Here is a 144,179-nt window from a genome sequence, read left to right as displayed (position 1 = left end):
TGCAGAACAATTATTTGGAAATTTTTTTCCCCTCTAAGCTACCTTGTCATTTGAACATAAGCATGTAGGCTGATTGTAATGGGAAAGCAAGGAATTACAATTATTAACTAAGGACAAGGGATTGTATTTTAAAGAGGGGGAAGAGAGACAGTGTGTTCCAGCTGTTCACCCAGATGCTCATGCACTGTCATCCTCACTTCTCCAGCAGAAATCTGTCATCCTAAGTCCCTCTGCAAGTCCAGCAAAAAAAGTAATTTTTGCATCTTCAACCCTTGGCACCCTGTTAACTTGTCCCCATGCCAGTTCCCAGCAGCTCCTGGTAGCCACTGGAGTGGTACAAACTTTGCAGAGAAATGCCAGCATAAACAACTAGAGGCAATAGATCAAAATCTCCTAAAAGATGTAGAAGCACGAGTCCTGGTGAAAATCACTGGGATTCAAAGCACCATCCGTTTGCTGCCATGGAGAGATCCAACTCTGGATCCCCAAAAGAGGCACATTTTTATCAAAGCATCACATTCCTGGAGGGGAACAGTCCTGCCCTGTGGCTTGTCTGCCTCAATGGAAGCGAATTAACTTCCAGAAAGTTCAGGTTTCCCTTTGCTATATACTGCTGCAGAGGTTCTCCTTAGTGTCCTTAAAAATATCTTCCTTTAGCCATTAGTCTTTTGGAATGATGAGGAATTGCAATGACTCTTCAAACAGCATCAAACTTCAGTGCTCTTCCTCCCCTATCCAATGTTGTGAAGAACCAGAATTAGGGTCCTCAGAGACCCCTTTTGGAGAGTATCATAATGGTGGGAATTGAGGAAAAAAAAAATTGAAGGGGAACTTTTTATGATCAGTTTAACTGGGCTAGCAAAAAAAAAAAAAATTCCTCACTGAACTCATCTTCTTGAACATTTTCTCCTTGAGTGGAGGATTCCAGCAGTGGAAAAAAAAGGCACTTTTGGAAGCAGTGGGGGGAAGTTTACACAGATGGTATGAGAGAACTGGCATTGTGCTTGGAGATGTGGTGGGCCAGGGAAAATCTGTCCTAAATAGAAGGGACAAGATGCTGGCTTTAATTTAGAAATGCTATTGGCATTTTTGTTACTGGAATGAAGGGAGCCTGCATGAGTCTGCAAATGAAACAACCCAAACCCTTCACCACAACCATGGAGGGCAGCAAAAGTGCAGCAGCTTGGCATTTGCAGGCTTTGATATTTTTTCCTTTGTCTTGCCAGCTTCTGGAGTGCTCTCTCACCTATTTAGTTGCTTAAAGATAGCTTGTAAAGTACAAAATGTCAGCCTGGGCTGATGCTGCAAAGATTTTTCCAAAATTCCAGCCATTCCTTTGGTTTAGCGGCTGTAAAGCTCTTGCAACTGTTATCATTTGTGGTGGTCACAAGGAAGTGACACTGTCCAATAAAATCCCCACCACAAGTCAAGCTACTTAGCAAGCACATAATTTAAACCTTGGTTTGACAGCTTTTTTTTTCCTACTCCATGTGAATTGACCAAGTTCAGTTGTTTGTTAGGGGCATTTGGAGCTGTTTGAGGTTTTCTAACAGCACAAGAGAAAGTGGTCCCCAATATGCCATCCTTGCTTATGAAAATACACTCTCATAAAACCACTGGAAGAACTGAGAAATATGGTTAGTAAGTCCTTGATAAAACTGGATTAAGATTTTGTTTTATTTATGTTAACAACAATCATTGTGGTTTAGTGGCATTTGAAACAGCTGGAACCTTCTGTTTCAGCTGGTGTTTTGATATGTCATTTTTGCTTGGACTTTGGTCCTGATTTTCTGGTCTATGTGAAACAGGTAAATCATTTATGCATCTCAGAGGAGTGCTTTTAATTTAGGAACTTAGTGAATTACCAAGGGTGGTTATCTTAATCTCTGCCACTCAGTCGCTAAGGGCTAGGTCAGAAAGCAGATTTAGGAATATAAATTGGTACAGAAGTCAAATTCAGGTACTATGCCTGTAAACTAAAATTAAGCCCCAAAACCCTGTTTGAAGTCTCTGCATTTTAAAGTCCTGCACATGCCCAAAGTGAAGCTTGGTAAAATTCAGTGTATGCTCAAGTTCTCCTTTGGTGGAGGAATCCAGCTGGGAAGGGAATCCTCCACGCCAATGCCACTGCGCTCTGAATTTACTGCCCAAGGCTGAGTGAATGCCTGCATGTGCCCACCTGAAAAAAACATGTGGGGGGAGCATCTTTAGCTCCAGTACTTTGGTAGAATAACCAGGGAAAAGTGTTGGGAGGGCTGCAGGGACTGCGGTGGCCGATTAGTTTAACTCTACTGGGTGTGTTACAGCCCCCAGCAGCAGATTAGATGTCAAGTTTATTGTACACTGGGATAAGTTCCCAAACTTTTCAGCCACTCCTTATCTCCCAAAAGCACCTGCCCCCTGGGCAGGTCTTCCAGGATAATTTGAGTGAGAAAGGAAAACAGCAGAGGCTGTGGCAAACTGTGAGAACGAGCAACTGCCCAAAGTAACCCTGTCTTGGCTTCCAGGTTGCAGAGCCCAGAAAACGGCAGATTTCATAAAGGAGGGTAAAATTTTGGAGGTTGATATCTCTGGAGGTTGTTTTGTGGGGCAAAATTTCCTCTGAATCTCCAGAGGATTTGAGAAACTCTGAAAAGAGAGTTTGGAAGAAAAGCAAGTAAGACCTTACCTGGTGCTGTGCAGTAAAATATTGGTCACAGTCTGTGATTTTGAAGTTAAATTATCTGGGAGAATGCAGTAGTATGAGATGCTATGCATGTTATGTCATCATAAATGCAGAGTTTAATATGAATCATATTTTGTTTTAATTTAGTTCTGTGTCTTTCTAATGTGCTCTTCCCCACATTTTCTGTATAAGGACTGTCAGGGGAAAAACAAGACACAAATCTCATCTTTGCTGCTTGCAAAGGATGTGGGAAATACAATAATCCAAATAAATAATAATTTAAATTAAAAACCAGAAATAAAAATGGTAACAATAACAACAACAGTAATAATGTTTGGGACATTCAAAAGCAATAAGGTCTTAGTCCTGCAAGGAAGCAGGTTGGAATTCAAGCATATGTAGAGGTTTTTCACCGAGAAATATGGGCTGAAACACACAAAAAGCTCTAGGACTAGAAAGAAATACATCTTTTCTTGCTTTATGTGTTCTCTGTTTATTACAAAGGATTTACATGAAGCATTAAAGGGCTGAGCCCTGACCAGGCAGGGGCAAGGCTGGCAGGAGAGGGAAGCAATCAAAAGGAAGTGCAGATAATGTCTCTCACCACTGATACCTGGTCTGTGCAGATAGTTAATAGATAACGTGTCTGGAGATAAAGTTCTCCCAAACCAACAGAATTCCTTCTTTTCGTGCCCTGCAAATGGTTTCCTTTGCTCTGGTCCTTTCAGCAGCTCTCGACAGCACCAGGGCTCTGCAGGGGAAGGGGATCCCTCCGGGATGCATTGAGGGCTGCCTGGGGGCTCTGCTCTCTCCCAGCCCGGAGCCCATCACCCCCAGCATGTGCGTTCGCTTCCTGGGCGCGTTTTTCAGATGCAAAGTGGGGAAAACTGGAAAACTCTTGCCCCAGACTTTGTCACCTTGAGATTTGGCTGCGGTGAAGCAATCCAAGGCAGGGCAGAGCCTGCGGAATGCAGTGCAGATGGAGGAATGGCTACACAACTGGGCCTTCATGTTGGGAGCCTCAGGTCCAGTGGTAATTTATGCCTGTGCAATCCCAAAGGCAGATAATGAACATGTGTTGCATTTGCTGTGTGAATGCCGAGCTGTTAAAGAACAGCAGGCTGCAACAAAACTCTAGGAAAAGCCATATCCTGCTGTCATTTCATAATGGACATGAGGTTTGACCATAGCACAATGTGGGATGTGTGGCAACTTTTGGACAGGACTAGCTTGGAGGGACTTTTTGCATAATGCACTGAACATCTTCAGAAAGTGAAGCTAATGAAAAAATGCTCTAACCAAAGCCCCGTGAGATCCAGATTTTTCCTTCTCAGGGAATGTCCTATGGTTGAGTTTTACTTCCACTCCTAATGAAAGCAATAAAAAAATCCAGAAAGCTATTACAAAGCATGATTATGAATACAGTAATTGTTGGTCAATCAAGTGATTTGTTTGAATAAAAGCAAAATATTTAATTTAGATGTCAACTTGAAATAGTATGGAAAATAGGGGGAAATGTTTTGCAATGTAAAATTGAAAATGTTGTTTTTGAAAATGCAGTAACATTCAATTTTCAGCAAGCCAATTCTTTTGCTTTTCTCTTCAAAAGGAACATTAGTCAAGCTCATCACTGTTAGGCAGATGTTTTGTTTTCTTGAACTGGCAGTTTCTGAGAGTTTAAGTGTAACTGACTTGTATGTTACATACCAAAAGATATCTTTAAAAGGTGATGTAATCCCAAGGAGTTCAAAGTGTTGCTGAGAACTACATTATCCAAAAAATACCAGAAAGAATCCTACAGGTAAAGGTTTGGATTTTTTTTTTCCTTGGTCAGAAATATTTGTATGGACAAAATTTTAATAAGGATCAGAAAAGGATTAAACAATTGCACTGATTTTTCCCTGGGTCTAGAACTTCTGTTTATCAGATGGTATTTTTTTACCCAAGTGGAACAAGCCAGAATACTGCGTCACTTTTATTTTCACAGGCTAAGTCTAAGAAAAACCCCTAAAATATTTTCTGGCCAACTGAAACGGGATCCTAGAGGAGCAGGCGCTTGTTGGTGAGGTAAATAATGTTTTCTGGTCAAGTCCAGCTGCAGCTGTTGGGGCTTTTAGCCATTGATTTGCATGGCAGCCTGGTGTAGCGGGGAGAGAAATCAGCCCCGATGACACCTGTGGGAAGCTGCTCTTCTTGGGGCTGCAATTAAGCTCCACAGTAGCTTTTGGGAATCAATGGGAATTAAATGCAGATAACAGGCATTAATGGAGCATTTATTGGAAATAATTTAAATGGTGTTTGGTGGTGGCTTAGTTAATGGAAATTAATGACTAACTAGGGTTTGGGTACAGGCAGAACTGCTGGAATGCGGCGAAAGTCAATACAGGCAGCTCCAAATGGCAGGGGTAAGGAAGTGCTTATTGATATTAGTGATCTTCAATATTTTCCATTGGAACTATAATCCAATTCAGGCCACGTTGCTGTGGACTTCACCCAGAGCACAGGGAAAACAAATTGTTAATGATATTGTAAATGCAAAGTGTCACTAATCTAGTAAGTTGCTATGCTGGGTATTGAAATAATTAATGCAGTAGATCATTCTTAATTATAGTCTTGTATTTACAGACAAACCGAAACTGAGGCTGGTATTGATTAAAAGAGGTGCCATATTGCAGACTTTTCTAACCCTGTAACTATATTGTTCTTGAATTTCATACAGTGTAGCTTAGCTTTTTACATCTGACTTGAATTACTTGAATGTCTTAAAGATCTGTGTTCCAACCAGATGTGAGAAATGGCTTTGGTTTGGAAAGTTTCAGGGAAGGACCACCAAATAATGAGGGAAAAACCAACTCTCTATTATTTTCCCCCTACACCTCAGTGGAAACAAAAAAAAAAAAAAAAAGTATCCCAATTTATTAATACAACTTGGGATCCTGTCAGGAAAATGTTCCTTACCTGCAAAGTTTCCTTATCTTTCTTTCCAGCCTAAGATTATATACTGGACTTGATAAACCTCTGTGACTGAGAGAATTAAACATTTCTACACACAGTAATACTATTTACTGTGCCTTATGCATGTTCTGTCACACAGCCAACACTTTAACTAGGCAGAATTTCTCTAGTTATGTACTGCTGGTTTGACTACAATAATTGGCTGTACTGAGAGAATACATATAGCCCAGTTAACTGCAGTAAAGCCACAGACTTTTTTTCCTCTTTTTCTTGTCATTAAACTTCTAGATATTTTTTAAACTTAGTTGTTTAAAAAAAAATAACTAACGTATTCAATTTAATATGAAGATATTACCTTTTAACAGAAAGGTTTGTATATAATTTCCTGTAAGGAATCAGATCATGTGCTACTTCTACACCACTTTTCGTTTTGTTGAGAAGTACTTTATCTCTCAGATTCTATTTTCTTTTGCAAAGTTATATGATAAAGATTAGAGACATTCTTGTTTCCAAAATTTTCTGTGAGACATATGGAGAACCCTTCATTCCTGTAAAATTCCCATCAGTGACCTGGGAATGACTGCTAGAAACTGACCACAAAAAGATTGTGAGTAAAGCAAAGTGAAATGATCAACAAAGGATAAATAAAGGTTGGAAATTTCTTTGGAAATATTTCCAGAGCTCTGTTGAACATGTCACTGAAAAACTGGAAGAATTACCTGGTTTGTTATGCCATATAACAATGCTTCATAATGGCATGAATTTCAAGCTTTTAGTGGTAAAAACTGTAATAAGAGCTTACTATTACCTCACAAAGATACCATCTGTACTTCCTTGAGAGAAGTCCAAGGAGTACAGAGACCACGTTTCAAGTACTAAAAATGGCTGGAGAATATAATTGGCATTATTCCTTTTCATTATACCTGGTGATTTGTTCCAGGATTTACAGTCTTGACCTTGATGTGCCATAAACAGAGCCTTCATTTAAAAGGGATTAAGGCTGGTTATGTGTGATAACCCACCTCAACACAAATGCTGTCTTTTAGAAGATGCCAAGTTATGGAACACCTCCTGCCCATTCCATTGCCAATGGCTACAACACTGCTTTGGAGAACACCTCCTTCCCACCCAGGGAAAACTGAACATCCTGTGGATGAGTCTTCCCAGGGTACAAACCCCTGTCTTAGGAAGGCCATCCACAGCAGCATTATTTGGGATTGGCAGATGTGGCAGTGCTTTCTGCATTACTGAAGTTCTTGGGGCAAAGCCTCAGTCAATTCCACAGTCTCATGAAGGCAGAGCTTTGGCTTGGGATTTGGGCAAGGTACAGCCCAACTTCACACCCAGAGTGGCCTCCCTGGCTCCCAAACTGGTGCTCAGCTCAGAACTAAAGAGCTGGAACTGCCTCTACATCTGTTGAGTCCCCCAAAGTCTGAAGTACAAACCATGAGGGCAACCAAATGCTAAGTATTAAAACTTTTTCCTACACACAGCTCTCAGCTGAACCTGGTCCCGATTGTTGCTCCTCTCCAGCAGGAAATTTGGGGAAAATGGCCATTTCTCTGCAAATTCCTTCCCACATAGCACACACACACACACACATACAGGGGCTTGTGAAATTGCACCTTCACCAAGGGTGAAGGTTTTGTTGCAGGCTGCGTTAAGCCCTGTTGAAAATTGTAGGTTTAACCACCGCCCTTCTCTTCAGCGGCGCTGGAGGAGACAGTTCAGCACATGTTCCTGCCCAAAACAAAGGCATATGTAAGGTTGCCCAGGAATTCCAAAGATCTGGGTGGGGAACCTTGCAGAGTTTGTTTTGGGCAGGGATGCATGTGGAAAAACGGCAGAGCAGGCTGAGCAGCAGAGATGGGGCTCGGGGCAGGCTGGGAGGAAGGTGGGCAGCCTGCTGGAGCCGTGCCGGCAAAGAGGGACTTCAGTCCCTGAGCTTTCCTGGGCAGCAGGACCAAGGAAACCTTCTCCCCTTCCATGAGAGAGGAAAAGTGATTTAGCAGCAGTTCACAAGTGGGCAGCTGTGAATTCAGGCCTGTTCAAAGCTGTACACAATTGTAGTCGTCTCAAGTAACAAAAAATGGGATAAGCACGCAAGAAAGTGGAATCAAGAGATTTGCTTGCCTGTGTTCCTGGAAAGCAGGGCCAGAATACCTTGTCACTACCTCTAGCCATTACAGAATTGTGAAAGTCTGGTTATTTTTTAGGCCAAAAAATGAGACAGTTTAAGGAAGCCCTTAAAGGTCCATTTTTACATTAATTGAAAGTCACAGTCTGAACAAGATTATTTGAAAGTTCCCAGACAATTCAGCCTCTACTATGTAGACTATGAACAGTGAAATCAGTAAATTCTGTATACAGCTGGGACAAAGAGTCTGAGACCTTCTTTAGTTAATAAATGTAAGTGAAATATTTGAACAATCTGATAACAAACACTCAGACAGGCCCCAGACTGCTTTTTTAAGTCACAGTTGTAACAAGAGCTCTGGAAGATTTACCTGTGGTAGGACTGCAGATGTGGTTACTCAGAGATTTTTGGTCAGATTTTCAAACTCATATAACTGTACTTTATTTCTGTATATTTCAGCTGGGGCCAGCATCCTTATCATTGCAGAAACAGGGATTTACAGCCCTTTATTCCCTCCAGCATTCACCTTGAAGGCCATGGAGCCCCTGCTCCTAGACTTGCTGATATAAAGATAATCATCTTTGGAGTGAACTTCCTAGGAACCAAGTCCTCCTCCAGCTGGAGGCAATGGAAATGCTGTTGCTGACTTCAGTGGCAGTAAATCTCAGTTCTACCATTTTTTATGACACCTCTTCTTGCAACAGATATGTTTACTGGAGCAGTCACTGCCAATTGCCTGCATTTTTCCCCCCTCATGTTATTAAATGCAGTTTGTAACAAATTTCTCATTTTTAAGAAGAAAAAATAGCAACTTATGGAAAGGAAGGACTGTCTATGTTGAGCAAATCTCTTAAATATTGAACTTATCTCATTTGTCTTCCTTTCCTTTATCCATCCATTTAAAAGGAAGATGTTTATGACGTGAGGTTTGGCAAATAGCTCATAAAAAGTAAATCTTATTTTGTTGTGATGCAGAGAGAGGGGAGATGGAGAAATCCTATAATTTCAGCAATTTCTTTTTCCTTTTCACACTAAGTTACAACTTAGTAACTTAGTTTCAGCCTGAGTTGAAATGACAGATACCAATCCCAAGAATCAAGATTATCAGTGGAAATGCCAACTGACTCCTCAGAACAGCGCTGTTAGTGGCACCACTCTTTTACTGGAGTGAATCCAGAGGGGTTTTGCTCTCCAATCAAGCATTATGTTATCACTTTTCTAGTCTCACATCATTTATTTGAAAGCAATTGTTTCCCCTGATTCACAGCCATCCCCACGTGTGTGATAGGAAACATTAATGTGCCATATTTTATCTGCCCCTGGGTATCAGTGCTCAAGGTGTTGATGCTGACGTGGGATGAGGATGCTCAGCACTTCTCCAAGCCAGGACAAATGGACACGGTGAAGGTGGTGACTAAGGGCTGTTATAAATGCACTTTGGGGCTCTGGTGTTGCAATCCAAGGCTGCCCACAGGTTGGTTTTGTGGCTCATTTCTTCACAGAGAACTGCCGCCGATTCTGCCATTTGTTAGTGTTTCCATGATGAACTTGCCATACTATTTTTACTTGATTATTCTTGACCAAGGCAGGAATTCTGCTTTCAGCAGGGCAGGATAAAGCACTGATCTCCACAGCACTGAATGTTTGTCCTCTCTCCCTTTCACATCCACCAAACTCCACCTTGTGTGGACTCACCAGACACCGGGAACAGAGCTGTCCTCACCTAACAGGGAGCGAGATACACTCCCAGCTCAGTCACTCCCCTTCCCTGTGGAGATAATGGGAAAAAACAGAAACCTCTAGGCTGTGATTCACCTTACCTGTCCCAGACATCTGGGAGAACTGAGAGCCAGCAGTGCCTCACACTGTGGTGACCAGTTCAGACACTTGTTTGCACTGTGAGTCTCCCCCTGCTCAGCTGAACCCCATGCTTGCTTTTCTTAATATGACCTTAAGCACAATGTAACTCCACCTCAAGCCAATGTTTTTGTGATTTATACAAATTTCCAAACTTTTAATCTGCTTGTCTTGAAGGCATTTTGATAAATGGGTGCATCACAGGATTTCAGAAAATAACTGAAGTGACCCCAGGACAAAGCAACACTGACTACACACTAAAAGCTGTCCCTGGGTCTCTCACTGAAATGAACATTTTCATATCAGCAGGAAGGAGTATTCCACAGTTGGGATCTGGTAAGGTGGTCATAATCTTCTGCATTGGCTCACTCATGATAGAGAAGGATTCTTTTGCAAACAAGAAGATGTCATGCTGCAAACAGAAACAAAGGAAGTTCTTTTGTTACAAGATGTTAAGTGACATATTTGGTACTTCTGCTTTGCGTGGTTTGGGCTTCCTTTAAAAATTAAGGTGTGAAATTAAAACTAATTTTGATCCTGTCTAAAAAGCCACAGAGCCTCCAAAATAGAATCCTGTCCTTCACTGATTTTTATTTTAAAAATCTTGCTTATCTGTAATTTCTGCCAGTGGCTTTAAAGCAGATTGCCCCACAGTTCTGAAAGGTGTCAGAGAAAGATGTCACTCAGTAGGGTTGGCATAATCTAGATTCCCTTTAACTGCTTAATTTTGCTAACTGGGCTGCCCAAAATCCCGGTGATCACCCAAATCCAAACTCTGCAGACATGAACTTTTGCCACCAACCAAATAAATCTCTCATTTTGACTACAGAAAAATCTAACTTTCCATCTGAATTTTGGAGTCTGGGATTCCCTCTGCTTCCTGCCAGAGAGCATTGTTACAGCAACTCCTTGCAGAGTTCCTGTCTAATTGAACCACTAGTGGCATGCATATGTGCTAAATAAAGGAATGTCATTAAAAATTTATGAGTGACTTACACTTTGAAGCAATAGAGTGTTAAAGACTTAAAAAGATTTTTTTTTCCTTCCCCCCCCCCCCCCCCCCCCGCTCAGGTCCTTCAGACCAGGAATTGTTTGCAATGCACAGAGCTCATTTGGGATTTGACCACTGTTATTATTATTACTCCTTTTTACAGTGTACTATGCACAATCTTTTTCAATTTCCATGAATATTGACTGAGATCTACGCAGCGAGGTGATGTGAAACCCTCTCAGTGATTTTCAAACTATGCAACCCATAAATCATTCACCTTAACCTGGGCCCAGATTTGCATGAAACTGGGGGTCGATTGTCTCAGAAAGTTAATCCAGCCAAAAGTCCAACCAATCCCCGCTGGGTGCGAAGCACAGAGCGAAGTTACTACGGTAGGTTTTGGATGGCTCCAGGGTTTGCAATGGATGCTTTGCACAGCTGTAATGATGAGTGGGTGAGGAGAGTTAAGAATGAATCAAGTGTGGGTGGTGGAAATATTTGCTGGGCATGTCACAGCCAGGGGAGGAAGCACAGGGGCCTCCCAGCCTCGGTGATGGGAAAGACGTCAAGGTTCCCTGGACATGGGCCCTGCTTATTTATTTATTTCAGCTCTGACACGTTCCCTGTAGGAGAGCAAAAAATGTGAATTCGATACCATGTCTTTTGAAAGCAGGGAGCTGGTTGTGGCTGAGCAGCAGAGCTCTCTTATAATCTGCTTCCCAACGTGTGGGTGCCTCTTGGGTTTCCTCAGCTATTTTATGGCCCATTTTCAAAGATTTTTGTAAAACCAGGCCAACAATGTCTGCATCCCCTACCACATCAGTGAAAAGTTGGACCGTGTTTCAGAGCCATGTAAATTCCTCCTATAAGAAACATTTACATTTTTACAAAGTGTAAATTTAGCAGACCACGGGGTGAATTCCTCCCTCATCACATTGCAGTTGCCACGGGGATGGGTTGACTTAATAGTTTACCACGAGTGAGCAGAAAAAAGAGCAGCACGTGTACCATTACAAAGGTTTCTTCCAGGATTGCCGTGACTTGTTCAGATAGCTGATAAGATAATTAATTCTTACCGTTCGTGTATTTTCATGAGAACTTACCTATGAGTAAACAAAACTCCAAGCCTCGTTGGTGTTTCTTTATTGTATTATTATATGGCTCTGTAAGTGCAATAAAGAAATCTCCTGACTTCTTGACTCTTCGTGGTGGCTGTTCCTAGACAGGTTTCTTGCACACATGAAATATATACAAAAACTTTCATGTCTAAGATCCTAGCAGTTTAAACACAGTCCAATTCTTTATTGGCAACATATTTTTGCAGTTAGGACTTGATTGGGCTGGGAAATATTAGAAATGTGTTGACTAACACATTGTAAAAAAACACAAGATGTGTAATGTTGGAGCAATGCTGGATATTCGTGGTTCAGGTTGAACGGTTGTTCATGGTCCAGAGTTGCAACCACAGCTGACAAAGCAGTTCAAAAGATGTTGCCCAATAACTAAATTGCTCAAAATAGTGACTAAAATGGTGGCTCCACTGAAGTCTGTGCCAAACTCCATTGATTTTGTAGGAGTAGAACACTCCCTTTCACACAGAACAATGCACTCATTCAATAAGCAGGTTTTCCAAAGCGTTGGGTTTTTTGTTTTTTTCAGCCAAGTGTCTTAAAGGACAAAAAATTTAAATCTTTAAACCAGGGCAAGAATTGGTGACACTGAAAACTGTCATGTTGGGGGCCTTAAGGAGAGCAGTGAAAATTCAGAGCCTGGCCAGCATTTCATTCTTTTGCCCTAAAAGACTCACCCAGCAAGAATCTGTAAGCGACACTCAACGGAGAGAGCGCTTTCCGAACAGCTGATGTGAAACTTGAAAAGAGGCAACGTAACAAATGTAATGTGGGGGGGAAGTGCTTTCATTCCAGCTCAGGAACATCTGGTTTATTGCAACAATAACTACTGTAATTATATCACTGCTGGAAAAGCTGCTCTAGGTTAGGTTAAGTTTGTGGTTTCTATAATAAACACTGCTTTGGAGGAGTGGGGGTTTCAGTATTTCAACCATGTCAGATCACACTGAACTGAGCTGTGATTTGAGGCAAAAATAACAAAATATAGAAAACATAAAAGCATTATTTCTAACCATATATTTCTTGAATTATACTTCCTCATTATGGTAAGTGGAGAGTATGCCAGAGAAGTAAATTTTTGTATGACTGACCATATTTCACTGATAAAAACTAAAGAAGTAATTTTTTGGTCAGTTGGAGACAAGCTTATTAATACTCATCATAGTACATATTGCTGAAATAAATGAACATTTATCCCAAAAAGGACAGTATTCTCACTTTACTTGCAGGGGAATTAAGGAACTTGGGTCAGACAGCAAATTGATGGTGGAGGGTCTCCTAGTAAAAATAGAGTGGATTTTTCCAGGGATGTGCCTGTGTGATAGGACTTATTACCCAGCCACTGTGTTACTTCCCTAGCTATTAAAAATGAAGAGTTTCAACTTCACCAGTACAGTGCTTATCTATCCATGGAAAATTGGAGCCTACATGAGACTCACTCCAGAAGGGTGGATGCACTTGGATCTGCAATGGGCTGTGTGTTGCACACAAAGGTTTTCTCAAAAACTGCAAAATACAAATAAAGCATTTTTCATTCTACCCTTACAGCATACTCAGTCAAGAATCTGTGACAAATATTCTGTACATCGATAAAATTTTATTGTAATGCTGATATTTAAAAAAGAATGGCTAAACATCTTGCTGATAAAGGGAAATAGAAATGTCATTCCACATCGATGAATTCCCATTCAAGTGCTTTGTTAGTACAGAAAGATAAGATGTGTAGATCCAAAACTTAGACATTTGAGAATTTAATGATAAAAAAGTAGATATTTTATTATTGCAGTATGCTTCTTTACCCCATGTTGTGCTTTAAGTGTTTGTTGCTGTTCAGACTCACAAATTAGATCAAATAGAATTTGTGAGTTCTGTGTGTGCAGCATTTTAACAACTGACCCAGTGTTCCTGCATGCTCACACTGGCAAAATCTCACCTGAGCAAGAATCAACTCATTCTGCACATGCAGATGTGGGTTTGTGTGTGCAGATTTCTGTTTTGTACATGCAGATTTAACACTATCTTTAGTTTTACCTCCTGCAACTAAAGTTATTTCTACCAGCTCAGTGTTTGGAATTGAAATGATTCCTTTGTTTCAATACAGATAGAAATAGAATAATGCCAGAACTTTGCAGTCTCTTTTTTGTGGTGTTTTTTCCCCTACCAGAAAAGTTCAAATTAATGGAGAGTAAATCACATCACACAAATGGCCACTGAACCTTGTTGAAGGCAGACCAGTAAAAACATACTGTAACTTTCAAAGGAAAAAAATTGTTTTAAAGTGCTAAAAAAAGAGAGTAGATTTATTGTTATTTAGGATTAGCTCTATCTGAATACTCCAAGACATGAGGGGTCTGATGGTCATTAAACTAAACAGTCATACACATAGTTTTTATTTCATAATGTTATTTTTTATATCTCTCATGTTCTTTCTTTACATCTTTCATGTATTTCCTAATATAGACTACTTCAATATCTATATATGCATATATACCTACTTTTCTTTTTTTTGAGGGGGAGAGGAGATGCGAATCAAGAGTAACCCAGCTTTCTCTATTTTCATAGAAGTCTTGTTAAAAATAAACTCTCATGAACTATAAAGAGAATATTATCTCTGGTCCTTATTTCTCACCTGTCTGTCATCTTGTCACCAGTTTTAGAAGCCTGACAAGTGGGCTGCAGAAATTTTCAAAACAAACAAACAAACAAACAAACAAATGTAGGTGATTTCTATAAAATAAATAAATAGAAAAAATTAAATAAATAAATGTAGGTGGATTATTTTATAAATGCTCCTGGCTTTGCTTCACAGTCTTGGACTACAGTCATTGCAAAAAAAATGGCTTAATTCACTTTGATTTTCCTGCAAAAAATGTTAAATCTCAGAATTAAAAATGCAGGAAAATATCATCAACTGGTGTCAGTCCTCACTCGCCTGTATTAAGAGAACTACAGAGGAATTTACATGGAGTGTGGAAGAGTTTGTTTTCCAGCTATGCAGAGAATCCAAATGGTCTGATGATGAAAGGAATGAGGGGTGAGCCTGAGGCCTGCTCTGCGCTCACCCTAATCCCTGCTCTTGTTCTTCAGACAGGAAAAGTCAAAAGAAAATGGTTTGCAAGCTGCTGGCAGCAGTGCTGGGCATGCCTTAACCACACCAGCCTTCAAATACCACCTAGGACTGAGATGAACCCTTCACCTTTCTTTTTTTGGATGCTGAAAAACCCCTGCATCTCTGCTCCTGCCTGCTGAGGCACTGGATCTTGGAAGACACTGAATATTACCTGGCTGCTCCTAAGTGTCCTTAGATGCCTTTCTTGTCAATGGTACCTTCCAGCACCAGGCACCCATTCCAAAAAGGAAGTTTAGTCATTGCAGGCTTTTCTTTATTTTATGTGCTGTCAGGAATTCTGGTGGTACTTAGGATTCAGTCCTGTAAAGTGATGACCTTCCCTTCTACCCCAGCCTTGGCTGTTCCATATACTCTGCAACTTTTGTGATTCCCTATGCAGAAAAGAAAAAGGAAATACTTTATTGTTGTTGTTTAAACAGTAAAACCAAAAAAGAGAAAAATTTTAAAAAGTGGATTGAAACATGATTAAAAAAAAAACAGCCCTGAAGATATAATTTCCAGTTCCCTGGCTTTTTCTCTGTTTTTGCAGTGTGTGATTAGTCCATCCAGACAGCAGAAAAATTTGGAGATGTTCCCCCTGAGCTCTAAGAGCTTATTTGCTTCAGGACTTTTCTGTTAATGTTAATATCAAAAGGCAAGCTCTCTTCTCTGAGAACAAACAACACAAAACAACCTAAAAGAGAGTCTTCAAGTGAGGCAGAGCAGAAATCTGGGCTATTTTCTGTGATATTATAAAGCTAAACAGCTGTAGGTTTTTCCACCACCCATGAGAGAAGTAAGAATGAGAACTATAATGCACACACACATAAAGTAAAAAAAAAACAAATTAAAAAAAGAAAAATAATTTCATTTCCATTACTATAAAGATCTCATATCATGTCTTAGACCCCTCATTTATTTTTATGAATTCTGGTGTTGCGATTACAAGGGCTTGTAATCAAAGGGTTGTGCTTTGCAGACTATATCCCTCACAGAAGTGCTGAAGTTATTTCTGCAAGGATGCAAAATATTTTCACATTAAGGAAACCCATGCATTGTGAACATATTCAGAGTTATATAGTCTGATATTCAGAGTTAATTCACTGCTAATAGTGCAGAAATTCTCCTAGAAATCAGGGAGAAAAAGAGACTTTCAACACAATCACAAGAAAAAACATGGCCTGATAGTACAAAACTAACACTTAGGAACACATCTCAGAGCTGGCAGAAATTTGCTGTCACAGGAAGGCATTTTAATATTTTTTCTGTAGTGAAACAATATTACAGACATGAATAATCACTTCATAACCCCCTTTTCAGACAAGTGAACGCGCTCTCCGTGCAAGATGTATCCAATGCTAGGAAGGGGTTCTGTGTCACATCCACGAGTAGAAATGAAGAATACTTTGCTGATATCTACTCAGACCATTAGGCCCCCCAGGCCCTGCTTGTTTCCAGCAGAAATCCTTGAGGGATAGCTTAGCTATGCCCTTGTTCCTTAGGTGTTTGTCTCTCTCTGTTTGGCACACTAAATTTTGCTGTCCAAGATCACTTGATATTGAAGTTTATCTTTCCTGGCATTTCCCAGCACCTTCCATTCCACAGCAGTACTTCCCATCAGTGTGCTAATGTGCAAATTAAGGTTACATCCCTCTAGCTGGCTATTTTCTCATCTTTCCTTCTTTTTCTCCCTCCCCTCCAATTCTGAAGTCTCGCTCTCGTAGCCTCCAGAGAAAACTCCACGGAGGAGAACTCATTTTCCCTTCATCAGGAAGCTGCAATGTCCTCCCAGTGCTCTCCCCTGGTGCATCAGCCTTTCCTGCCTGGCCTGAGCTCTGCAAAGGCTGCTGCTTGGCCGGGAAGAGCTTTCCCACATCCCCAATTGTCAGGGGAACGCCTGCCTGACCGCGCTCAGTGCTTTCCGTGGGCGGGAAGGGGCAGCAGGGAGGCTGGACCAGAGCTGGGCTTTGTGGCTGAGGAGCTGCTGACCCGCCAGGACACGGGGGCTGTGCACACAACTATCAATAAAGGCATTAAAAATAGACACAGGGGAGGCTGCTCAAATTGCAGCCCTTGGCGCGCAGGAGGTTTTGTCCGTCCCGGAGTCGAACGGGCAAAGTTGGTCCTCCTGCCACATCTGCTGCTTTTGCCCAGCAAATAGAAGATGCCTGACCTGGGGAATTCCTCCTGGCTGTTTCTCACCTACACTACCTCATACAGGAGCTGCTGTTGTGCGTTTATAACAGCCCTTAGTCACCACCTTCACCTGCTTTTGTTGCTCACAAAATAAATCAGGGCTGCAGAGGTGCTGCAGCAAGCAATGAGCAATCCCAAACCTGGGATTCAGGTGCAGCTTTTCTCCTGGGTGAGGTGAGTGAGTCTGAAGTTGGGATCCACCTTTCCTGAGCAGATGTGGAATCCTGTGCTCCTGCCTTCCCCAGCAGCACAGGGTCACCACAGGCTGCAAGAATCAGATTTCCACAATTCCTTAACTAATCAAAAAAGTCAAGCAGGCTCACAGTATGGGATTATTTTTGTTTCTTTGTGTGTGTGTGTGTGTTTGTGCCAGCCGTACCCAAAGGATGGCTGGCAACACTTCCTGATTTTGTAATTGAAATGTATAAATACAGCAAGCCCAAGATAATATCTAGTAATGTAATCCTCCTGCATCCCTTGGCATTGACAGGAGCTGTTCTTAACTACCATACAAGTTCAGACCTAAACAAGAGCCCCTGGAGTGCAGCCATACCTGCAGCACGAGGTGCTCTGGCTTTTAAGTTCCTGAAGGGGACCCCTCAGTGCTCCTCTCCCACCAAGGCCAGCAGAGATGGGAACACAAAGCACCACTTAGAGGTACAAAGTGCCTCAGATGATTCAGTTCCCTGGCTGATTCAGGCTCAAATCAAGGCTATTGATATTGTCTTTTAGTCAATACTGTGGACCCTCAGTCACAAGAGGTTAGATAAGATTAGAGAACTAAGATTGTTTTAATCTATTGAATATTAAAAATGGCCACTTCGGGCTTTTCATTCACACCATCTGTTGCTAGCAGGTTGTATTGGCAGTTTCAGGACAGATTAATAATTGTTCCTGATTTTGGCACACCAAGAGGTTAAAAATAAATCTTTAGCTGCACAGAAGAGTCCCCAGCAATTGATTTCTCTAAGATATTTTGGCAATTTGAAAAGAAAATATATGGTTTGAGCCTTCCTAGAACTATTTCTCCCCTGCCACATGTGATATAAATAAAACAAACCTCAAGAATCTGGCTTAGAATATGGAATAACATTTTGCTACAGTTATTTCTGCTGTGTTTACCACAGCAAATGTTGAATTAGAGGCATCACCATACATAATATTTAAATATTTCAATAATATCCAGAGCTCTCAACACTCTTGTTTCTTTCCCATGTTCACAACAATTTGCCAGCAACATTTTAGAACAGAGCAGTCATTTTAGAGCACCCTCTTCGTGTCAAGAGCTGTGTACACATCTGAGATGCAGCACAACCCCTGGCTGGAGCATCTTTGTAGGGGTGCCAAAGGATGAAAAGAGTCCTGAGAGGTGTGTCTGAAGGTTTCCCTCACCCAGGGGGTCCAGAGGCAGCTCCTGTGAGGCTCAATCCCTGCCTCAATTCCCAGCAGCCACAGCTGTTGGCGGGGAAGTTCCTCCTGGTGAGCCTCGGTCCAGCCCTGCCCAAGCGATGCAGGCCGAGGAAGCAGAGATGTAAAATGTGCTGAGGTCATGGAACTCAGCTGAAATTTCCACTTTGAGGATAACCTGCACAAAACAAATAGTCCAACCCTAGAGAAGAATGAAAATTGAGGGAGGATGAAGAAGGGAGCCTGCAGGGACTTTCCATGATCTGGAGTATAAGAATGAAGATAACCACAAAGCTGGTGCAAGGATCAAAGATGATCTCTTCAAATGCAGATACCACTTTTTAAATCACAAATAGCAATCAAGGGACACAGTAAAATATGGAAATATATGGAAGGGAGGGAGCAGGAATGGGAAGGCAGAATGTCTTCTGAGCAAGAAGAGGATTTTCATGCAGCTTTCCTTTGGTCTTTATTTCCTGAGGAGTTAAGATGATGCTTTGAGTCCATGGGTTGGTGGGCCCTGACTCCTACAGAAAAATCAGATGTGCTCAGTGCTGCCTGTACTTTCAGCTCTTATCTTTGTTCTGTGGGTTTCATTTCAGGGTCAAAGAATTGCTAAACACGCACAAATGGCCTGCATGGTGTTTTGGAGGGGTGGGTATGATCACATTAATTTTAATTAACACCAGTGTCTCTTGTCACAGCCTGACTCAGGGCAAGGGGATGTCAGCTCCCCACCACATGGGCCAGAGTAGATGATGGATGTTTTTCCTCAATATTCAGTAACAACATGCACCATCAGATCACTCTGTGCTAAGGATAGGAAGCGTTATTCATTTTTCTTTTGGGACTGCAGCAAATTCCTGCATGAAAAAACAGCCAGCAAGGGGGTAAAAAGTATGGCTGGAGTAAAGCTCAATGATTTAATTAAACTTTAGATTAACTCTCCCTAAAAGCCAGGAGCAAAAACATCACAAGCATGTGCAAAAGACAGATGCTTGTGGATGGACCTGCACAACCTTTTTCACAGACTTTTATTTAACTTTGGTACAGGCTTAGACAAAAAGTCGTCTTGTTCTTTCCAAGCCAGCATGAAGCACAGCCAGGAAGAGTTAGTCATCAGAGAATTTTGGTAGTTGTAGTTTGGAACCCCAACTGGAGTGCAGTGCTAAAAAATGTGCGCTGCTAAAAAATCTAACCCAAGAATTGGCCACTATCTCTGTCAAATCGCATTTCTTTCTAAAATAGCTTTCAACTGAATTATTGCCATTAGGAGAAATTTTCCTCTTCACGCCCGCCCAGCACAAGACAAATGCAAAAGAAACAACCCTTCCCTCTTCCCCAAGGAATTGTAACAACATTTTTTTCAGTGAGATTTGTAGGATTTCGTATTAAAATATATTCTGAATTGTGTTTTAATGGCGGGTGGGTGGGGGAAATATTATTTTTGTAACCAAAATAAAAGAGATGTAAATTTTTTCTCAAAACGGTTTTACCCTCTAGAATGAAACTGAATATTTTTCATGGGTTAGACTGAAAAACATATTTTAAGATTTTGTGAAACAGTACACGGCTTTCTCCAGTTACTGGCCATTCCCAATGGCACATCCATCCTGTAGGCTTCTACATTCTGGCAAACTTTGGAAATTGCTAGTTTTGGCCAAATAAATAATATTTTTATGCATAAATAAAATTTACTTCTACAATCAAGATGATTATCTGCACAGCATTTAAGCCCTAAGTACAAGTGGTTATGTGTACTTACATGAATCATGGAAAACTCTAACATAATAAGGTGCTGTTATTAAGTGCTATACAGCTACAGTTGCCATAAAAGTGAAGAAGAAACCTGAGGTGATGAAAATAAATCTTCAGCTGGGACAAATCACCACAGCCCTATTGAACTGACAAGAGCTACACTGGTTTAACAAACAGAGATTTTTACATGGCCTGTTGTTCATTCACTATACCAAATAAACCATGCTGGAGGCCAATGAAATAACATGGTTTATCCCAAAATCCACATTCTTAATGCTCTTTTAAGTTTTTGAGAAAGTTCTCTTTGACTTTGCTGCACCCTGTGCTGCCCAGGACCACTTTCCTTCTGCATATTCACATGACAGATCTCACTTGTGGGTACCTGAGCAAATTTGCTCCTCTTGGCCCTAAACTCCACTGACACAGAGCTATTATGATTCCTGCATGGTGTGGGCTAACAAAATCCTAGCCCAGCCTCTCAGAGGGAGGAGGATTTTATCAGAGTAGGATCTCCTCTCATTGCTGGCAGTGTTACCTCAAAGGTGGGTCTGCCCCAAGCACCACGAAGCAGCACCAACCCATGAGGAGGGAGACTTCTGCTCTGACTCAGGTCACAACAGGTATGTTATTCCCAGCCCAGCAAGCTTCTGTTTCAAACGATAATTTGCCTAAAGACTAAAATTATTTTAATCACAGATGGGCCCTTTCCAGGCATGTTGCCTCTGTTCCACTCAGGATTTTGAGGAATTTCATAACAGTGCTCTGACATCATTGCACCCAGACACAATGTGCACCATTGTCAGATCAAGCAAGGGTTTTACATTTGCATGAGTGTGTAGCTTTTCCTTTCTATTACCCAATGTTTTCCTTCTCCAGTTATGAATGTTCCAAATCATGCACTTTGTTCTGGGGAATGATAAAGGAATGATAAAGGCATTCCTGTTTTAGGGAAAGCCAAAGCAAAGCAGGGTGCTTGTGTGTTACCTGCTCAGAAAGATGCTCAAAGCTGTGTCAGAGTGGCACAAAGAAGAGCACACAGGGAAGGTGGGATGCTCCCAACGCTCTTTCCCACCTCATAGCAGGTCAGATCTCCTGGACAGCTTGGATTAGACACCAGCATGTTCCAGGAAACTGACACCCATCCTTATGGACTCCAGGCAGGGAAGTGTCATGACAGGGACCAAGATAAAAAAACGAGATGGAGGTTATCCACATGATTGACACTCTGCCTCAGAGCTCTCACACAAAGCCCTCTCTCTCTGCCTGACATTCTCAAGGCACTCTTGCAGCCTGCACCACATCCCGAACAATAGCCAGCCTTCTTTCACTCTCCTGCCTGCCTCTCTGAACAGCCCTCTGTTGACAAGCCAGGCTGTTCTCACTCCTGAAGAATTCAAAAAATTGAAGGATATAAGGACAGTCTGTGACTTCCAGGAGGCGTCTTGGAGCATCCTATTTTTAAAATTGCGGTTTGGTGCTTCTTTTTCTGTTTTGTTTCTGTTTCAAATGAAACCTCAAATGAAATGTAATTGCCCTGCAGATCCACCCTCAGACCAGGGAGCTGCTCTGAATGTGGCACCACTACCAGCTGTAAAGTGCAAATGCATGGATGACTTCCCCTGTTGGGCCATTCCAGAGCAGCTTTTCCCCTCTAAGCTTTAATGTTAATGTTGAGTTCCAAAATTGGCAGCCCCTGTGCAATTGAAATGTTTGCACAAGGAGAATAGATGAAGTGGGGGTTTGCTTTTCTTGCCAGCCAGGTCCCAAGCCTAAAATGGACAGGGCACATGGAAGGTCAAGACAGTCCAGCCTTCTTCACACTCATGCCAACTCCTGTCCCTGAGGAATGGTGAGTTTTGGTCAGGATAAATGAGTGTGGATCTTTCTCTCCTTCATCTCACACGAGCAATGAGCCAAAATAAACAGGAGAGAGGAGGAATCGTGCTGCTTGCTGAGGTGTTCTCTCTCTCCTTGGTTGGTGATACACAATTGTGTATCAAATACTCAAATTCACATTGTACTTGGACAATAAAAGGGAAGGAGAGGAGAGGAGAGGAGAGGAGAGGAGAGGAGAGAAGAGAAGAGAAGAGAAGAGAAGAGAAGAGAAGAGAAGAGAAGAGAAGAGAAGAGAAGAGAAGAGAAGAGAAGAGAAGAGAAGAGAAGAGAAGAGAAGAGAAGAGAAGAGAAGAGAAGAGAAGAACTGAGATTGGCTCAGTTGGTGCCAAACCAACCTAACACCAAAGTGGACTCAATCCCCATATGGGCCATTTTTACTTAAGAGTTGGACTCCATGATCCTTGTGGGTCCTTTCCAATTTGGAATTCTCAGTGAACTTGTTGCATTGCCACATTGTGCCACTTTTCATGGCACAATCAGTCTAACAAAGACTAGAAAAGGAGCAAAATCTCTCCTAATATAGTCAGCTTTTATAGTTTTCTGGTTTAGAAAAGAAAAAAAAAAAGGACAAAAAGGACTTTTTTTTTTTTTGCCACAGAAATATCTCTGCTGCTGGTACCCTTGTTTCTCAGCATGTGATGGCATTTCCACCTATTCAAGCAGCCTGATGAACTCAAAGCACTGACACAAAACTGAAGCACTGCCTGCATCCTTCTTCAGGACCTCACTCCTGAGGATGCCTCAAGGAAAGCCCCTCTTTTTGAGGCCCTATTTGCTCTTGGCTTCAGTGTTCTCTGGGTGGATCTGGCAGAGCACGGCCAGAATGGAACATCAATGAACAAGTGTGCTGGCGTCACTGAAAAATGAAAACAATTGGAAAATGACAATCAAAGGAAGGTGAAAGATCTAGTCCCAGGGCTTCCTGCTGCAGCTAAGAGTTTATTCAGATGGCCTCCAGATAATCTAAGCCAGAGACAGGGCACACTGACTTATTATGGTGTTTATTCCCTCGGCTTTTTTAGCTGTCAGATGCAAGAGCAGTCTGTCCTGGATGCCCTCCCGTTTCCACACATCTTCAGGTTTAGGCTTTGATTTATGGTGCTGCCATGGAAGCAACATGGAATTTATAAATGAGAGATATAAATGAATGAGAAAGAGCAAGAAATTTCTATCCTGTAGCATCTTTCATTATGTAGTTATGTAGGACACTATTTCTATGTCAGTTAAATACACTTGTTATCAGTATTTCCCTTACAGTTGTGTAAAGGATCCATGGCATGCAGAAAATCGGCCCCAAATCATGTCAAGTCTGTCCTGGAAGAAGATAGTTTAGGTAGCAGCTACTTTGAGTTAGAGAATTTACTTGTCAAAGCAATCCTTAACACAAGAACAAGGACAAACTCATGTGTATGTGGGAACCAGCAGTCCAAGCCAAGTCATTTAACCAAGTTAAACACCTGGAAAGTTGATCTTTGGTGCACATGAGTTAATAACCTCTGGTATCATCACAGTGAGAGCTAAAATCACTGGAGGAATCTCCACTGAAGGAATCTGGAAATCAAGGTGGTTTTTCTCCTAGAAGGGCGGTGGGGGGAAAAGGACAAGGCTTATGGCAATAACAGCATCTATTGGTTATCAGGATATGCACACTGGAGAGTTAATAGAATGTTTTGCCTGGCTTATTCCATTGCAGAATACCATGGTTTTCCCAGCAGGAATAATTTGCCGTTTTCCCTGCTGTAGACTCACTGAAACCTGGGGCTTGTGCTAAGATTTTGGGATTTCTAGCTCTAAAATCAAGTTTCTTAAGCAACAGAAAGGAAACATCTTGTTAAGTGCAGCATTCATGGAATTACCAGGGCAGATGCATCTCCACTGCAAGTCTAAAGAAGTTCATGGATTTGTTAAATGCTAAAATTTGCACTAGACTGAGCTATGAGTAGATTTTTGAAGTCTGTTTCTATGTTATCCACACACATGGTTAGGAAGATTGTATGCCAAAATGTATGTTTAAAATATACTTACTGTAAAATCATTTTGAAATTCAACATTTTGTTCATTACTGTTGCACTGACTTAGTTGCTTTATCCCAGGTTTTGCATTTAGTGCTCCCAAACCTAGGATCTGTCTCAAGCAATATGGCAGTCCTACTACCCAAATGCTACAGCCTCATTGTATGATACAATTTTTATTCTAAAAGCTCTTCACAAAAGCCTGGAACTCACCTTGCACAATAAACACTCACTACAGGTCACTAAAATTTCCTGGAGGTGGCAATTAGAGCAATTTTAAGCATGTTTGCTGCTGTATTTAACCTTAGATGGATGCCTAAGATCTTTTGTCCATTTGATTAAAGGGATAGCACAAGGGATGCACCAGAGCAATTGGCTTTTAATGACCTACAAGACCCAAAATGTGTCTGCTCTACAATGCTGGAGCCACTGAACAGAATCATAGAAACATTTAGGTTGGGAAAGCCCTGTAAGATCATGGAGTTCAACAACCAGCGCAGCTCTGCCAAGGCCACCACTAATCCATGTCCCCAAGTGCCACATCTGTATGGCTTTTAGATCCCTCTGGGATCCCTGGGCAGCCTGTTCCAATGCCTGGCCAATGCTTCCATGGGCAAATTTCCACTAATATCAAATCTAAACCTACCCCAGTGCAACTTGAGGCCATTTCCTCCTGTCCTGTCCCTGTTCCCTGGTTCCATGCTCCTTTCAGGGAATTGTGGAGATCCAGAAGGTCCCCCCTGAGCCTCCTTTTCTCCAGGCTGAGCCCCTTTCCAGCTCCCCCAGCCTCCCCTCCTGCCTTGCCCAGCCCATGACAAACACAGCACAGGGCTCTGGTGCTCTCCTCACCCTCAGAGCAAAGAGCTGGCAAGGAAAAAAAAAAAAGCATTTGAGCAAGATTAATCTGCAATAATTATATATTGCAAATGTATTTATTCTGTTTAGGGAGAAACTCCTGGAAGGCTCCAGATGAGACATTTCTCACGTATATTGCTTAGCTTTTCCTGAGGCCCTAATGAATTGCTTTAAATTACAGACTTAGGTATTGATTAGCCTCATTCAATTGAAATCTAGGCTTAGCAATCTATACTTGTCTATAGTTTATTTGTGATATTATTCCTAATAAAGAGCTGCAATTAATCCACATCAAGAAAAATCAATTAATACAGATTTGTATCACAAAGAAAGAAATCCTCCTCATATCTGTCCACTAATCCTGAAGCTTAGGTCTTTCTTTGCTACCAAGGAGGACAGATAAAAAATATTGATTTCACCCTATTTTTACAATTTATAGTGATACAATAATAGCACACAGAACAGACGGGCTTATCAATTAAAACTATTTTTATACATGATGATAGATGAGGACACTCAATGCCTTTGTTCTCTGCATTATTAATAATTATTAATATGATGGACTAGGAGTTCTGTAACAAGAATAATCACTCCAAGCAGAGCTCTCGAAGAGCTGGGCTTCACTCCAGGTATGGTTGTGAATTTTGCAGTGGATGAACCACAAAACTTGGTTCTAGAAGAAAAATTGCAGTTATCTGCAACTGCATGGGAAAGGAGGATAATTCTGTGTAATTTTAGACTAATGGTACAACATGAAGAAACACAAGATGCTATCCAAGCTGACATTTTTCTAATTTTAACCACTTCTATCTCCCACTTTAACCAAGCTAGTATCTAACCTAATTTACTAGAATTAAAAAAAAAAAGTCTTATCAGAGCCTTCTTGCAGGAAGTGTCACATAAACACCACGAATTAAAATTTGCAATTTTAGAAGCCAAACTTTATCCTTACTACGCAAAGAAGACAACAATGTGTCATTGTCCCTTCACAATTCCTACTGTAAACAGTTTATGTGATTTATTCTTTGCATGCTAGATAATTACATATTTTATACCAGTGTATCATCAGTATGTTGTTATTCTGACTGCCCCATAATAGAAATTGTGTATTTTCCCACTCCAGTGAATGCTATTCTTAACATACATTGGCCTCAACCAGCTAAAAATATCAGAGTTCTGTTGCCTGTGGGAAAGTTCTGCTGGAGTTATTTCTAGTAAAAGTTTAATATTTGTTCTCTTCAATTTTTCATATGTATGTGCCATTTCCATTTAATGCTCTCCTCTCCCCTGTGCAATTACTTACAAGTGCTTAAGTGTCACATACGAGGCAAATGATGCCCTAATTCACTCTAATTCTAACATTAATATGAATGATTGGGAATGAGATTAGTACTGAGGAACATCATTTTAAAATAAACTGTAATGACACAGTGACAGCTATACAAAGGATTAAAGAGTGTGGATTATCACAGGTTGTGGTTGGAGGTATCAAATGACAGGGCTCTGTGTTTGTTCTTGCAAAGGACACCAGGCAATCAGGGGCTGGAGCAGCCAACTGTAATTCTCACACTCAATCTCTGGGTTACTCAGGGGTTTTTCAACTCCCCTGGGTTTTTGACAAACAGTAGGTTCAAAAAAAAAGAGAGTTTTTTGAGAAATGTTTTATTTATCTGGCAACCTAGAGCCCATGCAGATACAAAAGGAAAGCTGTAGTTTTATAAACATTTGTTTTTAACCCAAATTCATATAATCCATGAAGATACCACTAAATTAATGACAATATTTCTTTCCTCTGCTGTTGCACATTTAATTTTATCTCCTTGCAATGGTATTTTTGCCTTTCTTTCCCCTTTCTCCAAAAGTTATCAGAAGCCTATTTAGAAACCTTAATTCATGCAATTTAACCAATAGCATCCATGTTCTATAGCTCTCTACCTGTACATGTCTGATCCCCATTCTCCTGATGTCTCCATGTACTACTTTTATATTTCAAGCTACTTAAAAATCAATATGGTTGCATTCAAGGAAGTGAGGAAGGAGTTGAGAGACAGTAATTATTCTTTGTCTCAATTATCAGATTTTGGGAAGGGCCAAAGAAGCCACCATCATCTTTTGACCCACAGATAACCACAGGGTTTCCCCTTACTGAGCTTGTACTGGTTTAGATCAAAGATGATATGCATAATTTTATAGATTTGAGAGACTGCATGTGGCTCACACAAGACAAAATTTACAGAGGACACACAAGTCACAAAAGCTCTTGTGGAGCTGTGCTGCTGGAGAGCTTAGCCTTGCAATACAAGCCATAAGGAAAAAGGTGTTTAATATCCATAGTTAAAAATACAAGACATAGCAAGTTCAATATATTGAGTACAAAGCCACTTCACACTGTAGAATTTTCAGAAAAGAAAGTCAAGGCATAAGTGTGTGTACATTTGTCCCATAGTTCTATTTCCAATTCAGTGTATTCCATAGAATATCCTAAACTGATTTATATCAGAGTTTCTATTCTCTGATTTCAAAATTTTCAGCAAAACAGCACCCACATTAATCTCTACCATGTTTTTCTAGAGAAATGCAGAAGTCACCTGCCTTAAACATCCTTATTCCCAGCTTTCTTTTCACCTAGTTATGGATGGCACCTGTCCCTTAGTGTTTTTGGAAGCTTATATCCAATTAGTATCTACTGTCACCCCAGAAAATCTCAGAGGTACTTTAAAATTCCTGGGTACAGATATAGGGATGCTTTGATCTTAATTCTGATTGCAGTAGTTTGTTCCTAAAAAGCTCCTGTTAGAACTTATTAAATTACTCTTGGAAAGGAAACACTGAATGATCCCTATTAAGGATAATTATAAGATATGGGGGTTTTGTTGGTTTTTTTTTTTTTTTTCTGAAATAAGGCCAGTTTTATCCTTTTTATCTTACTGTATTTTAAACCAGAGAAGAAGATCAGAATCATTCAGGTTTTCTTCTTAATATATTAAAAAATGAGATCTGCCTTCTCACCTTATGTTTCCCTTATTCTTCTGCAATTTTAAGCTTTTCTCTCATACATATTGCTACAAGTTTTCTCTTCTTCAGAGCCAGAACTAAATATATACAAACAGAATATTTATTTTCCCCCTCCACTAACCTAGAACTTCCTCTCAGTTTGTTCCCTATCTTCTCTTCTGTTTTTCTGTTTGATCTCTGGATTTATGTTCACCTCTTACTCTGTTATCTTAAATCCATCATGCTTGTATGTCATCCATGTCCTTGGGAGGGCCCTCTCCCAGATATAAAGTGCTGTGTGGGGTTTAATACACACTGTGCCCATAAACACATACACATCCATGCTTGTTTCCTCACTTCTGCACAATAAATGATTATGATAATATTTTTCCAGCTGTTACTGTGAGCTCAGCGTGCTTAAATGTAATGAATATCCTGTTAATTATACAATAATCTACAACTGAACATGAGCACATTAGTACATATGCATTAAAAATAGGAAATTTTACTTTAGAGGTGAACTGCAAAAGGAGTCGAGCCAGGGAAATAAATCCTCTGCCCCATTTTTTATATAGTTCAGGTAACTATTGCCTGTAAAATTCCACTCTCCACTTCCCTCATCTCTATCTTCCTGACACCTTGAAAGTCTGTCTGCCAGCAAAAGTTTTGACAGTTTGAGCATTTCTTATGGACAGAAAGCAGAGCTACTGAAAATGACTGCTCTGACCAAAGCAGAGGCTGATGAGGATTTGGGTTGCTGCAGGAGAAGGATTGTACAGTAACATATCAGGATCCATCTCAACTAATTTAGCTGTGCTGGCAAAAATTTTGTGTACACAGAAAGCCTGAGATTCAGAACAGCAACAATGAATATATTTAAAAAAAATCAATCAAGCTGTGATCTCTTTTAAGCTTTCATTGTAAATCATCAACAAGTGATGAAAAACATAAATGCAATAAAAATAATCATTTCCAGGTCACTGTTAAATGATGTGACAAATGCAGACAGGGATATCATTAATGCTGCAAACCAGAGAAGATCCATTCTGCTCATGTGTAATTTCCTTTCTCTTGACATCCCTGTGCACTGTACCTCTTTTGCACTTTTCCTTCTTCCTTTTAACTTGCTGTACCTCTTTGACTTCTTTTGCACTTTTCCTTCTTCCTTTTAACTTGCTGTACCTCTTTGACTTCTTTTGCACTTTTCCTTCTTCCTTTTAACTTGCCCATCTTCTCTGCTTCCCTCACCCCTGAGCCCCCTGCGGCAGCAGCAGCATGATGCTGATTTTACATCTCATCAGGCCTCCTCAGGGAGACAAAGCACAGCAATCTCTCCCTAATAAGATTCTGGCACTTCCTCTGGAAGCTTCTTCCAGAACCTGGATGTGAACAAGCATGTGGAAATGAGGACTAATCGGAATAAAAGCCAACTTACATCTTTGTGGCTTCAGAGGGACCTTGAACTGAGCGCTGAGGGCAAAGCACAGCTCTTGCCAGATCTGATCCCAGCACAGAGTAAATTCAGTCTCAGGACTCTGAAATCCAGCAGAGTATGAGTTTCTTCTGATTCCTTGTGTGTATTTCTACCTATATATCTCTATATCTAATCTATATCTATATCTATGTATGTATATGTATATGTATATGTATATGTATATGTATATCTATATCTATATCTATATCTATATCTATATCTATATCCATCTATGTCTATGTCTATGTCTATGTCTATCTCTATCTCTATCTATATCTATATCTATCTATATCTATATCTATATATCTATATCTATATCTATATCTATATCATCTATATCTATATCTATACACCTATACACCTATATATCTACATATCAACATATCTACATATCTATATAGATATCTATATTTACACACACACACAAACACACACACACACACACACAACCCACAAATACACAAATTTGTGCATGTCTCCAAATCTAGTTCTACGCCTTTTGGAAGTGTACCAAAATGAAAACACAGCAAAATATCAATGAAGTTTGAATTAATGGTGCTGAATAATAACTGGGTAGGATTCTTCATTTATTTAAAAAATGCCTTATGCTTAAAAAATTTCAATTTTGGTGGTCCAGAAGGATGCTGATGGATGGGGCTGTGCACCCCTTTATTGTGAGAGCTGGGTTAAAAGTGTTACTGGCAGTTGAGATAAATCTAAAATGCTGCTTTTTAGCCAAGCTCAGGCAGTAGGATACAGCCATGAACATTCATACCCAGCAGGTCTGTCCATCCTACCTGCTGGCAAAAGGCCTATGCTGTACCATGAAGATTAACCCAGACAAACCCCAGCCTGAGGGGCTGGTCTGCTCTTGAGTGAGTTACTGAGAGTTCCAGTGGTGTGAGTGGCTGCTGGGAAAGGATGTCCTCCTGCACGTACCAAAAGATGGGGTCATGGAGCAGAACCTGTCTGTCCCAAATCTGGAAATCCTGCCCGGCCAGCGTGGCAAGCCAGCTGTGACAGAAGCTGTGGAGCTGTTCCTGGTGGGGTCAGGGGGACATGGGCCATATGTTTGAGTGCACAGAATTGTAATTCAGCAGTGGAAATCCCACATTTCAGTGTGAGCAGATATTTTCTCTCAGGGATGTAAATGGAATCAGTGCCTGAAAGAACTTGGCTCTGTAGCCTGGAAAATTGCATTTTCTCAGGTTGTGTATTTGCTTATTTTCTAACAGCTGACCTGCTCTGATTCTATCACACACATTTCCTACAGTGAGAATCAGTCATTCTGCCTTCACCCTGTCTCCACCACAGCTTCAGGACATGCCTGTTGCCTCTGCTTTCTTCTCATTGCCACACTTCCCATCACCCCAGCCAAGAATGGGGACTGCCTGAGGCTGGGGAACACCACATCCCTGTGTTTTCAGTCCTGAGCTGTTGGAGGTGAGATCCATCCTGCACCACTGTCTGCTTCCACTGCCAGAGGAAGTGCAGCCATGAATTACAATATCACATGCACCTTTGCAAAAATGATGGAAAAACAGCCACATGAAGAGGAGAAGTTAAGTCAAGTTTATTACTGGGGTAGGTACCTGTGGTGCACACTGCAGTGAGCTTAAGGCATATTTTAAGGCATATTCAGAAGAAAAGATGCCATGTATTCACCAGCAGAGCATCCCATGCACACTGTAAAAGGCCTCCATTGAAGCCCTGAGTTAGCACATGGCACCTGATGAGATCACAGTGTGGGGCTCCAAGCTTTACAAAAGCTCCAGCTTCTCTCTGTCAATAGAGAGCTGAGGGGGTTTTTGGGCAAAAACTTGGGATGTAGCTCCTGACTGATGTTCCTGGCTGGCCCTGTTCAGAATAAGCACCACCAGACCCTGTCCCAGACACACCTGCTGGTGTGGTCCTGGGGTTAGGTTAGCCAGGCAGACAAATGATCCATTTGTCACAGGGACTGTGAATGAATGGCAAATTTGGGGTGTAAAAAGGCTCATAAGCATCAGCCTCTTATGACCTGCCTCTGGAGGTCTGCTTCCTTCTGTACCTCATTTCTCTACCTTAACTTGCAGGATTTAGTGCAAGAGTGGAGGTTTTTGCACATGCCACTTAGGGGAAAACTCTCAAATGAGCATTTTCAAGGTGCAACTCATAGAGCTGGAGCCAGAGGGGGCTTGGCACACTCACCCTACAATGGTGCATGGAGCCATTTAGGCAATTTATTGCATCACACCCAAGTGACACCAGCTGGGACCACCCTGGTGACATGCATACCATTGCATATGAATATTTGTAACGGCACTGTTGAGTAATTCGTGGTGGATAATCCACTCACAGCAGTTCTGCTTCCTCTGCTGCTCCCATGCACTGCACACATCCCTCTGACAACACAAAGGAGAAAGGAAGGTTTCACCATCCAAATTTTCAGATAAACTGATACAATGGACACAACAGCCCTCTCTCCTATTGCCCTGTAACGCACTTGCTCTTCATATTTTGTTTCAGCTTCAATACTTATGAAATGTTACTTTAACACCCAGGGAATAGGCTTAACCCAGATAATAGGGGAGAGACTTGGCACAGATCAGCAGCTCCTGTACTTGACACTGATTAGATTAACACCAAGAACCACTCTGAGAGGGCAGTGTAATCTTTATTGCCATCACTAACTTGTTGAGAAAGCTCACATCTTCCAGCGATTTCTTTGTTAGATGGAGATATTCACTTAAAGGAACAGATGAAACAGCCTTTTGCCTTTCTTTGAGACATCCAGTCCTATCAGCAGTGGATAACACTTTTGAAAGAGCCCAGAGCCTATTTTCCAGAAGGATTTAGTCACAGACTTTCACATAAGCTTATTCATCCTGGCCTTTGGGTTGTGGTTACACACACATTTCTTCAGGACGTGGAGTCAGCACCAGCAGGCAATGTCCACTCTGACTCTCCCCTGCTGCTCCCATGCTCCTGCCACCCCTCTGTGCCCATGAAGAACAAGGAGGGAAGTGCAGGGACTGCCACAAGCTGTCCTGGTTGGTGGCAGCGTGACTTGCTGGAGCCAAAAGTGCAACAGAGAAAAATGTGGAGCCACAGCTTCAAGCGCTTCTCAGTGGGGTAAATTAATGTCCACAGTGCTCCATCCTGCCACAGCCAGACTGCTCCCAATTCCTGAGCTCTGGAGACAGCCCAGAAACGTTCTCATGTCACTCTGACAGGTGTCCAGGTGCTTCAGATACTTCTGATACATTTTACACTACATTTACATTTTACACTATAGCTGCTGGTTTGGGTTTGCCTCACCCAATGTGAGGAACAGCTCTGTTCATGGCTGAAGAGGCTAATGCCCATCAATTATTGTGTTTCAGTGAAGCAAACAAGCATGAAAGCACCTGGAGATGGACAGCCCTGGGCTAACAAATCCTGATCCCTCATGTTCTACAGCTTTGCCTACTGCAAACACACTATCTGACAACCATAAATCACCAACTTATTATGTAATGGCTATGCTGTTTCATAGACAAAGATGCATTTCACAGAGAGTATGGTTTTAATAAACAGGCAGCCTTTCAGTGGCTAGACTGGAATAAGCCAGTGATCTCAGTCCAGTTCCTGTTGGAAAGGTTGTCACAGCACAGAAAACACGGGCACAGATGGGTGGATTGTTCATGGGCTGCAGTGGACACAGAGTGAATTTCTCACCCAGGGCAGGTTATGGCAGCAATGCCTTGCCTGGGCTGAGCCAGGGGTACCTGGCCCATGGCTGTGCCAAGGGATTGGATCTCTTGGGTGCCTCACTGGAATTCTCAGGCCAAGTATGTGCACAGTTAACTTGGGGCCTCTAATTAGTTCCCCTCAACATGACCGTGCAGTAAATGCAGGGCTATGTGGAGCTGACTGAGTTACGACCCACCCTCACATGTGCAAAGCATGCACTTCTGAAATGCAATGGGAAATATTCATTATTCTTGGATAGAGCTCCCTTTGAGTCCAGCAGCTACAGCAGCTGTCGTCATTTACTGCATTAGCAAGCACTATTTCTGTGAATTTATATCACCATGTCCCGGAGCTCTGTGCCAGCAATACGCTTAAGCCACTGCTGCAAAATAATCCCATCTATATTGGCCACATATTTGAGATATTATGATTAGACTTTTTTAGTGGGTGCTAGGAATTATTTATATAAATAATATATATATGTAGCATGTGTGTATGCACAAGGGTTTTTACAATCAACCCTAAAAAGGAAAGAAATATATTTTCATTCTTATATTTTGACGTGGTTCTCCCCTGTCAAGCTAATAGGGCTATGCCAGTCCTGTAAAATATTTATGAAATAACCAAATATGAAGAAATAATGTAATTTAGTGTGTTTTTTCTTAATTATGTTTTTTATGTATTTCCCACAGACTATCAAATCTGTCATTTCAATGGAATAGGTGTTGATACCTGAGGGTGGCTGATATCAGTCAGAACATGGACTGATGTCAGGATTTTAAGAAACAAAAGTATTAGCCAGCACCTTTACTGAACCCTGCACTTCCAAGCCATGCAAGAACCTTGTCTTTCTTGTAACATCATCTTCAACACATATTAGAATATGTATTGAGGAAATCTTGGATTGAAATATCTTCAAATTTTAGTTATTATAATGATACTGAAATGTTGGCTTTTTTATCCTCCAATTTAATTCTGGAGAGAAAATGTATATTCCAGCAGAAACACATCTGCAGATTATTTTATAGACAAACCTGTTCTGGAAAACTAATCCTAAAATTTTATTTTATGGAGTAGCATGAATCTTACTAATAATGATCACAAAATAGTAGAATCTAGTGCAGTTAAAAAGAAAGGTATGTGGGACTGTAGCTTGAATGGGGAAATAAAACACCCATGTTGTCAGAGTCCTGTTACATTTCTTACAGATCTATTATCATGTTTGCAGAGGACATTGCAGAATGCATTCAACCATCATTAATGGTTGGACTCAATGATCTTAGAGGTCTTTTCCAACCTTAATGATCCTCTGATTACATGATATTTTGTCTGAGAGGGTCTGAAAACTTACATTTTCCTCTGCCACTGAAATCCAAAGGCATCTGGGATGGATTTACTACAGCTCCACACTCCAGATTCTGAACCTGAGGATACACACAGGTGCTTTACCCAGTGAACATCATAGCTTATTTCTTCCTGTTCCTTCCCTCCTTCATACCTTTTAATGAGCCAATTATTTATCAAATGGAAAGGAAGACCCAACTGAGCCCAAAGTGCAACCACCACACCTGCTCAGATTTCCCTGTGTCCAATACTGATTCAGCACGAATACACTTTCCCAAAAGGCTGCCAGAGTCTGACTCTAGCAAACCAAATTCAGGAGCTGTAGGAATTCCTATTTACGATCAACCTGCATTGTCTTTTTCCAGATCTGTTTGGCTTAACCTGGACAAAGATGTGAATGTTCTCCCAGCAAGCCAGAACTCACAGTGTCCACTCCAATCAGCAGACTTGGGTTGACTTGTTGGTCCTCCTGTGCTCAGAAGGTCTGACACCCCAGTGAGACTGCATTTTCAGACTAGAATAACCAGCCAAACATCCACAGATCAGTGTGCTGGGGAGACAGGGATACTTCTTGAATCAGTTGTTCCCTGAGGGTGGAGGACATGAGGAACAGGGAAACAGAGTTAATTGCAGCTACCTTGCACAACTGACTTGGCGCGTGGGCTGGAGCATACTCTATCAGAGCTTTGCTCTAGAAGAATCATAGAATCCAAAAATGGTTTTGGGTTGGAAGGGACCTTAAAAATCATCTAATTCCAAACCTCCCACCATGGGCAGGGACAGCTTCCACTATCCCAGGTTGCTCCAAGTCCTGTTCAACCTGCTCTTGGACACTTCCAGGGATGGGGCAGCCACAGTTTCTCTGGGCAACCTGTGACGGGGCCTCACCACTCTCCCAGGGGAGGATTTCTTCCCAAAGTCTGATGCTGTAAGCACTCTCCTGCAGCTCAGCGGCAGGATGTACAGGATGTAACACTGCACGGAAGTTGGAGCAAGTGGAGTGAAGCTGGGGGGCCTGAGTCTGCCAAGACACACTGTACTTACCCCAACTTCTTAACAGGACACTTGGCTCCCTCCCAGACTGGATCTGCCACTCAGAGCAAGTCATTGTAATAAATTCTAGACAGTGATACAACTGTCTGATCCTGTGGGACATGGAATTCAGGAAAAGTTGTGGGTGCTGAGATTAGACTTTCAGATAAACAGATCCTAAAGGATGCTGTGCCCAGTGTGTAACATTTTCAGTGAGACTCTTTTGGAAAGAGTCTTAATTCATTCATGTCAGCTACAGTGTTGAGTCTTTTCAAAAAGAGTCTTATTTAATTCTTATTTGGAATGGCAAGAGCCTCTGTCTACAAGCTGCCTTGATGTTTTTACATTATCTGCTGTTACAATCAAAGCAGTGTGTTGCATCACACTTCAGAGTTACCTGCAAGGAATAACCTATCACTAATGCCAGAAGATAGCAATCACAAAATGAATGATTTTGGGTTATAGACACTCTCCAGTCCCTTTATTATTTAGGTAGGAAAAGGTGTTTTGAAAATAGAGCAGGATTTGAGAAAAGAATCTTGGCAATTACCAATTTTCAGTGCAAACCACAAGATCTACTTCAGCACTCTCTAGTTGCCTTGGAACTGAATGTACTTAACTGTATATTCTCCTTTCTGGAATTATTTCTGCTGATTTAAAGGCATCCATGTGCCTTTTACTTCCCCTGCATTTATAAGCAAGGAGGGCACAAACTGTTTTCAGCCCAGCCCCAAAATATTTTGGCTGTTTACCCAAAAGGGTCATGAATTTGATGTGAAACCCACACACACCTTCAGCACGATGAATGTACCCGCCATCCATACATTCTACCCCAAACTGAAAGTTATGCATGTTCTTGCTAACCTAGTTTTGAGTGTGTGTGTGCTTTTTTTTTTTTTTAACAATAGGCCTAAATCCATATTAATGATCCAAAAAGTGACCAGGCCTCAGCACCTTTTGTCCTCTATACATTAACTATCCAATAATCAACAGTAGCTGTCCTGTACTCTGGTGTCTTTAGCCTAATTCAGAGGGACAGATATTTATCATCACCCTTGAATTGGGTGACCCATTCTGACAGGTCGACATCCTTATTTATGTAACAATGTCATAGACAGTAACTGCTAATGAGTGGAGTGACACAGAGGTCTGTTAGATGGAAAGGCAGAGGAAAGCCGAAAAGGGCATGAGGGGTTAATGGGACTTTTCTGTTCCAGCCTCCTGGGATGTGTAATTATGTTCTAATAAGAAATGAATGTATTGATTAGATTAGTGTGCAATTGTGTTCATGTGCACACGTATAGTGCTGCATGTATATAGACAGTCATTGTGTGTGCCTCTTGTCCCCTCAGCGTGTATTTGAACCCAAAGTATCTTTGTGATGGGGCCAAAAACAAGCAGAGCACTCCCACAGCCCTCTTCTTGTCCTCGCTGTGGCAAACTCCATGTGAATTCAACTGGAGTTTATCTGACTAAAGGCTGAATTTAACTTCAGTAAACACCAAATAAGGGCTTCAGGATTAGGCCCTCACAAACAAATGACTTCCTATTTGCATTGTTTGGGCTGAACACTCACCATCACTTAAGAGAGCAGTAAAAGCAGCCAACACATTGTAAACAGTGTCATCTGCTGAGGAGACCATCCACCAGCCAAAGTAGGCCATGCTCATGCCTGATGGACGGCCACTTCCAGCAGCCTGCTTACAGTAGGGAGGAATTTGGCCCAGCATTCTTTCTCATCCAGTAAAATATGTTCCCTGACAGGTCAAGGAAAGCATCCTTCACACGCTCACAAAGGGCCGATTCTCCGCCGCATCCCTCCCAAGTGTGTGTGTTCTGAACTCGAGGGTGAATTCCCTTGATGGGAAAGACACAACAATAGGGGAAAGCAGGGCAGGGGGAAGGAAAGCATGTCTGAAAATTAGAGCTGCCCTCAGCCCAGGAGCCCAGGGAATGCGGCTGACAGCAGTGCTCTCACCGCAGCCCCTCGCTGACGCTAACACGGGCAGGCAGCACAACTGCGGGCTTGGTACCTTACACTGTACAGATTCCAGCCAGCAGCACAGCCCTGCACGTCCTGGGGACTTGGGTGTGATGTCTGAGCTGGGAAGGAACAGACAGGGCCAGGCTGGCAGAAGAATAGGCTTTGTGGGTCACCACCTCAGCCCCCCGTCCCCGGGATAACGAAGGCCGTGGCACCAGCGCGCACAGGCCTGTGACAAATTAGTACCTCCAGTTGCACACTGAAGAAGAAATAAATTACTTTCTAGTGACTCCCTCTGGAAAGAAGCAGCATTATTAGGCTCTAATGGGATTTCCTTCTACCCTAGTCTTGATTAGGACATTTGTGAGGTAGAGGGGAGGGAGGAAGGGAGGGAAAACGGAAGGATTCTCAAGTCTGAGGAGGGCCCACTTTATCCAACCATAACTTTTGTGAATTGTGGCCAGGATTCCAGATGTGGCACTCAGGACAGGCTGCAGTGCAAAGAAGCGAAAGAGGATTTACTAGGCAAGATTTCCAAACATCTCAGAAATGTTTAAACAAAGTCATATAAGAACACACTAGGTTCATTGTCACAAAAGAAGAATCTCTTGGAAATGGATTCTCATTAATGTATCTTTTTTCCTGAAAGAATGAAAGATAGAGGGTATTAAAATACGGCACTTGCAACCTGGAGGTCAATGGACCCCTCAAGTCTGACCTTTATCTGAGGGATAATGATTAAACACATTTCTTTCTCATTGCCATACTACTGCAAATTTCTCATCTGAGCAGCACTGAAGTTTGGGTTTTGTTGTTGTTGTTGTAAACAAAAAGTGTTTTGATGCAGAAAATTGTTCAGGGAACATATTTATAAAAGACAATGTATTTATATTCCCTACAAGACAGACTTAAAATCCAAGCTAGAGCTAACTGTGAAGGCTCACCTTGTAAAAATTTTCCTCAATGGTGAAAGTAGAGATTAAAAAAGCCTTGAACCGGTGATGGCTGTAGGAGTGTTATCACTGATTTCATGAGGGCTGAGATCACATGAAATGAAAGAACTGGAGAAGGAATAATCTTGCAAAATGATGGTGTTTTCTTCTAAATAAAGTATGATGCTCAAGCAAGTTCAGAATCTAGGCTAAATAACAGAAATGCCCTCTGAAGTCAGAGGCATTGCAGAGCTCAAATCCAGGTCCAAGCAGTGGATGCAGGGAAGTTAATTTTTCAGCAACTGCTGACCCTTTGACTCTAATAGTTGAGGGCTGGATCACATTTGAACATCCACACAAAACTGATTTCCCCATTATATTGATGGGAACTTTGCAATGCAATGAATCATCTTCAGCTGGCTGATTTATTTCACAGGGCAACTTGAGGCAGCAAACTTGGAGCAAGGTAGCCCAAAGTAAGATGAAATATCCTTCCCTGTCCCATTTATTAGTGTCAGCATCAGCATAAGCTTTTCTCCTTAATGAACTGATCTTTCATTCAGGCCAGAGAGGATCCTGAGAAAGTTTTCCTCGCTTCTTTATATTTTGCCAAACTTCTAAGTGGGCTCCTAAAAACTTATTGAAAGAGCATTACTCAGTCTGACACATTCCATTTATTTCAATATGGTGACAAAGAGGGAAGATCTAGTTAAAAATATTGCAATAGCCTTATGGGATACTTATGGGGTTTTTTTAAATGTAATACATCACAATAGAATACTTTGTTTTTGTAGAAGGGCATTCTGTATTCGCCAAAAAAGCTTCTGACTTAATCATTAGTTATGATGAGAAGAGATTTAGTGCTCTCTTTCTTTACACTGTCACTGAGAACAATGTCTATGAAAAAGCCTATGCTTCCCATTATAAATCACTATAAGCTCCATGAAAATTTCTCCTCTATCCTGGGGTTTAAGGGAGCAGATACTCGGTGATGCAGCCTCCCAAGAGCAGAGGGAGCCGAGCTCTACAAGTCTGTGGAATGCCATGGTTCACCCTAAGTCCAGGCACTACGAGTGCGTGCAGTTCCCATTGTTCAGCAATTTATGAATGGCTACTCTTTGACAAAAAAAGAAATACCTCTTCCTTTGCAGTCTGTACATATTATTAAAATGCTCTAAAGCTGTAGCACATTACCACTCTTAGCACTGCAAATATATATTACTGTTTATCATCAGACTGCCTTTGAGAAATACAGTGTAGCCTTTGCTCCTTCACCCTCTCATGCCCAAATTTCATATCTTATTTAGGGTAAGTGAGCATTCAGAAATGAAGCAAATCAAAAAAGGAATGGTTCATAGGTGCTTCCTTCACTGAATGAAGAACACCATATCACATCACCTCAAAAGGCCAATTCAACCTTAAATGTTTTATGGGGGCAATTCTGAGATGCATCAGATGAGAGATGAGCGATGCATTTCTCAAAATTATTTATATAAGAAATACAGATTTGGCATTAAACACACATGTTTGACTCTTTAACCTTCTTCCCTTCCTTCTCTCCTCCCTAATATCATAGTCACATACACTGGCTGGATTTTATTGTAGAACTTTGTAAAGAAGAAAAGAAAAAAAAAGTGAGTGTTCCACACATCTGTCAGCATTTTTTCTTGTTTGTTGGCCCAAGCTGACAGCTTATTTTTTGTTTCCTAGTTTATCAGAAGGCTATCAAAATGTTTTGAAGAAAACGAGCCAAGACATTTTCCCTAGATTTTGGTGTCCTCTAATATTTAAATTCATTCTTCTGAGTTTGTTTCCTATTTGCTTCTTCCCCCATCTCTTGAAGATAATATTCTGAGAAGCAGAGTTGCTTGTTGCATCACAAGCAGTCTCAAATTTGTCCTTTACCAGGTTTAAGTCTGCAAGCCCTGTTCAAAATTCATATCACTGGGCTCAGTTTGAAAGGAAGGACTTTGATTCAGCGTTCTCAGCCACCCACACTGGACCTGAAAGGCCTCTAGAAATAGCCCTTGTCTGCTTTGTTTCTCAGGAACCAGAATAGACACATTCCCTCTGGTCTGCCCTGAGATATGGATTTGGCTCAATAAGCACATGTCAGCTGCAGAAGCAGCTGGCTGTGGAGCAGTTTTCATGGAAATTTGAAGCCTGTGTCCTCTGAAAAGATAAAAAATTATTTCAGTCATTTATTTGTTAATTTTTTTTAATTGATCCTGGATGAGGTTTGAGGTGGCTAATGGTTGCAGTCTAAAATCAAATTCTTACTGGCCTCTGATTTCAGTTTGGTGATTGGCCCTACTACTGTGAATAAAATCAGTTCTAAAACGTGCCACCTATGTATGCTAGATGCCTGTAAGACCTTTGTGCTAGAAAGCAGCAAGATAAAAGCACAAGATAAAAGCACATATTTTACAGGTCCTTGGCTTCAATCACAGCTCCCAAAGCTACATGCTGACATCAGGATTTAAATTTTCACATTAAAGCAAGGCATGCCTTAGCCCTCACAGGTATATAATGCCTGAAGACATTTCCCACCTTAATGGTTTTATGGATGTTGGAGTGTCCAAGCTGAGCCAATCCTGTTAATGGGCTGGGAACAGAGGCAGCCTGGTGATTCCCACTGTCAGCATTCCCCAGAGGAGTCCCACAGGAGCCTCCCTGTCCCTGCCTGGAGCTTTCAGGCAGACAACACCCTGCCCAAAGAGAGAGAGTGGTTGATTGGAACAGTGCTTTCCAAAGAGAATCCGACACAGAAGGCAGCTCTTGTGTGGAGAACCTCACCAAAGCAGAGGTGCTGCCCAAATGGACTGCCAAAGCCTCAGACTGTCTCAACCCACCTGGAGTCTGAAGAGCTTGGACAAAATCAAAACTCTTTAAACTTCTCAACAGTACAAAATCCTCCAGTAATGACAGCAATTAGCACCTGTCATCTCCATCCTCTCCAATCCTACAAAAAAGTTTCATCTACTTTGTAGATCTGTTCCCGACTGCACCTGTGAATACTTTGCTTTCTAACATTCAAATGAGATTGAAAAAGCTGTGGCAAAATTAAAGCTAAAACTGCAAGTTCTTAAACCCATGAAAATGTAACAATTATTGCAGTCACCTCCTTGAGTGATCTGTCCAGAGCTCCTGGTTTCCTGTGGCGGATTCTGCCATCCCGACCTACGCTAACTCAGTCCTCTCCAAAAACACCCTGGTGCTCTGGCTTTGAATCCCACAGCTTCTCAGGGGAAAACAAGGCCAGTCCATTCCCACTTCCCCTCACTTCCACTCTGCTGCTCTCCAGGGGTCTACCACCCTGGCTCTGCTGCTCCCCTGGGGGAAGCAGAGTCCAGAAAACAGATGGTTCTCTCAAAGGATCCTTGTCCTTCCTGCAGGTTTTCTAACTCCAAACTAGAGAGGGAAAAAGTGGAGCAAATGTGACCCTGGCAATTGAGATCCTTTGCTCATACAAGCAGGGCTATTAAAGCTGAACAGGAACATACATCATAATAATTAAAGTGGGCATGAGTTGGCTTTGAATTGCAGGAACTCTGGGTGACCACATTTCACTTTCCCTGTCATTGACTAAGATAGAATTTCCTCCTTCTCATCAAATGGCAACTCTTTTATTTATGGATTACATCTATGCCTTGGAAGGAGGTAGAGTTACTGATAAAGTTTTCCTGAAAAAAACATGCTGTATTTTCTTTCAGCTCACATATGACTGCAGTTGATCACATCTGTTTTCCAGCAGACATCAGTGTATCCAATTAGAAAGATCACAGAATATTTTAGAGGTCTTGGGATTATTTGGTCAGCCAAAAGATTTGGGCTTTGAAAAAGAACAAGAAGGCAAATCTGCTATGTGCTAGTTTTTGTGACAACCATGGTAAAATAGTCCCTTAAAACTCATTACACAGATCTATCCTTAGCATTAAACATAAATACATGTAAAAACCAGGAGTTTGGGGGTTCTTACTATTATGTTAAAAATTGTGGTGACTAAACGATTTGCAGTCCTGGCTGAACTGACAGGAAAGGTTGGGGTGTTCATGGTCACAAGATATTTCAAATACAAAAAGTAATCAACCACTTCTTTTCCTGGAAATAATGCATGAAGCCTTTAAAAAAATAAAATTCACTACTTAAAAGGATTGAAATGTTATCAAAATGTTTTGATAAGTTGTTTGAATTTTCATCTTCAGCTCTGATATGACAAATGCAATGCATGGAAGAATCTTCAAATTAAAAATCGGGGTTTTTTGATCTCTGTAGTTCCAAAATAAAATTTTATTTTGACACTTTCATTTTAGGATGTTCATGACAGCAATGGAATCAAACTTTATGGAAAAATATTGATAACAAAGAAGTAATCATTTCTTAGTTGCAAAGACTGAAAACATCTTTGAAATGTCTTCTGGCAGTTAATTTCTTGGTTTTCCACTAATGCTTATGTCCATTATGTCCTCCTGTAAATAACTTCCCAGGATCTGACAGCTGAAACCAGGGGAGTTCCAATGCATACCTACAGACTCATAGTTCAGTAGATTTAATAGTTGTTGAGTTTTTGTGGGTTTGGGAGGAAAAAAAACAAGACAAAAAAAAATTTGTTGAGTTTTGGGGGGAAAAAAAAGCAAGAGAAAACAATTGGGCATTAAGGAAAAAAAAAAGGCTGAACACAGAGCCAGAAGGCACAAAAAATTATCTTGAGAAAAGTGAATTGGATGGGATTTTGGGCAAAGTGCTACCTGTGGAAAGGCCTTTGGACTGCAAGCCAGGATACTCTCCCTTGTGGCTTGATGCTTGCTTGATGCCTTCAGCTGAGCAAAGCTTTGCATGCTTAAGCAAAACAAACAGGAATACATGAGAAATTGCATTTTCTTCATTGAAAAAAAAGGCAACTCTATGGCAAATCAGTCAGCTTTAAAAGGAAACAGCCAACCTTCAAATTTATTGTGAGTCTTTCAGCCAAGCCTTGAACCCTGAGAACTTTTTCCTTCCCAATGCCACAGGAGAGACATCCAGCATTGCAGATTCCACACAGGGGTGCTGGAGCATCCCTGTTGTGGGGGTTGAAGCCCCTCTTTGGGACTGCCACCCCAAAACACTACCAAAACCCTCACTTTACAACTGCATGGTGCTGTGCTGCAGCTTTCCTTCCACAGGGCTTACTCCACCTTCCACTGGTGCTGCTGGGACAGGGCTGTTGAACCCCTCAGGACAAAAGGAGTTCTGCAGAACCTCGTTATAGGTTCAATATAAATAGTTCTACTGTAGCCTTGCATGCCACAATAGATGCTGTTTTACTTGGGCAAGTGTGGTTTTTGTTAGACACATAAAACACAGAGTGGGTTTTAATGGCTGATCAGACCCCGTTAGAGCAAATTGCATCTTTAAATACAAAGGATGAAAGGATCTCTATTATTCTACAAATTTCTAGCAGCGCTGCACCTTAAAAGGAATTTTATAGCAAATTTGTAGCTTTGCAACCAGCTCATGAACCAGGGGGCATAAAAAGGACATGTGTTCCAAGAGCAAATGCATTCCATATTTCAGAAATAATAAGTTCTTGCTCGAACCCAGATCTCATCAGTGCAGAGAAAGGACTTTGCACCCATGGGAACAAGGACTTTTCTGTCTCCAGCAGAACAATTGCAATCCACATGAATATTCAAGACTAAAAATCCACATTAGGGGAAACACTGTCCCAGCAGATCTGGCTCATAGGAAGTAAAAAGATTAAAATACTCTAACAGCAATAAGGTTTGTGCAAGGCAAGTGAATCTTCACACAGGCAGGAAGAAAACGTTCATGTGATCTTGGAATTAATGAAGGTTGTAGGATTAGAAGGTGCAAGACACAAACATCTCATAGCCTTAAACTACAATTATAATTAATAAGTAATATTTGAGCCTTTGTACTCTATATGGGTATTTATATTAATTTATATGGGTAAGCAGCTGGAGCCCTAAGCAGATCACTGGGGCCAGGGAAGTGAAAGTGAGAATATGTGATGATTTGCTGGTATTGAGAAGGTAAATGAAATCCTAGGCTTTTTAAGTGAAGAATGAAAATTCTTCCTTCTCTACTTACATTTTATTACTTACAGTCATGGTTCTTGATCTCTCCCCACAGCTTTCTTTCATGTAAACAGTTTTTCTTCATGCATTGGAAATTCCAGGTTCCCAGAGAGGGGATTCACAGCCCTAATCAGGAGAAGGAAAATTAAAAAGGATGAAAATAAATCAGAAACTGAGTGGGAAGCAGATTTTAAAGGTGCAAAATTTTATTCTTCCATGAGAAAAGTCACATTGGTTCAAAATTAGTGAAAGCTGTCGATACCTTGACCAATACCTAAGCCACAAACAGTGAGCCACAGAGCATCCCCTGCACATTCATCAGGGCAGTGAGTGTAGGGGAACACTGGAATGATTTGTCTGCAACTCCTCTTTGTTCCCATTCATGTAAATCCTTGCATGCACTCAGGCCTGAAGTATTTGAGAGCAGTGCACCAAGCAGTGATGCACTGCGACCTCCTGCATCTCTTCCTCTAGCAGAACATGAAATCTGAGAGGGTGGACCTGGACAGCTGAGCAGAGGGTGGGGAGCCCTTCCATGGTGTGCTATCCCCAGAGAGAGCTTCGTGTCTGAGTCATGCCCTCAAAAATGTTGTCTCTTGCAGAGATCTGCTTTCTCTATTTAGGAAAACCCTGTTGTGCCAGAAAAGTGAAGCTATTTTTTGTGACAGGGCACTGGCCTGGCTTTGCTAAGGGTGAAAGGAAATGGCACCAAGGTTCATTTTTCCTCATCCACAAGCAGCAACCCATGAAGCTTTACATTTATCTATGGATGATACATTCTGAATACCACAGAAAAAAAAATAATTGAAGAAAAATGATCAAAACCACATCATGATCCCAAATAACTTGAATAAAAAAGCAAAAGACTTGAACATGAACTTTATGTGAAGTAAAGATGAATAATTTTTGGCACAATTAGCCAAAAATTGTAGAAAATGTTCTAGTTGGTTCTTTCCCACTTTTTCACTGCATCCAAGTTTCAGTTAATGCAAAAAGATGGAAATTTCTATTTGCAAGCTAGAGAGATTTCCTGGGCTCAAAACCAGAGTATGTCTTTAAGACAAATTCATTCCTCCAAAAATCCTATCACAAATAATAACCTACATTATTCCTTTATTCTCTACACACAGGAGGCGTAGATAAAGTCTGGGTTGATTTTCTTACAATGTGTCCAAATGCTTTTACTGTGGAAAACTCCAGGTTTCCAGTGGTATAAAATCTTACTGTGAGACAAGAGCTGTCTCACGTTTGGAAGTCAGGAGGCTGCTGCGTTTTCTACTCCTTCCTGCCATCTGCAAGATCTCATATGGGGTAAAAAAGGGAAATTACTTGAGCAAATCTTCAGCTTTCCTCAGTTTGCTTTAAATAATGTCCTCAGCCTTCTGCCTCATGATTTACATAATAAGGAGACTGTGTTGTGTTATTACATCAGTTTCATTTCTTCAGGGAAAAGGGCTCCAGATGTATTTGACTAAGTCATTAGTGCAAACATCCCATATTTGTAACAGCATTCCCCAGATCAACTGCAAAGACACACTGTTGATTTTGGCTGCAGCCTGAGGAGTGCATAGACACTGCCACTTGATCTAAGCAGCTGCCTCCTCATCACTCCCTCCAAGTTCATTGTCATGGAGAGAAGCACAAACCCCTAATGGATCCACAACATGAGACTCATGGAACCTGGCAGATGACTCATCTGATAAAAATCACCCTTGTACCGCTATTCAGGGAGGAGGGGGGAAAAAACAGACTTAGCCTTCCTCAGAGAGATTGCTTCCTTTGGTCAGGGTGTTTTTCATGGCTCATATGGGAATGAAACCACAAACAAGCACAGAGTGGGATCCTGACACCTCAGCCACTGTCAGTGGGATTATTGGAAGCTCTGGAGAGTAAAGTACTATTCAGGGTGAGGAAAAGTTACAAAAGCCCTTCCTATCTGACTTGAAACCAGCTCTGAAGTGTAACAATGAACAATGTATGACCCAGCAGAATTCTAGAAGTAAAAGCACTGATTTTCCTACATTATTTGCTGCTTGATTCAACTCATATAAAAACTTGACTACACCAAATTATTACTCACTACCACATACAGCAAGAGGAAGCTTTTTTAATTGCAGATAAAGCCTCATTGTTGATTTACTTTTGTACCCTAATATTGACAATTAGAAATGAAAAAAAAAGCTAATTAAAAGATAGGTAGCTTTAAATTGTCAGCAAATTGTTCCAAACAGGCACAATAGTGCACATGACAAAAATGTGCAAGCGAGTTCTCTGAAATACTGCTGCAAAGCAGAAGACACATGGCTAAGTAGATAAGCAGCTTCTAAAAGGAAATAACCTAAATAACCTATTTCTGAATGGAAGTTTTGAGAATAGATCAGGAATTCTGGTAGATGCTGACCCGTTTGTATCACATTTGTGTCACAGCCTCCATTTGCTCCCTGGATGCAACCATAAGACTGAGATTTTTCTGTAAATGGTTGGAATTATAAACTGAGTAAGGACTGTCATGTTCCCATACAATAAATGCTGTATTTTTCATTTAGAAACATTTCTTTTAGAAAACATTGTCATTTAGCATGATACAAAGATGTGCAAGAATTACAACGTAAAAGTAATGGACAAGCAATATGTATATTTATATTAATATTTGACACATGCTCTCCTACAGGATTAGACCCCATTAAAAGGTAAAAAATTGCACTTATTGCTGTCCCCTGGCTTTGTCATAACCGTTCAGATTCCTGTTGCTGTGCAGGAGATGTGATATCTGCACTTAATTTTATCATTTGAAAGCCTTAGAAGAGGGTATTCTAATGATTAAATCAATGTAAACCAGGTTTCAGAGCCAAAATAATCAAAAGTCTGACCAAGGCAAATGTTCTCAATAAAGTGAGCTTGCCAAACACAAGTGCTAATTAACACCTGATTCTAATTTGGGGATTGTGAAAGTGTGGCAATGAAGCCCTGTGATTCTGCTAGTGGAAATAACATTGTTTTCCCCCATTGGTGGATTGCATGGATTGCCCTCGTGGCCAAAATTCCTCCTTTTGATCCATTCTGGGTACAATCCATCAGAGCAGAGGCAGCTCTGCTCAGGTTGTACAGGACTTCCCTGGCTGAGAATATTTCCCATTCCTTGGTGTTTCCCCCAGCTGTAGTGGTTCTGGATGAAATTTGACTTCCCTCGATGTCGGCTTCCACTGACAATTTTCAAGATGAGAAAAGTTGAAAATATCCCACTGGCTACAAATGGCAGAAACGCGTGGTCACGTTCTTTCCTATTTCCTATCATGGTGGATTCTGATTTCTGAGGGAGGAAGAATTCTCCTTCAGCCAGTTTTCATATGGGGAGCTCAGCACCTCCTGGGTACTGTGGCAAGTCTTTCATTCAGCAAGGACTGGGAACAAAAGCAGATGTAGCAGCATGGGACTAATTCCTGAAGTCACTGGGCATTTGATCAGTCACCTGGATAACTCAGGGCTCTGCGTTGAGTTCTTTACCCTCATCATTGACAGATCAACCACAGCCTGGCATTAGGTGGGATCTTTGTGGACACCCCAAATGGCCAGGACTGGCTTTGCAAACAGAGAAGGGCTGAAAAGACAATTTTCCTTCCTGCATTAAGCAATGAGTCTTCCCAGTAGACACAGTGAGCCTCCTCTGTGGATAACTGCAATACTTCAGACCGTGGGAACACAACACTAATCCAGTGTCATCTCCCAAAATATTTTTTTTAAATTTCCTAAGTCCACACTCGTCGGCACTCTCACATTTCTTTGCATGACGTTGGCACCACTATACCCCAGTAATTTTACAAGATAAAGTTACTGCTGCCTTAGGCCTGAAAGTTGGGGCACTTCTCACTTGTGACATGCCTAAAACAACATGCAATTGAACTCCATGTGTGACATACACAAGTAATTACCAGGGCATGCAATATACAAAGCATCTTCAAAAACAAAGTGACATAAATTTAATTTCTAGCTGATTGTTGGTGAACCCAGTTACAAAATCAACACCTCATGTATTTGATCTACACAACAGCTACATTATATCATCTACTGATCTTTTTAATGGTTTACTCAGTTTACTTGGTCCATCATTAAAAAAAAATATGAAAGCCAAATTTGTAAGTGCAGTGTCTACAGAAATATTTGAAAAGACTCATAAGTATTTTATTACCTCTGCAGTGCAAATGTATTTAACTGCCTGTTTAAAGCAACTGCAGTTTGTTCTTAATAAGGGTGAATTTGCACTATAAACGGCATCCCCTCTTTGGAAACAATACTTCCTTTATCTGCTTGTGTTCAAAAGCTCCTACCAGGGAAACCTAACTTATCTGTTTCATCTTAAAACTGGAGCTGCCTGTCAAGCTTTGACAATCTTCAGATTCTTTTGGAAATAGGAAGCAACCCATTGTGTTCAAATTTGCTCTTAGTGACAGCTGATCCCACAGGAGCATCTAGTTAGAAAATAATTGATAGCACTTGAAACAGAAAGGACTGCAAATCAGGTATGACAAGTTTGCATTCAATTGCAGCTCTAAAACTAATTGTCCAGTTAAGAAATCAGCTTCAAAAGGGAAAAAAAAAAAAAAAACTTAAGGGGAAGGAAATGAGAAGTTTGTTTATTGCACATACACTTTCATTCTGACAATATTTTCCTCTTTAAAAGGCAGGTCTGGAATAAGCAGTACATAAAAGGGATGGGCCCAAAGCAAAGCCTCCAAACCGAATACTCCGAACTTTATGACTCAAGCCCATCTGTAGTTTGTTATAAACAAGTCATAAGGCATAAATGAAAAAATCTGGATGCAGAAGGACAGAGGCTCGATCCTGGTACTATTGAAGTGAACAGAAAAATCTCTTGCTGACTACAGAGGACTTTGGATCAGGCATTAAAATTCCACAGTAATACTGGCACAGCTTCAATCGTGTGAGTGTGTGCGCGCACGCTTGTGCATAAATACACACACAGCCCAATATTAGGGATTTTTAACCCTGACTCTTATGTCAGACTCCAACACCGGATGTCAAAAATGAAGATAACATGGGAGGAAGTTTATTTTGATGAGGAAATCCCTAAATGCTGTTGAAAATATGCTTGGAATGGTTAATTAGCATGTAGGGGCTTTGAAGGAAATGATATCTTGCAGCTTGACCATCATCTTTTTGCCAGGTTTCCCTTCAATTTATCTCTTATCTGCAGGAAACTGTCTCACAGCTTCTGAATCTGCTGTTGGCTAAAAAGAGAAAAAGGACAATGACTCATTGTTGGGCAACAAGACAAGTTCTATTTGGATTCTAAATTTCCACATTAATAGGAGTTAATGTCCTATCTACTGTACTTCAGCCCATCCAGGGGATATGCAGGGTGGGCTCTGAAACCAACCAAAAGTGAAAGTTCCTCCACCAAAACAACAAACAGCAAATGAAGAGAAGATATAACACCCAAGGGATGAAAACACTGAGTAAGAAAAAAAAAATCTGCTGTATTTTCTATTACTAAGGCATCAAAAAGGCTTCACTAAAATGAAAGCACTGCAAATAATGGGTGAGACAGGATGCAGGAGCTGATGCCCGCCGAAGTTATTGCTGCTCAGACAACATTAAGCACCTTGACTGCTGAGCCTTTTCTATTCCAGGGGATATTTTCATGCACAATCAAAGGCAGGATTCCTTCCCCTGCAGCGCTGGATGAGGGCCGGCAGGGAAGGTCTGCTTAGACACACGTGGTGAGAGGGGCTGGTGCATCCAGCAGCCACAAACTGGGCTCGGGAAGATCACTGGAGCATCTCGGCCCCCGGCTGGAAATTCCTATGGAAATGCCGAGCTTAAGGAAGTGCTGGGGGAGGGACGAGATGCAGCAGCCGATCCCCGAGTCAACACTAATGAGCACATCAATGAGAGGATTAAGAAGGGATGGGGACGTGTTTCTCCCACTCCCTCTCCTGCAGGGATTGCTCCAGTGCTCAGAGGTGTGGCTTCGTTTGGGTAAGAACTAAAAATTCAGCGGCTTCTCCAAATGTTACATAAAAGGAAAGAATGACATAAAAAAAAAAGACCTAAGCGTGTAAATATTTTTTCCAGTTTCGCTGACCAAATCCCAAGCATGCCATGCATCTTGCATTTTTTATTCCCCTAGTTGTCTCTCCCCAGTGTTGAGCTAACATCTGAAATAAGAGTACACAATCAGTATGTTAATAATCAAGGAGTCTGCTCGCTGCATTATGCAGACATCAGAGGAATTTCTTCCACTGTCTGATGAATATTATAAACAGGCCCGTTTGTACTAACAGAGCCTTGTGTAGCAAATCCAAAAGTGACAAACCAAACAGCTTCAAGTGGCTGCATTCCAACCCCAGAAGCTCTGAGTATCAACCATCACTGGAGACCTGCATCCCGGCTGCATGGGAGGGAAACAAAGAGCCCCACGCTCTGCTGGGCTGGAGGCTGGCTGACTGTGACGGGTTTTTTAACTACCAAAGTTAGTTAAACACTGCAAATGCAATCTGAGGGAAGGCATTTGTTCTGGAGACAGAGAGTGACACTTCAGTAAGGGTTTACATCTGAGTCATCATCTCTGCCAGCGTGCGTGTCCATCAGCCGGCGGGGAACTCCTTAGGTCTGGGACCACGCTGGGCCTCCTGTGCTGCCCTGCTGAAGGAAAGGTCCCCTTCCTCTGGGCTGAGGACTAGATGGCCAACTCTTGGACTTGGAAGTGGTAGTAAACATTCCAAGCATGTGGCCAAACTGCTCGAATTACCGCCTGAAATTTAACATTTAGGGCAAAATAGGCACAGCTCCTTCCCGTTCCCGCATAAAGTGCGCTGGGCTCAAAGCAACGAGGGGTGAGGGGAATAGCAGGAAAGGAAAGAGGAAAATCACCTGAATGGCCCTTTTTTTTCCCCTGCTATTTTCCCTCTCTACCTTCTTAGTGTCTTGGGAGACTGGGAATCCTCCTGGAGCAGGCTGAAGTGGGAGAGGGACAACCTCCTTTCTCCTTTCTGCAGATCATCACCATCAGACACGTGCAGAGGTCAAGGCTGCAATCCTGAGGCACAGCGAGCTCTCTAGGACTCATTTTAGAAAAGAAAAGGCTGCAGGCCTGCAGGTCCCTTCCTTTCACATAACTGGACAGAAAGGAAGGCTCAGACAGACATAAGCCATCCACAGTTTTCTCTGTGCCTGCCACTGTCACGAGGCTCGTGCACCTTGTAGTGGAAGGGACTGGGCCAGAAATGCTGGGAGAAATTTTAATCACCCAAGCTGGAGGATGCTCATTTGCTGTATATTCCCACCAAATCACTGGGGTTTCCAAAGTGGGGCCTGGAGACCGTGAAGGGACAAGCCTTTCTCATGAGATTTCCTGTTGGTGCTGCATCCAGTAGCACCGGAAATATCACAAGAATAGCTTTGCTTGTGGTATTTTATTACTTCTGCTTCTGCTCCTGACCGGAATTGGGAAGTACAGGGGTGCATGGAAATGAAATATAGTGGTCAGGGGAGAGTCTGCCAAAAAATTTGGAAATGACAACAGCAAGAAAGGTCATTCACTCAAGTCTCAGGAACTGCTTCCAACCTGCTCCTATTTTATTCAGATGCATTTACGTGATGCTGCTTTTAAAAGGGTCATTCACCCGAGGCTGGCATCAGCACCTATTCAAACCCGGACTGTCTGTGGTTTAGCTGGGAGTTCTGCTGCTAAGTTCCTATAGAGAAGTGGCTTCTGTTTCCTAAAATGTTTAACTGACATAATCCATCATCAGAATAGGCCCAAGGAAAAAAAAAAAAAAAGCCACATCCTGCTACATGTCAGTTGCATTGCCTTTATTTAATATTATGGCAGCATGATGATAGCCATATTAGACAATATAAAATCTGCTTTCCCTGGTCAAAAGAGAATCTATTTATCTGTGTTTACTTCCTGCTCGAAATTGTTTGACAAATGCTATGGGCAGACAAAATCTGTCCAGCAATTGTTTGTAAATAGACGTTTCAAATATTTTTCAGCTCTCTCAGGCCATGGTTCTTGGTGGCAGTGGTGACTAAGCAGTGCAAGCAGCTGCTAGCAATTCTCCCCCAGCCACGTTTGCCCTGAAGGCAGCCCAGGGGCTGGATCCAGATGGGAGGGGAATGGCTCAGGCAGGGTGGACACCTAGGAGCAGTCAGCAGGAAGGGAAAGCCAGCAGCAGCTCAGGCCAGCAAAAGCTGCTTGGCAATTCACACCCTTGGCATTGCAATCAGACTACCTAAACCACATGGGACTGATTCCATCTCCTGTTTGGTTGATTTAATCTTTACAAGTTACTCCTGTTTCTTCCTGAAGTGAATTCTCCTCCACTGCAAAACTAATTTTGTCCCATTATTAAATAAGTGTTGGCTGGTAATCAACACTTTGCCTTCCTGAACAAGCTCCATTTGCAAATAAACCAAATTAAAAGAAGAATAATGATGAGAAATTATTTAAAAGCCAGAACAAGATTCTCTGAGTTCATTTCCCTATTTATCTGTCATCCTAAGAGCACTTTGCTCAGTTTAGATTAGAAAAGTGAAGTTTTGCTGCAGAAATGCCAATGTCATGAGGAATAATCATGGGTACTTTCAATTCCTTTTTTTGCAGGAGACTTAGGACACTTGTCTCACTCGTGAATAATTGCACTGAAGCTGGGGGGACTATTCCATCATGATAAGACAGATGTGGCCCAAGGAGGCTGTTTTTCTGCTGGTGTTTTGGAGAGCTAAGGGCACATGCTGATGGAAGAAAAAAAGCCTTCCTGTAATAGTTGGTTCCATAGCTTTTGTAATAAAACAGGAGCAAATTCTGCACCAACAACCCATGCAAGCAGGACAAAAACCATTTCTTTTAAAGTTACAAAAATTTTGTCTCATTCCTCACTCCCTCACAGCTGCACAGATATTCCAAAGCACAGTTCACAGTTCAAAGCAATTATTGTTGTAAAATACCTCGGCTATCATCAAGGACTTTGCTGCACTCTTCAGAGGGCTCCACTCCCAGTTGTGCTTCCCTGGAGGTGCCCAGCACAGATTTCCTGTGCTTTTCCCTTTTTTTTCACATCCTGTTCTGAGTTGCCACTGTTGGGTGGCATTTGGCTCATATCTATTGGCTGTGTGTGCATTTATTGCACACCTGTCCTTCCCCTGGGACACTAAAGTATAAATTGATGTTGTGCAGTTGCATAATAGAGAAATACTTTGAAAAATCAGGGATAAGAGAAATGAGCTGAAAGTTTAAACAGCAGCAGATGGAATCTTATGAAGGACAACAGGTTGTTGTAGACTGACACAATATTCAGAATCACAGAATGTGCTGGGTTGGGAGGAACCCATCAGGATCACTGAGAATATTTCAATGTCTTTTCACACACTTCAGAACTAGGTATTGGCATAAATCATTGTAAAGATGCCTGTTTAAACCTTCAAGATCATGCAGCAGCTTTCACCCAGGGCATAAGAATGACTCCTCAATGGCCTTGGTGCTTCCTACTGAGTCAAGTAAAACTGTAAGAGTCTACCAGGAAAAATTTAAGGTGAGTGGAAAATGTGACTGAAAAAGACGAAAAATATCCTCTACCTGGAATTTGAATGAAAGTGAAAATACAGAGCTGGTTTATATGCATCCAGTGTACATAAAATTAAAATATTGGATAGGAATTGGTGGTCCAGACTATTATCACCCTCCCTTTCCATGACAATCCTCAAAAAGCCTGAAACAGTCTGGATTCACTCACATATTTCCTTGGCATTTGGGAATGTTTGGGTCTGAGGTTTCCTGCTGAAATGACAGGCACCTATTGTTATGATTTTAGTATCTATATTTTAATTCTTTTCTAGCACTTCAGTGGAACACAGATTTTTCAATCAGCTCAGTGCTCAGAGTCAAGAGTAGCAAGTGCAAATTAGATGGTGAAGAACTAGAAATGGTGTGAGCTTCAGCCCACAAGGAAAGTTCTGCAGTAACTTCAAGCTAGTTGTGGTCCTGGCCACCACAGCTGAAGCATGGGACAAAATTTGGATTTGATTGCTGATAGCCTCATAAAATTCTTTCCATATCACTTGTTTTTCTGATGTTTATGAAGAAGCACAAATAACATCCTTATTCCCCGGGATCATTTCAAAGATAAATTAATTAATTTTTGTTTACAAACCATTTGGATTTTAGAGTGGATGGGGAACGGGGGAGAAAATTAAACAAGAACTTGGATGGGCCAAGAAAAACAGCTGATTTTCTTCATTTGTTTTCAGCAAAGGATGTGAACATGTGCTCAAATCTACCCCAGTAAACGAGAGCAGAAGCCCCCAGAGTTAATTATGTGTTTTGGTGCTTTTATAACAGGGAAAATAGACAGGTATAACTGTAAAATGTGAAGTATGTGGCAGCCTGACCCCTCTGTGCTCCTCCATCAGCCAAGGCATTTTACAACAATAATTGCTTTGAACTGTGACTGCCCTGCCACTGCAAACTCTGGGTATGCCCAGGCAGAGGCTCTCAGGCACCTGAAAGCAGAATTTGTCTCATTATGTTTGAAAGGTGAGTTTTAAATGGTCCCTAGGGCAGATGGAGAGACACTGGGGGAAACAACCCATCCCACTGGGAAGCCTGGATCATAAACCTGGGCTCAGGGTTTGGGTTCCAGCTGAACCTCGCAGCTCCTGCTTGGCCAAAAGAAATGCAATTGAGGTGGAGGACGTGAACTGGAACTGCTTCATCAGTGGTTATTTGATCAGTGTGAAAAACACCAATCACTTGTTTTTTAAAATTTTAAAAGTTTAATAGTAATAAAATGGTTGTTAAAATAGTAATACAATTAGAGTAATAACAATTTAGACAATTAGGATGAGATAATAAAAACAAGGAGTTACTGACAGTCCAGATACATTTTTCTGGGCAGCACAAGCCTGAAAAAGGACCCGTGTTAGCAGAGGATTAACCCTTAAAAACAATATCTCATTGCATATTCGTACACCTTACACATGATGCATAAATTCCATTCAAACACTGGATTCTCTCTGGTCAGTGTCAACTTTTTCCTCTGAATCCTAACGGTGTCTTCAGGGCTGAGTGAGGCAGGAAGAAGTTCATTTCTCCTGATAATGGAGCAATAAATTCTCTTTCTCTGAAAGATTTAGGTGTCCTGTGGCTGCTATCTCAGTGCAAAAAAAGTATCCTACATAGCATAGGTTCTATTTTAACATTTTGTTATAACCTAAAACCATATTTACCACACTACTTAAGAGAATTAATACAGCCTAACTTTCTAACACAACACATATAACATTCATTTTAATATTTGCAAAAAGGCCAATCATAAAATACGAATTTTTCACAATCAGCACAGCAACTGGGCATGGGCTCGGCACTGCCCCAGCTCTGCCCTTGGAGGGGCTTGCAGTTATTTAAGGAGAATTCTTTTAATACACTTGAAAGAAAGCAGCTCCTGGCCTGCCCTGTTATCAGGCCCGTGCATCTCAGGATCTAACACGTTTTGGGGCTGGTTATCAGCTGCAGTAAAATCAACATTTTATAGGCTTCTATTCTTGTGCCGTATTTGTAGAAGTCGCAGCGCTATCGCTGAACAAATGCCTCTTTCATTGCCTTTCAAGAAACATAAAGTTCCTTTAAAGCCTAGAAAATTAAATTGTGTTCGTCTGGGAGACGGCATGTAGACAAAATCTGCTTCAAAAGTCAGAAGGCCCCTGAGTCAGAGGAAAGTTCAATTAATTTGTCAGAGAACTGAAAACAGATGATTTCAATCAGCACCAGGGGATGACTTCATGGCTGGGAAAGGCCAGAGCTCCGCTTCCCCCCGAGCCTCTGGCTGCCTTGAGCCGGGCTCAGCCGAGCCGAACCGGGCTGGGCTGAGCTGAGCTCAGTGAGACGAGACAAGCCGGGCCCAGCAAAGCCGAGCACAGCAAAGCGGCCCGAGCCGAGCCGAGTCGAGCCGAACTGAGCCGAACTCAGCCGAGCGCAGGGAGCGTGGGATCGTGAATGGCCGGATGCCACGCCCCCCATTGGCACCGCCCACAGGACCGGCCAATCAGAGCCGGCTGTGGACCGGCCAATCAGCGCCGCGGGCGCTGCCGGGGCGGGGCCGCTCCCCCGCCACTGCCCCGTCAGTGTCCCGGTCCTGTCCCATCCCTGTCCCGACCTGTCCCGGTCCCGTCCTGGTCCCGTCCTGCTCCTGTCCCGTCTCTGTCCCTTCCCTGTCCCGTCCTGCTCCTGTTCCGTCCTGCTCCTGTCCCATCCCTGTCCCATCCCTGTCCCGTCCTTGTCCCGTCCTGCTCCTGTCCCGTCTCTGTCCCTTCCCTGTCCCGTCTCTGTCCCTTCCCTGTCCCGTCCTGCTCCTGTCCCATCCCTGTCCCGTCCTGTCCCGGTCCTGTCTTGTCCCGTCCTGCTCCTGTCCCGTCCCTGTCCCATACTGCTCCTGTCCCTTCCCTGTCCCGTCCTGCTCCTGGTCCGTCCTGCTCCTGTCCTATCCCTGTCCCGTCCTGCTCCTGTCCCGTCCTTCTACCATCTCTGTCCCGTGCCTCCAGCTATCCCGTCTCGCCTCTGTCCGGTCCCGTCCTCGTCCTGTCCCGTCCCATTCTGGTCCCATCCCTTCGCAGTCCCCTCCGTGTCCCTTCTCCGTCTCGTCCCGTCTCGGTCCCATCCCACGGCTCGCTGTCCCAGCCTTGTCCCGCCCGTCCTGCCCTGATCCCAGCGCGGCTCCGGGATGCGGGGCGGGCCCGGCTGTCCTGCCGGGCTCGGGATGCTTTCCCCGGGATGCCGCACCTGTCGGGGGAGCGCGGATTCGGAAATAAACCCCGATCCCATCCACCCCCCGGGCACGGATGGCTCCCGCGGGATCTCCATCCATCCATCCATCCATCCATCCATCCATCCATCCATCCATCCATCCCTGCTGCCCCTCTTTTGGCGGGGACATCCACGAAAATGCCGGCTCCAGCTCTCCCGGATTATTTGTCCCTGTCCTTTGGGGGAGAAATACGCAAAAACCTTGCCCGTGCTCTGCCCAGGCAGGGAGAGATTTGTGGTGCCTGCACGGAGAGCGTGGTGTCACCGCACACACCGCAGAGACAAAAACCACAGAGACAAAACTGCTACAGTGGCAAAAAAACCCCCTCTTGCGTGGAAAAAGCCCAAAATCCACTGGCTCAATCACTGCAGGATTTGAACTTTAAAAACGTCTGAATGTATAACAATTTTTTATCATTCCACTGGGATGACCACTTCTATGAGCAGAAGTAAGGGATAGACACATGAAAAACAGGGAATGTTGCTTTAAGGGATTCCAGGCAAACACCTGTTCATATATTTTTTCTTAGAAATATACAATGCTACTTCCCTCAAACAGATGATTAAGTTAAAATTAGCACGATTATTTAAAGCAATACTTACTGTGATTTGATATAATGGAGACAAATTTAAAAATTAATATAATATAATATAATATAATATAATATAATATAATATAATATAATATAATATAATATAATATAATTATTTAATAATTATATAATATATACTAATTAATAATATGATAATACTTTTATAATTATTACATAATTATATATACTATAATTATATAGAATTATAATTAATTTATGATTCATTATATATAATTCATTATATATGATACTATATTATCACATAATTTATTATATATGATAATATTATATTATTGATAATATAATTAATACAGTGATGTTATTAATTATTAAGAATATAATTAATATAGTGATATTATCAATAATAATATAAATAATATTAATAATAATAGTACACTCCTTTGTCTTTTAAAGTTTTGTGCTGCTTTAGCTCTGGCAGTATCTCAGGAAATAATTTTATGCCATAAAAAGTACTGATGAAATATATTAGGGTGAACTTTTATTACTCCCCAAAATATTTTCTGCATTTCTGCCTTTTTTAACGAGGTGGGACAAAAAAAAGGGTATTGTTTTTACACTCTACACAAGTGTTATTTCTTTCCATCTCTGAATTACCTTTGCCACTGGCACCAAGGAACTTTGAAGCAGCTCAGAAATGGATGGCTTCAATCCCAGCCCTTGTACACTAAACCAACCCCAGCATCAGCATCTTCACAGTGAAGTTGCTGAAAACACAGAGTTCCTCTTACAGGGCAGATCCTGTCCTTGCCTATTTAACTCCAATTTAGCACTAACTGAGCGCTGACAGAAGACAGATAAAATGGTTGCTGGAAACTGCCAAGAAAAACTCCATCCAGCTCCTGCTGCAGGGAGCAGGAAAGTGACGGATGGCTTTGGAGAATAATCAACAAGTGGGGAGGATGGACGCTGGCCAAGAGTGCTACACACGCCTCACTCAGCATAAAATAAATCCTATGGCCACAGTGGACAAGCTATTCCACGTCTGTCCAGCATCCTGCTCCTCCACCAGGCAGCATCCTGCAGGGCTGGGTCAGGGAAGGGCTGCACTGGTGCTCTGACTCTCTTTGGTCACTGAAATATGCTGGGGCTCCTCCTCAGAAGGCACTGAGATTAGCAGGATGCCTCCAAGGGAATGGAAGATCTGCTGTTCCCTCTGCTGTGGTTGTCTTCCCTTTATTTCCTTTATTCCTCTGGCATCTCTGGCATCTCCTTGTTCTGCAACCTCAATGGACACAATCTCAGGGAAAATTAATTTCTCTGGTTTCTCAGAACCTGAAAAGACCTAACCTGCTACAACTCCTTACAAAGGAGTAAACACACACACACATACACAAAATTTTACGAATTATTCCTCAAGAAATAAAGAAAATGCAACAAAAAGCAGAGAGAAAGCAATTTTAGAAGTATATAAAAGAGGGTGCTGTCACCCTTTCCACAAAGTCAGGGACAACATTATCACTGGTTTCAGGAGAAGCAGGATGATCCCTGCTCTTCAGAAGTTTTGTTTTCTGCCTGTTCACGAAACAAACAAGGACCCTGTTGTACATGGCTCTGTCGTAAAATCAAAAATTGATTTATACTCATAATCTGTTCAAACTCTGATGGCAGAAGTTAAACTGTACAAGTATCTGGATCCAAGCAGATAATCCCACTGTTCCAGTCTCTGTTATTCCTATAAAATTATATTTGTACTATTTATGGAATGTGCAGATACAGGGGAAAAGTATTTATAGCTGTTTTGACTAGTTCTACTGTGTGCTTAGAGAAGAAACCGTGGAATTTGGGGTTTGGCATTTTAGGCAAATTAGAGGGCCCCTAATTCTCTTGACTGCCATTTGCTGCTGTGTGGTTCTCAGGTCAGCCAGGCATCTCTTGCTGGAAGGGAATACAATTCTCAGCATCAGCCACGTCCTCTTCAGCTAATTATCTGTAAAGTGCACAGCCAGCTTCTTCCCCTGGACTGCAGGAAATGCTGACTTGAGCCACATTTTGGAAAAGCTCTGCCATCTTGGAATCAGGAGGAACTTTGTATTGATTTTACTGCTTCTGTTTAAGTCAGTTCTTCACACTTGGAATAAAAAAAGCATTTGTAGCTTTTGCCACGAAGAAATAAGATAGTAAAATCCTTTCAATATGCCTACAAATTAAACTTTGAATTTCCTATCACCTTGGAAATTAGCTTTAGGCATTTTGGTATGTCAGCCATAGATTCTTCAATTTCTCTCTGTTCCATTCAGTAAGACATAAAATATTGAATGTTTGTTAAAACACTCGATACTGCACAGCCTGTTGGTTTGGTGAAGATGGTTTACAAATGTGGAGTCCCAGCTCCTCCAGTGACCATGAGGAATCTGTTTGCTACTTTAACCCCTCTCTCCCTGGAAAAAGGACACAGTTGGCTCCTCCAGGGAGACCTGGAGAATTTGAAAAAGCATTTTCTGCTGCTGCTTATGCCCACGGAATGAAATCCTACACATCCCAAAAGGGCTGTGAGCACAGTCCAAGAAAAACTGTCCCTAAGCAGAAAGCTCTAAGCAATGGGTTTTCTTTCGCTTTAAGAATTAGCGTCACTCAACAAAGCCCGTTGGTGGGATGGGAGCATCTCAAGCATTCCTGGCTGTGGGGATGCCATGCCACGATCTGCAGATAGCCTTTCCCTGCAGCACATGACTGCAGTGATAAGCAGAGTCAGATGGGGCTGCTGGGCCCACAGAGGCGCCTGCTCCTGCTGAAAGGGAGCAGGGTGTGCCCTCCATGCCAGCACTGATGGATCCTGGCACTGACACCAGTGCTCACCTGACCCCTCTGGGAGCCAATTCAGGGACCACAGGCTAAAAAAAAAAAAAAGAAATAAAAGAAGATGTTTAGGTATTTGCTGGCATAGGGAGCTGAATCAGCTTGCTAAGGTGTCGCTTTGATTTTTGAAGTTTTTCTAAGCCTTCTGATGTTTACATTCTTGTAATGAACTTGCTCACATATTTTCTGTAAATAACTCATTGTTTTGCACTCTTTTATGGAAGAGGAGAAATTTGATGGACTGTTGGTTTGTCCAGTGTCATTGGAGAGGTGACACCGTCACCCTCCAATCCACTGTCACTTTTGGAAATCTATAAATGTTGGAGACAGAAATTAAAAATTCTCTTTTTGCCTTAGAAGAGCTGCGTGTCTGCCTTGTGTCATTTCGTGTCCTATGGTGACACTAAGGAGCACCAGCCCCAGCCTGAGTGCTGTGTCCTGCTCAGGAAGGGGAGAGCATGGATTTGCCTCTTTCACTGGCAACAAACTGTTCCTCAGCCACCTACAGGACTCAATCCAAAGATTTTTGTCCACTGGGACAAAAAAAGGCCATTTTTTTAGTGCAATTACACTCATTTTCTCAACATAGCCTTGCCAACATTTCCCACTCTTGCAGTATTATGGTTTTATTGGAGGGAAGACAAAATATTTTCTCCAGTAATTCAGAATTCTTCCTTTCTGAGCAGGAAGAAAAGGAATAATCATAAACCAACATTGTACTGAGTAATGAACCACACTTGTTTTATCACCCTTTTTTTTTTTTTGTATATCCTGGTAGCACTTAAGAAAATCCAGTCAAGAATCAGGCCCACATTGTGCAACACATTAAACAAACACATAGTAAACAGCCAGCCCATGCCACTAGTGACTTTTTATGCTTGGGGTTTTATAAAACCTTCAAATTGGAATATTTTGGATGAATCTAGACATTCCAAAACGAAGCATCTAAAGTAATAAGTAAAGGAGGCTGTGTTGGAAAATGTCATTATTGCATTTAAATAAATTGGCCTAGTTAGATTAAATGAACAGCCTTTAAAGGAGTAATTCTTCCTCCATTCTGTGCAGAGGTTCTGTCACAGACCACCAGTACTCAAAGTAAAGAGCCTGTGAGAAACAGCTGGATCGAGTGAAAAATCAAGAAACAGCCTGATATGCATTCAAGCCCATTTAATTACACTTCCTAATTATATTTCCCATGATAATTATATACAGTATTTAAATGCAGCATGCTATTTCCTGTTGGGAGTGATTAAAAACACCCTCCCGACTGGCACTGAGGAGATGCTGGTAGGTCCTGGGGACGTTTCAGATGCTGCCGATAAGGCAGCCGGGGTCGGGGAGCAGCCGCAGGCAGAGCGGAGCCGCCGCTCACCTGAGACAAGAGAAACCCCTCTGACCTGAGACAAGATAAATCCCTCCCACCTGAGACAAGAGAAACCCCTCTGACCTGAGACAAGATAAATCCCTCCCACTTCCCGCTGCCTACCTGAGAAAAGAGAAAAAATCCCTCCCATTATCCTCTACTCACCTGAGAAAAGAGAAATCCCTCCCACTACCTGCGGCAGCTGCACTCGTGGGTCAAAATATTGAAATCTGGCTGCTCTGAATTCAGCAAGATCCCGGGGAGGCAGAAACCAGAAATTTTCCTTTTTCCGTTCCTTTTTCCTTTCTTTTTACCTTTCTTTTTTCCTTCCCTTTTTCCTTCCCTTTTTCCTTCCCTTTTTCCTTCCCTTTTTCCTTCCCTTTCCTCTTTCCTTTCCTCTTCCCTTTCCTTTTTCCCTTCCTCTTTCCTTTTCTCTTTCCTTTCTTCTTCCCTTTCCTTTTTCCCTTCCTCTTTCATTTGCCCTTTCCTTTCTCCTTTCCTTTCTCCTTTCCTTTCTCCTTTCCTGTCTCCTTTCCTTTCTCCTTTCCTTTCCTTTCCTTTTTCCTTTTCCCTTCCCTTTTTCCTTCCCTTTTTCCTTCCCTTTCCTCTTTCCTTTCCTCTTCCCTTTCCTTTTTCCCTTCCTCTTTCCTTTCTTCTTCCCTTTTCTTTTTCCCTTCCTCTTTCATTTGCCCTTTCCTTTCCTTTCCTTTCCTTTCCTTTCCTTTCCTTTCCTTTCCTTTCCTTTCCTTTCCTTTCCTTTCCTTTCCTTTCCTTTCCTTTCCTTTCCTTTCCTTTCGTCTTTCCTTTCTTCTTTCCTTTACTCTTTCCTTTCCTTTCCTTTCCTTTTTCCTTTTCCCTTCCCTTTTTCCTTCCCTTTTTCCTTCCCTTTCCTCTTCCCTTTCCTTTTTCCCTTCCTCTTTCCTTTTCTCTTTCCTTTCTTCTTCCCTTTCCTTTTTCCCTTCCTCTTTCCTTTCTCCTTTCCTTTCTCCTTTCCTTTCTCCTTTCCTTTCTCCTTTCCTTTCCCCTTTCCCCTTTCCCCTTTCCCCTTTCCCCTTTCCCCTTTCCCCTTTCCTCTTTCCCCTTTCCTTTCCTCTCCTCTTTCCTCTTTCCCCTTTCCTCTCCTCCCCTTTCCCCATTTAACAATTTGGGAATTGTTATTCACAATTCCTGAAGTTCCTGCCTTGCGCTCCACACCCAGAGCAGAGAAGGAGGAATTTCAGGGGGAAAAGGAAAAGCAGGAAGGGATTTGGGGGATGTTTTGCTGCTTGGGGGAATGGATTGTGCCCCACAGCAGCGATAGGCAGAGACCTGAGGCCTCTGAGAGCTGCTCTTGGAGAATCATCAAGCAATTTATGACCTTTAAGATAATCTAATTCCAACCCCTTCCACTATGCCAGGTTGCTCAGAGCCCTGTCCAAGCTGGCCTTGAACACTTCCAGGGATGGGGCAACCACAGCTTCTCTGGGAAACCTGATCCTCTCCCTCCAAATCTTATTTGTTTTGTGTAGCCAGGAGTTTGTAGGACTGACACAACTGGCCTCAGGGAGAGAACAGGAGGAGAATCCCTCATTTCATCATGTGAAATCACAAGTTCATCACTTACAGGGGAGATTTGGACTCCTCATGTATGAGCCCTCCCTCAGGACAGACAGTGCAGCAAAAAAATCCTTTGAATAAATTTTCAGCTTTTGTGATGCTGAATTCACATACTCCATATTTTTTCCTAGACATGAATTATTTGTCATTGTTAAGAAGGCATGGCATTTAGTTTATAGGCATGTTCTCCTGGAAAATCCCAAAAGGGAAGCATTGCTTCTTGAAATGTTGCAAAGGAAAATGCTTCCAGGACTTGGCCTTTGAACTAAGTTTCTGCTTCATTTAACTGCTGAATTTGACAGCAGTACAGCTCCTAATTTCTTTATGGAATGAAATATTTTCACTTCTGATCAACACAGGCTAAATGTGTTTGCAACATTGGAGGATACTCCCTGGAAGAGTTATTAATGTTATATAAGACCTAAATAAGCAGAATAATTATGGATTTCTGGGGGGAACTACAGATCATGTTCTAATGAGGCAGAATACAATGGGAATATTGAACCATTGCTGTTACTGTGGATGCAGCCCAACACACAGAACAGAAATTTCAGCCCCTCAAGTCTCGAGAATGTTTCTTACCAAGATCAGCATCTAAAATTAGAGAGGACAACCTTAAGTCAGACTCTGAGCCATCCCACTGGATCGAGCATATTTAACAGGAATAATCAGATAGGGGTAGCATTTCAATTATCCAGTACTCAGCCTGTTACATGTAGAGATGGAATCTGAACACTTATTAATGTCTTCATTTTGTCAATAAAAGAAAACACAGTCTGTGAGTTAAAACAGCACAGGCAGATGGGAACTGCTGTGTATGGAAGGAATACAGCAATTTATCCATCCACTGCTAAAGGTTCCAGGCAAGATATTTAGCACACATTGGCTGAAATGAATGGGCAGTAGCTTTTAACAATTTCTCTGTTTTCGCCGTTCTTGCAGTTTTAAATGCTCTTGATAAACCAGCACAAAAAGAGACAGCTAATCTGTTATGCCATCATAATTCCTATATGAAGGCAGTGTTTACTAATCCTGAATAATTCCAGATTTACACCACTCTGATTGAGACCAGTTTCTAGCCCAGAAACTTTATACAAGGCAAGTAATTACATCTGCGAGCACATAAGTACCAGAAACACCAGAACCTTTGATTTTTCAAAAACCCCCTATCATTCAAACTGATTAAGACATGTGTCTCAATTTACTGTTTGAGGCTTTCCAGTTGCATTCCCTAACTCTCCCTCTCTTCTACATTACTCCTTCCTGCTTCCCTCTCTCCTCCTGAGTGAGAAAATGTGCCTTTTGGGCCTTTCAAAACAGTTCAAACTCGGAGCTAAAGCTCCATTCCCATCTCAATCCCATGAACCAAGCTGCTTGCACTGTTTCAGCAGTTAATTAACAATGAATGCCTTGCCTTTGGAGACTGGGTGAAGCAGGGTGGGGATAAAAGATGAAGAAGGCTGAGGACAGACATAACAAGAATGAGGAGGGAGCAAAGTGGGTAGCTTATCAAATTCCACAAATACCAGACGTGGAGAGGTGTTGATTTGTTGCTGGGAAAACCCTGTTTGTTTATGGAGTTTAATCACCTGTTTTTATGTTTGTTGTTTGAAACACATGGGAGAAAATGGGACTGTTTGGCCCCAGTGCACTGGAACAGGGTACAGTAAGAGTTGTACACAGGAATTTTTAAGTCACTGGTATGTGTAAATTAGAAGAGCTCAGATCATTAACAGCTCAGGCTTCTGCTCAGGCTGTGTGAAGGAGGTACCAAAGAATGTACCCAAGGTTGACAGTCAGAAGAAAAATTTCCCGTTTGTGATCCGTAAAATAAACATAATTTTTTGAGGTGAGGTGAAGAAATTTGGAAAACCATGCATCCCACATAATATCTGTCAGCAAGGAGCTGCCTGTCACATAGTTTGGGCTTCTTTTACTTGTGCTGTGTCTCTTTTTCTTTTCTTTTTCTTTTTGAAGCAGCAGCCAGACTGAGTGGGCAAGACCAGAGCTCTGCATTGTTCTAACAGAAACATCAGTAGACATCCTGTTTCTGAACAACCCCACTGCTTGGGTTGCTTGTGGTAGAGATTTTTGCAAACTTTGTGGGTGCAAAAACCACCCAGGGGACAGGACTTGAGTGCCCCATATACGAGCAGTGCTGCTGGGCTGCAAAAGGACTCTCCTCATTTAATATTTCATCACATCTGGTTCAACCCTTCTTGGCTAAAGCAGAGTCCTGACAAGGTCCTGGTCCAGCAACTCATCCAGCCAAATCTCACCCTCTGTCCCCTCTGAGCTCCATTGCAACTCAGCTTCCTCCTCAGTCATTCAGGGATGCTGCTGCCCCTCTCCAGTAAGGAAAACACACAAAGAAGCACTTTTGTCTCTGTATTTTCACCATGAACATCTGTAAAGTCACTCCATTGTCTTTTTTCAACTGTTTCTCAGATAAAATGCTCACAAATAACCCTGTGAAAAAGAAATTGTAACTTCATTTAACACTGATTGCTTGAAACAGCTTTTTTTGTTTGTGTGTGAACATTTCTCAGCCAGAGCTTAACTTGGAGCCTCTGGAGGACAGGGACCCTCTATATGTGCAGCTGCTAGCACAGATATTTCCTTCTGCACGTGTAGATGGAAGCATGAAAATAAAAAAACCAAAAACCCGAATATCTATGAAATACAAGATTATCTAAGAATCTCAGCTTTCATTCACCATTGAAAGGAAATTATTTAACCTCAGTGTTGCCATAAAAAAACATGGTCCACATTCACTGAAAGGCTAACTCAACAACATCCATCCTTTTTATTTTTTCTTTTCCAAATATTGAATTGATAAGTCAACCCCCTTATTCTAGACAGTCTGATTCATGAAATTTGCATGTTTGGGGGTGGCTGTACTAGATTAATTCAAACAAAAATAGAACACAGCCCCTCCACAGGACAAGGTCTCAGAAAGTTCATGCCGTTCATAAATTGTTCCCAATTCCTGCAGCAAATGAGTGTTTATTATTTTGTTAAGAGGGGAGGAAAACACCACCAGCATCACTTGAATGATGTGGCCCATGTTGTTGACATGTTCTGGTCATGGCTGTAGTTTTTGTGAAGTCAGAGTGATTGATGGTGGAGGCTACAGGCTGTCCCCTGAGCTCTGTGTGTGTGTTCATGTGGGCAGGGCCAGAGGCATCACACGTAATAATAGCAGCATTTGTGAACCTAAATTTTAACCCCCAGCCTTGGATTTAGCCACTGTAAACTTTATGAGTTGCTTTTCAGAAACTGGAATCCAAGACAGATTTTTCCAAATTTGTAATTTTTTTTTTCTTTATTTATTATTACTATTGTTTCTTGTCACACTTGCAGAGATTACAGACTTTGGGACAAAACCAGTGTGAAGGGTTTCTGACCTGGGCACAGGGCAGAAATAGTGTTTTTCCACAGGCCAAATGAAATTTCCTCATGAAATGAAATTGTGTCCTTGCACAGCCTGTGAACAAGGCAGCAGGACAGAGTCATCACTCCTTGGAGACAGCTCTTTATCTTTATTCTGCCTGCACATGGGTGATAAAGCTGGTCTTTGGATTTCATACAACATCTTCTCAATTTAAAGCCAGTGTGATGCTCAGAGTCTTGGCCTTTCAGCTCTGGTCTATAAACAGCTCCTGGTAAATTATCAAAGGCATATAAATGATGTGGGAGTGTAAATTCTATTTTTCCAAAGGGATTTGCACATAAATTAGGAATGTATGAACTTAGCAGACTTAGGCAATAAATCTAATTGATTTCAGGAAGGTTCCTAGGTATATTTTTGGTATTTTCAAAATGCAGCCCTTTGTTTGATGGGCTCAACCAGTTCTTGTTTCCCTCATCATCACAATGAAATTCATCTGGACTATCTGCCATGATCTAAAACGTGCTAGAATTCAATCAGCAAAAATAGAGCAGTGGCAGTCACAGCTGATGTCTGGCTTGCTTTCTCCTCCCACTGAAACAATATTTCTGTATTTTTTTTCCATGAGTACAAAAGAAGCTGGGTTCATCACCAGAATTAATTGTGTTGCCTGTGGTGCAGGTTGAGTGGGACATGTAACATTTGTTTTTATTTGTCTCATTTTCTCTGACTCCAGCACTAAAGCTCTGCCAGAGAAGACCATGCTCTAGGAACTCCAACTCTGTGTTCATGAAGCTCAGCTAAGTCGTAACAATGTCTTCAGGTTAATTAGAAGACTGGTAATCCAAACCAACCCTTTTTTTGCTGAAACTCTTTAAGACCAGCATCAGCTGGGGCTGACCACGAAGTGGCTTCCCTGAATCAAAGTTTCACTCCATGTACACCAATAAAAAGTTATTAAAAGTCGCTGGTGAGTGACTCCATGAGACAATGTCCTTCTGAGATCAGCCAACCTCTGCCCCAGTGTGTGTTCTCCAGCAGGATGGGCTGGATCTGTCCCGAGCACCCAGAGTGAAAAATTCCATTGGGATTCCAAGGCCTGTGTTTCCAAACACGTGGAGGAGGTGGCCCCTCTCTGGAGCACTTGTCCCCATGCAGCCCCCTGAGCCAGCAGCCTCTCATGGCCCATGGGCAGAAGGAGAGCAGGACTCAGCTGTGATTTTGGCTTTAGGGATAAATGCTCACTCCCCTTCTCTGGAGGAGCTGAGTGACTGCCAGTAATTAACATTTTGAAAAGCAATTCTCCCTTCTCTAGAGAGCACAACCTCTTGGCACCAGTAATTAAATATCCCTGGTGGCTGTGGTTTCGCCAGCACAGCCCTCCAGCTCTCTGTTCCTGCTCCTCATCTCTTGCTCCATGCCATTCCCTCTGCTCCACCAGTACAGCCATGGATGCATCTGTGCAATGAACTGGAGCAGGGAATAAGTCCAGCTCAAAAATAGCCTGGCAGGGAAGCACTTGGTTTTTTATGCGTCTTCCTCCAAATTGGATCAAATTCCTGATCCGTTTCACAGCAGAGCCACAAACCAATACTGCAGGAGAACTGAGGGGCCCGTGCACTGCAGGAGGGAGGATGAAACAAGCAGTAGGAAAAGGCTGGAAAGGGAATACCAGAAGCCAGAATTGGTGTTGAAGACTTAATCTTGTGAAACCACAGCCTCACTCTTCCAGCCAGGAAAAAGTCAGCAGCTGCTGACCAGCGCTGCTTTTTCGAACACTTCAGAGCCCCCTTTGAACTCTTTTGTGGCCCAGGGGGGATTGCAGCCCACAGTCAGGGAAACTCTGCCCTAGGCTGGCCATCCAGGCTTAGTGCACTGGGACCAACTTTCCAAGGAGCAGAAATTTCCCTGACTGTTGGCACATGCAAGCTGTCTGCTGGGGAACATGCCTCCTTCCACCCACCCCGGTGAGAAATCATGAGAATCCTGATGGGGAAAAATGTAAGAGGTCAAATATAGCTCTGGTTAGAAAATAATCTTCCCCCACAACATGTCTTGAAAAGAAGAGCTCAAAAAAATGCTTTCCTTAGCAGAGTTATAGCAAAAAATTAGTTTCGAACACATTGTAATGGCAAAATATTGCACTCATAGCAATAAATCATTTCTTAAGGAAAACTTTCAATTTTAAAACGCGTTGGCCAGCCATATTTAAAGCAACACTGAAAAAGAGAGATCTTGTTTTGAATTGTTTGCCAGCAATGTACAAAAACTTCCTGAGATTCATAAGGAAATGGAATGATCTATGACTCATAAGGAAAACATGAATTGCTTCTTTTTATTTTAGAGTATAAATGCAAAGATCTGTGTATGAACAAGGAGCTAAATAAATGTTTGGGTTGTTAGTAGCAGATATTTCATCCACTTTGAAACCTGAATACTGCTTTTCTGAAGGAAAACAGACTCTGCTGCAGGACAGAGTCTCAAATTATCGATAGGAATATTCATACACATCCAGTCGCTGGGACAAAGAGACAGGCAAAAATGAATCCCAGATTCTTGGAAAGTCTTGCATATTTTACAGAAAAAATTAAAGCCATGCTGTTTAAGGAACATTGTTTAATAATATTCTTTCTGTCTGCCACCCTTTGAGTTCTTTGAGTTCTTTTGTTATTCAGTGCTCACATTCAGCGCAGATATTTAAGTGTGTGCATAATACCAAGCAAATGTCTCAGTGCTATTGACTTTAAAGTTCTGAAGTTAAGATCATATTTTAGTGGTTTCCTGAGCAGGATTTACATTTTTTTTCTTTGAGCCATGACCTTTAGCTTGAAGCTTTTTGAGACTTTTTGCTATGGTAGTGCTGATCTTGATTTAGACCTATAAAACAAATTATAGGTTCACGTTAGTCAAAGGTTGTCCCCTCCAGGACGTGCCATTCCTCAGTACAAGTAAATGAAAAGAATAGCCAATTTTTCTAAATGAATTTCACATATTTTTTAAAGTAACATCATTAGCCATTTGTTCTCAAGAGTATTTCTGTTTCTCTAGGCATTCTCTTTCTTAAAATGAGGGGTTTATTTGATTTCTTCCCACTAGCATGTAAGAATTTCAACTCAAACTGGATGGCGTCGGATCCCAATTTGAAGTGGCCAGAGTTCATCTGGACTGGGCTCAGTGTCAAAATAACAAGGCTTCTATCTCAAAAGAAGGACTCAGATTTGGCCAAATCCACCATATATTATTTTAGGCAATGCCCAAAACATTGCAGTTTGTAAAGAAAGCATCCTGCACCTCTCCAAGGACTCCAGCAAGCACTCGGTAGTCTTCCAGTGCTCCATGAACCACAGCCTGGGAGACAAGAGGGTGGTGTGGTTTATCTGACTTTGTTGATCTATTCCAGTTGAGGGGGAAAATGTGCCATTAGTTAGATTGCATTAAAGCAGCTCTTTTAGTTAATTTACTGAGCAAATTTCCCTTTACATTGGCTTTATTTTCCCCTTTGTAGTTTCCTTTTTTTCCATTCCTTTTCCTTTCAAACTCTCATTCTTTGAGGAAAGATGAGATCTCCTGCAAGGAGAAGAGGGAACCCGTTAAATACCTCATTATCTCCAAGGTCTCTGTTGATTTAGACTTCCAGCCAGAGAAATAGAGTTTAGTTCATCTCTGACTGAACTGACACTGCAGATAACCCCAGCACATCCATCTCAAATTGTCAGCTCAAGACAAATTGCCTTCTCTCCAGGATACTCTCTTTCACTGATTACCTACTACTCAAATTAAATGCCATCTGACTTCTGAGAGTCTTTTGTTTGTCAGATTCCACTGGATTATGCAAAAAACGATGGGGGGAGAATCTGGTATGTTTGAAGTCTTGAGAACAGAGTGCACAGGCCCTGCTTCCTCATCCAGCTTTGGAGGAAGAGCTGGGCTTTTCCTAATCTGTTTGCCACCCCACTGTATAGTAAACTTTACTGTCAATAAGAAAGATAAAACCTAAAAGCCTTCTGAATAATGCTTTAAAGCAATAGGATACTGTGAAATCCTAATGTTTGGTGGCAAGTATTTCACACAACCAAATTTTTTAAAGCCCAGGTTTTAGTTAATTTAAATATTTCATTTAAATATTTCACTAAATTCCTTTGTTTTAATGTGTGAAAGCAAAAAAAGGTCAGGAAGTACTTCAAAGGAGGAACTAGTAATTGCAATCAGGTTTACATAAATTTTTTCTCAAAGACTTTTGGACTTTTTACTTCATTCAACTCTAATTGTCTGGCCTGCCATTTTCCATTTATTCACCTCAGGCTGTTTTACACATTTGCTTTTTGTTGAGACTTTCCCATTTTCCAAAATGAGATAAGAGAGAGGAAAAACCCCAACTTTTAGATGTTTTGCAGAGAAGTACGTTAAAGAAACCTGTGCTTGAGAGAAAGGATTTGAATTGTACAGATCAGGGGATGCCTTTTGCCCTTAGTGTTGCGATTGAAGATTAGAACCTCTCAAATGGAGAGTCCTGTCAGCAAGAAACTGGGAAATAACTGTAACCCCTGGTGAGGCAGCACCCCAAGGACCTAGGTGTGACTCAAAGACAAGATCACTGTATGATACCAAATTAAGGAGTAAAATTTAAGTCTTGTGATACAATTTTTTTTTTCTCTTCCCCAAACAATGATTTTGGAAATTATGTTAAACTATGTATGCCATTTCTGTATGAAGCAGCTCAAAATAAGACAATCTCCAATTTAGAAGACACTCTTTCCATGTTGAAGTATTTCTCCTTGTAGAAATAGAGCTCTTAACATTGGCTGATTGAAGGTGCAAATTAATCTTTTTTGTTCTGAAATTATTACTGAAAAGCAGAGATAAACCAATCTGTCCTAATAACCTGCCTACAGAAGCACCACATTCGTGCAGTTCACTCCTTCTCCTTTTGTTTTTTTTCCTGGAGTGCTGAAATGTCTTCCTTAAACGTAGCTTTGAAGATTTCCACTTTGTTAGAGAAAGAAACCTCCTGGTGGCAGCATCTTTGGAGATGAGACAGTGATCAATAATCACACCTTGCCTGTGCAAAGCTGAGAGAGCTTCAGACAAGTGGGGAGAAGAAGAATGGCTCTGCAGAGGCCACGGGGGATTTTATTTCACAGAAATACAGCAGCAGAGCTGTTTTTCCATCGCCCTGCTCTGACTCCAGTGTGCCTCTCCCAGAGTCCCAGCTCACCCCAGCTCACTCGTATCCATCCTCTGGCTCCATGAATTCCTTTCTGCTGAGTGGCACAGCTTGGACAGGATGGACAGAGAGCATCCTCACCCAAAGCAGAGCCCTGCTCATTGGCCAGAGAGCTCTCCTGGGAGGCAGGACTGGAGCCTGAGTCCCCTGGGGCAGAGGAAGAAGCTGAGCCCTGACCCCTGCGCAGGGATCAGCAGCCATGGGTCCCCAGCATGTCCCATGTCATGCATTTCCCAGGGCTGTGGTGGCCTTGGATGTCCAGCCTGCTGCTGACCCAGTCCTCCCAAACAGCCCCTTTGCTTCTGCATCCAGCCTCACCCTCCTGGGTCCCCTCTGGCTGCTGAGAGCTGACATTCCTGGTGTCCCCTCTGAGTTCCTGCTTGCATTAATGAGCCTCCTTCCTGTCCTGCTGCTTCACTCCCACTGGCAGGAAAAGGAGGGAGCAAAACAGGCATTCTCCTTAAAACTGCTGTGCTTCAAGTGCTGAGTTAGGAAGAATAGTAGGTAGGTGAAGAATTTTGTGATATAGGGGTCTGAAGCTATAGATCATGTTGCAAATTGTTGGATAGATCATGATACGAAGAGTGCAATGGGAAGAAGGTAAGGGAGTAGAAATCTGTTTTTAGGCTGATGGGGATTTTGAAGTTTACAATGAATTTTCATTCTCAGAAGGAGGTTAGGCTTTCTGTTCTAGAGAAGAACTCTTGGTCCTTCCACAGACCTTGGTCAATTTGCTGCTGGAGATGGCAAAGACAGAAATGCCTTCATTGAGTGCTTCTCCTGTGGGGGTGGGACACTGCCTGGAAAACCATGGGAAGCTGGAATCCTACCTTGATAGTACTGACAACAGGATGATTTAAGGATTCCCTGGCTATACATGAACATGGAAACAGGCTGGGACACCAAGTGGAGCACAGATATCTTCAGAAAACACTTCTCATGATTTAAAAAAAAAAATAAAAGCAGAGAGCAAAGGAAAACCAGGAGAAATGTAAAGCTTGGAGTGTAGAGAAAGGAAAGGCTGGGATTTGGATGATGATTCTCCTACAAAGTGGTCTGCAAACTAAAAAGAAACAAGGAATGTCAGTGGAAGTGGCTGACTAAGCAATGTTCATCCTTACTCCTCGTGCCTCCCCACAGGACAGGACAAACACGCTTCTCATGGGCCAGATGTGTTTGCTCAGGAGGCTTGAAGGTGCTCAAGGAAGGTACAGGAGGTGATATGAGGAAGGGCAAAGTAGTAGAAAGGGATTTTTGAGCCAGATGCAGTTGGAAAGAATTTTCCAAGAATTTTCCAGCTATGTAATTTCGAAGAATTTGGAAAGAATAACCACCCAAAGACATTCCATCCCCAGGACCTTTCACAACTAGATAGTGATCAAGCATTCTGAGGAGAACAATCCTGCACTGGCATGAATGTGCCCAGATGACCTCAGGAGTCCTTTGCTCCTTTAATTGCAAAAACTTGCTCCAATAAAAAAGAAAACAATGTTGTGCATGATAAAAGGGGCATTTGCAACTAAAAGGAGTATTTCCACACTAAGAAACTGGTTGGGTATCCAAGGACAGTAAATGTTTAAAACTGCACCATTGTGTGAAAAAAGCAAAGTAGATAGTGGCAAAAAAAAAAAAAAAAAAAAGGAAGGAGAAGCAAGTTTTCATAGGCAAAGTTCTCATCTGTGTGTGAGCTTGCAGGTGTGGTGAAAAGACAAAAAGACAGGGATGGAGCCATCACACCTATTAACATTGCCAGGCAATAATGAACTGCTTTGCAAACTTGCTACTGAAATTCATGCCTAGACATCAGAATGAGAGAAAATGCTTGAAATTAATTTAAATCCAGTGGCTATTTGTTCAGATTGGCTCTATTTGCTAGGACAGCTTAGGGCATTGGGTCCAAGCTCTAAACACACTAGATGTTTCCATTTATAGTAGGAAAAAAGATAAGTTTGTATTACTGAGCAGTTCTGATCTCCACAGTGAAAGCACCGTGTTTTTCTGCCCTAGAAAAAAAAGCCAACCCTATTTACATAAAATATAAAAATATGAATCTAAGTGCAAGCAAGATGTATGTGAAGCACTTGGGCAGCAACTCCCAGCAGTGCAGGAAATGCAGATTAATGTTACATTCTGCTGTATTTAGCCCATGGATCTGCATTTCCACCTCTGTGGAATGTTGCAGAATAAATTCCCATTCAGATTTCCCTCAGAGGCTCTGGGAGTTGTGCAGTTCAATACTGAAAAAATGACTGCAAAATCAAATTCAGCTCAAAAGGCAGAACTGTGCAAACCAGAGGAAATTCTTCTGTTTCTCCTAAGCCCAGCCACTGCATTTAGCATCTAATTTCAAAAGCTGTGGAGATATGCTTTGGACTTTTCCAAAATGCCACAGAAAAGGTTTTTGGTTTTTTTTTTTTTCTTTCTGAAAACCCTGCTTTTGCTCTTTGCTTGTGTCTGGTCATTTCTTTGACATATGAAGACCAGGTCCATGAACTCAATGAGCTTAAGCAGCTGTTTAAAGTTAAGCACAAAGCTATGAATATTTATTTTGAAGTACTATTCCACAGCATAATGAAATCAACGTCCCCCAAACCCAGTAGCAGGCAACTGACTGTCTTCCAGTTCTGTCAAAAATATTAGCATTCTGTGATTTGGGATAAAACAAAATTGTGAAAAAGCACATTTTCTTTCAGCTTGCTTTGTCAGATGGAATGTTTTTCCAGCCATATCTCATCCACTAGGTAAGTTCCTGAGTTTGGGATTTCTCAAGCTCCAAATGAAAAATGGCAGCATAGAGAGGGAAACCCTCAACTTTGCCTTTGTCAGGGTTTGCTCCTGTCCTGTGGGAAGGCACGAGGAGTAAGGATGAACATTGCTTAGTCAGCCACTTCCACTGACATTCCTTGTTTCTTTTTAGTTTGCAGACCACTTTGTAGGAGAATCATCATCCAAATCCCAGCCTTTCCTTTCTCTGCACTCCAAGCTTTACATTTCTCCTGGTTTTCATTCGTTTTCTGTTTAAAAAAAAATAGAAAAATTATTGTTTCTCTCTCTGTACTTCTCTGGCTGTGCAGAAGATCCAGCAATGTTTTTACATTTGCCTGAAGACTGCTCAGCTGCTGCCCAGCTGAAGGAATAATTTTGGCCATTTCTGCCATATCTCACTTTTCCCTGATTCAGTTTTCCACAAAGTGCCAGCAAAAGGAATTCAGCAAACAATTCTAGGTGACAATTGTTCAACCACTACATCAGCCAGCTGTGTTGTCACAGACCAAGAGAAGCCCCATTTCTACATAACAGCAGTTAGTTCAAAAATTATTAAATAATGCCTCATATTAGCAGGTAGCAGCAGAAATCCCAGTTTCCCGTTTGTAATCAATGCATGCAATAAATTTAATTAATAAATGTGTGATGTTGATTGGTCATGGATGTCACACAGCTAGAGAATAGATATTCCCCAGGCTATTTATCTGAGAGGGATTTTGAAAACAGAGACATATCTTGCCCAAGGTTATACACAAGGTGTGAGAAAAGAAATAAAGCAGCAGAAGCCTCTGGTCCTGCACTCCGTGGATTTCTGTTATTCTTCTGAAATCCACTGGTGATCTGACTGGGGCCAGAAAGGTGATAATAATTTTTCTAGCATTTGGGGCAGAGCTTCTTTGTGTTTCTAACCATAGCTCACTGAGGAATGTTCCCTCTTGCAAATATTCTGTTTTCTGGTTCGCTTATGTCCTTGAAAATTTGGCCCCAAATATTTTATTTCAAGGAGAAATGGGGGGGGGGGGGGGGGGTTGCAGGTGGTTTGTAATCCAAGATTTAGAAAAAAACCCATGGTTATGTCAAGCAAGAAGATAATAATGGCAAAGGTGTGGCTGAGATGTGTTGCTCAACTATTCAAAAATCTGGGATATTGAAGTACACCGGGGAAAATCCATGGCACAAATAAGACCAGTCCACACTTTCTCAAAGGTCTGCAGATGAAATAAAGGCACTGCTTGAAAGTGAAATTAAAATCAGAACATTCACTAACAGGACAATATGGCAGCTGTCACTTTGACAGTGACAGAATATCATCTCTGATGGCCTCACTTAATTTGAAACAAGTGACTTGCAAGGGAAAAAAACCCTCAAAGGAAATGTAGGAGAGAACAACTTCCTTTAGGTCAGTCTGACAGTCTGACATTGTTGTCCTACTTGTGAGAAAACATTCTCAACAAGGAATGGACTTTATAGTCTTGTGAAGGTTCATAGTCAGAATAAACAGAAAAGCAACTGTGGGCAATGGACAACCATGAGCATTCTTGTCTGTCCCACAGACAAGGAAGTTTTTAATTTTTATCCAATCGTTTTACACACAAGAAGATGTATAAAAAGGCATTACCTTTGTTAATGTACCTGGGTTCTTCCAAGGAATGCAAACACAAATTTAGAAGGCTGTTTTATCAGCTGTCTTCAAAGGCTGGCATTATCCTTAGCCTGACCTGAGAGGTTTCAGGAGGTGGCTCTCAAGACCACAGAATGATTTATTACAGTAAGAGCAGGAAAATTTATAGTTAGCATCATATTTTGAAGCTTGCTTTTAACCAAGACTCACACACTGTAAAATGTAAAAGACACAATCAGGGGCTAGAATGACTCAAAAGCAAGTGCTGGGCTCTGCTAACAATGTCAGTGGAAATTAGGACTGCGAGAGGGACTAAACGCTCCATCCCTAAACACTGTAGCCGGGCAGAAAAGGAGAAAAGGAGTCACTGGCATTCCAGAGGAGGCCGAGTTAATGAATAACACACCTGATTAGCAACTCACAGCTCCACCACAAAGATCTTTTGGCATCCCTCAGAGGATGCAGTGAGACACCCTTGGCGCTGTGACACTGGGGACAGCGAAAAACAGCCCTGCCATGCAGATTGAATATGGATTAATATGATGGCTGCGGTGTCCACATGGATACATCTCAGCATAGGAGGTAAAGGGTCATGGGGATCACCCTTTTTTAAAATACAAATTGAACGTGGCCACAGACTCCCTTGCAAAGGGTGGGTGCGCTCCCTTCTCCGTTTGGCGGAGTTCAAAGAGATGCTCGGGTGTGCGACCCCAGTGCGAGGCATTCCCAAACACTTCCGGCACACATTCGAGGCACAAGACTTCCTTGTGAGGCAAGAAAAGGGCAATTTGCACTTCTCCCTGGAAAAAGCTCCGATCGCTGCTTCTCCCCCTCCACCGCAGCCGACCTCACAGGCTCCCACTGAAACCTGCAGGGAAGTGTTAAGGAAACCAATGAAATCCACTGTGACTTTGGGCTGCCCAGCAGGAGCAACCCATGGATCCCAAAGAGAGGAATTTCCTCTTTCCTCAGGGCTATTGGAGCTTATACATGCCTGTGAGAAGAGGAACAAAAACTTTCCGAGTGATGTTGAACATTTGGTTTGTGCATTTCAGAGTCACAAACACATGGAGCAATTTTGATATTCTCTAATATTTGATATTCTCTAATATCTTCCAAGATTCCCTGGAAAGAGGTGAAAACATAACCCCAAATTCAGCGCTGTTGAAGACTTGGTTTGTGCACTTTGAAGTCACAAATACCTGGAGCAATTTTGATATTCTCCAATGGTACCAAGATTCCCTGGAAGGAGGTGAAAACATAACCCCAAATTCAGCGCTGTTGAACACTGGGTTTGTGCTTTTCCAAGTCACAAATACCAGGAGCAATTTTGATATTCTCCAATGGCACCAAGATTCCCTGGAAGGAGGTGGAAACAACCCCAAATTCAGCGCTGTTGAACACTTGGTTTGTGTGTTTCCAAGTCACAAACACGTGGAGCAATTTTGATATTCCCTAATATTTGATATTCTCTAATATCTTCCAAGATTCCCTGGAAAGAGGTGAAAACATAACCCCAAATTCAGCGCTGTTGAAGACTTGGTTTGTGCACTTTGAAGTCACAAATACCTGGAGCAATTTTGATATTCTCCAATGGTACCAAGATTCCCTGGAAGGAGGTGAAAACATAACCCCAAATTCAGCGCTGTTGAACACTGGGTTTGTGCTTTTCCAAGTCACAAATACCAGGAGCAATTTTGATATTCTCCAATGGCACCAAGATTCCCTGGAAGGAGGTGAAAACATAACCCCAAATTCATCACCGTTGAACACTTGGTTTGTGCACTTTGAAGTCACAAATACCTGGAGCAATTTTGATATTCTCCAATGGTACCAAGATTCCCTGGAAGGATGTGAAAACATAACCCCAAATTCAGCACTGTTGAACACTTGGTTTGTGCATTTCCAAGTCACAAACACGTGGAGCAATTTTGATATTCTCCCATGGTACCAAGATTCCCTGGAAGGAGGTGAAAACATAACCCCATATTTGGTGCTGCTGAACACTTGGTTTGTGCACTTTGATGTCACAAATACCTGGAGCAATTTTGATATTCTCCAATGGTACCAAGATTCCCTGGAAGGAGGTGAAAACATAACCCCAAATTCATCACCGTTGAACACTTGGTTTGTGCACTTCCAAGTCGCAAACATGTGGAGCAATTTTGATATTCTCTAAGATTCCCTGGAAGGAGGTGAAAACATGACCCCAAATTCGGTGCTGACTTCTAGTTTGTGAAAGAGAGAGGTGGACCAGATATTTGCACTCGTTTAAAGTGCTTGCAGATCTGTGGATGACAGACCTTCAGTTTTAGCTATTTTTGGCCTCCCCTGTAACCTTTTTGCCTTTCCCAGGTACTTCCCAGCACCTTGTAGCTATTAGGCGAGCAAAGCAAAAAAAAAAAAAAAAAAAGAAAAAAAAAAAAAAAGAAAAAAAAGGAGTTTAAAGGACAACAATCTAATCCTTTCCAGCGCATGTATCTGTCTCATTAAAGCATTCTCCCGGAGCGGTGTAATGATACATCAAATGGAATCCATTTCAAGGTAAAATGAGTGCTGCTGATGGCTAACACACTGCTCCCCAGGCCTGGCTTACACCCCAGTCCTAGTGCAGCCTAGCACTGAAGTAGATTAAATATCAACTCGGGTCACGTTCTCATGGCCCAGGCACAAGTGCCAACATTCTTCCAATTATTCAAGGCCAAAGAAAGAGCAACCTGCCTGACAGAGCTGTGACACAGCTTGATTAGATTTAGCTTAGAAGCCTGCCGAAAAGGATACTGTGGTATTTAACTTAGATGGAGAAAGGAATGGCCTCTCTGTTTAAATGAACTGAGGAGGGGGAGGAAGAAAATAAAAAAGAAAAAACAGTAAAAGAAAGAAGAGAAAAAAAGAAGAATATATTTCTGTAATGAGGGAGAGCATGTTTTAAATTTAGAATGATTATTTCTTCATAATACAGCCAGCATGTTCCACATATAAAAAACAGCTTAATTATAAAAGGTGGCTTTGTACACCCTGTATTTAAATAATAGCTGTTTGCGGTCTGCACAGAAATCTTTCAGACCAAATGATTTTATCTTCCAGTTAGAGTAAATCACCTTGGATAAAAAGGGCTCTAGCTGGCAAACAGGACAGAAAAGCATGGACAGAAACTGAGTAAACACTGGCATTTCAAAGAGAAATAGTAACAGGAGTTTGGGTAGGAGAACACGCAACTCCAAAGATCAAAATATCCAAGTGATTTGGCTGTGACTTTAAAGCCCAGGGAAAAAGGCAATGCATGTTCTGTGACTGAGCCCTGGGTTTCACATCTAATCTGACTGACAGGAATTCCAGGAGCCCAGTAAGGCACTGGGGCTGGGATGCTGATCTCAGCCAGAAGAATGCTGCTGCTCCATCTCCTGACATTCCTCAGAGGCCTGCTGTCCAAGCATTAGTCAGAGCTCAAAAGGGTCTTTATTAGGGCAAATTGACACATTTTCCTATCTAAAATTAATCTAATTTTTAAAAAAACAGAAGGAAGGAGCTGAACATGAAAATCACACAAGCAAATTGTTTTGAAGGAGAAAGTATCTTTTTTTTCCCACCAAAACCCATTCACCTATCACACTCCTTCGTGTCTCTTCTGGGGAATTTAGGAAACACTTTTCACCCTGGGTATTTTATGAGGCATTGCTGTATTCCAGAATAGGATTAGTGTGCTCATTCTGGAGATTTGTGCAGGACATGATTATTTTTAGGTGCCTACTGCTGTTGGACAAGAAGCAGAATGTGGACAATTCAATAAAAATATCAAGAGACTGCTTGTAATCACTTACACACATTCTTTGCAGAGATCTTGGCTGAGAAGGCAATAACTCATGCAGCTGGTAGACAACACCAAGTTTTAAGTGGCCTCAGTATTTAGGACTCTCTACCCACCTAATTTGCACTATAATTTAACTATGTTGGTGTAGTCGCCTTATCCTGTCCAGAAAGAGAAAAGATAAAATGTGTTTTGTACAACTGGAATTCATTAGCAATCACAGAAATATCAAGCTCATGACTCTGGTTAGAGGAAAAAAAAAATATTACAGGGATCCAAAATTAGTACACCAAAGTATAAACTACATAGGGACCAGAGGAAATAAAAGAATATGTATACATTGGTGTAAAAGCCAGTCTCTAAATTCTGATATCTACATTCCAGAATCCTGCTCAATCAATGGAATGCTGGCATGAGAAAAGTGTCTGTGTAACAAGAAATTAATGACATTTTCAGCCAAGTGCTTTTTAAATTATATATGAATCTGTATAGCCAAAAGGATTAAAGTTTTGTGTTGAACACTTTTTCAAATATTGGTTTTATTTGGAAAATATAAATTACTTCTCTCAATTTTTATCAAGACAGGATACTTCAAATTTTTATTTTGCATAAAAGTTTCACTTGGATCTTCAGTTACATTATATTAAAAAAAAAAAAAAAATGGAATCCTCCAAATGAGATGTTCCATTAGGTCTTAAATGCATTTCCCCTCCCATTTCTTGCTTGTAAGCTGATTTCATTCCACCCAATTCCTTCCTCTCCTTCTTTCCCCACTTTTGGTTCTTACAGAAAATGTATTTGCACAGCTGTACTCATAAGGCACATATATTTAGATTTTATTAGCATTATGCTGGCACAAAAATTCTATTAAAAGTAGCTTTTTAAGTTTTGGGTTATTCTAAACAGGTATTTAACCACCAGCAAAGGGGCAGAAACCACACCAGGTGCTTGTGAAGTAAATGTTCATGTATTTTCTTCCTAATTGCTAAATGGTTTGATCAACTTGGGTACTTAGGTAAGAGAGTTTATCACCCTGTCCCACATCAGTTTATGGAAGGGGCTGTTTCATAATGAATGAAATACCATAATACCACATCTCTCTATGCCTAAAGGCTCCTATGTTCTTTTCAAAAGTATTCTGAATTTTGGCTTTTTAATGTTCTCTCTCTCTCTTTTTGACACCACAAGTTTCCCCCCTCCCCCCAGGTTTTACCTGTCTCAGTTGAATTTCATAATTCATTTACATTTTGGGTTGGAACCTAATAAAGATTTTCATTTTGACATAAGACAATCCAGACAGTTGAAAATAGGTGGCATTGGACCTGGAATCAGAGCCTGGAAGCACCTACTGGGCTTTTTGGGTTTTTTGTTTTTTGGTTTGGTTGGTTGGGTGGGTTTGTTGTTGTTATTACTGTGTTGTTGTTTGTTTGCTTGTTTTGGGGGCTTTTTAGGGGTTTGGGGGTTTTTTTTGTTGGTTTTTTTTTTTGGTCTGGAAATAGGAAAAGAAAGCTCATCCTCAGCATTCTGTATCAGCCTCTTCATTTCGAGAGGGTCACCGTGACCCACGTAGGTTTTAATCTCCACTTTGCCTTTCCAGGCTTTTAAGGGGAAGCTAATTTTGGCCCTCTGACCGCAGGATTTTTTTTTTTTTTTTTTTTTTTTTTTTACACTAGAGTCCTGTGGAATGTGACACTAACTGAGCACCCACTGGGGAGAAGCAAACACCTTGCAGCTCCAGCGCAGCCAGGGGAAGCAGAGGGGCACCCACTGGTGGAGCAGAGGTTTGTTCTGGTGCTGCAGGGTCCCTGTGAAGGCAGCAGCCCCACTGACACAACCCATTTGCTGCTCTTCATTCAAGCAGGAGAGCCCACAAGTCTTGACATTCTGTCCTTGGGAACATAAAATCCCCTCCCTGCCTCTGTCCCAGAATAATTTTTAATGAAAGGAATGTTTCCAAAATATCACAGAGAGAGCATCCTGTTCTTCCATCCCTATTCCTGTTAGCAGGTGGCACTCTGATGGAAACAAATCCACATAGAACTTGCATGGCGTGTTATGAAGTTGCAGAAATTATCAATTGCCTTAGAAATATCACCCAATTTCCACAAGTAGTGTTTTATCTATTAATTGAGAGATAAAAAGCAGGTCCAACCAACACATGATGCATTCTGACCAGAGGAGATCCTTCATCTGAAAATGGGTAGCATAGTCAAGACCTTCATTTTCCATGTGGCATCCTGATATTTCAACTTTTCAAACAAACTGGAAAAACCACAGCGCAACCTTGGCCATCCTGGGTGTGCAGTATCAGCTCCACCATCCATCAGATATCGTGTATAGCCCTGAAATAAAAGTTATTTCATGTCCACTACTGCCCCTGGCAGTATCAATTCTATAAACAATTATTTCAGATAGCTTTCTTTTAATTTAATGCTGTAGCAGGGAGATTATCTAGTGCCTAAACCCTCAGCTTTCTTTCTGCTCTCCAAAGGTGCAGCCAACTGCATTTGAAAGATGAGGTACTCAAGAAGGAATTGGTAGGGATGGATAAAAACCTGCATCTGATTGATGTACAGTGTAACTCAGGCTTCCAAAAAATCTACTCATATTCTTCAGAGGGGAAAAAAAAAAGGATCTGAAGTTCTGATCTGGTTGCAATTTTAGCAGAAATTTAAATTTCTAGTTTGAAATGCAAACTTTCCCAAATGCTGTATGACTACAGACTATTGCTGTTTTGGACACTTTCCTAGTTGAAATGATTTCTTGAGGTACCCAGGGAAACAAGAATCAGCAAAAAAAAAAAAAAACAACAACAAAAAAAAAAAATTAGACAAGACACCTGACACACCTTCTGCCAAGTAGTCGAAACACTTGTAAAATTATAACAAAAATGTGAGAAATCAAACCAGCCAAAAGCTGATTGATAGAAAATATCACAGCTCCAGTGGCAGGAGTTGCAAGCAGGTTGGGATTCATCCCCCCAGCTCCTACTTGACCCCAAACTGATCATTACCCTGGAGCAACAGCCAGTTTTCTGGAATTTTCTATTCACCCACTTCTCATCCACCTTGTTCCCAACTACTTTAAGCCCACCAAGAGCCTCTTCAAGCTGGCTTTAAACTGGAAAAAATTCTGGGGGATAAAATACATCAGATGGAAGAAAACTGAAGCTGTAGGGACGGAAAGCTGCCAACAGGAATGCAGTCCTAGGAAGGATGCAGTGGCTTTCTTTGTCTCAGGGAAGGGGCAGTGGCCATGGTGGCAGCTGGTGACAGCCCTTAGAATCCTGGCATTTGCCACAGTGCAGGAGAAATCTGAGTGGAATGTTTACAATACAGAAAATGTTTTAGGGAACCCTCAGACCAAGAAGCTGGCTGGATTTAATGGCTTTGCTGTGGACATGCAGGCAAATTATTTGAAGAGAGCATGTGCTCTGCTGCCATGTGTCTCCTGCTTACATTTACTGGGAGCTGTCCCCATGATCAGGGGCTGGATCTTTGGATTTTAACTTCTGAAAATCCTGACATAAACTTCACAGGAAAACTGTGCAAGAGCAAATGTAACACTATTTGCTTCTGTGCCACACCAGTGTTCCAAAATCAAAGACATTTAAAGTTCTTAAAATTCAGAATTTGCCCAAGCAGTGTTGAATTGGGTGAATTTAAATCCCCATGAGTTAAGTAAGACTTTTTCTGTAGAAGTCCTTTTTTCACCCCCTACCTTACCTACTTAAACGGAATTAAAATAGTGCTATAAATTAGTCTTTGAAAGAGTAAATAATCTTTACAATGACAGGAATATTATTATTTATGTTAAAATAGAAATAATATTTATAGGAATAATATTTATATGAATAAATAAGAAATAATAATAAATAAAAATAAAATGAAAATAAATAATATTTACAGGAATATTATTCTTTATATTAAAATAATAATAATCATAATAATGATTATTGTGATGGTAATAGTAATCATAATAGTAATCATTATCATTGGATGATGATTGTGATGGTAATAGTAATCATAATAGTAATAGTAATAGTAGTAATAATAGTAATAGTAATAGTAATAGTAATAGTAATAGTAATAGTAATAGTAATAGTAATAATAATAATAATAATAATAATACAATAACAATAATAATAAAAAATAAGGTCCAGATCATGAGGATCTTACATCTCTGAGGAAAATTCAGAATCAGATTTCTAAAGTCAATGCAACTACATCTGCTGAAATAAAGTCTCCAAGGAAAAAGGAGTTGGAAGTCTGGCCTGAAACCATCCTAGTGATAAAAGTAGTGCCACAGTACCACAGCCCACTGCCATACCCTCTTTATCTTTTGGTGATGCTTTACCCGTGAGGATCCTGATAACTTCAGTTCTGTGGGATAAAGTCCCACAGAATAAGGGGATCCAGGTCTCCCCCAGTGCTGGCAGTGAGGTGAAGATCTGGATGTTTGACAGAAATGTCCCCATGGAACTGTCCTACAAAGAATCACAGAGTCCTTAGGGTTGGGAAGGACCTCTGGAGATTGTCCAGGCCAACCCTTCTGTCAAGGCAAGTTACACAGGAACACATCCAGATGGGTTTGGAATATCTGCAGAAACACTTCAAGGCCATGTGGCCCAGTACTGTCACCTAAAAGATGCCCTTCCCCATCTGCTCATTCCTTCTCCTGAGCAGCATTTCTTCATCCTGGCACAAGCCAGTGCAAAGGTAAAACAGATTAGGAAACTTGATCTGGATGAAAACAAACCTGGCAGGAAAAAAATGTCAAAAAATGTCAATTTTCAGCCAAATTGACCCTCTGAATTATTTCAGAGTTATTTCTGAATTATTTCATGACTGGTTCACGGCTAAACCAGTTGTGCTCTGCCAGCTTAAGAGATGAAGTGCTATCGAATGAGAACAGCCCAGGGGACAGGAAAGGATGACAAAATTCTTATGGTGTGGTTGCAGAGATGAAGAGTTCCTAGTTACCCCCCCAGGGCACTGCCAGTGTTCAAGGGACTGAGATTCCTCAGGACATGACAAAAGTAATCTCTGCTGCTGATGGTGATGGGAGAGGAGAGTGTAAATCAGATGAGGAAATTCTGCCAACCTCAGCCAGCTTTGTTGTTTTCAGAATATCACAGATATTCTGTGATATAAATTGTGTGCAGCCACACTTCTTCAGAGACTTCTGTAGAGTTTCCTGCATTTTTCTGTGGCCAGAGTGGTGTCACAGTTTCCTTCAAATCTTTACAGTACAAACTCTTTCCCTTTGAATTTTGCCACTACCGTGCCTGTCCTGCAGCATTACAGTGTATTCACCACCTGGCTCTCTTACACTTATTTCAGAGCTGCTAAGCAGCAATGGAATTCCCTAGAAGGGATTTGAGCTGGAGAAATGCCAAGAGTCATGGCAATAAAATAAAAATAACAACAAAAACAACAGGGTATTATAGATGTTCAACACTATTCAGAATCAGAATCTTGGTGTGTGAACTGTGGCAGGTTTGGGAGCCGCCTGCACAGTCTAAAGCAACCCTACAAAAACTGTGTGTAATGCAATAAAATGGTTATTCTTATTAGCTGATGTAACAGCATAGGGATCTCTGCCAAGAGCTATGGACCTTACATGTGGTCCTTTGATAAATATCTTTGTATGCACTTGGTATGAACAAAAGCATTACCATCTGTTTACCTTGCACTAATATACATCACATTTTTTGCACAGATCCTGGCTTGCATTGCCTAAGCCAAAGCTAGGCACTGTATCCATCAGAATGGGTGACAAAGGTTTAAATCAAGCAGGCCCTGTTTCAGCACGTTATTCACAAAACTAGGTCATGGGATAGATGTACTGCTGGAACACAGCTTCATACTAATTTTCCCAGTAAGATGCATCATAAATATTAACTGTCCTGAACACATACACACAGGCTCATGGCCTTGGCTCCGGGCCCTTTGCATGGAAGCTGGGGAACGAGCGCTGACTTAAGGTAGTGAGAATGTGAGGAACTCTGAATTATCACCAGGAGCAGAGCCTTTGCTCCCTCCAGCTCTTCCAGCTGAGCAGTGACAGGGCAGCTGAGCACCACAGGGCCTGGTCCCTCAACACCTCTCTGGTGGGAGCAGCATTTTTGGGTGGCCCAGGACTCACCCTCATGTGCTCCCCACAAACTCACACAAACTTGTGCCTCTTCCCTATTTTCTGCCATTATGTAAGCTCAGGGCCCCCCCTAACACTCCTCATTTATGTCCCATTATCTCCCAGCACAGCTTCCAGCTCACCCATGGCACCAGGAGCAGGTAACCCTGCACACAGCGAGGCTGCAGCACTGTGGGAACTCCCAGAAACAGAAGTGTAGCAATATCTAATTATTTACAGCAGGGGTGAAAAGGAGGAGATTAAGATTATTTGTGATCATGGGTATGCATCCTTCTTTCCATTCTCATGGTATTTCCTGCCCGAGTGAAAGGAGGAAGAACCAGAAATCCACTGAGAATGTCTGTCTCTAAATTTTTTTTTGTTTTCAGCCTCAAGAAGTATAGCCAATAATAACAGTATTCAGAGTGCTTTTCCCTGATAATTTTCAATGTGCCTCACAAAGAGGGATAAGAATAATGATCCTTATTTTATAGACTGTAACACGAGCAACAAAAGAGCCAAGAAGGGAACCCAGATAGCTTGCCCTTTCCTCTGGGCTTTGCTATTGTTTAAGGATTAGGACCCACATTCAGGATAACACCTCAACCACATGCCTGACTTCAAGCATTTGCTTAAGTCGCATTGATTTAAGCACATGCTTAAAATTAGGCATATTCTTAAATATGTTCCCTAACTGGGGCTTAAATAACCATCCAGTCTTCTGGGTACATACTCAGATAAGACCAGATTTTATTAAACTCAGGAAGAGGAGGAAGAGCAGATGCAGCTGTTTTGCCCTGAAGTCATCCTGGTAGAGGTCCCCATATTGCAGTTAAAAACCGTGTAGTGCTCTTAGTTATTGCCAAGAAAGTAAGCAAAATTAGAAGGAAAAAACCATGATGCCAAATGTCACCCAAATTGAACCTTCAAAATGAACATCATTTCCCAATGCTCCTTTCCCAGATTTCCCTGTGAGAATTATGAAACCTTGCTGCTGAAAGAAGAGAGGCAGCAAAAGAAATCTCAGCACAGGCTCAACCCCACCTGTGCCTCTGTGAAGCAGAGAAATCTCTTGCTTAGTCCAATTACAAGAGTATTGCTATTATCCCACAGTGACAAAATTTATCTAAAGCAGCATAACAAATTCTTTATATTTACCTACAGTTAATATTTCTCCTCTTCTGTTGCCTAATTTTGCTCTAAACATTATATACCTTATTTTCTTTTGATCTAACAGTCAGATATTTCTACATCTATCTTGATGAAGTACTTAGAGTGGGTTTTTATTGAGGATAGGTGAAAGGTCTCAATTTAAAACTTCCAAAACCATTTCCCACAAGGGAAAATCCTTCTCCCCGTTTACTGTCCTGGAATTTTTGGTCTGGGACACTCCAGTTGAAGGAAGTGATGACCCCGACCAAGACACTGCTTTACACTCTGCCCATATGGAAAGAAAAGAATGTTTCACATTAGGGGTCTTTTTTTCTCAGCTTAGCAGCCCAAATGTACTGGAGTTGTAATTTAATACATCCAAAATTAGACAAGGTTGGGGCCAAATTAATAAAATATGGCCCTGAAAGTAAGATGATGATATGGCATATAGCAAAGATGCATATATGTTTATAAATTTATGATGTATTACTCTTATTATCTAGTCAGAGATATTAATAATAAGCAAACATAAGAAAACAAAGTTAGAAAAAGCTACTGTCTCCATAAAAGCAGAGACCCTCCATCCCCAGGAAGTTTCTCGTTGTTCACCACCAATTCCATGAGATTTTCTGACTCATGTGGGATGTTTTTCTGGTCTTTCAGATAGTGATTTCTCTGGGCTTATAATAATCAATATATTGTGCTCTCCAAAGGTCACCACTGAGACCCAAACACTCTGGCAGTGTTTTACAGGTGAAGAAAAAGATTTTCAGCTCTGGGACCAAGCTAAATTTATAGTGAAAAGTTTGCTTGGCTCTTAACTGACCACAGAAGTAATAAAGGGTTAAATCTTCTATCTCATTTGGAAAACTTAAAACTGATGTAAAAGGAGGGACATTTAATTTATCAGCTGCAGAATGAGTAATAATTTGGAGTGCTCCATTAAAGACAAATCAAGGTTTTCATACCTGATTTTTTTTCTTGGTGAAAGCACCCCTTTTAGTTGATATGCATGACTTGGACATCAGGACAGATTTTACAAATATTGCCAGGATGAATGCGGAAAAGAATGGTCTCAAAGCCATCTCTGTTGTAATGATGCAAGAACAAAGTGGAGGTAATGTGGTCATTTTATGGTGATGCCTGTGGTGTGTTGGCCCCCTAACATGAGGAAGTTCCTTTTTTTTCACTCTTTGCACATAGGCAGACTGTGTGAAGCAAGATATAATGGAATACCGTACACAGGGCACCAAAATGAGTGTTGAGACATTTCCTTTTGCTATTAAGTGAGAAAAATTCCAGTTCTCAAGACGTTCTTGTAGAGACTTTGGATCAGCCCGTACATATGGCAGTGTCTCCTTGGATAGTGCAGCTGAAATATTGGGAAATATTCACCATTTGAAAATTAGATCCAGGTTTAAATCTTCTGCTGCCTTTGTAAAGAAATGTTTCTGGGAAATGTTTTGTCAATAGTAAACTCAGATTAGGATGGTCCAATCAAATAAGTGGGCAGGAATATATTAGCCCATGACAGAAAGTTTTTAGCCAGATCCACATCTTGAGAAATTCCAATACCTGCAATACAGCCATGCTGATTTCCACCAATTAAAGAGCTGGTCCTTTATTTTCTTTTTGATATGTTTTCCCCTAACACATATACAATATTTTCCCAAAGGTAAAACTTGCTTCAAAGCATTTTAAGGGAAACATTAAAGAAAAGGAAGTTGTAACACTGCCTGCCATTATTTTATCTAGAACTTTACCGCAATTAAAAAGAATATAAAATGCTCTTGCTGCCCTGGACAGTTACTTTTGGATTTTTAGCCTTGGAAAAACACAGGGTACGACTCCTTGTGTCAGAGCCAGGGCCTCCACATATTGTCCCTGCATTAGGCTTTTTGATCCTGTTAAAAAATGTTACCCTGTGCAGCTCCACGCATCAAAGGAACGCTTGTACACACTGGGATCTGTTTCAGCCCTTAGGCAACGAGACCAAAAGACCCTTCTCATAAATTCTAATTCAAAAGTTTTTAGTTATCAAGAGGAAGTTTCCAATTGCTCTCTCACATGTGGGAAAATATGTAAGCTACTGAGAGGACCTTTTGTCTGCGAATTTAATGGGGGCAATTTGCAAGGGGGAGTGCAAAGGTTCTAATATGCAGTGTGCACAGACAGTAAGCAGGCACATACTTGGTATTTAATGAAGTTCCATGAATCATTAGCCATACAATAACCATTGGGTTCTATAAATCACCTGCAAAGATTTTTTTTTTTTTAATTTTTATTTTTAAGGCCAATAAGTTGAGCAGCAGAGTGGAGCACCTCCAGGAGACCAGGAAGCAGGAGAAGGAAGGAAAAGAAAAAGATAAAAGCGGGGCAACATGATGTGTTATCTCTTAGCTTGCCTGCCAACCCAAAATTAAATCTCATTGGTTTAACTTGTTGACTTTACAGGAAAACAAGGCAATAAAATAAAACTTCTCCTAATAAAACCCACTGTGATTTGCAAGAGGAAAATGTAGCTGGAAGATCACATTTTAGACATCTGAACTGGAAAATATGCATGAGGAATTGTTCAATTTCTTTTTATTAGTTTTTTTTTTGTCTTTTTCTTTATTAATTCACTCTCCTTATGAAACATCCCTTCAGGAATTCCTTTCCTTTAAAAACACCAAACCCTACTGGTACAGCTAAATAAAAGCTTAATTCTTCGCAATTAGGAAAAAAAAAGTAAATCTCATTTGCAAGGCAGACTCTCATAAGTGGAATTTTTTATACTACAGAACATTCTGCATATAGCTCTGTACCTAACCCGAAAAGACCAAATTTTGGCTGTAATTATGCAGGACACGAACTTCATACTGTGTGATTAAAAGGCAGAATGACCACAATCCTCTGCTGAAAAATGCAAAATTCATTTTAGCTGCTCAGGAGGGCAGACAGCAGATTCTCTCAGTTGCTCAAGTCCCTGCTGAATCTCCCTAAAGCAGAGCAGTGACATCTCACTCCTTCTGAACTCACATACATTCTGAGATGCCACACAGTAAAAAGTCCCAAGATTAATTTATTTTTTTTATTTTTAGTTTCAGAAAGACACGGAAAGAGATCACACCAGAGCTGGCAATGCCATGTATTAGGATAAAGAAAAAAAAAAGTAATATTTGGGACTGATGCTGTGTCTTGTTAACCTCAGAGTAATTTAAAACTAGGAGCCAATTCCCACCCAGTGGAAGGAGAGTGGAAACAACCTTTTAGCCTCTTTCCTTTGCTCATCAATGAAAATCAGAGCCCAAGCCACTCAGCCTAACACACCACAGCCCTCCCCAGCTAACAGGAGGAATTAAAAACCAGGGACAGCTCTGCAGCTACAGCTGAACTCCCACATTTTGGCTGCTTTTTCCCTCTCACTCCCACTTGGAGATGGGTTATAAAATGCAAATGGCAGCAATCAGTCCCCGAGGTGGCATCCTGCCTGGTGGCATCCTGCCCGCCTGTGCTGGTGGCTGAGATAAAAGGAGGTGGCAGCGCGCTGTTAATGCATTTACCTTTAAATACCACTCCTGCCTGCCAGTACATCCAAGGGTTTCCAGCCAGCCCCTAATGATCATCTGTCCCCACTGCCATAAAAGCACCACACAGCACACTGGCCTGGCCCTGCCCAAGAGAGGCCCCAGCACTAAAACAGCAGGGAGGTTGCAGGTAAAGAATCCAAATAAATTTGTGGAGCGGTTCGTCCAGAGTGCCTGGGCCCTGCCTGGATCCTGAATTTGCTCCAGCTTCCCATCCAATCCATCATGTTAGGAACCAGAGCAGGGCTAGGGCGGGGAAAGATGGGAACTGGAAGACAAAACAGAGCAGGGAGGCTAAAAGAGAGATGCTGCCATAACCATCTCAAGACACACCACAGGACATAAAAGAGCCTTTTACTGTGACCCTTCTCCATCCTGAAAGTGATATGGCCAGCAATAAAACAACAAACCCACCAGTGTGATTCCTGAGCTAAGAGCAATGTAAAAAGCTTGGTTTGAAAGAATAATTACCCAATTTTAATTCACACAAGATATTTCAAGTTAAAATGTAAAAATAGCAACGCCTGCAAACACTTTTTATGGTGCAGCTGCAAAGAACTGACTGCTACGCAAACTCAATTTTTTTGCAGCTTTAAATAGCTATAATTCATCAACACAATTGCTATTTTTCCATCTTTAAGTTTATTCCCTGAAAATGATGCCCATTGAGAAAAGAAAGCTCTCTTCTTGGGCAGCTTTTAAAGTTGATATTCAAAGCTGAACTTTAACCTGAGGGAAAGAACTATTTCATTGACTCTGGGACAGTGGGGAGGGAAAGAAGGTCTGAAAGGAGGGGAAACATTTGAGTGGAACAACATCACATGAATTGAAAGTTCACAGTATTTTCACATGAATTTTGATGGAAAATATTCAGCAGCTTTACCCAGTCCTAGTTCGGCCCACAATTCAGTCAGTCTTGTCCTGTGATAATCCTTTCTCCTTTCACTGAAAGAAGAGGCACTTAATCACTTAGTGCAGATAGATTGCCAGGAGGTTTAATTAAAACAACTTATTTTAAGTGATCTTAAACAAGAGGTAAATGTATTTATTGTTCTAACATTTGGAGTGGGACAGGGGAGAAAGGAGGAATAACAACCTTTTGGTACACGGTATCAGGTTGCTCCTTTTATGAGCCATACGGTAGTGATTAGGAAGCTTAGTCCCTAAAAGTTTGCAGTCCTGCTCTGAAGCACACTGTTGGGATTGTTTTCCCATGCTTCCAAGGCTCTGCTCCCCAACACCAATGAAGAAGGCAGCAGTGGCTTACTGTGAAAATGGTGATGGCCAAAGACATTGGCAGGGCAATGTCAGCTCTGTGCTTCCTCATCCTTCTCTCCCAGAGGAAGGTGTGTGGGCTCTTCCATGGCTTTCTAGGCTCATGACCTGTGATAATATCCTCATATCCAAACACTTCCAGCTGCCAAGGGGATTCTGATCCTTCTCCAAATGTCTTCAGTCGTTATTAACAGCCTGCAAGCAAGTGTAGAACAGAACAGGATGTTTTTTCTGTTAAAACACAGAAAAGCAGAGCTCGCAAGTCCAACTAGCAGCCATGCCTTGAGATACAAAGAAATGAGATTATTCCTATTACACTATATATATATATATATATATATATATATTTAAAATGGATTTATATTATATATATAAAAGTGTATTTCCAGGCTAACAAGTCATGATTTCTTAACATTCATCTATTTATTGAAAGTATTTCAGTGCTGTGCCTTGGACGTTTAAGGAGTGTATTGGTGTTGGGAAATGAATAAAGGAATATACACATCTTCCTCCTTGAGAACTTCAGCTGGGATGGTTGGATGAAATATAGGCCTCAAACCAGGCACTTGAAAGATTCCTACCAATTTCACTGGGTTTTGCCTTGTTAACTCATCTGGATGCTTCACTTATTGCCAGCTCTACTGTGATAATCCTTGCAGATGAATGGAGGAACTCCAGTTTGCAGCATTTAATACAGTAGCTGGAGCTAGATTCAGTGTCTGAGTCAGTTAAACCTTAATTTAAACACTTAACTACTGTGTATTTTGAGTGTGGGCCAAGTCTTGTTCATGCTGAAATTATAAGACACGTGCTGAGATGTCAGCTCAAGCTACGCACCAGAATGCGGCGGGGCGTGAAGGGAGCCTGGGCTCGTGCTGCTCCTCAGCCCGAGCTCAGCTCTGTGCCTGCTTGGGGACATCATTCCCTGTGGCCAGCACTGGGCAAAGAAGCCATCAATTGGGCCAGTGGGTCAGCAGGGCAGGGGTGGCCAGGCTGATGCCACAGCCATGCTCCCCGAGCACGGAGCCTGCTGTGCCCCACCAGCATGTCTGTCCCAGGGGTTCCCCAGCCTAACCACCTTTCCTTTCCCAGCTCCCTGTGGGATCCACGGGCTGCAAACAGCTGTGGAGGGACAAACCACAGCAGGGGCCAAGGGCACACCCCCCCTGCCCAGGTGGCAACCTGGTGCCATCCCCAGGAGACCCGAGCGGGGACACCAGCTTTAAGCAATCTCCCACTTACTGCTGGCTTTGCTTGAACCCAAGATAAAAGGGGCACTTCAGACCTGGGAGAAGTTAAAGGTTTGTATTAAAAATTGACTGTCTGGCTTGAAAATTATGGAGCTTGACAGATGGAGGATGAAAGGCTGCAACAGAAGAAAAACATAGGCCACCACCCTTGACACCGCTGACCACCCCGTTGCTGACAGCTTCTTCCCACAGCCCCACTCTCTAAAGCACTTCCCACTTTAAGGAAATGTATCAGAACACAGGAGTTTATCTGCCCTGACCTCTACCCCCAAAGTGAACCCTCTTTCATGTTAATTCTCTTCACAAAACCCACCTCATGTAAGGTCCCTGCAGTGCTCTGGCTTATTTGGTTCTCATTATTTGGTGGTGCTGGTGCTGTTATCCTACAGCAGTTAAGCTCTGATCAAGAAATTCTGGAGGCACATTAAATATGATGTCAGGTTTGCTGTTTTCCATGGGTTTAAGGTGGGGAGCACAAGCCAAGTGCTGTTATTAGAGAAGCTTTTAAGAAATAAGAACAGAGGAGAATTTTATATCAAAACATTTTAAATCAAGACAAAAGAACAAACTTCTATGACAGGAAGACTGACAAGATTCCCCTCTTATATTTGGGTGGCACCTTTCCACAGTTACAGCTTAATAGTTCAGAAACAAAGAACTTCAGGGCCTGATCCTCTGACACAAATATCACAAATCACAGCCTGCCTATTCAGCTTAGGTTCCCCAAAACAAGGCAGGCATTAGAAAAATAAGCTGAAATGAAGGAAATTTATATTCACACAGATAGTTATAGCTGGGATCATTTTTTCCAGCAGACCACAAGGACTCTGATGATGAAATATTTTAACCCCCTTCCATGTTTTGGCTGAACAAAATAATAATCTGAACAAGACCCCAAAACTTTACAAGGTAACTTAAAAAGGGTGCTCTAACGTTCATCTAGCAGTTCTTCTAACAGAATAATGTGAGGTCACAGCACAGCTGAAGAAAACTCATTCTTAAATATGAATGAATGAATGCCTATCAGAGCTTTTTTTATCTCTTTTTCCCCAGAGCTGTATTTCTGCAGATGATTTTCCTCCTTTGCTGACACTTAGAAGAAACACGCTAACATGGGAGAGGAGGGAGGGACCCTCACACTGAACAGGAAGAACTGAAATAATAATTAAGACACCAGACTGTAACACAGGAAAGGAGAATGTCACTCCTGGCTTTGCCCTGGTCTTCTGTGTGACCTGGAGCTGCTCCTCAAAGGGGCTGGGAGCAGTAGCTGGCACCGTGGGAAGAAGCCACAAGCAGGGCGACCTGCACAGAGCCTGGGCTGAATTAAACATCCCAGTGTTCTTGAAATAGCCTGGGGGCCACTGGCAATTGTGATGTGCTGGACAGGGAAGCATTTTAAATCCAAATTTTGGGGGGGGTTGGGGGTCTAGAAATCCCGGTCCAAGCTGCTCTGAACAGATGTCAGACCAGGATGTTTGCCCAAAACCCTCTCCCAAATATATACAGCTACATTTCTTCCTATCAAAAACCAAAACAAACAAAGCATAAAGCAAGCAATAACAGAAAACAGAGCAGAATTTACTCTCACAGTCCAGACAGATGATATGGCTGAGCTAATCTAAAGCATCCCTACTGCCAGGAGGGGACAATTCTCCCTTCACTGCTTCCCTCTTATTTCCTCTTGCTCCAGTCCCTCCCCTCAGCTCTAAAGCCTATTTGACTGGATAGTGAGAGCCTCTAATCGCAAACCCAATGAAAAACTGATCCATCAAAATATAGTTTTCCACAACATTAGTGGGTTAAATTGCCTCAGCATGTGGTCAGAGGAGAGCAGGTCCTGCATGAGACAGCGACTGGGGTCAGGGCTGGAGAGGGAGGGAGCACTTGGCTGTTGGAGAAGGTAACCTGTGCCTCTAACACAGGAGATGCAAGCCAGATTTTATTCCCACCTTTAATTCATGTATTTTAGACCCAGGAATACATAGAGGTGAGCAAGACTCCTATGCTTTTATTTTTACTGCATTTTCTTGCAGCCCCAGTGTCAATACACCCCTGTCACTCCCCAACCTCCCTGTGCCAGCCAAGGGAGAAGCTGTCACACTGCACATGGGAACATCAGCAATATTAAGTGCAGGAGATAATAAAAAAGAGGCACCAGTGGCAGAAGTAGCTGTCACTGACACTGAGCTGGGAGCCCAGTCCCTCCTCATGACACAATGACATGGTTTATATTTCTCACAGCAACTCATGGAGAGGCTGAGGAGCTCATCTTTCCCATCACAGATGTGTCCAAGCTGATGAACAAAACTACAGCTTGAATCTCTCTCACTCTCTGCTGGGATGGAGAGAGAACTTTCTCAATTATCCAACCATTGTATCTTTTCCAGCCCTTGGTGTGGGGACTGGAGCTCCAGTGTGTGCCCCCTCTCCTTCCCCCTCCCCAATGAATGCAGTCCCTGCAAGGTTACACATACAACTCTTGTTTGAAATACATCTCCTGCCTCCCAAATTAAGGATCAGCTCAGTGGGCTATGGGCTGAAGGCACCTAAACTCTCTAAGCAGTTTAAGCCTGTCTACAGATAAATAGGGATTTTGAGGACCTAAGTTTTCAGCTGGTGGAGGGGACAGAGCCTTTAGGCACCTGGGCTGCCCACTCTGTCAATCTCCCACTTTGTTAGGCAACAGAGGAGGACTCTGACTCTTTTGTTTCTCAGAGCAATTATTGTCACTGTGATTTTGCACCCTAGAAGGACACAGTGCTTAAGGAACAATGATTACACGTGCAACAGGGCATTTTTTCTTTAAAGAAGCAGCATAAAAAAAGTATTGCTCTTCAGCACAACGTGGACCACCAGGGTGATGGAGATGTTTTGCCTCTCCATTCATCCATTTTTAAATCCATAAGTTGCTATAAAATGAACAGATGCTATTAACACTTCAGTGGATTTGTGTGGAAACTGTGATTCACCCTCAGCAGCAAGTTAATATAAACACATGAGATTGCCTTCAATCTGCTTCCCAAGCCCTGAGAGGGCTCACAGAGTCAAAAAAGAGATTTCTGCAAAAGATTCTTCTGGTTGCACACACAGAATAATTGTCTAATTTAATCATGGATGCCAGCTGCTTGTAGCCAAATGCCAAATGTGGCTTATGCTGCGGTATTTGCAGTGAAATAGATGTGAAATAATTGCACCAGGTAGGATTGAAGGTGGAATCCTTTGATCACTGAAGCCTGGAAGAGGTAGATGATTTTATATCTATATTCAGAGAAAAAACTGAAGCTCAGCCTGTGCCAGTGAAAGAGTGACACAAATGACCAGAAATTTCCTGAATCCCAAACACAAGACAATTTTATCACCAGCATTTTCTAAACTGTAAAAACAATAGGAAATAAAAAAAAGGTAGAAGCTGTTATTCAGCCGGGCACTGGAACGAAAGGATCTTTTCTAAACCATTTCACCTTCTGTAATCATTCTAATGCCTCATTTATGCTCTCTAAAGGTGTACTTAGAGGACACCTTTATTTGTGGTCAAAGCCTGGGACATCTCATCAATTCAGTTTAATCCTGGCACTGCAAAGTTTCCTGCATGGCCTTGGTGAAATGTGACATTATGGTTCAGCCTCCTGCCCCTGAAAATGAGCTTAATAACATCATTTACTCTCTCCATTGCGCCGTTCAAATTATTCATGAATTTTTCAGGGTAAGAAAACATCTGCCATATGGCAGCAAATACCAAAGAGCCCTGCCTTTAACTGCAGGCTCTGGGCTTTTCTATGGCACAGATAACTCTGATTTAGAATAGGTGTTTTGGGGCAGGGATAATTGTTCTGCCACAGAGAATTACCAGAAGTGGAGACAACTGGTCCAAAAATGCAGATTAATGAAAAGCCATCTTTTGGTGTGTTTGAGAAGATGCTGTTTGGAAAAGTCATTTTTAAGAGGTCTGATGGGTGCTGGGGCTGAAACCAAAAGAAAAAGTTTCTAAAATAGGTGATAGCCTGGTGGCTGAGGCATTCCTCTGTAATGGTGGAAAACAACAGAGGGAAACTTGAGTCTGGATCACCCATTCCCTAAGTAACTGGTCCAACAAGCACCAGATCATTTTTCAACACCCTTTTGTCTTTTTCAGTGAAAAAAATCCAAGCCATCTTGATTCTGTCCTGCTAAAGAAAGGAATACTTTCTGAAGCTTTAAAACTTTGGCAGGACAGAAAAACTACCTTGTCTCCTCTCTTAATTACAACTACAACTCCCTAACAGAGTCCAAGCTGAAAATCCCTCGTTTTTGTGCCTGGCCACTGGAAATATCACAGGTATGAAAAAATTTCATGCAATTATGTGATTAGGGGCACTTCCCAGACTTTTGCTCTTTTCTCTTAATTGTCAGGTTCTGTTCAAATACATGAAGTCTGTAGCTCTTTCCTTTGTGTGAATAGCTTTCTCAATCCCTATACAACTTAATATTCTGTTGCCCTATTAAGCTAGCCATGCAGAAAACGGTTTCTGGCCAAATAATAGGAACAGAAAACGTATGAACTCTATACCTCAATGAGGTGTTAACTTCAAAGCCTTGTTATTTGGGAGTTGGGGCCATTTAAATGCTGACATTATTAGGCAAGGAAGTCTAAGAAACAAGCACTCAGTGGGAGTCAAAGATCTTTTTAAAAAGCATTTTCTTTATGCTCATCACACCCCAATTCATTTAGGATGGGCTCCTGTTCTATGCCTACACGTTTCCTAATTAAGACTTCTTTCCTTGCCACAATGTTTAGGTTGGAAGGAATCTGAGGCTCTCCCTGTACCCCCTTCATGATTGGCATATTTTTTTCTTTCCCCTCTCCCATCTCCCTGGTTGTAATTACATTACAGTGGCTTATCTCTCCATCAAAGGATGGGTAAGTGGTCCCTTTATAAACCTGCTCGGAGCAGCTGTTGGCCAGTCAGGGAACACTGAGGCCTGACCAGAGCTACACTTTCCCCAAAGGGCTTATCTATATTGTGCTGCACTGAATACCATGTGAATCGGTGTAGACAAGAACAAATAGCATTCAGCACATGTCAGCTAAGTGCAGTTTTAGCCTGGCCTCATCAGTGTTTAATCATGATTAGCTGACATGCACAGTTTATTGTGGTCTTCACCAGCCAACATATTGTGACCAGTATTACGTCAATTACTCAGTTACCCAAAATTGCATCCAGACATGATTAAATCCTTTCATTCCTATGGCTTTGTGAACACGAATTTGGCTCTCTGGGACCTGGGCAGCCAAGGCTCACATCTAGGTTTGGGCCAGCTCTTGCTCAGAATGATGCAAAGCCTCTGGACTATCCCCTCAGTGACAGCAAGGCACAGCTGCAACACGGGCAGGGATCTCAGACTGGCTGCAAGCTCGGCCTAAGTGCTCAAAGCAATGAGGTCAGAGCACCACAGGCTTCAGCTGGCAAAGAGGCAAATAATTGCTCCTGGTTTCAGGTAGGGAATGCCATTTGTGTCCCAGCCAAAGCCCAAGGTGTTGCAGCTTTCCTGCTGCAAAGGCCACGTTGGCTCTGCAGAGCATCCTGCAATGCCACACCTGACTGCAGCTTGGGAGGATGGAGCTCACTGAGGCACTGCCAGAAACTCAGTTCTACTGGGAGAAAAATGGGATTGATATGCTAAATATTATGAGATAATACTCCTTTATTCCTCAGATTCTTGCATTGCTAGTATTTAAATGAGCTTTTTGCAGATGAAACATGCAAGAAAGAGCCCCACATTTGCTGCAGCAGCAGCAACAGCTCCACACAGGCTCCTCCTCAGGTCTCATTGGAGCTGCCCATTCATATGCACGAGATCAGCTCCATGTTTACCCCATTCAAGCCTAATTCCAGCTTCAGTTCCAAAAGCAATACACCCTTGGCAAGACACTCTGCTGATACTAATGGACTCAGAAATTTTCAGTATACTCAGCATACTCAGCATCTTGCTATAGCTCCATAACTCCATATCCGCATCCAACTCATCAACAATGCCTTTTTTAATTTTTTTTTTTTTTTACTTCTTTGAATTCTTTCTAGAAATCCTGCAGACCTATGGCACCAGGTGAATGGCAGAAATCATAATATATGTTTTTCTGGTCCAAATCACTTGCAGAGATTTCACAGAAGCATAGTAAGCAGTCGATACCTTTTCAGCTGGAGTGCCCATTCTATTTTCGCACCCAGCAAAGAGACAGCCAATGTATCTATTATCCTTTAAAAAAAAACCTTCTTTCCAGAAAGGAAAATGTCCTCTGGGCCCTTCTGTTAAGCTTGCATGTTGTGGGGTCGATGGAAGATCACATCTTCTAATGGTTCCCGCTCCTGCTAGTGCAGAGACACCAGGTTTGGGAACAAAAGGCATTATTCAGCTCCTGGGAGCAGAACACTGGCATCTATGTTTTATGGACTATTTGAAGCCTGAGATTTTTAGGGGTCAGCAGCCTCCCCAACCCCTGTGCTCGTTTTGCTGGCACCCCTTGGGCAGGACAGCCACAACAAGAAGAGTCTTTCTGAAACCTAGGGATCCTCAGGCTCCCAGAACTGGCAGCTACTGTGTGCAGGGAAATTCTGAGCTCTGTACTGCTGAGGCCACATCTGGTGTGAAATGTATTTACCATAAGCACCCTGACCACACTGAGGCAATGCTTAAAAACTACGTTTTCAACTAAATCACCATGAATCAGTCATCTGCTCTCTACATTTTTTCCTTCCTAACACAGCAGATTGCTGAAATATTCATGCATGCATTTTCTTTCCTAACCTTCTCCCTCCCAGCCTGAATCTGAGGAGGAGGGAGGTGTAACATGCAAACCCAGAAATATTTGTTGTATTTGGATGTCTAGCCATAGCTCCCAGTTGTGGTATGATTCCAGGCAAAGAGAAGCAAGCTTTGCTTACCAAAGTTAAAGTCTGGCACCAATTCTGCTTTTGCTTATTTTGGTATAAAGCAGGAATTTCTCCTCTTTAGTCAGTAGACTTGTACCATGAGGGTAAATTAGAGGGGAGGCAACTCAGCATGTAATAAACAGGAGTGAGAAAAGAGAACCCCCTGGGAGGTGAATATGAATTGGGTAATTTAAGAAAAATCAAATAATCTAAGGGGATAAACTGAAGCTACTTTGCTAAAAAAAAAAAAAAAAAAAAAAAAGACCAAAACTGCCCTTACTCAGTCTAGGACTATGAGGTTTAAAGCCTGATGAACTCTATAAACTTTTGAATTACTAGGTAAGCAGACTGACAAGATCAAGATTTTCCTGCCAATGTGATGAGCAGCTTCATCCACCTCTGTCATTGCCATTCCTGTGCCTGACCCAGGCAGGATTCCTAGAACCTGGGCATGGATAAGGTGCCAGATGTACCAACAGTTCTGGAGAGTAGAGGTTAAGAAAAGACCAATGAGATGAACTGAAAAGTAACAAAATCAGGAAAGTGCACTATCAACCTAACAAGGAGAAGGTTAGGGGAAAATAAACGTGGGAAACAGAAAAAGCAACAGGCAGATCATCAATGTAACTGCCATAGGTATTCCTGGAACTGGAAATGAAACACCACTAGACTAAAAAGCCTACATTTCAATTATTAAGTATTAGGTCCTGTCTCCTCACCTCAGTATTGACACCTGGGATATTATAATAATTATATTATATTAATTATATTATATTAATTATATTATATTAATTATATTATATTGTGTCACAGGCTGCCTCTTTTAGATCAGGGTTATGCCCATTATTGCTTTAGATTTTGTCAGCATCTCAACTGTTCAAGCAGAAATGCTAAAATCGGTAAAATACATTGCTCCTAAATATTTCTGGCAGGAGCTAACCCTAAGAAGCTCTGCAGCTTGCACTAGAAAGTGGGTAGCAAAGGTGAGCCCTAAGTGCCATCTCTGGAAGGATTTCTAGATTTATAAACCGTGCTTTGATTATTCCCATTTTATAGAGGAGTCGCTGAGGCAAAGGGAGTGGTTTTGTCCCATGGCTGTGAATGGAGGCTCCAAGAAGTCCTTGTTAAGCACATTGAAACTCTGCTAATCCATAGCTCAGGCTTCCTCCCAAAAGGTGGAACTCTTTAAGCAGCCCCTTGGGGTCTGACTGCACTCATTTGAGCTGTGCTTTGAAAGGTGCCTGTCCCCCTCTCTGTGCCACCATGAACGCATGGACACCACTATGGTTATTCACTCCAGGACTGATTTTAATAGTTAATTCTAATAGTTACCTTTTCATAGTCAATTGCACCCAAACCATGAGCTGTGGTAGCCAGGCTTATTGGGAGTCAAGTAAGTGGGGGAAAAAAAAATTAATTAAGGATATGCTTGGCCTAAGTTTTAGGGGCTGTCTCATCCTGGTTTTACCTGATTTTTCCCCCTGCAGAGTCCCATCCCCAGCAGTGCCTCCTGTTGTCAAGGGCTGCACTGGACTGTGCTATCAGCAAACCTCTAACCCTTCCAAAGGAAAAAGAGAACATGAATTAGCTGAAATAAAAGACCTTGGCCAGATTGCTTTGTTGGATAAGGCACCTTTGTTGTAAGAATGTGGGAAAGGAGAGCCCAACCACAGCTCATCCAGATTCCTTAGGCACACACACCCAGTGATATGTATTTGTGAATGTTTTCCCCATTTATGTTTGCTAACCAAACTAACCAGTTTTTACTTGTTTAATTACTGCCGAAGAAAGAGGAACTGTCAGGGCTTTAAGAGTTATGCAAAAGCACAGGGTGGGTTCTCTCTGATTCACATGCTGCATGTCTACAGAAACCAAGACCCAGCATCAGGAATGCCAAGCACTTAAAAAAGCAGCAGTCCAGCTCTATGGTGTATTTTTTTTTAATCTAACTCCCTCATTAAATTAATGTTATTCCTAACTTTCCCAGCAATTTAGCAGCCTATCAGCCATTTTATCAAACCACAAGGAAACACAAAGACCTTTGGGGGGTAAAAGTATGGGACCTAACAGAGTGTTCTATGCTAATGAAGTTTTATTCTTCTTATTTGCCAAATGAATGAAAGTCATCCCAGCTCTGACTCTCTCTTTAGCTTCATTGATACACGACATTACCACAGGAAGTAGATGAAATAAATACATATGATTTTTCTTTTTTTAACCAAAGTGGAAAAAATCTCTTGAGCTTTGCACACAGAAAGACATGGAGGTGACCTATGTGATGCCTTTCTGAAAATCACCACCAAAATCCTCATAGTCCAGAAAATTTTCAAGAAACTTGGCAGATTTTGGTCTTTCCATTTCCAGTGAAGATATAAGTTAGTGGAAGGGTAAGGTGAGGATGCCAGCTACCTCCTCTAGATCCAAACACTGGTCCTAAATCTCACAGGAAGAGAGGGACATGATACACAACAAGAAAGGAAATTTGGGGTAATATTCCAAGGACATTGGAGAGGGTTAGAATCAGGATGGAAAATGTGCTCTAATAAAGCCCTGTAACATTATTACCATAATGACATCTGCACATGGCTTTGTGAGTTATAAGGAGACAGACAGGGAAGCAGATACTTCTGGATGCACAGGAATGCAGTGTTCAGCCTTGAGGTGAATCTGCAAGGTGAGCCTGAACCCTTCCAAAGGCCTGAAATTTCTGCCCATCCATATTGTTCCCATGTTTCTTATCTCTGCTATTAAACTACAGGATTTGACCTCCCTGCTCAGTCTTTTCATCTGCAAATTGCAAAAAGCAATATTCACCTTTCTTGCAGAAAAGGATTTTAGAATTAGAGAGATGAGAGTGCTGCCTCTCACCATGGAAAAACCCCAGACAAATGCACAGAAAACGTCAAGGTTTTGATGTAGGATGGCCACTACTCCATGCACTGTGGAATGAAGGAATGGTGGGCAGGAAAAGGTAGACACTTCTCCTGGGACCTACAAAAGTAGCTGTCTGAACCTGGAGACTTCACATCTAGAACCACACATGTGATACCCCTTCATAAGCCCTCCTGCAATTTACTCGTCACAGTGTCCACGACAGGTAAATTAACTTAATTACAACCATCACACACTTGGGAAAACTGGGACACAGCAAAGAAGCAGCTCATTGTCACCACTGGCACTACAGCCCAGACCTTTCTGATGGGTAAATCACTTGTCAGAAAACACCAATTCAAGCTTTCATTTCCCAACACAGGATTCAACCCAACACCCTGAGTTTAGCCAAGTGTCCCTGAGGTTATTCGGAGGCAAACCAAGGTTTGTTTTATTTGTTTTGAGTGAAATTACACTGCTGAAATGGTGCTGAAGAGAGAAGGGTTTTAGTTCTACAAACATTGCACCTTGCAAGCTCAAGTAGCCCGCCCAGACAGTGTATTTTATGCTGTGCTGACATGTGTATAGAGGAACAGTTGAAGCAAGAAGCCTCATATCCATGATTTTAGCAAGAACAAGAAGGATACTGTTCAGGTATGTTTGTTATACCCTCAGATATGCTGGTGGTGGTGTCACTATGAGTCTCCTAGGTCCAGGTTCCAAATGCCCAAATGAGAAGTGACTCCCCTGGACTCAATTAGCCCAGGTCTCCCCTTTCAGTGTCCAACTGGAGACCAAAGGATCTTGTCACAGTTGTGTTCACAGCCAGCGAGTGGCTGAGTCCAGCACAATGTCATTCATTGCCATGGTAAATGCAGTTTTCAGGGAGAAATTTGGGGCTGAAATCTGGGGAGAATTTTGGGGCTGTATCACCTGCTGTTTAGGAAATAAGTGATAAATTCAAGGTCGGGAAATATACAGCAACAAGTGAAGGCACAGACAAACCAATGTAAGAGAAGCAAAACAAGTTTTGAAAGTGACTTTTGCTTAACAACAGCTCCCACCCAATAGAAAAACTGCACTGTCAGAGGTAGGAAGAGATTAGGGAACACTTGCATCACCAGAAAGGTTGTCCCAGAGAAAATTGCTGTCTAGAGAACTGCAAAGGAGAATCCAGTCCTTTTCCTGCCCTGAGCAGATCAGGTTTTGAGAATTTTGTGCAAGGCTTGAAACTATTTCCAATGCTAAATGTTAACAAGGCTTTCGGATAGTCCTGGGACGTTGGGGTGTAAAGGCCAAGTGAGATCCGTTTACACAAGCAAAATGGATATTTAAATAGAAAGCAGCCACCATGAAAAATGTTTTTAAAAATGCTGTTTTGGTTAATGCAACATGCTGTACTTCTGCCAACAAAGGCAGTTTCTGATCATGACATGCCGTGCTTTCCTCTGGAGATTTTGCAGGCAGGGTGGTCTTCCATGAGGGAGGGGAAAGAGCTTAGTTAACATTACACATCCTTCATATATGCAGGCTGGTAAATGTAAGGCATTGCAGCTGTGCAGTTTGTCACCAAAAACCAAGCTGAAAGGAGTCTACATGCGGGAGACCGACGGGAAAATGACCCAGTCACTCTCAACACCTTTGATTCTCCTCCTGCAAAATAAAGCAACTTCTCCTGCATTTGTGCAGCCTTGGTCTTTAGAGAGAATGGTCAGATGGGAAAGACAGGGGAAAAAAAGGGACAGTTCAAAAATACCCAATAAGTGATTTATTATTTTCACATAGAAAGGCTGCAGTCCCTTTATGCTGCATTAAGTTTATTTTGATAGGAAAAGGCTTTGGCATTGGAAGAAGACTGCACTTTGTACCACAGAGATCTAACTCCATTCTGGAGGTACAAGCTGCTCTAAAGACCTCAGCTTCCCTTGCCTTTACAGATGCTTGTAGAAATCACTTCTGTGCAAAGGAGGGGTGCAGCTGGCAAATCAAGTGCATTTCAGTGGGATAACATATTGCTTCCATTTAAGAAAGCATCCTCAACCAGTGTGCATGTTTAAACCCAGTGAGACCTGAGCACAGCTAAGGCTAAACATGTGCTGAAATCTATTTGTGAAACAGATACATGTGAGGAAATCAGTTGGAATATGGGATTCATTCTCTGGTTCATGCCCTTTTTTCCTCCTAGAATTTCCAGAGTTTGAAATGTAAAGAATCCTTCTAAGTTAACAGGGAGATGTTCATGTAATTATATGTGTAGAGCAGGTACAAATAACTCATTTTAATATCATAAACATGTGTGTCACTTTCTAGGCTAAACAATTTACTAAGATCACTTGTTTTTATATTGGCAGATCTTTAAAAAAATCTGCAAATTGGAAATTTTATATCTCTCTTTGAGAGGTGAAGGAAAGTAATCAAGCCATACTATCTGGCAGGTACTAATTCCAAGAAAAAGGATATTGCACCAATTATCCATATAATTAATGTTGCTATTAGTAGTAGTAGTAGTAGTAGTAGCAGTGTTATCCATCCTGTGCAAGGCAAGCATTTGAAACAGGGCATGAATATAAGATTATTATACCATCAGAACCATTCTCCTTTACCTCTGTGATTAAGATTAGAAAGGCTTGGGAAACCCGTTTATCAGATTTCTTAAATTCCAAAGGTTTTAGCTGTAAAAATTCAGCTCTGGCAAAAAGGAATAATTTAGGAAAAGATGCCATCATTTTTCTAATCTCAGCCAAAACTTATTCTGAAAGAATTTCCACTGAAATAGATAGACTGTTCACAAAGTCGAGCCTCTCAGCATACATACAGGAGAAGGAATGCTGCGCGCAATTTTGAGTCATTTTCCTACTCCCTTATTCCCAAGTTATAATGTAGTCAAGATGGCCACTTCAGCTTCCAGGCTCGCAGCTTGGAGTGCTGCTCCAAAAGCGTGTTCCCAGCTGAGATGGGATCACCAGTGAGTGGGACCAGCAAATGGCTGAGCACGTGCAAAAATGGACGCACAGCCCAGGCCATGGCTGATTCCAGTTGGGAGTTTGTGACCCACCACATTCCTGCAGAGATTGTGCCACCATCCCTCTTCCCTCCCTCTTCCTCGGATTTGCCATCTCTTTTGGCAGAACCTCCTTCCAGCTGCAGGTTTTAGGGCATGAGTGAAGTGGTTGGGGTGGGTCAGCAGAACATCTGCCCATGCACAGAACCTGGGCAGCAGTGCTGGAAATCTCCTGTGTGGGATCCAGCTGAGGGCACCTTCAAAGCTGCTTTTCCCATATGTTAGCAGCGATGAGGAGGAGGAATCACAGCCCCATTCCAAGCTAGGGTGGTCCCATTTAAGGCTGAGGCATCCCCGCAATGTAGTCACAAATATACAGAGAGAGGAAGGATTTATAGTTTTTACACAACAGCAGGACCATCAATAAGGTTATAAACCAAGTGCTCATCAGTAACACCATGATTTTGCTCATTTAATTCAATCTAATTCAGGTCCTTCATGGCAGCCTTTGAGACATGAGGAAATTTTATTTTCTAGCTCCCATTCACCCAAACTCCATGAGGTACACACCAGGTCATGCTGCAATGACCTCCACAATCACACTTGGCTCTTTGCACCTCAGGCTGCAAATCTTCCAAATCTGTCAGGTGTACATTCTGCACACAGGACAGAAAAGCCCCAAATCTTGTCACTGCACAAGAGTAACCTGCTTTTAAACCTTTATCAGGCATATACTTAGACCAGATGGCCTACTTAATGCCACAAACCATGAAAATCTATCTTGAATTTCTTTATAAAACACCTTAATTGCTGGGGCTTGTACCAAGCAATTGCTCCCAACATTCTGAAATTAAACAGTTCCAAAATCTATGTTACAACAATAACACGTGGTAATACCAGTTTTGGAAGATCAGAGAAATGGGGCACAGCTACAACCTAATCACCTTGGGCAGTCTTGATGAAGCACTCATGTAAACACAAGGACACTCAAAAGGAACATGTTCATCACAATTTCCTGGAGGACAATTCTCAGACTGCTTCAGAAAAACACCAAGATTTTGGGATACTCATCCAAAACATAAGATAGAGGATATGAAGAGATGTTACAGTGCAGAAAAGTTGTGCTTGGAAATCCTTGGTATTTTACCAGCCCCAACCAGGTAGTCCCAAAAACAGAGGAGGAACATGAAGGAAGAAGAAAGTCATGCTTAACAACAGGTCTTTGGTACTTAATAAAACATTAGCATTTGAGACATATGCATCTCATGTACATATTCACATATTTCATGAGCCATAAATATTTACTATACAGGGATTTCCTCTTTGTTTTTTTCTTTTTTTCCTATATAATACTATTTCAGAAAACTAAATTAAAAAAACAAAAATAAAATTTTTCCCTCTGAGTTGTATATTGAAAAGAAGAAAAGAACTAAGAGGTCTGACTCTCCTGCTTTCTGAGACTACTGTCATTACTAAATGAATGAAGTAATTTTGTGATGAAAACCATTTATAGAAGAAAAATATCCAAATATTGATATTTCCCTACCTTTTAGCAGGAATAGGTAATGTTAAATTTCTGCTGCACTGACTTCTCTGAAATACCAATGTAAATTGATAAAATCAGCCCAAACTGATCTGATTTGGTTCCCCTCCTTTTTTTTTCTAGAGGATGGAAATTATTTTTTGCTTTTTTCCTGACTCGTGAAAGACACCAGACTTCACATCACCAGTGATGTGAATGATGTGGTGAAAGCTCTGAAGAAAAAAATCTACTTAAGTCAAGGAATAAGGGAAGTGGTCACTCGGCGAGGTCATTTTCCTGTGAGACTCTGTGACAGCTGGAGAAAATTAACCAAAATATCTGCATTCCAGAGAGGTATAAAAAGAAGAAAGAAAGGGAGGGGAGGGGAGGGGTCAAATATCTTGTGGAAACCTGTAGGAACGGCAATAGCATTTTCTATATGGGCTCACTCAATCTGGTTTCCTGACAAAATTCTCCAAAAATAGGAGATTTTTAAAGTCTCAGAGGGTAGTCAGGCAGCTCCCTTAAAAGTCAGCAGGACATTCATTAAACTTGAACAGATTAGCTGCATTGGATCTTTTCTCTGATGCTGGCACAGGGGCCACACAGAAATCTTATTCCCAACACTTTGTTACCATTTAAAGCGTTACAGATCAGTCACACTTCCAGAGTGGAAGAGCTTGGAAGAAAGCTGTAACACCAAGGTATCAGATGGGTTCTTTTGTTTCCATGTTTATATTTCAAGAAAATAGCCAGTGAATGCCAAATTTGTTTCTACACTATTTCTGAATTCCCAGCATTGCTTTTGTTTTGCGATAAAGTGAAACCAAAATTTTTTCAAACATTTTAAAAACTGATTCGTATTCTTTTAAAAAATACCACAGGTTTTCATGCCATATTTCTCCCAGGCCAAGACCAAAATTGAACTTTAAAGCCAGAATCCTGTCAAAATTAGTGCGTTTTTGTGAAACATTTTGACTCTGCCACAGTTGAATATTAATTGAAACCATCCCTTCCTACCTCCAGAGCACTGCCATCCCTGGATGGATCCTCTGGTCATTTCAGATTACTCTGCAAAAAAAAGAAAGAAAACAAAGTTTCTTTGAGATGAAGCAGCTCACTGTTGCAATTTCAAGCAATGAAATCAACTCATGCAGGAGGGATTCTGAGGTAACAAAACTCTGCCCAAGTCCCTCTGCAGACCCAGGCTCAGCCACTCCCTCAGTGGCAACAAGACAGACAGAAGGACACAGGCAGGACTCAGGAGATGACATCCGTGAGTAGAGGCAAATTAAAGGGACTCAAAAGCAGAATTAAGATATTTTTTCAGACTCCCAGGCATTACCGTTGAGGTGAGGTTTTCAAAACAACACAGCTCTCATTTGAGTAACTAAATTTTACAGACCACTCTGTATCTGCGACCTCCCACTGCAAGATTTCCAGATTTCCCTCTGAAAATTCATCTATCTCTTGAGGTTATTTTCAGGAAGCTGAGCCTTTCCAAAAGGCCCGTGCAAAAATCTTAAACCTTTCTAAAACTGCTGAAAGGAGGCAGAAAGACAAACAAACACTACAGAGAACTTTGAGACATCTCAACCCATACCAGATTATCTACAAGTGGAGAAGTAACCACTCCACATCTGCAGCAAGGCTTTTGTGTTTTGTGGTGGGAACTGGACATTCCTGCTCACTGCTGGTTTCACATTCATTACACCCAGGGTATAACAGCATGACTTTAAGTTAGCAAAAGCAGAATCTGCAGAGAAAGCTGCAGAAGGATTTCACGTGGTCTCCAAAACCTAACTCAGCAACTCTGTATTCTCTCCATTGCAAAACACCACCAAGTGTCTGTTCCTCATAGCTTGACCACTTTGTTTGAAGCCTCTGTACACAGTTATCACAATGTCACTGCTCTTCACTTAACCTGATTTTCTCAGGCAGTTTATCTGTTTTGTGGAGCGAAAAGAAAACAGTGTCTGATTAGGGAAGACAGATTCATTTGGTTTTGTTTTCTCAAAATTTATTTTGATTTGCCCATTCTCTCTTTTCCTTTATCCTTCAAATGATAAATAGCTGTGAAGGAAATAAGAGAGATCCAAAAGGAGAAAAAAATAAAAGGATGTGGAAGTTTGCATTACTAACTCCACTCAATGCTAACCTCATGTTGTGTTTGGAATCTGATATAGGTATTGTCCAGGTAGCTACAAAAATTTCCCTGACTATTTACAGAACAGATAATGGTTAAAAATAAGCATTAAATGGCCCAAAATCTGAACTTAACCAATTCAAATCTCAGGTAACTCTAAAACACATTGAATTCACTTCTTTTTTAAGGAAGTATTTAATTTGTGCACTTCTTGTTTAATTTTTAAATGGACCAGAAGCAGAAGTTCAAAATGTCACATTAAGCCTTGCTTTCATAAGATTGCTGCTTGAGCTTTACCTCAGTGAGATTCAGAAAACACCAGATAAACTATTCAGCTTGTTATCTGAACCAAAATGCTGATCATTTGAGGATTACTCAGCTCCCTATCTTTACCAGACACTTTTTTTTTACCCATTAGTGCCTCTAAGCCACCATAAAACCTCTCCCCACACAGGGGGGCTTTCCTGACCTGGTCATGGCTGTGTTTATTCCTGCCATGGAAGTGGCAGGCTTGCCAGAGCAGCTTTCCTCTAACTACTTATTGCTGTTCATAAGGAAGGAGAAGGGAAGTAGTTCATGAGAACCTTACTGGTACTTGTCATATTTCTCTCTCAGTGCTTTTCTGCAGTTAATTTGATAAATTTTTAAGAGGTAAATATTGAAATACATTCATTGACATCCCGTTATCTGTGGTTGTTTACAGATAGAGGACAAATCCTCTCCTCCACTCGAAGCCAAAATAAACAGATCTTGTACAGGCAAGTTCCAAACTGTCTGGGGGTGTTGGATTTATCACCACAGGCTGCAGAGCTGTTTGATGCCTGTACCCCAGGTATGGTTTTTTGCAAAGTTGCTGTGTTTCCTAGAGAATCTTCAGGCACAGTTAGTAGCTTTCAGCCTTGACTGAAGCAATGTCAACTTAGCAACCTTTTATTTTTACATTCTTAATTAATACAGAGAAGAAAGACATGACAATGTTAAAAGAAGATATTTGGCCTATTTACCTACCTTGACTGTGAGCCTGAAAAGCACTGTAAAAGGCTGAGTGATCTGACTTAACCTGATTTTCAAATTAGCTAATTTTAATGAGAGAATGAAGCATGCAAAAGCCTTTCACACCTTTCTACTAAGATGTGCAGTATCTTCATAACAGACAATTGCAAGGACAAAAGGATACTAAATTGTTTTTTAAAAAGTCACAGAATAATTCACTAACCAGTCTCCCAATTCTTCACTGAATTCTGTGTTTGAAAATCTACCAAGTCTTCCTCAAACAAAAAGAATTTGTAGTGAATTAGCCATCAATATATAAATACCAAATAATAGTGGCCTATTCAGGAAAAACCCACCACTTTTACGCCTCAAATTATTATATTTAAAACCAAATTTATCAATCTGAAAACACGTATTTGATAGAAGCATGGAGAGTAATGTTGAATTTATATTAATCTGTGAATCTGTCTGCAGCAGAGCTGAATATCAAAATAAACATACAATTAAATGTTACCAGCACTTATCATACAGGGTTATGTTCTGGTATTTGCTTTCAGGTAAGAACATTCCTCATCAAAAACTTATTTCCCCGGATTATCATTTTTAAAAGAGATAAGAAGATTTTGAATTATTTCCTGCTACTAGGAAGGTGAGTAGATTATAACTATTATTGTTCCATGGATCAATCTCCATTGCTTTGCATACAGAGTAGACTTAAAAGGTTACCATTAACAATTTACACCCACTTGCTTGTCATAAATGACTTTCTAAGTCCAAAGCAGCGGATTATAAAACTGCTGACTTCACTGCTGGAGCACTGCAGAAGAGAAGAAACTGGATGAGACAGAGCAAGTCCTAAATGCCTTCCATAATTAACAAACATGGCAAGACAAGTTATGAAAAACAAAAGCAGACTGGACAGATTTATGCTTGAAGTCTGGTACTTTTGAAGGACTGTCCAACTACAGAAGCCTCTTTTGATCTACATTAATTGAAAGCAGTTAAAATTCAATCACACGTTTACAGCCACAGGTTTAAAACCGACTCCTAATCTTGCATCGATCTGTAACTCACTGGTCAGACAGGAATGCCTTCCTTCTGCAGAGGATACAAATCCAATGGCAGCTGTCTTCAGTTCCAGCTGGAGAGTTGCACAGCTGTGGCCTCAGAATTCCCTGATCTCAATCCTGAGTACATCCACAATGAGGATCATCATCACTTGTGGAAGTGACGGGGCCTCTGTAGATGAAGCCACTTGTTCCTGGGTTGGTTTCATCAGGTAGTAAGAGAAGAGGATTCAGCTGGGTCTGACACACTGCATCCTGAGCTGGCCTGAGATAGAGAGCAGCATCTCCCTTCTTTTTTTGGGAGACAGGAGATGGAGTTCACAGTTTGCACTGGCACTGGTGAGCAGAGTGAAACCACCATGAGCATGCCTGTAGGAGGATGCAGCCAGCCTCGCCTTTGACCAGCTAAAGTAAGGAATAAGGAATCAAGAAACCACATTTATTCCCAAGGTTGCTTTTAGATTAAAACCTGCAGGGCAAACCTGAAATGCCACCAGACAGCAGGACTCCATCTCACACGACAGGGACGGACCAGAGAGCTGCTTGCCCAGATCCAGCAATCCGCACCAACACTGACTGCAGGAGCAACACTCAAGCCCAGCTCTGAATCTTCTCACAGGCCAAGCCACGTTTGTATGTTATATTCAAGATTCATGAACCCCTACCCTTTCAGATCTCCCCAAAACCACTGAGAGGTAAACAAATTCTGCTTGAATATTTCATTACGTTATGTACGAGGAGAGCTCTGCTAAAGAGCTTGCACTATTGTACTGTCTTGACTAATAGTTTGTGTGACATGCATAAGGAAGACCAGATATTTGCAAATTTAAGGATTTTTTTTGCCCTAGGACAGCTTGTAAAACCCATTAACATGAATTGTGTCTGAGCCGATGAAGAAAAAAGAAAACACCAAATCCAGACCTTCAGTATTTTATTGGTGTTTCTGAACTTTTATTAGCTGTACTTTCTTCCATAAAATCAATTTAATAAGGGGAGCAGTGTTTTGGTAATGTATCAAAAGCAGTTCTTCTCTTCAAAGGGCATCTTTTTCACTCAATCTCTCCTCTAAAGACAGTGACATTAGTTTTGTAAATTAATAAACAGGCCAGCATCTGAGGACTGCATGAAGCCTCCATCACCCCTTATTGTGCTTTCTCTTCTGACCCCACTTTCCAGTGCAGGGCCCTCATCTCAACAACAATACCCTGAAAGCCTGTGTGGCACTCTGGGATCACACTTGAAAAGGCCTTTGGCTGAAGCTGGCTTTCAAGGAGGGGGGACAATTGGCAAGAGGCCTGTGGCTATTCATGCAGAACAGGCAGTGAAAAATGCCTGAAGTCAGATTCAGGGGTGGGCAATGCCCAAAAAAGAAAGCCCACATAACATGAATGGCTGCTGCTAGGAGACTAAAACCAAAGGCATGCCACTAGCAGGCCTCCATGTGCCGACATCAATGGGTTCATCCTATCCCTATTAGGGGCCTAAAATGATGGAGAAACATGAGAAGTGACTACAAGCAGGAAAGGAAAATAATACCAAAGTACACAACGGTCAATGCTTATATTGTTATACTAAACACTTGGGAGAAGGAAATAATATTTTCGATGTTCAGCACCTTTTCTGCTGGCAGGGGTTGCATGGGTTGCAAAATTTGATAAGCAAAGGAGCCATGGCATGTTTTCTTGGAGGAAGAGAGCCATGCACTTTGGTAATTAGTTATTTCTCATGCCCATAATTAAGCATGATTATAAAAACATATTGGAAAAGCCAGGCCTGAGTTAGAATGGCTCCAGACCAGGTGCTGGAGCAGCTCCAGTCCCCTGGCTGTGGACACACAAGTCCAGTTTGGTTCCAAACCCAGCACTGCTGGTCAGAGGGGAACAGGAGGTCTACACGTTTATTAAAGGAAACCACTTTAATGCACCACAAAAGCATTTCAGCAGCATACAAATGATCCAAACCTCAACTGTACTCAGGGTTAGGGAGGCTGAGAGGTGCTGTCTGCAGTGCCAAAGGCCTCCAGTCCAAAAAAAAGCCCACTGTGAAAAATTTACGTTGCTTTAATTCACCTCGTATCTCTGTTTTTTCCTCTTATAAAATACAGCTAACGCCTCATATTTACATCCTCACATTTCACACTGGAAAGCACAGACTGATGATCTCTTTTGAAAGAAAGGAGGCTGTGCACACCTTCATTAATTTCAGCATCATTCTGAAAATGACACAACAGTTTCTGTAGGAACAACCCATCATCTCTAAAATCCTTTCCACTTCAGTACTGATGTTGGCTCTTGGCTAGCAAAAACCTTGAAAAATGAATTACAATGTCTAGTCATGTTTGGACCAATTTCTAGGCATTATCTCAGCTCTTAAAAATTATCATATTATTTAGTTTATGAGTAATAATGTCTGACTAAAAAAGATAGAAAACACAATGTGATACTATAATCAAGTGATTTCTTTCAAGGGGTGATGTTTATTAATTGGTGTGGAAGAAACCACCCCATCTTGCTTTTTCAATTGTCTATTCCTGCAATCTCAATTTCCAACCCTTTCTGAGTTTGTTAACAACCTTCTTCCTTCCTGCACTCGTGGTACAGCTGCTGGAAGGAAAGCAAGACCCTCATTATTGCTATACTCTGCCCTACACCAGGGGTAGGAAGGAAATAGCAGCTCCCAGCCAAAAGAGGGGAGAGCAGTGGGACTTCCCTCATCTGGCTGCTGGTTTGGGTGCATAACTGGGTGGGCAGGTGGTGAATCTGATGCTCCTCTGGAGGCAATGAAGTAATCTGCTGTCCTGCATGGGAGTCACGCTGCAGCAGCAGAGCTGCCGTGATCTACTGGGGCATCAGGGAAGGCTCTGAAGCAACAACTCAGTGCTGTTTGTCTGTCCATCTGGATTAAAAATTTCTACACCCATGATGGAATCAATCTTAGCCCCAAGTGGGATCTCTTGTGTGTGTTTCTCTTGTATCTAAACTTGCTCCTGTAAATGACTACTTTTAACTCATGTAAATTTCTACTCACAGCAGAAAATCTGTGCCCGTTTTGTATCTTCTCATGTATTGACAAGCAACAATGCCTGACTGCTTTAATGTTTGAAAAAGCCTCAAGACCATCAAAAACCTTATATAAAGGGACTTTACAGATTAAATTTATACATATAGGTCTTATAGATTGAACAAATGGATGTGAGTAAGGCTAAATGCAGCTACACTGCTACTCTGCCAGAGGAGCTCTGTCTCTTGGGTGGTTGTGATTCCTGTGGCCTCTCAAGGTTGAGTATTTGGGACTTGGTATTCAATCTATTCAGGGGAGAAAGTAGAGGTGTTTATGATATGTGGCCAAGGTCAATCCTGTAATCCAAGAAACTGAAAACTCTGTCATAGTTTTCCCATACTTTGAGGCCATTGCTTCCCTTCCTCTCTTCTTCATGGATGAGCAAATAATTTTCCTCCCAACACAAAGATGAATCATTACAGGAATTTGTAAAACACAGAATTAAAAAAGTTTGTAAAGCACAGAATTTTATTTGAGAGATTTAAGTTTACTTTTGGATGTGAATCATAACGTGAAATAAAAGAAGAGTCAAGATCCAGTCTTGCCTCCTTTAGTGAACAGTTTATCTGCATTTCTAAGGCTAGAAATTTAAAAACCCTTTTCATATCTCATGATGGGTAATTACAGGGGTTTTCTGTGAATTTAATGTAGATATATCTATATATCTATATCTATATTTCTATATATCTATATCTCTATATATATATATCCCCATCAATCCTATGGCAGGACAAACTAACTCTCTACCTATGTCTTTCTCTCTCCAGGAATTAAAGTTGTATTAGGTACCATAGGTAAGTTCCTAACATTCTCTAGACAAAAAAGTTAGACTGAATCTCTTCCTCTCCAAACAAGAGGAATTTTACTATCTTGGATTTCAGTTTAACTTGCATAGCCCTTTGAATATCCTTACCAGTTGCAAAGGGCATTTTTATAGTTTCCCTTATCTAGTTATATTGGCACACACAAAGTAATATATTCAGCACACATCAGATTTGACAAGAAAAAATACCTGAATTTTTCAGGTTTTTCAGGATTCTTCAATGGATTTTGGATATAATTTGAGTCAATCGAAGGAGGACATTCCCAGCTTTGGGAGTTGAGAAAACAACCTTCCAAAGCCTGAAGAAATATATCTTTTTAAAATTTGTGAGATCTGAAAGGAGAAGGGTGGGTGGTCTGAGCCCTTCAGAAGGTCTCTGATCCTTTGACCCATTAGACCATTAGTTCACCTAACCCAACCAATAGCTATTTGAGTCTAAGGGTTTAAAGAAAGGTGGCAATAAAAATAAATTACTAAACAATAGGAATAAAAATAAGCAGTTCAAGGGGTTTTCTTTTTTCTCCTGTGAAATCTGTAAAGTTTATAGGTTGTTCCATTCTATCTATTCAGTCAAGATACCTACTTGATCTTGCCAAGAAAAAGTAAGATTAAACTACCATGGGTGCCCAACTACAGAAACAGGGTAAATTACTGACATTAAGTCTGTGCTGTGTGTGCTGCTCCTCAGTTTGAGGTTTAGCCACTGCTTCCTGCTCAGACCCAGGGCTTTTGCATACAGAAGCAGCAAATCCTACTTAATAATCATTGAACTGCATACACCAAGATTGTTGGGACAGAGCAGAAGTCACACATGGATGCCCTGGGTGGAGCTGCCCATTACACATCTCCCAGCTCCAGCTCCTCACAGAACAAACTGTAGCTCTCAGACTTTTGGCCAAGGGGCTCTAAAAAGTCAGGATCTCATGTAACTTGTTGATTCCTTGTGATTGAAAACATTGAGGAAAAGCCATACATCACCCCAGGTCTTACTTATCATCAGGTTTAGCCCCCTGTGATGTTTTTTTTTCCTTTTTTTTTTATTTCAGAGGGCACTCTCTAAACATCTCAGAACAGCAAGCAGAACCAGACAGCATGCGGAAAACAAGAATATCCTCCTAATACAAAAATCATTAGGCAGCTCTTGCTCTCTATTTGAAAACCAGAAATCAGATGATTTTTCAGTGAAACAGCAAACATCCACAGTGGAGTTCTTCCCTGGGGTTTTGAGGCTGGGGAAAGACTCCCAAGTCTGATTATAAATAAAGCATAGATGCTAAGGAAAAAATATAATGGCTGAAGCATTGGACTGGAGATTCTGCCCATGTTTTCAGATCTTCCTCATGCTTTTGGGTCTCTGCTCTTAATCTCTCTGCTAAACCCTTAGTTCCTCTGTGCAGAATGGATATCTTAATTGTCTTTGTTTGACTTCTAAGCACCCAGTGAGGGAATATATCTTAATATGTGTTTGTAAAGCACTTTGCACAAGAAAGTACTAAAAAACACAGCTTGAGTATTGCACATTCTCACCAACACTGATTTCCCCCACTTTCAATTCCTCATTTTCAGTCATTTGTGGCATTTTCCCAGTTGCTAGATAAGAGGCTGACCTCTGGGATCATTGTTGTGAGCAACTGAATTAATGGCAATGCTGCCCATGAACAGGGACCTTTCTGCAGTGTCTCCACAAGGATGGCACAAACAGACAGAGCCCCGTGCCTGCCACCAGCTCAGCCATGGAAAAGCTGCAGTGGAAACACCCAAGGATGGTGTTGGCTCTGGTGATGCTAGCAATGGGCTGCATTTCACCTACCCTGGCACTAAAGAACATTTCCAAATTGCCTTCATCTTTAATTTATAGCCACAGCCACACAGTGGCTTTATTTAGAGGATGGAGACCTGAAATATGAACCTCCAGCTGTTCTCTGCTCGCCTTTGGATCCAGCATGGATCCAAGCACCACAGCATATTTCCCTGAGTGTAGCCATAGGACTCCCCACATTTCCTAGGTTGTCTGGTCATTTTTTTTGAGAGTCTCATTGCTATAATTCTTTATACAGCTGGATACAGGCCTGGAAAAAAAGCCCTGAGCTTCACGCCAAGATAAAATATTACAAAAAAGAAACGAAGTGTTGTCTGCCCACTGAATCTATTCCAGTGACCCTTTACTTAATAAAATGTGCTTAATTGGTGTCAGTGGGTGTTACCTCAGCAATGAAGGCAGGACTGGGCTTACACAGTCAATAATTGCCTAAAACCTTGTTCTTGATGAATAATAATCAGTGCTATGAGGACTGAGATCCCAAAGGAATGGAAAAAATGTTATCACCTGAGTAAGAGATTGCAATAAAATGTGAACAAAACTGGATGATTGGACCTACTTGGGGAAGATTTGATAAACAGCCATATAGAAGCATTGTGGATACAGTGGAAGCACACTTAGATAGGGGTAAAACTTGAGATGCAGCATTGCTAATTATTGCTAAGCACCAGCACCACTGTTTCCCAAAGCAGACATTCTTAACAGTTCTCTTATCCAGTGATTCCTTTAGTGAAGTCTGAAGGTAACCAAGCACATCTAAGCATTTAACTGAAGCAACAAACTCAACTGCACTGCCCACAAGCTTGAAAAAAAAAATATTCTGTAATAACATTGGGAACCCTGAGCCCAGGACAGGAGAAGTAGTGGATCCTAAGCCTGAAGATGAGGTCAGTCCTTCCTCTTTTCCTCTCCAGATACAGCAGGGGGTTCCCTGCCCATCCTTTCCCTGGGTAAGTGGCAGTCCCTGCACTGAAAGGAGAAGCACGATCCATCCAATCCCTTCCCAGTTTGATTTCATGGCAAACTAGTGGAAAACTACATAGGGGATTCCATAACAACAGAAATACTGAAAAATAAAATCTTCTCACGACTTGTCTCGTTGCAGTTGTTCATTTTTCCCTGTTCCCCTTGTGTAATTTCCAGGGCGGGTAAAATTCTGCTTTTGTATCTACAGTAAGTGGCTGTGATACCACAGCAATGGCAGGTTTTTATTAGCTGAGCTGACATCTGAAGTTAGGAGGAGCTCACATTCCCTGTCTCTAAAGAGGAAGCTCTCACTCACCTACTTTTAAAAGACTTATTACATCTTACAGTAAATCTATTGAGTACCTACACTGGGTTTATCTGCTTCTCGTAACATAAAAAACTTACCTAGTGCATTCAAAATCTAAAATCAGACATTTTTTAATCATCTATATGGAATGCAGTCCCCCTTATTTTTCCACACTCAAGCCATCTAAAGCTGATCATGAAACCTTGCTGGAGATCAGTCCAGTGAAGGTTGCAGATTTCAACTGCTATTTTTAATTTAAGCATTTCAATATATTAAAATCTTCCAAAGAATAAATAATGTATGTATTATGACCCCTTTCATTTATGACCTTTTTTAAAATTTAGTTTTATCCCTGAAGATTAAACACATCAGATGCCAACATCAACTAAATCCAAATGTTAAAGTCACAACACAATAGTTTGCCTTCCCAGCATTGCTATCTTCTTCAAATAAAACTGATCACACTTATCTTCCTGTGGTTATAGACCAAAAAGTAGTGTGTTGAGGCAGGCTTTGACTGATCCATCCCCTGGTCATTAGGAAGGACTGATTGTGTCTAAACACCCACAGAGATGGCACATTCTCTGTACCTGGAGGCTTGTTTGTCTTCAGCCTCAGTGATTACAAAAGTATTGCCCCTGGATAATTCTGAAGCCTCTGTCAGTAACTCTGACTACATCATATTTCACTTTATTCAACCTGACCCTCTCCCTAGTTTAAGTTGCTCTCTGGGGGATTTCTAGTTCTGCTGTTGCTGGGTAAGTAGCTGCAGTGAGGGGGGAAAAAATGGGGTTTGCATATTTAATTTCGTGCCTTTGCTTCAAATTTGTGTACATATTCCATTTATGATGGGGCAGGAGGAATAGCTCAAGTGTTCAGCACCAGCTCAACAATCATGACCACTGCAAGAGATGAAATGTGCATCACAGGAGGTGGAGAACATTCCTTTCCGACATGGCATTTGAATTCAATATATTTGAATATTTATTTGAACTATTAATTCAATTTATTTGAATATATTTGAATATTTGAATTCAATATTTGAGATATTCAAATTCAGTATTTGAGATATTCATTGCTCGGTCACAGAAGACCAAAATGAGGGAGGTAGGAGGCTGAAGGAGGGTTCTGGTACTTTGTCCCCCCAGGTGTCTGCAGCCAAACTGGTACCCAACCTTTCCTTCTTAAAATGGTGTGTTCAGTTTTTGGAAAAAGCAAATAACACACTAGAAATTATTGTTTTATGTGAACCCACACCTTGGGAAAATCATATAAGTTTATAACTAATAAACCAACAAAATGCTTGAAATGATTGTAGCAGAGTTCTGTGTGCTGCAAGAGATCAGTTCACACTGGATGAAAAGCAAACAGCACCTCTTTTTTTGGGGGGGGAGTAAGAAATTGTCTTTAACTACCCAAAGGTGTTCCAGACAGCGCTCTCAAAGGACAGCTGTGTGTCAAATGCTCATCTCCAGATGTGGCAATGTGGTCACTGGAGAACAGACCAGTCAAGATGCAGAAAAACAGATTTAGGGAAAAAACCCCAACCAAACAAAAAAAATTGGAAATCAAGAGAAGCATTTGAATTTTTAGTCGACATCATTCTCAAAAAGTAAGCGTTACAGGATGTGGTTATTTTTTCCCCCCTTTCTATTTTAATTTAAAATGTCACAACCTGAGCACATCCATGTTTGGCTGTTTGGGAATTTGGTGGCCCTCCCTCTCTGGCCCCACATAAAATTGATTTGCCTGTAGCAGATCTGGGACAAATTTTGCTCTGATGTAACACTTCATGCCAGGTGACTCAGTTTACGTCAGATCCTTCCTTACTGCAAACTGGGAGACTCCAGATTCAAGAAGGCACTGGGCAAGGCAAGGTGGGTGAGAGCCCAGGACAGCTCTGAGGCCAAGCAGGGGACAGACAGAGACACTCTGGGCAGTGGCAGGCTGTGCACAGCCACATTCCCAGGCTCTGGAAAGCAAAACAAACACAGCCCAAATGCTGTGGAACAATCCTGGGCCCGTAAGTCCAGGCTGAATGAAACAGAGCTCAGTGCAAACACAGTCCAAAGGCAGTGGAAAGCAAACTTAGGCAAATAAACTCCAGGCTCTGTGAAACAGAGCACAGATAGATACACTCCAAGCACAAGTAGGAAAGCAAACAGAGACAAATATAGTCTAAACTTAATGAAGCAGATACATGAAACAGTAGCTGTCTCACTCTCCAAGCAAAATCCAAGTAACTTAGTCCAAAATCACTAAGCTGAAACATTTGTGGCTCTCTTGCAGGCAAACTGGAGTGTTAACCTTCCCTTCTCATATCCTTCGTGCCTTCCACTCACATTCAGCGTGGGAGGCTTATTCTCCAACCCTCAATGGCCCACAGTAACTTCTGTGGATCAAAAGCTTTCCAATTTTTGCACACCTTCAGAAAAATGTGAAGACTTGCAGTGTTTCAATGCAACATTCAAATGGGGCAAGGACACCATACTCAAATACATATATATACACACATACATATATGTGTATATGTGTATATATATACACACATACATATATGTATATATGTGTATATACACACACATACATATATGTATATATGTATATATATGTGTGTGTGTATATATATATATACACACACATATATGTATGTATGTGTGTGTGTACAGTTTCTTTTGGATATTTATAATGTAGCTTCCAAAGGAATGAAATAATGAAATAAAGGAGACAGAGATTAGATAGCAATCAACACATATATTTTAAAAAATGAAAACCAGAGAAAAAGGGAACCTAAGAGCATCAGAGACATTTCTTTACCTGAGAGAAACGGGACTAACATAAAAAAAATAAATTCTGAAGTGTTTCAGAAACTGAGAAAGCTTCCAGTGGTTAATTTTTTTTTTAAGAAGATAACAGGGTTAGTGATGGAGAGGAGGTAAACACTTAGTAAATACTGGAATAAAAAAGGCTAAAGTACTTTTCTCACTTGAACATGGCAAAGTACTTCCCACTCTGATAGTAACTGTAAAGGAGTGTAAAAAACATCAATTACTGATAAGTACTTTAAACCTGGCAGGCCGTAGATTTTGTCCCAAGCAATCCAAAAGACCTGTCTGAAGAAAATCCCTGGCAGATTTTTGATGTCTCTTGGAAGACCAGGAAGATTCCCATGAAACAGAAGAGCACTATGTTTAAAAAGGGCAGGCAGGATGACACAGGCAGCACCAGGTCAGTGAGGCTGACCTAGGTCTTGGGGGAAAGAATGATTTCACTTGCTGCAGGAGTCAGCTAAGAGGGAAATAAAGAGAGGAAAGAGAATTCTTGTCATTCAGTGTGTTTAACAGGAAACAGGTTGTGTCAGACAAACCTGATTTCATTCTCAGTGTAGATTGCTATAATTCTGCAGATGTGATGTACAGTACAACACTGTGGTTAAAAATAGTGCTACATGATGGCAATAAAGTACATGGTCAAAGCATTAAGAATGAGATGAGTGCTTTTTTTAAAAACCCATCAGTGGAGAATCACAATTGGCTTGATGGCATTTTAGGGGATTCCCCCAAATCAAAGCTTTTCAGTGTTTTTATCAATGTTTAAGTAATTTTAATGCATGTTAACATGAAAACAAAGCAAATGCAGCCACCTTATATCACCAATAAAGGCTTACAGAATAAAATGAAGGTCATTTGCACTGAAAAACTCCAGGGCAAGAGTTAATTGTGTTCTTTTGATCCATTAAAATATTATATCTGTATGATTCTACAGTAGGCAAACCAGTGACCTGTAATAAGGAAAGCAGGGAAGGAAAAGAGAATAAATGGCTGGGACATGAACCCCACTCATGTTCCTCTCTGGGCCAGCCCTCCCAGGAATCAGAGCCATTGGTAGAACCCCTAGAGAGGTGTAACATCCTGCCTTAAGGCTCAGTAACCCTTGCACAGCGGCACAAGTACTGTGCCACTAAAAACACCCATTGGTTTCCATGCAACTCAATTACCAGCTTCATCTATCTTCAGGAGTCCCCTCCCATGCTCACTTTGCCAGTTTCCACTGGATTCAGAATGCTTTAGTTGCTTTGAAGTAGCAGAGTAAATGCAGTCTATCCCAAGGGATCTATTCTGCCTTTCACCTACTAGAGCAAAAGAAATGCAAAGCCAAAGCAACTAAAAACCATCAATGTTCCCAAATAATGATGACGATGATAATAACAACAACAACATTTTAGTGCTTTCTAATATTTTCTAAGTTAGCTAGATACCATTTTCCTTATTCCAGGAGGTGTTTGAGCAGAAACTTTGAAGGAAACTTATTTTCTACTTCAACTTTTATTACCTGCAGTCTCTTTTTGAGTGCAGTTCCTGGCCACTCCTTTTTTCTTTGTAAGATATTTTGCATATTTTGCATTCAAGTTGTGTGGCAAACTGAAAAAAAAAGGAAAAAAGTTTTGTTTGTTTAAAGTTATAATTATAATGCAAATCATATGTTATTTGATAATGTGTGATAAGCCAGGTCCTCAGCTGATAGAAATTGGGACAGCTTCACTCCTGAGCTGTGTCATTTTTATGCACTGAAAGATGGACCCATTAATGAAAATTAAAAGGCAGTGCTGCTTGTTTTATATTAATAATCAGCTTGCTTTGGTTTTCTCTTAAAATAATCATTAGCTAGCATGCAATTTTGTTTCCTCTACATGAGAAAATACAATAGTAAAAGAAATCTAGTAGCTGGTAGCAGATCTACTAACACAGATATAAAACTCAAGGTTTGTTGACTGAGTATCTTTACATTCACTGATTAATCTTCCCTTTTCATCTCCCTGCATAAATACAGGATGGCTGAATGATCTAGATAATGGGAAATACATTTCATAATCTCTCATAAAACGTGTGGAAAACATATTCCCTTTTGTATCCAAATGCCTGGGTTTTATTGAAAACAGAGAAAAAGAATTGCTAACTTCCTCCTTATGGTAAAAGGCATCTTAGCCATTAATCTTCAAGTTAGGAAAAAATCAGTGCAATGGGTGCCCCAGTGAATTTTGCAGGCGAGTTCCTGCCTATGCAGTCAATTGTCACATACAAACAATATTCACAAACAATTGTCACATACAATAATCAACTGAGGCACATATTGCTCCCAGCCTTGTATTCTCAAAAAACAACAATGAAGGAAAAAAATTTCACAACTTCTCCATGCTCACTTGTCTCACACGTTTTGTATTTGATCTTAACTTCATATTTAAGAACTATAATGACAAATAATCCTTTTATGGGCACATTGGAGTTTCATTAGAAAGGGGAGAACAACTGAAAGAATTACCTCCTACATGTTACAAACAGACCTCAGGGCTCAAACTTGTTGAGCACAAAATGCAGAATTTCACAAAGGTAAAAAGGTAAAAGGTGAAAGATGGTAAGGATGAGGTAAAAGGTAAAAGATGAGGTAAAGGTAAAAGATGAGCTCTTTTATGGTCTTTCTTGTCATGGGGGCCACCTACCAAGTTTTATGTGTCAAAATTCTAGAGCTTTCTATTGAGACTATTTCATGAAGCCAAAATATGGAGACAGAGTCTCCTGTCCAGGATTAGGACACTGCCTAAGAGATAAGTGGCCTATAATTCAATGAATTCCCATCCAACAACTATTCACTATGAGCTGTGGGAACCAGTGCAGGAGCAGGAACCTGTGTTGGCGTTGACCACTGACAATGCAGGACTCACTTTCACCACTGGCATACCTTCTCTTGGCTTATCTAGTCCAGAAAATTCATCAGGCTTTTCTGCAAATGCCTTCAACAGAAGGGATAAAAACTGCTCCAAGTGTGGTTTAGTGGTTAGGGGATCCTCAGGGCTCTCTGGCCATATGGGCCTGAAATCCAGCAAAGAGAGTAGGGAATGGCCTGTTCACATTCTGGGGTTGTGAACATGGCCTGAAAGGGTTTGGCAGCACTTTCCTGGCTATACTTTAAAAGAAAGGAATGATCTCCATGGTAGTTTCCAAGAAAATGACATAAGTACCTTATTCCCGGAAAGGTTTCAGGGAAATACCTCGCTGCAGCTCCCAGGCAAGCACTTAAATGCAGGAGAAGGAGCTGCAGAGTTGAAGTCATTTCCTGCTGACCAGCAAAGGAGTCTCTCTGCTCAGGGATCTCACCACCATGAGGCCCAGGCTGAGGCAGCTCACTTTCCTCACTCGTTTTACAAGAAGCAGGGATGCCTAACTCAAAGTCCTGGATCACAGACTCAAAATTAGGTGCATAAAATCAGCCTAAAAATAGAATCAAAGAAACCAGCAAGCTCCAAAATCTGAAAGACTTGGCTCTGAGGAGGAAGGCATCCAGATACAAACAAGGGACTATATTCAGGAAACGCACCAGCAAATGTGTAACAGTGCACAATTTGAGATGAACAAAGGGTGCTGGATTTTGGAGAGCTCAGAAATGCAAAGAACACAGGCAGAAGTGTCAGAGCAAGTCTATGCTCCATTCCCATGGGGCATATTATCACCATCTGGGAGATGATTGATATTTATTTGTGTAGCTTATGCACACACACAGGCACTGCATTTTAGATGGAGTCTCTCAAGTTAAATAGCAAAACGAACAATAAGACAACCTGCTGACAACTCCAGCTCAGACTAAAAGAATCAATCAGGAATCTCACAGCTTAGGAGTAACTCAAAACAGTTATTCCCCCACACATTTTCACTTCAGTGATAAAATGGTGTGTTTCTCTGTTTATAAACTACTTAACTTGGTAGGGATGTGGTGCACTTTCATTCTGAAGACTCCGAGTGCATCAGGCAAAGAAAGAGACTCCATACATTATCTGGGAAAAGGAAGGGTCAGACAGAGCCCCTGTTTTGACCTTCATGTTTTTGGTCCCACTTAAACCAAAGGAGTTTGTCCCACAAAATTTTGCAGCAGCTGTGAGGTTCTGTAGTTAGTTTATATAAGCTTTGCTGAGTTTATGCTTGGAGAGTGCTGAGTGGTTAGGGGGATACTACATACTAAACCCTTGCCTCTTTAGGGAAAAAATGTATTAAGCTGTCATTTTTGTGTGCATAAATAGGAAATGTTGAATCAACTTCTGGCTTTCTAGACATCTAATTTGTTTTTCAGCTGTCCATTCTTTTTTCCTTTTTTTTTTTTTTTGAGGTTCAAGAATTTTCTTGGGAACTTTGGACATTTGCAGGAAGCCACTGAAATGCCATTCTGCCCATTTGCTTGGGAGCAAATACAGATGGCACCCACATGTAAAGAAACTGGGAGACACAAAGTTTTGTGGGAACCTACTCCTCTTCTGCTTGCCAAAAGCAAGTAAAATGTTACTCATCAGAACTCGAACTGGAATTATTATATAAAATTATGTCTCTTGCCTGTTAACTTCTGCTTCCAAAAGTCACAAAACAAGAAACTATATCATCATGTTTTCTCATGCCTTGTTCATGTTTATTTCCACAGCTGCCTTTAGACCTGTCTCAATTCTGAATTCCAGATGCTGACCAGGAGACACATGTTGGAAGGTACCTGGACTTCTCTGAGAAATCCTAGTCCATCTCCATCAGCAAATACCACTTTTAGACAACAGATTATCCTACAGCAGCTGCAGCATCCGACAGAGATGGTGGGATGAGCTCTCTGCTGCCAACCACACTGAGGAGCCTTTTAAAGTACCACAAACATCTAGCCAAATCCCACAGTCCAAACCAGACACAGAGCTCTGTGCAGCTCCCTGGTGTGCTGCAAATGACTGAGCAGGGCACGAGGCAACGCAGAGCTGTCTCAGTGGGCAAAACAGTCCATTTTATGCTGGTGTAACTGCAGCTTTTTTCATCTGAGTTGCACTTGAATAAAGCCAGGCTAACGCAGTGGTGAGGCAGATCTGATGCTTCTACTGTGCTTTGTATCTATGATTACAGCCTAAAAGATCTGCTTCAAGTAAAAAAAGATGTTTTGATTAGATATGCCAGCACAGGAAACCACCATTTTTTTTTCACATGGGTGGCAATTATTTCATTCTTGGAGGCTGCTGCTATGCACCTATCCAAATGAATATATAGCATTTAAATATCAGCAGTGACTCATGGACCACTAACAACTACAGAACCCCAGATGATGAAAAGTTGGAAACATGTTTTTTTACAGATCCTTTTTGTGGTTGGTATCTTTAATAATGCCAAATGATTTACCAGGGTCTCTTAAGAGTAAAACGGTAAAGATTCCCATCTGTTAGAGGGTTGATCCAGCTTGTTCTAAACTTTTTTGAGTCAGTTTATTATCATCTGGGAGTAGTTCTGCACCTAGTTGTTCTTCTTGTCCTCCTTTTTTCTTGTTTTGGGAAGATAGCACCAAAAAAAAGTCTTAACTGGAATGGGCCCTAAGTGCTTGTTGATTTTTTTTTCACATAGGAATAGTTCTTTCAAGAATGGTTAGGTCCTAAGCTTCAGACACTTCCTTCTTTTTCTATCTTAATTTTTTTTTGCTCTTTAAAATTTTAACAGCTTGAGAAAACTGAGAAAATTGGAAACCTGTATGTAGAAGATTTAAACTAAATCACAATGTAGCCTTTCTTGCCCAATCATTCACCTTCCACTTTTGTTTTCACAAGGTCATACAATTTTGGTCTTCCAAATCTACAAAACAAGCAACTTTGTAAAATTCCGCCAGGTAGCATGATTGATCCCCAAGAGGGTTTCATTTTAGCCTTGGAAAACAAGAATCCACTTTCTCCACCACCAGCAGCCTCTGCCAGGTAGGATTTTGGCCTGGACATCACCTTCCCACCACCATCAGCAGGTTGTTTTTTCCTGAGATAAACTGCCCCAGCAGCTTAACCCAACATCACCAATGTCTACAGAATTGGGATTATTTTCAGAGGAGGAGATCTCTGATAGAAAGTAGGTAAAGGAGAATGAAGAGATGAAAGAGTTGGTTAGGGAAGGCAAATTGGGAGGATGTGGAAGAATTTTATGAGGTTGACAGAGGGCTCCCAGCAGTGCAAAGAAATGGGAGATGAGTCTGCTCAGATTTTTGCACAAAAAAAAAAAAAAAAAAAGAAAAAAGTAATTTGCATAGAATTTTTTGAATTCTTCAATAATAGTTTGGAACAGCACCTGTGAGGAATTTCTGAATAAACATGTGTTTCTTAAAAAATATCAACCTGTTCATTCCTCTATTCTTTATCTCTGAATTCTCATCAGCTGCATCCTTCCTTCACATTTACCATTGCAAAGTTACAATAGGTTCAAATGAATGTCCTGCCCTGTTAGACTGCTAAATATCCAACTGCAGAGAGCAAAGCTTCTCTGCCTGAGCCTGAGAGCCAAGGCAGGTACATGGAAGTCTCAGCCACAGCTCTGGTCCAGGGCCAGCCAGCTGTTTCAACTGACAGAGAATCAAGCTATCATTTCCCCAACCACAAACATACTACATCTTATTCAGAGTGAAATAAGAGACGTGTTTCCTTTTGACAGTTTGGGCAACAGGTGGAGAAAATTACAGTGTCACTCTAAGCATTTTCCTTTGGGCTGTTACACACTGTCTGTGCTCTTGCAGCTTTTGTGAATACTATGAACATGGAATTTCTCTTATTAACTGTGAAGAACACAAGCTTTACATGCAGAACCAGAGGCCTTGACTCTCCTTGTGTGGAGCAATTGCACATGATATCTTAGTACCAATTCCAGATTTTACCCACTTTCCATTTTCCAGTTCCTGGGGTGCTTTGGAGATGAAAGACTGAAAAACACTGCAGAGTTTAGATGATGGAGCCAGGTAGGCAGCAAACAAAATAAAAATATCATAGCCTGGCCTTAAAGAGGTAGGCAGAAAACTGCATCCTGCTAACAGCAGAATATCTGTGCGCAACTGGTAAGAATGTCTGTCTTGTTCCAAAGTTTACTTCCTTTCTGAAAAAAAAATAAAATCTGCAGCTTGAAGAAAACACCAGAAACAACAAAACTTCATTGATATGGGCCAGGCAATAATACAGGGTGAGAATCTAGCCCACAAAATTATTAACTTAGTCAAGTATTTGCTCATTATTAAAATAACGCTGTCTCACTGCTACTGCTTCAGTTCCTTTTGGTCTCATCAAAATCTCACAACATATTTCCACAAGAAAATGTAAAGCATGAAAGTACAGTGTAAAACATCACTGCTGCACCCAAAACAAGCCTTAATTTCAAGATTGGAATCTTTCTTCCTACGGCATGGATTATTCTGCTCATCTTCCCAGTGCTCAGCCTGTGCCCTTTTTCCCTGTCTGCTCCAAGCCTCAATCCTCACCCCTAATTGCTTGGTGCTAAAAAGCCCACTCGGTGCCTTGCAGAAGGTGTGTTTGGGAGGCTGCCAGGTCAGCTCTTTACACTGCAGAGACCTTGGGGTTGGGGCCATATCTCCATTTACGTTTGTGAATAATCCAACACATGTACAGCACTGCGGGTCTGATCCCATATATCATAACATCGCTGATGTGGGACCAGATGCTGTATGAACAAATGGGAATCTGTTGCATTCATGTAGTGCCTTTTTTTTTTTTCCTTCCAAGGAACTCAAAGCACTTTACAATCTTTAAGCCTCACCACATGCCCGTGGGGTACAGCGGGGTAAGTAGGCCCTGTAGCATTCTTTACAGAGCCAAGTACATTTATTCAAATGTAGCTGAATAATAATAATGCAACCATGACCTCCCATGACACTTACGTTCCTCGGGAACAATGAAACTGTCAGCCACAAGGGTGAGACTCATGAGTCTGGGTGACAAAACTTTTTCGGCAGCTGGCCCACGGCTGCAGGCCTCACTTCCGTAATAGATTAGGATGACCACCAGCTCCCCCGTGCAAAATGCAAAACTCTGCTTCTTCACACTCCTTTTCCCACCCCATCAACAAATACCAAAACAACCTCGGTGGAAAACAAGAAGCCCTCTATGGGGTTTTGTGAGCCGTGCTACAGATTCTAATGGACAATTGCTGCTCTGCTAATAGGTCTGTGTACTTTGGGAATGACCCTCTTCTCAATAATTTAATCCTTTAATAGCTTCTGGAGATCATTGATTGATTTAAATGAAGCATGGTTATATCCTTAAATTTGCTTTTACAGAATTACTTTTGCAGGGGTGAAGAGGTGACGAAGAAAGAAATTAACCTTCATTTCATCAAAATAGCATTTCTACACTATTACAAACCTGTATACTGAAAAGTATTGCACTTTTTTCCCAATTCAATAATTTGGTTCCAATCCAATAAGGAAGGTAGAAGAGACATTTAACAAAGGCCATTCTCTTCAGAAAAATGAAAACAAATTAAAACCAATCTGCAGGAAATCTTTGGAAGTTAAGACCCCAGACTCCTCCTCTGGGAGTAGAATGAATTTTGGAAATCTGCGAGTCAGAGGCACAATTATCTATGTAAAAAAAAATAAATCTATGCACTATTGATTAACCTTGGCACTTCAGACAGCACTGTCACCTCATGCATTGGAATGACATGCCACCACGTGACAAACTTCAAACTGGCCATTTCTCAGAGATGGCTGCTAAAATAAAAACTGCATTTAACATACCAATGCCTGCGCCATGTGCAGCACTTTGCTTTCTAACTGGTTTACTGTCTTCCAGAAACAACCCAGAGTGTTAAACCAGGCAGAAAGTGTTACTTTTAATCACACAAACCTCTTTGTCACCCACTCTGGTTTTGCTGAGATGCCATTTCCCCCCCTTGTTTCTCAGCCTCCTTCCTCTTTAGCGGGAGCTCCTCCATCCCCTTATGTTCCCCCTGTGCACCGGGTGAGGCTGGAGTTGCCACAGTCTCCTTAATGTCTAATCCTTTAACACTGGGAGAGCATTGTATTGCAGCCCTAATGCAAGGATGAATTCTGGAATGTGCAGCCTGGAGAGAGGCTTATAGAATAAGAAAGAAAGAAAAAGGGAAGAGGAAAAAGGAATTGAAAAGAGAAAGAAGTCAAAACCACACATGGGACAGAAGGAAAAAAAGGGGATTAGGTGACAATATCCGACTGCACTGAAGGGTCAGGAGAATTAAGCTTCAGAGCAGCTTGCTCAATGTGTGCTGGGATAAAAAGACTCTGATATGAATGGAGGTGGTTCAAGTGCAGGCACATTGTGGAATGCAATAGGAGTCTGCTAGGGAACATTTAAGAGAGTTGTGCACCACTTTCATGTAGCAAATAATATATATTGTTTGCTGGGCAAAGATCTGAGCCTCCCTGTCACATTTACAAGGTTGTTACAGAGGAACGAGAAACACAAGAATGGAATGAAATGGAATGAAATGGAATAGCTTTACACTAAATGAAATTATAAATCAAATAATCTGAGCATGTGCTTCTAAGATTTATTATTGCATATGATGTTTATATTGAATATAAACTTAAAGCAATAGATTCCTTGTCCAAAAAAAATCAGTGCATTTGACATCAATGGAGTTAGATCCGCTTTTAACAAATATTTCAGTCTGATTTTTAGTACCTAGTTGTACTGCATGTGCAACTGAGTGCATAACCTTTTCATTGGGCCAGCTTTGTGATCTTTCTAATCAATGTAGGTGCTGCATCTTGAAGGACACTGACTCATTATGATTTTCATACATGCTGGGAGTACTTCTACACAGCTCAACAGTTTAACTGAAAATATTACAGATACTTTAAATTCCCATGCAGTTTATTTTCAATTTCCTACTCACTTCTTGCAGACAAAAAAAAAAAATCACTTCTCGCAGATGGCCTCAAAGTGACAGTATGGTTACTTTATGAAAACCAGCTCTCTACATTTTCTTACAAGACAGGCACTGGGAGTTAAACATAGCTGGAATCTGAGAAAATGCCCTATGTCATTCTGACATGCTTTTTTGCCCCAACATGGCTTCCTAATATAAGATGAAATAACAGCCTGATCTCAATCTGGCATGACTGCCTGTCTATGAAGCAGAGAGAAAACTGAGAAACATGAGAGATGGAAGAAACAAGTCATGAATAATAAAAGAAAGTGATTTTTAACTATGTAAAGAGAATTCATTCAAGTCAACCATCTGGCACAGGGCACATCCTGCAGAGAGAGCAGCCATGGAAAAATTACAAAGTCAGTTCAGTTAATATTTCCCAAGATGACACCACAGGAGACAAAGGTGGAGTGGAGTGCCACATCCAAGTGACTGATACTAAAACTATTTTGATATTGGTTATGAAACACACCAATCCCTAGAGTCTGGTTCAGGAAGATCCAAAGAACTCAGGTATTTACAAAAAAACCCAAAATACCATTTGCTCATTTGTAATACTATTGCCTTTCCTCTGCTGCAGAGAGCTTCAGTTAAGCTGAAGGTGGCTGTGTATGTGACTCATGTGCACTTTGCTTTACTTTTAAAACAGAACAGAAAAAAACAAAAAAAAACACGAGAAGAGAAGAGAAGAGAAGAGAAGAGAAGAGAAGAGAAGAGAAGAGAAGAGAAGAGAAGAGAAGAGAAGAGAAGAGAAGAGAAGAGAAGAGAAGAGAAGAGAAGAGAAGAGAAGCCCAAAACACTCCACTTCTACACAAAAATTGCTTGGACTGGAGTGAGAAGGACACATTTCCTTCCTCCTCCCCAGTGGTAACACCTATGACCTGACCCAGGACTTGACCTGGAAGCTGAGAAAAGAAGAAAAAAGACAGGGCTTTCAGGGTTCACGACAGCATCTTTAGAAAGCTGTGTGCCTGTTCATGGGCATTATGGAAGTACAGTGTCATTCATCCCCTAGGGACACAGATGTGAAAGCACTGCTGATGTATATTTTGTGTATTTTCAACTAATACTTTCCTGTGACAGAGGACAGAAGAATTGTTTCCAGTGAATTCAGCAGCAATATTTTTACTGACTTCAGTGAACTGGAGTTTTACTCCAAGATTCTAAATATATCACAAGAGTTCACAGCCATATCAGCAATTCCTCCCCCATCATCCATATCCTTAAAATACATATATGTCCTTTATTTCCTGCATCCTCTGAAGTATCTGGGTTTGTTGTTTGTCCCGTTTCAGTCCAAGGCAGCTGAGAGCCAGGCCCCAGAGCCTTGAAATCAAAACAACAGCAACACATGAGGCAGTCTGCTGTCTGCAGGGTATGTCTGACTAAGCTGGGAGTGATGTAGGAGCTGAAGAATCCATTCTCTGGTGCAAGCAGGCACCATGGCTGGGCAAGGTCTCTGTGCTGCTACGTAATGTGCTCCCCTGATCTGTGTACTCACACAGACACAGACTATCCTGCCCAAACAGAGCCAAAACATTCATCTCAAATCCTACAAAAAGCCCCAAGAGAAACAAAGGCAGTGTTTTGCATGTGTTTTTTTTAAAGTTTTTTTCTCACAAGCCCCTCCAAAAAAGATAGCTATCTTAGAGTTGGATTTTTGCATCACACATTCTTCTACCCACATCCCTTCTCCTGCTTCTTTTTCCTTAATAGCAAGAAGGGAGAAGAGAGGGAAGGAAAGAAAAAGGCTCTCTTTAAAGGAAAAAAAAACCCAAAAAACAAAAAACCAAAACAAAACAATAGAAATCAAGGGCAGTATTACTCATACTCATTAGGAATCATGCTATAGGTAGAGGTTGGGAGGAAAGAACAGAAATCACTTTCCTTCCTACCTTTGGACTTCCTAGACTGGCCTAGCACAAAATGTTCGGCTTTACAGCTGGGGTGGAAGAGGAACTGTTCCTCCAAACATTCCAGAAGCTTATTCCTCAGAGAGGCTGGGCTGGTCAGCACAGCTGGACCAAGGACTGTGAAGGGATGCAAGAGGTGTAAATCAGCCTCTACAAGGGCAGGACCTCAGAAAGGAAATGTCTCTCCTCAGCAGCCATGTGCTAGCAGGGTGCAGCTCCTTTCCACCCCGTGTTTCTGGTCCATGTCTGGAACAAACAATTGAGCCTTAAATAACTTGACTTGCCATTGAACTTGACCCAAATGAAATCTGTAAGAGTCCAAATAAAGTTCATATAGGATTTTGCTCTTTTTTTTGGTACGTCACAATGCCAGATGGAGCCAAAAGTTGTGGTTCCACAAGAACACTAATCTTATATTGCTCTTATCAGGAGGAAGACACTATTAGAATCTCAAGACACAGCTCATTATCAGCTACCTGAGCCCATTCTGCTGGTGAGCAGGCTGTCTGGGCAGTGCAAATCAGTTCTGACAATATTCATGCTGTTGTGTTCAAGTCTGAGCCAGAGAAAAATCACATATAGATCCGGTAAAATAATTTTCACCACAAAAGCTTTTCCCCCACCAATGTAAATTATTTTGAGATGTTAGAAAACAACACCTGGTTTTGCATGATCTTTCCCCAAGTGAACCACAACCCATCCCTCAGAATCAAGCTTGTTTATCTGAGAAATGAAAGTATTGGGAAATGGAAGAGAAGAGCTGATCAAAACCTTGCCTGCTGTCAGGCAGAGGCGGGCAGAGATTGTTTTTGGGGCAGAACCATTGGGTGCTGTTGCCTGCAGTGCTGAGGAGATGCTTGCCCCTGCTTATCTTCAATTCAGACCTCTTAATCACAGCTGGTAAGGAGAGAAGGCAGCCTGGTGCTCAGGTGGTTTGTGGTGCAACTACCAGCAGGCTGATAACGTGTTTCCTCTGCAGGGGAACCTGTCTCTTCCTGTGACAATACTCAGGGTTTGGGGTTTTTTTTTGAGTGCATGAAAGTGAGTGCAACGTGCACTTCCAGTACTTCAGATGAAATGAAGGCTATCATTTGAGAAGAGAACATGTTGAAAAATATTGAAAATTATTCAGAGGTAGAAAAATCTATTTCCCTGAAAACTCAGAGGATGAAATTTAGGACAGAGCTCTAACTGCATACCACTTTCCAATCGGTTCCCAAATGCCCCACAGGTATTCCAGCCACTGGCAGCAGTACCTGTGACAATCACAGGTCTGCATTCACTCCCCAAACAGCCCCTGCCCAGGGGAATGCCTGGATTCAGACCAACTATTGTTTCCCTCACATTCAGCACCACTGCTGAAGCATGAAGGAAACTCCCACCCTTGTCCTGCTCTCCTCACCCTCCTTGCCCTCCCCCTTGCCCCACACACGGAGACGTGAGAAAGGAAGCAGATCAGATGAAAGCAGTGAGAAATGGGGTTTCTTCCTCCCACTTTGCACTGCCATCCATCTCCCAGCACGGAGAGCCAGGCCAGGGCTCCTCTCCTGAGAGCTGCTGCTCACCTGCCACAGCCTCTTATCCCTGCATGTTTTTCCACCTTGGAGCATCCAAGAGTCAGAGAAATGAAAAGATGAAAGTGGTGGTTGATAAATAATCTTGTATCAGCACCTCCTTCAGAGTACAGCACATTTTCCAAAGGGGTTTCTGGACTCAAGCACATTTTCCAAAGGGATTTCTGGACTCAGCCTTTCAAACCTCTGACCACAAATGAATCTGAAGATCAAGAGCCACTACCACACGGCAGGAAAGAAGGAGTAATATTGCTATCAATATTTGCTATCAATTTGACCTGAACTACATGGTGAAGCCTTAACAAAAGATGTCCCATACAGGTAAAAGTCTAAGTAGAAATAGAGACAGAAAAAACCTGAAATTCCCAAAGAGACTTCCTGGCATCTTAAGGACACCATGTATCCCTAAAAAAAATATGCAGTTCATGGTATTTTAAGGATATTAAAAACAACACTGGTTTTTGGAAAGTGCTGGCCCAATCAGTAGTTTGTTAGAATAACATTACTTGTGAAGCATCAGTCACTAACTGGAGTGCATCATCACATGACAACTGCACTCACATTAGAACTATTCAAATAAAAGTGATTTAGAGGGAGAATCCTCATCTATGTGCTACAGAGCATCATGCAGACAGCCTTGAAAGGTGGCACATAGTCATTTCCCAGAGCCTGGCTCTCCTATAGGCTTCATAATTCCTTCACCAAGTGCTGTGTTGGTAGAGCTTTAAAGAAGAGAAGGTAGAAAGTTCTGTTACACTGGCAAAAACTGGAAAAGTCAGTGTCTTTTAAACAAAAAAAACAATCAATGGGGCATTTAGACAAGATAAAAGAAAAAACTTTTTACCATAGGGGTGGTCATACACCAGAGCCCAGAAAGGCTGGCAGCTCTTCACCCTTGGAGAGGTTAAAAACTCCACAAGTCCTTGGGCATCTTGCTGTGACTGGACCTGCTCTGGGAAGGAGGTGGGATGAGACAGCCAGAGGTGTTTTCCCACAGCATCCTCTGTCCCTCTCAGACTCTGTTGTTGGAGGTTTTCATTGGCTCTGGTGCACTGTCTGCATGTGGAATGTTGTTCTCGCTGCAAGTGGATTAGTAATAAATGAATTAATGAATAATAATATGGGCAATTAATAACTAATCTAGTTTATCATACAAAATAAATAATAATTAATGTGCAATAAATTATTGGAGAGTTTGCAAATTACTAGTTTGCTTTCAACTCTTGCACATAATCATACTACTCATGTGCTTGGAACCCTGCTACTCAGGTTTTGCATGTTCCTAGAATCTACTGAGCTACCTGTTCATAAAATTCAATGTGAATGCTTTAGTCATTTTTATCTTTGTAACAGAGCAAGGTTTGTTTGGGGCTTGCTGGGGTTTTTTTCCACAGCATAACCCAAAATGAACCTCAGATCAAAGCCATTCTATTCCACCCTGAATGCTGTGCCCTTTGCTGCAGTGTCTCAGAGCCTCCCAGTGATATATTACAGAATGTGATTAGCAATTGTCACGTGTTCTTTGTTTCTCACCATCTCCCCAGGGATAAGCTCAGCCTAAGTGTTTCACTGGCAGGAGTTTATGCTCGGTTTTGTTTTGAAATTTTTAAGAATGATCTGGCAAAGGAGTATTGCCAGATCATTTTCATGAAGCACAAGATTGACCCTGAACACTCTTCCACCTTTCTGTTTCACAGGGAGATAAGGCGGTAAGATACACGCTATTTAATATAAAATTTGAGGAAGAACTGCCATGGTGAGGTTTCACTGGCAGCTCACAAAAGAACCAAACCTACGATCCAATATGCCCAGAGGCTGTGTGCTGAGGATCTTTTGACTGGTGTTCCTTATCCTCACCTCTTGCTGGCCCAAGAAGTGTCGAGGCCACTGCAGAGCAAATCAGGATCTCCTAGGATTTGACTGACTGGGAGAGAACAGGTTGGAGTTGACAGGTGGACTTGGCTGGACGATCTCCCCATGAATAAAAGACCCCTCCCCAAAAAGGTAATCCCCCAGAAAACATCCTGCTCAATGCACTCACTTTGTTTATCAGCACCGTGCCAAAACGACAAGCAGCTCTCTCTGGACTAGAGATGTGGTGAAAATAACTCCATGGCTTCAGCTCACAGACAATTCAAGTCAGCACGGGTTATGTGAGCTCATCAAATCCCAGAGGAATCTTGGCAGAACAAATGAAAACATCAATTCAGGCATTTTCAGCACAACTTTAATGTATATTTTTCTCAGTTTTGGCATATACCCCCTGTCACCTCCCCACCATCCTCTCTATGTAGCCCCAAGGGCCATTAATCCAGTTTTGAAGACAGCAATTTCTTTCACAACCCAAACAACTGCCTCAACATGTCTAGATAAATACTGCTTTTATTTTTTTGAGGAATATTATATTCCACACTAGTTTAAATCTTTCATTCACATTATTTACATGAAATTTATCACCTAAAAACCCCCAAAATCCAGGACTACAAAAGACTGTGAGCTCTCCTTGTTTCACATATGGGAAAAACAGGAGCTGATGCTAAAGGATAGTCCTTCGATGTTAATGCAACAAGTCCTGACAGAAAATAACCAGGGCATGCATACCTGAATGCCTCAGGTGCCTCTGTACAGTGTGACTGAAAGGAACACTCTCCTGGCTCACTTAGCTCCTTTAAAATGTAGGGCAAAATCTAATCACAATAATCTGGAAGTTGCTCTGCTCTACCAAGGTAAATCTGCCCCATGAAATCCATGGAGCTTCTATCACATTGTGCAGAGCAACTGGGCTTGGAGACTCCAGCCTGGCACTGCAAGGCAGAAAAGATAATTCAGGGCAGGCTCAGTGTCAGGCCCAAGGTCTCCTGAACTATTTGAGTCATTGCCTAATGCAAATCTGTGAAATAAAATCAACAGGACTGGATGAAGCTTTACATCTTTACATGAAACCCAGTTTCAAATGTAGAAATTCCGTTTTCAAGCTCATATTTAATCAAACTGTGCACTCACCTTTCCTGCAGGTTTTACAGCAGATATCACTGATGAGAAAATCTGGGTTATGCTGTGGGAGAGCAAACGTACATCATTTTTTGCCTGATATTCTCATCTCAGATATACATCCTCCTCACTTCACCTCATCCAACTCCCAGACTGCTTGGAAATTATGGGAAAAGATCCTGATGTAGAAAAACTGACTCTCTGATGTACAGCTTGGGATGAGAACCAAATTATTCAAAGTACTAATAGTAGGATGAAAAGCCTCCTGTCACAACACAAATATTAAAGCCTTCATCCTGTCATGATACAAGGATGAATTTAGGAGTACACTAGGGACTCATTTGTCATGAGGTGGTAACAGTTTGAAACAAACTCAGATTTTCTTTTTTCAGTTGTATCAGAATTATTTTTTACCAGATGAGTAAGAAACCAGTGTAACAATTTCATTCAATATTTTGTGCTCCAAACTACAAACTTACCTTAAACTTGAGTAGATCTGGCTACAAGCAATTTTTTCTGACTTCTTAAACAAATGCTTTTTATATAATTTAATTTTAAATTTTTCTACAGTTCTCTGCATGGCTAACAAACTGTGTTTATACCCTAACAGGAATATTTGATGCTCTGTCAAAGCAAATCAATCCTCCCTCTCTCGATTCTAACGATGCCATCAATAAAAGCCCTCATCAGAAATGAATGTTCTGCACAAAATGCTATGCATAATGGCATGACCCCTCAGGATGCAGGGCATGTCATTTTGAATTTATTCAATCTCTGGGAGCCCTGCACAGAGCTAACTTTTGAGTCTTTGGAGTCTCCAGCAAAACAAGATCATAGTGCCCCACACAGAGTCAGGAACAGAAGAGATTGCACCTGCAGGAGCCTCTTCTTCACCCTGCTGTTGGAGGGGCTGCTTGTTTCAGTGCTTCCTCCCCACAGCCCTGCAGATCTCAGTCTGGGAGGTGAGCTGGGGATCAGCTCCATCCCTCTCTCCTCGTGCTGCCAAAACATGCAGAGCTGTGCTCCTCATGCTCCCGAGACTACGACAACATGTTCCATACACACCACAGGGTTTATATTTCATAAATCACTTAAATCCCACTAGGCTCCTTGTCTTTTTCAATGCTGATCACCAGGGAACAGGAGAGGTTGGATTTCCATGGATGCTTTTACACTTGGGGGAACCCGGAGTGCTTTAGCATGGATTAATTCACATCCTGGCACACACAGTGGCCAAGAAGTTAAACAGAATAATCTGCAGAAATGCAGATTATTCAGTGACTCTCTTTTGACCTGAACTACATGTTGAAGCCTTAACAAAAGATGTCCCCCACAGGTAAAAGTCTAAGTAGAAATCTAGACAGAAAAAAACATTTCCATGAAAGCAAAGAGAAGAAATGTCAGTTTGGAGAAGAAACAAACCCTCCAAGCCTCAAGGATTTGTTTGTTGGTTTGTTTAGGTTTCTTCTGGCCCAGAAAAAATTCATTCTTTGTTTTTTTAGTTTTTCATGTAAAAGATGAAGCCATGCAGATTTCACAACATTTTCTACAAAAAATGCCAGTAGTCAAAAACTTCATTATCCACTGAAAACCAATTCTGACCACCCTTTGTGTGATACTGGGGAATTCAAAGGAAGGTTTGGGCTCCTGGTACATATTTGCATTCCAGATGAAGCAGCAAGAAAATACAAGAGAGCGAGTGGGAAGAATCACTTTTAAGATAAGCCAAGAGGGAAGAGTATCTCCAAGTCATGCAGGGTTTCCAAAGTAAAAGACTAGGTTGAAGGTAGAGCCTCTGAAGGGCTCAAAGGCAGTAGCTGTGGGCAGACTGGGGAGTTAGGCTTGTGCATACTATTGAGGGAACCAAGAAATTCAGTACTCAAAGATTAAAGAGAGAGCACAGGCAGATAATAGTTTTCGTTTCAAGAGACCTCTGTACAGACAGAAGGGGGAAAAGATCAGTATTTGAGGTGCATTGTTTAACATCATCCTTGAATTCATTTTTTCCACAGTCAGAAGCAGGAAAAAAAAGGAGTATTCTATTGAGGAAGCACAGGAACCACTTGAAAATGCCAGAGCTATTGGACACTGAATGTACTGATGAGGGTATAACAGAGCACTCTTCCTGCAATTAATTTCTGATGGGAGACCAGTGTATCAAAAATATACGTGGTAGGTACCCCCAAAAGAGGAGAACAGAATGACTCCTCAATGCCTTCTCAATTCCAATGAGACACAGTGTAATATTATGAGAAATGCCCTTTTAAGAGAGCTTTCCCACCATTTCAGTATCCTGGTGGTAAACTGAGGTTCACAAGTGCAGTGAGTCCCTCTAACCTCCAGCCAGCCCAGCAGCAGGATCAGACCACAGGCATCCTGACTCCCAGCCACTCCAGTGGATATCAGCAATTAGCAGACCAAAACTCTCCAGGCTGATGAGGCCTTTCTGCATCATGGGCTCTGTTTTCCAGGACCTGGCTCCCAGAGCACAGCTGGTGAGGGTTTAATTGCACAGGCATTTGCAAACACTGCTATTACACAGTGAAACATGGGGACAGTTATAAATAGCACAGCGGAAATTCAGCTCACAGAAAACTGGTGTCTCACAGGCTTCCACAGACCTTCTCCTGGATGGAGAATTTGGCAACTGAACTAGTTCAGGGTCAAATGTTTCAGGTTGACCCCTGTAGCAATGCCCCTTTTGAACACTTTTCCTCCTGCCTGCTACAAAGGTTACAGAGTAGGAAATGCCCATTATTGTTTGACCTTGTGTCACGGAGACATTTTAAGGCCCAAATGTGAGGTTATTTTTAGTTGTGCTGTTATTTCAAAGACAGGCTGGGGAGAGCAAAATCAGCAAAACTTCACAAAGAGAAACAATACAAAATGGCAACCAGCATTATCTTCCCTTTCAGCTTGACAGGGATATTTGTCTTGATACTGAGCTGTGCTGGTGCTGTGCTTCCTCAAGGAATGTTGAATAACTTCCACTCACGTTACACAAGCGCCTGCCCCTGGATCACTTTCCTGTGTTGCCACTTGGCTGCAATGCCTGCAAAGGCTTTGTAATCCCCAGTTCTATTATTGTTTCCTAAGGATGCATCCTGCCTGGAAAACAGCAAAGGAAGGGAAACTGTATTTAACATTACTTCCTAATTAAACTGTTTGCATCATTCAAAGCCTGTGATGAATTCCTTCCTTTTCTCTCCTTCCCTTCTTGTTTACTAAAATCAGGAGATACAAAAAGACAGCAGGAGAGAGACACAGTAAACCAGATCCTAATCTCCAGCACAAAAGGTATTGGAGCTTTTCCAGGTTTCTACCAGCATCCTGAGGATCAAATTCTCTGACAACTTGCCACTGTAGCCTTGCAGAGGACAATGTTCTGCGCTGATGCGTAAGCTTTGCCAGAAAAATTTAATTTCTGGAGTTATGTAACTGGAGATAGGGGAAACCTATTTGTGGTGGTTGGGACAGTTCGGAATGTGGTTAAGCTCTGGATTCAGTCTCTATCTATCTTATTTATGATTTTCCCCAAAATAATTTGTTTGTGTTCCTGTCTCTGGTGTTTACAGAGATGGGAATGAGCTCACACCCCAGATCTGAATTCAGAACTGAGCTTCCCCAGGGTTCAGATATTTTTGATCCAGTGTCTAGATTTGGGCCCACCTCCAATAAATGGGGTCACAGTCCTGATGAGCAAGAGGGATCTCTTGGCTTTATAATCCATGCCTCTCAGAATACGGGATTTCATATTTTCCAAACACTCAAACAGCATTAACTGCTGAACACTGACATGAACTCTGAATGATCAGCCCAAAATGTAAAGACTACCACTCCCCAAATCAACAACAGCAATACTGAGAGGAAGAGGCATGAGACAAAACTCTTGAGGTTGCAGAACAGGGAAAAGCCTGGGACTCCTGGCTTCCCATCCTGACTGCTGACTGGGCAAACTCTCCAAAAACAAACTAATGCAAAATCAAACCTCTCCACAGACTCCAGGTATGTGTCCTTGAGAGTCAGAACAGCAAATCTGGTGTATCAATCATACACAGAGGCACTTCTCCAAAAACTCAAGCCTTTGCCCCAGACTACTTCCAGAAATTAGAGACTGTCTACGAGCTATGTTGATGCATAATTGATTTATCAATTATTCCAGATAAATAGCAAGATAACCTTGGGAGCTACAGGGTAGGAAGATTGTTTCCACAGGCCACAGTGCCCCAACAGCAGCTCTGTTAACAATGAACCACATGAAATTCTCTGTGTGGTCAGCTCAGGCACCAACAGCTGCCCAGATGTGGCACTGGAGTTAACATTGCTTCCTGCAAGGATGATGTCACTAATGCAGGCAGCATTTCAAAGCAGGAACGTGCTGCAGGTGTTCCCACAGATCAGCAAACGATGCGGGTCACTAAAAATCACACTGGTGACCAGGTAAATGAGGTGAGGCAGAGGGAGGTGTTCAATCCTTGCCAGGCACCCTGGAGGACTCCCAGCCTCTCCTAAACCTCTCTAGGGGCCTCTTTCAGCCAGAAGAGTCCTCCTGAGCTGCTCCTGATTCACATTCACCCAGCTGGGTGCAGCACCAGGCATTCATCCCTGCAAGCATCATTCATAACCCACAGCCAAGTGGTGATTGCCTGAAGAAGGAAACAAAATCCTGAGGTGTCTCTACAGGGAGAGAGAGAGAGAGAAAGGCAAGAGGCCACAGTCAGCTTCTGCTCTGGTTGTCCTGGGTGTGAAATAGTCCAACGTTACTCCTACAGCTACAGCCAGATTTGCAGATCCATATTTTCCTTCTCTCTGGTGTACCTGCTGACTTGGAGTTCCTTAAACAATAAAACCAAGATGTGCTCTGGACAAACTGCTGTTCTGTGAAGCACAAATATCTCATCTGTGTGCATTTACATAGAACCACCACTGACTGAGAAAATGGGTCACCTTTTCATAAGGGCCAAAAGCCACGCGGTTGTGCAACTGCTGCTTTTATTAAGCTGTGCTTCAGTCACTCTTCAGACCTATCAATGTGTAGGATGGGACAGAACATGAAATTTCTGTAGCCTCAGTGTATGGAAGTTGTTATTTGTGGGTAGAAGCCTTCTGGGAAGAAACATGCTATTATATGAAATGATAAACTCTAGAATCTAATGGACTGTATTGCAAAGATGCACAACCATGATTCTCACAAGGTTCACAACAGCATGGAAAAAAACATGTCTGTTTTTCCATATCCCAAGGATTTCCTAACAGCTTGAGAGTCTATAGCTGTTGTTTGCATTTTAAAAGAAGGTCAAGTTTCTCTGCTGCAATACATGCAAGCATTGGCATTGTCCCTGCATTCACCCATGTGGGCATTTCAAAGGATCACCTATAAACCATTCCTTCTGCTCCAGTGAATGTTGTTGAAAAAACACACACAGAGATTTTGTCCATAAAAGATGGAATGAATGTAGAATGAATGCTAAAATGAATGCAGAAGAAAGAAATCAGAAATATAAAGAAGCCATTTAGTGCCCTAACGGAGAGGCAGGGTTGAACTAATAGAAATTATTAACTACAACCTCTCT

The sequence above is a fragment of the Molothrus aeneus genome, chromosome 6 (assembly GCF_037042795.1).
Source record: "Molothrus aeneus isolate 106 chromosome 6, BPBGC_Maene_1.0, whole genome shotgun sequence".
NCBI lineage: Eukaryota > Metazoa > Chordata > Aves > Passeriformes > Icteridae > Molothrus > Molothrus aeneus.
This window is presented reverse-complemented; position numbering follows the sequence as displayed.